This window comes from Cibotium barometz, chromosome 32, assembly GCF_041138505.1.
Source record: "Cibotium barometz isolate CiBa-2024 chromosome 32, ASM4113850v1, whole genome shotgun sequence".
Lineage (NCBI taxonomy): Eukaryota > Viridiplantae > Streptophyta > Polypodiopsida > Cyatheales > Cibotiaceae > Cibotium > Cibotium barometz.
The window spans coordinates 50,676,070-50,820,248 of NC_141077.1; the positions used below are offsets into that span (position 1 = coordinate 50,676,070).

Below are 144,179 nucleotides of genomic sequence, written 5' to 3' on the forward strand. Positions count from 1 at the left end.
GGCGAGACGGACCCTGATTAGACTGGAGTGAAGGGGTTGGTCTCTGAACTCGGAGTTCTTGGCTTCCCTGTCCCCTTGACATGGCAAGAGTCGGACAGTCTTTTAACTGGTGACCAAAACCTTGGCATCCAAAACATCGGTTTTCAATTCTGAGCTCATCCTTTTGATTTTTTGAAAGTGGTGAGGTTCCTGAGAAAGTACTCTGGGGGAAGGGTCTTCCTTCACTTTTGAATCTTCCTGCATCCAGATTCTGATTCAGGCCTTGCTGCCTCTTTGGGGGTGGAAAGTTGGAAGTATTTCCCTGGGCTTGGAATCTCTTAAAGTTAGAGGGTGCAGGTTTTGGTGGGACCTTTACTACAAAAGCTTTGGCAAAATCTTTTGCCATTCTTATTGCTTCAGCCATGGACACTGGCTTGGCATTTTTGACCAGTGTGTAAGAAAGCATTATGGGCCCAAGGCCATGGACAACTAGTAAGTAGGTGTGAACTCTTGGGTGGAGTATAAATACCAATGTAAATGGGATTATGGCTCATTCATGATAATGTTATCTATTCCAAGAATCAATGGTGAGCTTCTCCCGTGAGATGCTAAGTGGTGACTCCTTCATAAGCCACTCCCTTGGTGAGGGACTAACCCACCCCTGTTACTTTCTTTCATTGGTATCAGAGCATGGCTTTTGATCCATGATTTTTAATTTTTCTTTTCTTCTTCTCATTTCGTGAAATTTCTGCTTCATTTGATTCATGGGGGAAGGGGATATGGCTAAGGTAGAGTTTGTGGTTCAAATCTGAGCACATGGACCTATTTTTTTTGAATGAGTGGACCAAATTGGAGAAAATTTCTAATCTTGATTAGCAGTTGTTAATCAAAAACGTTTTTTTTGTTTGGGAGCTTTCTTGCAAACCCTAGCCATGGAATCTCAACATGAGCAAAGGGCATTGAGTCTCTCATGTATCTAGCAATGTTTTATGAAGTATTTCACCTATTTTCCATGAGCAATGGGGCTCCCAATGTGGCTGAAAATCACTACCAAAGCTGCCCACGTTTTTCACCAAAGTGACCCTAATCTTCATCTCCTTCAACAAATTCAAGCATTAAGGCATCCCGGGTGACATTGGTGAGTTGCTCCATCACTTCCTTACAATTTTGAAGCATTCTTTCAAGCTATGGAGTGAATTAGGGTTTTATTACACATAAAACCCTAATTTTCAGAAATTGGACTTTAATCATGGCCATTCATGCTGCTCTTTTATGCATTATGAATGCTTGAATGCTACACATAGCCATTCAATGCTATGCCTTGCATATTGGCATAAGTGAGCATAGCTTTTGGCACATTTGGGGGATTGAATAAAATGTTTTGGGTTGGAAGCCCACTTTTTGGTGACACAGTTTTCCATTGCTGGTTGCACGTTTTTGGTCATAACTCTCTCATACGAACTCCGTTTTTGGAGTTCTAGTACTCAAAACAACCGGCTCGTCGTCCTCTTCGAGACGAGCTATAGGTCTTGAGGTGCAGGATTCAGCAAGTGCTCTCTGTTTTCACTTTTGTATTGGATTTTCTAGTCCCGAGCAGGAACTCGCGCCCAGAACACGACCCGAGATCACCGCTATGTGACACTTGGATGTTGTTGATGTATGTGGAAATGTATTGACATTGCCATGAGTGGATGTGATGAAGGAAGCACTATGAACCATGTATTCTGATATGAATGAGCATGAGTCATGCTATAAATCAATTGTAAGTCAACTCTACTCATTCATTTGAGCTTGTAACCACATTCCACTCACGATTGTACCCCACTTTATTCCTAGAATCTAGAATGAAGTAAGGGTACCTTGGCATTTGGAGGAGAGGCCAAGGGGAGAATGTCTTGAATCTTCCTTGCCGTTAGTGCCGGGTAACGCGGTAAGGAAGAGGATTAGGTACTTGGTGGTAAAGAAATGGCCTCAACCTTCACCTTGGATATAAACTTGGTGAAGGGGTGAGAAGTGCTTGGCCGGGAGATCGGCAAGCATCGACGGGCTTCATCGACCACTTCATTCGACTTGAGCAAACAAGCAAATCCTCTACATCGACTTTTTATGCAAAAGGACAAAATTGATGCCATAAGGTCACATGCTCAAATGGAAAAATGATTGAGGATTGATTTGCTTACAGTGGTCAAATGCATAAGGATTTTAATACTTGATTGAGATGCTTTGATTTGATTGAGATTTGGTGCAAAAAGAGGGGAGACTATGGCAAAATTTTTGCAAAATTTGCCTACTTGCAGCCAGGACAAATCCTTGAATTTCTAGGGTTTTTCAAAAGCTTTTCAAATCTGTCCTGAAAGCCCTTCAATCTACCCGAAAACCTCTTTCAAACAAGCTAAAGATCACTCAAATCGGAGTAGTATTGAGCGGTCAAAGTCAAGAGTTGACTTTTAGCTAGAACAGTTGATTGGTCAAAGGTTGTTGACTTTTTCAAATCTATTTTTGGGGATCCTTACTCGCCTCGTCAAGAGCTTCGCATCGATATAAAGATCACCCAAATCGGATAAGAATTGAGCGGTTAACATCAAGAGTTGACTTTCAGCCGGTACAGTTGACTGGTCAAAGGCTGTTGACTTTTTCAGATCTGTTTTTGGGGATTCTTATTCGTCTCGTCGAGAGCTTCGCGTTGATATAAAGATCACCCAAATCGGATACCGTTTGAATAGAGAAAAAAAAAATCAAGTAAGTGGTCTTTGCAAGGAGGGATCAATTACGCGCATGGAAATGACAAGAGGAGGTTAAAACAAGGGAGCCCGGAATGAAAATGATCAAAGACAACCGGAAGCAATGATGGCAACGAGTTCATCAACGAGGAATGAAGAAAGTTCAACCATAAAAGCACCATCTCCAGATGAATCTCAGCCAGTGGAAATGCCTCAATCTTTGGGAACTACTCCGCTAACAGTGGACATGATGTTAATGGCTATGGAGAGTATGTTTCAAAGGATTGAAAATAACCAAACAAATCGGCAACAACAATTTGGTGAACACCTCATGGAACGGTTCGACAAGCGACACCACTACCTGGATGACGTGATGCAAAGAGGGTTAAAAGACTTGGAGAAAGCCATTAGTGAATTGGCTCCTCTCAAGCTCAATCAAGAAGCCGATATGAATGGAATGGATGGTGTACATTATAATGCCAAACATGATGGAAAGCCTTCTATGCCAGAAGAGAACAAAGTAAGACAAATGATGCCACCTCAAATGATGCCACATTCTTCTTACATGGACAAGGGCAAGAGACCTATGGGTGATGCTTCTTATGAGAGATCAAATGCCAGTATTCCAAGAACTTCATCCTTTATGCAAGATGCAAGAAGAGGGTATGAACAGAAGGGATTTAAAGATGCAGGTGATTGGCAATTGGAAGATGAGCAAATGCATAGACACTTGGGTGAAGGAAGAGGATTTGATGATCCAAGAGCACGGCAGAGGGGTTCAAGAATGCATGGTAATTTTGACAATGCTGTGAAGGACAAAATCATATTTAATAAGTTCAAAGGAGAATCAAATTCTATCGAAGACTTTGAAGAGTGGGCAAACAAGATGGATCTCTACTTCGAAATCAGCCCAAGGAGCGAGATTGCCAAAGTCTACTTCGCCTCACTTCATCTTGAAGGTTTTGCTCACACTTGGTGGAGGAGGAAGCAATCTCATGGTTATGTCATCACTACTTGGGAAGAATTCAAGAATGACATGGCAGAAGAGTTTACTTCTCGCATGCAAAGGGACAATCACATTGTGGAATGGGACAAGCTAGAGCAAATCACTACCGTGAAGGAATATTCTCACAAGTTTCTAAAGCTTCTATTATACTTGGATGACTTTGATGAGCATTATCTTGTTGTCAAGTATATAAGGGGCTTGAAAGCTCCTATTGGTGGTGATGTCAAGTCTCATGAACCCGCCACTTTGAAGAAGGCAATGATGCTTGCAGAAATTCATGAAGAGAAGTACTTGACAAAGTGGGCTAGCAAAGGGAATATCAAAGGGGAAGTGATCACAAGGACTGACATGGGTTCTCATGCAAACACAAGACCTAATCTTCCAAGATTTCCTACCGTGTATGGTAGAGGGTCTAATAGACTTCCATTTAAACCACCATTTATGTCCAGCAAAGCTACATACAATGAGTCCAAGCCAGCAAATGGGGGTTCAAAAAGCAAGGTTATCAAGGAGCACCGTTTGCATGAAATGAGGCTCAAAGGTCTATGTTTCAAATGTGGAGAAAAATGGAACAAGGATCACTTCAAAGTATGCAAATCCAAGGATATTTCCATAAGCTACATTATCACTGAGGACAATGCTAATCATGAGGAGGAGGAATTCCTTGAATGCAATGATGCCTTAGGATGGGGAGGTCCTCATGAGGGTGGAGGTTCTCATGATGATGGTTTTGATGAAGAAAATCCCGAGTTTCCTTTTGATCCGGGTGGGAAACTAAAGTTTGCTCATGACAAAATGGATGATGGGATGCCTCTATGCGTGTGGAATGAAAACAATAGTGCACATACTACCTTGTGTACAATCTCTCATGATGCTTATGCGGGAAGTAAGGGTGCCAACACATTGAGATTGAAGATCAAGGTGAATGGGAGAACAGCATATGCACTCATTGATACTGGAAGCACGCATAGTTTTGTCAATAAAAGGTCTTTGAACACTCTCAAAATGCAACCAACTTCTTTACCAAACAAGCACATGGTGCAAGTGGCCAATGGTGATTCAATGGGTTGCAATATGAAGTGCCAAAGTACAGAATTGGAGTTGTCCAAGAACTACTCTTGCAAAGTTGATCTTTTGGTGATTGAGTTGGGACCAATTGACATAGTACTTGGATGTGATTGGCTGTCCACTTTGAACTCTTTTACCATGAACTTACAGAAAAGTTTCATGAGTTTTGTGCATCATGGAGGGGTTATTACATTGAATGGAATGCAAGGGTCCAAGCTCTTCATGATCAATGCTACTCAAATGAAGAAAGAGTTCAAGAAAGAGGGCTATGTTTATGTACTACAGCTTTGCAAAGAGGAAGATAATAGCAAAAAGGATTGCATCGAAAATGTGGACATGGTTAAGCTACTCAAGGATTATGAAGATGTGTTTACCATGCCAAAATCAATGCCGCCAAAGAGGAGTGTTGATCATGCTATTGATTTGGAACCAAATGCCAAACCAATCAACAAGCCTCCCTATCGTTTGTCAAAGGTTGAAAAGGAAGAGGTGGCAAAGCAAGTCAAAGAACTCATTGACATGGGATGGGTTGAACCAAGTCAATCTCCTTTTGCTTCTCCGGTGCTACTTGTGAAGAAAAAGGATGGTACTTTCCGCATGTGCATTGATTACCGTGATTTGAATAAGATCACCATCAAAAATCGATTTCCAATACCAAGGGTGGATGATCTTTTGGATGAGTTGAAGGGTGACACATGCTTTTCAAAGATTGATTTGCGTTCCGGATACCATCAAATAAGGATGAAAAGTGGTGATGAGTTCAAAACAGCATTTCGTACAGAAAGGGGTCTTTACCAATTCATGGTTATGCCGTTTGGATTATGCAATGCACCGGCAACTTTTCAAGCATTGATGAACAAAGTGCTTCAACCTTTCCTCTACAAGTTTGTATTGGTCTTTTTCGACGACATACTTATCTATAGCAAAGATGAGGAAGTGCATTTGAAGCACGTGAAAGAGGTTTTGGAGGTCTTGAGGCAAAACAAGTTGTATGTTAAGGAGACAAAATGTACCTTCATGGCACATGAGGTGGAATATTTGGGTCACATTGTGAGCAAGGATGGCATTTGTGTGGATCCAAAGAAAGTGGAATGTATTAGGAATTGGCCGGTTCCTTCAAACACTACTCAATTGAGGGGATTTTTGGGGTTATCTTCATTCGATAGGCGCTTTATTGCCCACTATGCAGAAATTGCAGCCCCAATGACGGATAAATTGAAGAAGGAAACCTTCTTTTGGGATGCCATTGCCAACAAAAGCTTTGAAGATATGAAGAAGATGCTCACATCAGCACCTATTTTGGTATGTCCAGACTTCACCAAACCTTTCACAATAAGGGCGGATGGAAGTGGAAGAGGGATTGGTGCGGTACTTTACCAAGACCATGGAGTCATTGCTTATGAAAGTAGAAAGCTGAATGACAAAGAAAGAGAACTCCATGTGTATGAGCAAGAGATGATTGCTATACTCCATGCTATCAAGAAATGGCACCATTACTTATATGGGAGTCATTTTTATGTGAGAAGTGATCATAGGGTGCTGAAGTATTTCCTCACACAACCCAATTTGTCTCCTAAGCAAAGAAGGTGGGTAGCAACACTACAAAACTATGATTTTGAAATCACATACACAAAGGGCAAAGAAAATGTGGTTGCCGATTCCTTGTCTCGTATGTGGGCCTGCTCATTGTATGCTATTTCTGAGGTGCATAAAGATTGGATCATGGAGATACAAGAAGAGTACTTGTTTGATGAAGAAACCTCACAAATAGTGCAGAAATTACAGCAAGGTGTATGTGAAGAGTTACCCCATTATGAGCTGAAAAATGGTCTCCTCTACTACAAAGGAAAAGTCTACTTGGTTCCTACTTCATCATTTATCAAGAAGATCATGGAAGAGATGCATTGTACTCCTATGGTGGCTGGTCATTTGGGTGTCTACAAAACCTTTGATGCAATAAGGAAAAGTTTCTTTTGGAAGGGGATGTGGAAGAGCATTCATGCTTATGTAAGTGGGTGCCGGTCATGTCAATTGAACAAGGATCCTACACATAAACCGGGAGGTTTGCTTCAGCCATTGCCCATTCCTGAAGGCAAATGGAGTCATATATCAATGGATTTCATTACTAACCTTCCGCGCACAAAGAAAGGGTGGGACAGCTTGTATGTTGTGGTGGATAGATTGACCAAAGTGGCCCATTTCATTCCTTCCAAGGTCACATATTCAGCCCAAAATGTTGCCAAGCAATTTGTTGATGGGGTTTTCAAGTTGCATGGTATGCCGTCACAAATTGTGAGTGATCGTGATGTCAAATTCATGAGCACTTTTTGGAGAACATTGTTTGAATATATGGGAACCAAGCTTACTCCAAGCACCGCCTATCATCCCGAAACCGATGGTCAAACAGAAAGAGTAAACAAATGGGTGGAAACATATCTACGCCACTATTGTCATGATACTCAAAGCACATGGGATGATTGGTTACCTTTGGCTGAGTTTGCTTACAACTCAACATATCATGTGAGCATTGGCATGTCACCCTTTGAGGCTTTATATGGTTACAAGGTCAATTTGCCTATGTTGGTGGGTACATATGAGACTTCTAACCATAATGCCAAGGAGGAAGCTGAAAGGATGCAAGCTTTGTTGCAACAATGCAAAAGTAATTTGAAGGTTGCACAAGAGAAAATGAGACAATATGCCAATGTTCATCGAAGACCATTGGAATTCAAAGTGGGAGATTGGGTTCTTTTGAGAATACCAAAGTCAAGATATGCATCTTTGAAGGGAAGCACCAACACCAAGCTAGCTCATCGCTATTATGGTCCTTATCAAGTGATACGAAGAGTTGGGGAGGTTGCATATCAACTCTTACTTCCATCTACAACAAAGATTCATGATGTGTTTCATGTCTCTCACTTGAAAGGATATGTGGGTATGATCGATCAAATGGTTGATAAGTTACCTCCAATGAATGAAGAGGGAATGATTGAATACATTCCAGAAGCTATCTTGGGTACAAGGAAAAAGGTACTTCGCACTCGTACCTTGGTGGAGTATCTTGTTCAATGGAAAGGTTTACCTAAGGAAGAAGCTTCATGGCAACCTATTTCAGCATTGGAGGGATATGAAGCATTGATAGAGCAATATGGGTTGGTGTAAATTCAGCCACATGGAACATTCTTCTCCGAATTTGGGGTATTCATTTGAGGTTTCGAGGACGAAACCATTGGGGAAGGGATGGTTTGTAAGAAAGCATTATGGGCCCAAGGCCATGGACAACTAGTAAGTAGGTGTGAACTCTTGGGTGGAGTATAAATACCAATGTAAATGGGATTATGGCTCATTCATGATAATGTTATCTATTCCAAGAATCAATGGTGAGCTTCTCCCGTGAGATGCTAAGTGGTGACTCCTTCATGAGCCACTCCCTTGGTGAGGGACTAACCCACCCCTGTTACTTTCTTTCACAGTGTGTCTAAGGGTTCGTTCATTCCTCAAATGAACCTGGCCATGAGTTGCTCTTCATCAAGAGGTGGTGAATATTTGAGTATAAGGGCAAAGGCCTGGTGATATTCCTCGATGGTTTTGCTCTCCTGCTTTAGTTCTAAGAATTCGTTCATTTTGGTTTCTAAAAATCCAGGAGGGCAAAATCTCTTTCTTAGATAGGTTTTTAGATCATTCCAGGATTGAGTATTTCTGTCCAGACGATTGGTGTCACAGTGGTTCCTCCATGCTACCCTGGCTGTTTCCACTATTTTCAGCCGGCCAAGAGCCATTTTGCTCCGCTGATTGTATCCTGTGACGTCAAAATACTCTTCCATGGCTTCCACCCATTTCTCCACAGTCTCGCCCAGGTTTTCCCCTTCTCCTTTGAAGGGTCCTGGCTGAGTCCTATGAAGAGCCTTGCGAACATCAAGGTCAAGCTCGTCATCTTCAGAGACAGGGTCTGGTTGACGACCACGGTTTCCTCGTCTCATGATTCTGCCAAAATTTATATATTAATAAATTTTTATTTTGATATTATTCATGAGATCCTAAGACTTAAGAGTTCAAAAAATAATTTCTTAAATAAGATAAGATCTTATTGGAGATCTATGACATATGTCTGATAACAAATTTTTCTTTATCAGCAAATCGTCCGCCGTAAACAATCATTTATACAACAAGAATTTTTTTTTCTCCGAAAAACATTTTTTTATTTATATAAAAGTTGCATTATGTACATAGAGCAGCTCGGCTCCAGAATTCAAAATCTCCTCGGGAAACGCATATGATGACGGTATTGGGCCATAGCCATGCCCTGATACAAACGTCCACTTTTACTGACAAGGGAGCTATTATATTCCATTTAGGAATAAAACAACTAAGAAGTCTATAGACTTGGCATGCAAGCCTGAAATTTCAAGGCGTTGAATGATATAAAATGACGCCACGTACGATTTTCAACTTTAACAAAATCATAGCCAATGAGAGGTTCTCCCATAGCATTGCACGGCGGTCGCAAGAGGCGTGGACATATTGCCCTGCTACAAATGACTTATGCTGTGAATTCTCTCCGCTGGGTTAGGAAAATATAAATCCTCGAAATGGCGTGCGAGTCTTCTTCGGCTTATTCGAGTTGAAGCGGAAGAGATGAGATGCTCGAAGGCAAACGCAATCATATCTTGAGACTGGGTGAGGTCGGGAATACCAGATAAATGGGAAACTTCCATCTATAAAAATAAATTTTTTTAATTAAAATTTCTTCATTAAAGAAGCTTACGGAATGAAAATACATTATGAAAATGCTGTTTCTGAATTCTTTTTACCAATTTCAGATAAGAATTTAATTATCTTTATTAGCTTTCAATTTCGCTCTGATACCAACTGTGAGATCCCTCCGCCCCCTCCGTGTGCCGCGGACTCTCGGTAGCCGAACAGCGGAAGTAGCCCCCTCATGCGCGGGGCGGGGTTTCTCACTCGGGGTCTCGCTCTCGAATGTCGGGGCACGAGACTAAGCTGGTGGTCACTCCAAAAACCGAAACCGGGAAAAATTCCCATGCCCGGAAAGCGGGGGCGATTCCGAGAATTATGAATTTTTTTTTTAAACGAATTTTTCTAAGGTGATCAATTCTAAGCTATCCTTCAACTGGATAAACCAGATAGAAGGAAACTATCACTGATATAATTTGATCATTTTAGTAAATTCAATGCTTTTTCCTGATCCAGGTCAGGCACAGCCGTTGATCTACTTATTGAAAAATTTATCAGGAGATTATCTAACTACTCGAATCTTAGCGTAATCCTAAGATTTTGCAATTTGATTATTAAAACTCCACTGATTCCAGCCTAACCCCATCCGGCCCATGGGTTAGCCACCACCCTACCACTGGAATCGGGGTGGAACCAATTAAGTACTCACCCACCCATAATTGAATTGCCTTTCTTAACTTTAGCTTTAGAAAACAAATACGCACGCACTCCTCTTTATTAAAACTTTAATAAAAACAATCCTTGATAAACAATTTACGATTTATACATGTCATACTTCAAAATTTTCATTGAGTCCTTGTTTCTCAACAAAACAGTATCACTCTGGACTCTCCGTTGAGACCAGCAAGTCAACAATGAGATCTAGTGATAGATTATAAAAAAAAATATAGGTCCATCATATAATATCTTCCTCGACATACGCATGGATGTCCTCGGCACCGCGAGCCCGTGCATCGCCTGGTCAGAACCCTCCAGGATCCTCCTTAGGTGTCCTGGCACTTCACTCAGGGACCGCTTCGTCGGCCCTCGTCCATCGTACCGGAAGCGCACCATTTTAACCATACCGAGGCTGGTCAAGACCTCGGCAAGCCTTGCCGCGTGAGCTGTCCCTCGAACACTCCCCGCCAGCTGTTGCAACCGAACTTCCCTTAGATAAACATATATGCCAAATGCTCCCTCCAGCATTCTGGCGTAAGACAGTCTTTTAAGAAGGCAGGGTTTCTATGCAAGTTTACAGTTTTGATTTTTGTTTGAATACCATGAGTATATCATAAATCCCTAGATCCAATTTTCAATTCCAAACAGAATTCTTCAAATTTTGTTAACTTGATTCTTAGATCAAAGTCACAAGTCTTAACTTAGTTTTTGATTCGATGGTTGATTGAATACATTTTTCCTGAACTGGGCACATCGTCATTGATTGAAACTCACGAAGGAATCAGGTCTTGATCAATAATCTGAGTCCGAGTTTAGGTCTGAAAGGTTCTCTCTAAATTTATCTTCTCGAAAGGTACTATCTCAGTTTCTCTTTTTCTAAAATTTTCTACGATGAATATTTGTTTACAATTTGAAAACATGGATTTCTCGAGGAATATTCATTTACGTCGATCTCCGATTAAAATTTATCTTTTTTTTCAAATACCTCTATACATTAAAATCAATTTTTATAAAAGTCACACTTTTATAATAAAAATACATCTTTATACATACTCTTATGCATGAAAATAAAAATGATAAAAGTAACACTTTTGATATAAAAATTTAACCATTATGCATACTTCTTTGTATGAAATAAAAATGATAAAAGTAACACTTTTGATATAAAAATTTATCCTTTATGCATACTTCTATGCATGAAAATAAAAATGATAAAAATAACACTTTTGATATAAAAATTTATCCTTTATGCATACTTCTATGCATGAAAATATAAATTGATAAAAATAACACTTTTGATATAAAAATTTATCCTTTATGCATACTTCTATGCATGAAAATAAAAATTGATAAAAATAACACTTTTGATATAAAAATTTATCCTTTATGCATACTTCTATGCATGAAAATAAAAATTGATAAAAATAACACTTTTGATATAAAAATTTATCCATTATGCATACTTCTATGCATGAAAATAAAAATTGATAAAAATAACACTTTTGATATAAAAATTTATCCATTATGCATACTTCTATGCATGAAAATAAAAATGGTAAAAGTAACACTTTTGATATAAAAATTTAACCATTATGCATACTTCTATGCATGAAATAAAAATGGTAAAAATAACACTTTTGATATAAAAATTTATCCTTTATGCATACTTCTATGCATGAAAATAAAAATTGATAAAAATAACACTTTTGATATAAAAATTTATCCTTTATGTAAACTTCTATGCATGAAAATAAAAATGGTAAAAGTAACACTTTTGATATAAAAATTTAACTATTATACATACGAGATCAGGATTAATGATCAAGATATCCCGAAGACAGCCATCAATACTCACTATGGGCACTATAAATTTAGTGTCATGCCGTTTGGATTGACAAATGCCCAAGCTACATTCAATCGCCTAATGTAGGACATTCTTAGAGAATACTTGGATGATTTTGTTCTTGTTTTCTTTGATGATATTCTGATTTATTCAAAGAATGCAGTTGACCATGAAGCTCACGTCTATAAAGTTCTTGAGATTCTAAGGAAGCACCAACTCTTTGCAAAAAAGCGCAAATGCACTTTCTCTGTCGACCATGTTAAATACTTGGGCTTTTTGGTATCCAAAGATGGAATTTCTCCAAATTTTGCAAAAGTCCAAAAAGCAGTCATACATCGGCCTGAACCAAAGACAGTGAAAGAAGTCAGGGGATTCTTGGGATTAACTGGTTGGTATAGAATTTTTATACCTAAGTATGCTCTCATAGCTTCCCCCCTCCCCCTGACTAATCTTCTCAAGAAGAATACCCTGTTTCCATGGTCTCTGCCAGATGTCAGAGCGCTTTTGATAAACTGAAGATCGTCTTGGTAACTAATCCCGTTCTGAAGTTGCCAAATTTGTCTCTACACTTTGAGGTACTGATGCCAGTGGTTTTGCCCTGGGAGGTGCGCTCATGCACAAAGGTCATGCAGTGGCCTATGAATCCTAAAAACTCAAACACATGAGAGAAATTATGCTGTCCATGACCTGGAGCTACTTTCAGTAGTTTATGCCGTAAAATTGTGGAGACATTACCTACTGGATCAAAGATTCCCTTTGATGACAGATCATCAGAGCTTAAAGTGGATCTTCACTCAGAAGGATCTCAACATGCGCTAAAGAAGGTGGATGCAGACCCTATAGGAATTTGATTTTGAAATCAAGTACCGCCCACGCAAAGAAAATGTGGTAGCAGATGCCCTCAGCAGAAAAGCCTCCTTGCTTGCAATCACACTGGTGTCAAATCCATTGATTAATGAAGAAAGAGAGAAGATCATGCAGGATAGATTCTTTGGCCCTATTGCTACCCTACTTATGCCCCTACTTATGCAGGAAAGCAAAACTCCTCAGGAGTTGAACTGAGTTCAAGGGTACATCCTGGATGAAGGAATTATGTATTATAAATAGCAGGCTATGCATTCGCAATGATGAGGAAACTAATGGTCAAATTCTAAATAAAGCCCGTGATAGCCCTATGGCAAGGCATCCAGGTTTCCTCAAGACTTACATGCGTGTAAAGAAAAGCTTCTTTTGGCCTGGACTAAAAAGGGATGTACTTAATCATGTACGTCAATGCCTGGTATGTCCGAAAGTCAAAGCCAAGAGAGTAAAAATGTCTGGGAAGTTACATCCATTAGACATCCCCCAGATGAAGTGGAAATGTATCAGTATGGATTTTGTTACTAGACTACCTTCAGTGTAATCAGGTTACAAATCCATCTTCGTGGTAGTTGACAGACTAACCAAAGTTGCCCATCTGATTCTAGTAAAAGAAACCTACACTACTGCAGTGGATGTGGACAGAGTGTTCCTTAAGAAAATCTTCAGATTGCATGGCCTACCCAGGACAGTAGTAAGTGATCGAGATCCCAAATTCATGTCAAGATTCTGGACTGCATTCTTCGAAGCAGTAGGAACTTTCTTGGATCTCAGCATAGCTTACTACCCCGAGAGCGATGGTCAATCAAAAAGGGAGGACCAAGTAATCGAAGACATACTTCGGTCATGCTAGCAGGGAACCCAAGAAGTGGCTAAGCTATCTGCACCTAGTCAAATTCACCTACAATGCTTCTTATCACCGAAGTATCGAGATGAGCCCTTTTAAAGTCCTGTATGGACAAGACTGCCTAACACCATTAACTTGGTCCGACCCATTGATTAGGGTTGAGATGTCCAGACATATGCTTGACGACATGGAGCAATAGATGCAGTCAATCCGCAAGGATATAAAAGCTTCCCAGGATAGACAGAAGTAGTATGCAGATAAGAAGAGGTCAGATAAAAAATTCAAAGAAGCAGATATGGTCTTCATTCGAGTATGCCCCAAAAGAAGTTCTCTATCTCTTGGGAAGTACAAGAAGTTATCCCCCAGATACTGAGGGCCATATCTGATTACAAAGAAAGTAGGTGACTTAGCCTATGAACTTCTTCTGCCTCCTCATCTCAAAGTACATAATGTATTTCATGTCAACCTACTTAAGAAGTATGTATCGAGCCCGAATCATGCGCTTAATGATGAACTCTTAACTTCTTCAACCCAAGGGCAGATGGAACTCCAACTTGAAGAAATCCTTGATGTTCGAGAGAAGGTTCTATCCTTTTGAAGACGCCACCTGGGAGAAAGAAGCCGAACTGATGCGAGATTACCCCCAAATTGGCGAGATGAGGACATCTCGCATTTTTCAAGTGGGAGAGGATGTAAGATTCCTCCCCAGCCCCTCAAAATGTCCAGTTTCTTTCCCTGTAATCAATTCCCTTTTCAAAATAATAAAAGATCTTGTTTCTTCTTTTTTTGGCCTAGAGAGAGAATATTCTAGAGAGAGGTAATTCATTTTTTAGATATATTTGGATGGAAAAATATCCCTTCTTATTAATATAAATTTTTTCAAAACAAAAGTTTAAAAAGAAATTCCTAAGGTGCATTAGAAATAAATTATAATATGCACAAAGACTTTAGCCTAAGGGTCAAGATTTTTTGAAAATTTTATTTTTATGCATAGAAAGATGCATAAAGGAAATTTTTTATTACAAAAGTGTTATTCTTATTAAATTTATTTTTTATGCATAGAAAGATGTATAAAGGAATTTTTTTATTACAAAAGTGTTATTCTTATTAAATTTGATTTTTATGCATAGAAAGATGCATAAAGGAAATTTTTTCTTATTATAAAAGTGTTATTGTTATTAAAATTGAATTTTATGCATAGAAATATGCATAAAGGAATTTTTTTATTACAAAAGTTTTATTCCTATTAAATTTGATTTTATGCATAAATAAATGCATAAAAGGATTTTTTTAACAAAAGTGTTATTCCCATTGAAGTTGATTTTTATGCATAACTAGATGCAGAAAGAATTTTTATATCAAAATTAGAATTCTCTTAAATTCTATTAGTATTTGATAAATGAATAATTAAATACTCTAAGAGAGAAATTTCTATCGTTTTATATTCACACGGATTATAAAAAGAAAATTCAAGAAATCTAGTCCTTTAGTAAATCCAACCATTCTTTATCCTAGATGAATGATTGATAGATAAAATCAAGTTTTTCCTCCTTAAATAAGTAGAAAATGTTTATATTAGAATGATTTACTCTTGGTGAAATTCTAATTAATTTTAGAGAGTTAAAAATTACAAAATGGTCAGCAAAAGGAGGTTATGGTGAAATCTTCTAAAATTGTGTAAAATAAGTTTTACTTTTTTTAATTCAAAAAGAGTAATCTCCATGGTATATGTATTCTTAAAGTGTTATTTTTCATCCTAGGTATAGAAAAATGCATACTAAAAATATCTTATTAAAAAAGTGTTACTTTCTTTAAAATTAAATTCTATGCATAGAAGTAAGCATATTTAAATAGTTATTTTGATTATAAAAGTGTTATTTTCATAAATAATTTTTATGCAAAAATGGATGCATAAAAGAAATTCTTTTATATTAAAAGAGTGATTTTCATCATAAACGATTTGTATGCATAAACATATGCATAAAAGATATTTTTTATATTAAAAGTGTTATTTTCATCATAAATGATTTTTATGCATAAATGGATGCATAAAAGAAATTCTTTTATATTAAAAGAGTGATTTTCATCATAAATGATGTGTATGCATAAACATATGTATAAAATATTTTTTATATATTAAAAGTGTGATTTTATCATAAATGGATATTATGCATAAACTAGATGCATAAGAGAAATTCTTTTATTCTAAAAGTGTAATTCTTACTAAATTAGATTTATGCATAGAAAGATGCATAAAGAATTTAATTTAATCCAAAAAGTGTTATTCTCATCAATTTTGATTTTATGCATAGAAAGATGCATAAAGAATTTTATTTTTAATTCAAAAGAGTTATTTTCATCAATTTTGATTTTATGCATAGATAGATGCATAAAGAATTTTATTTTATTCTAAAAGAGTTATTCTTATCAATTTTGATTTTATGCATAAATAGATGCATAAAGAATTTTACTTTTAATCCAAAAGAGTTATTCTTATCAATTTTGATTTTATACATAGAAAGATGCATAAAAGATTTATTTTTATTTTGAAAGTATTATTTTCATTGAAATTGAATTTACGCATAGATAGATGCATAAAAGATTTATTTTTATTTCAAAAGTATTATTTTCATTGAAATTGAATTTACGCATAGATAGATGCACAAAAGATTTATTTTTATTTTGAAAGTGTTATTCTCATTAAAATGGAATTTATGCATAGTAAAATGCATAAAAGGTTTATTTTTAATTCAAAAGTGTTATTTTCCTTAAAATTGAATTTATGCATAAATAGATGCATAAAAGGATTTTTATAAAAGTGTTATTCCTACTAAAGTTATCTTTATGCCTAATTAGATGTGTAAAGAATCTTTATATCAAAAAAATTAGAATTCTCTTACATTCTATAAATAGATGTGATGAGATGTGATATGAATCAGATAGATGTAAATGGATGGATGAAAGTGATATGAATCAAATAAATGGAAATGGATGTATGGATGTGGATGTGGATGTGGATGTGGATGTATGATTGTTAATGTGGATGTGGATGTATGAATGTGGATGTGGATGTGTGGATGTATGAATGTGGATGTATGAATGTAGATGTGGATATAGATGTATGAATGAGAATGTGGATATGGATGTATGAATGTGGAATGTGGATATGGATGTATGAATGTAGATGTGGATGTGGATGTATGAATGAGAATGTGGATGTGGATTTATGAATGTAGATGTGGAAGGATATATGGATGTGGATGTATGAATGTGGATATGGAAATAGATGTGTGGATGTATGAATGTAGATGTGGAGGTGGATGTATGAATGTGAATGTGGATGTGGATGTGGATGTAGATGTATGAATGTGGATGTGGATGTGGATATGGATGTATGAATGTGGATGTGGATGTGGATGTGGATATGGATGTATGAATGTGGATGTAAAAATGGATGTATGGATGTGGATATCGATGTGGAAATGGATGTATGGATGTGGATGTGGATGTGGATGTATGGATGTGGATGTATGAATGTGGAAGTGGATATATGGATGAGGATATGGATATGTATGTATGAATGCGGATGTGGAAGTGGATGTATGGATGTGGATGTACGAATGTGTATGTGTATGTTGAATAATGAATGCGAATGTGTATGTGAAATGATGTGACGTCGATATGAGTGAATGAATCTGATGTGATGAGATGGAAAATGATGTGATTGGATGAGAATGAGTACACATATGAATGGAATGTGGAATAAGTAATGTGGACTGATGTGAGGGATAATGTGGAAAGATGAGAATTCATTATAACTGTAATTGTGACCTGTTTGTAAATAACTGTTTTATGTCAAGAATGCTGGGGAAGCATTTTGACCATCTTGTGAATGAGGTTGTGGAGATCTAGTTGCAACTGCTGAACGGTGAGTCAATGGAGGACGTCTCATGTAGCAAGGTCGGCCGAGGTCTTGACTAGCCTCGGTTTGATTAAAATGGTGAGCTTCCGGTACAGTTGGATGAGGGACCAAGGAAGCGGCCTATGAGTGAAGCGCTAGGTGACCTGCAAAGGATCCTAGAGGGTGCTGACCATACCATGCTCGGGCTCTGGGTCACCGAAGATACCCACAAGTACATCAGGGAAGATATTGGATCAAGGAGTAAGAGTTGTTTTCTGAATTCGGGTGTGGATCTGGTTGATTGAGCTTGCTGGTCCTCAACGGATGAGTCCATGACTCTTTTATATGGATCTGTTGGTTGATCTTGATGATCTTCCACGGAGATTCCATTTTGTTATGTGAATATATTGCCGGTTACTATGAGCTAGAAACTATCGAAAAGGCCCCTGAGTGAACATGTGGTGAGCGTTCTGGTTGCCAATGATGCCATAAGTACACCGATGAAGGAATGATTGGAAATAATGATTCAACTAGAGATTTTGAGGATTGTGATCAGTGACACAATGGTTTCATTAAAAGATTGTTTTAAAGATAGCTGATGCTAAGAAAAAGGCAATTTCATATTGGGTGTGTAAGTGGTGTGACTAGTTTTATGTTTGCATGAACATCGGGTAGGGGACCTGGGAACTCTTTTCCCTAGTACCTGAGACAAAACCTAACCAAATTCCTAATTGGATCCCATCACTACAGTGGTTGGGCGGTTGGCTAACCCATGGGACTAGATGGGGTTAGGCTAGACTAATGGATCTCAATTTCTGTTTAGTTCGATGAAGTAAATTACGGACAAAAATTGTTCTATGGAGAAGAATCAACGGCTGTGCCTCTCAATGAGGCAAAAAGCGTTGGTCTCTCTGATCCAAGTATAGTCTTTTTCCCTCATCTGACTATGGGACTTATGGGTTTGGTCAGATGAGCTCAGTTAGTTAAGGCTTTTGACTACATTAGGGAAAAGTTATCCTGGTGGAATCGCCCGTGCTTTTCGGACAAAGGAAGTTTTTTTTTTCGGGTTCGGTTTTGGAAAAATCGATGGATAAGTCTCTTGTCCGAATATCCATGGGCGAGGCCCCGAGTGTGGGAACCTACCCCATGCAAGAAGTGCTACTTTTGCTGCTAGCACCCTTGAATTTGTTGTGCGGTGGGGACAGGGATCTTACACATTTGCCCTTCTCCTCAAATATTCTCCACTTTTGGATGAAGAGCAGCTTATGGCTAGATTCATTCAAGGGATGAATGAGCCATTGGACACTTTAGTGAAAAATGCCAAACCTGTCTCAATGATGACAGAAGCTGTCAAAATGGCAAAGGACTTTGCCAAAGCATTTGTTGTTAAGGTCCCGCCAAAGCCTGCACCCTCAAACTTTAAAAGGTTCCAAACCCCGGGAAGTGCTTCAAACTTTCCACCCCCAAAGAGGTAGCAAGGCCCTAATTTGAATCAGGATGCTCGGAGATTCAGAAGTGAAGGAACACCCTTCCCTCAGAACACTTTCTTAGGAGCCCCACCTTTTTCAAGGATTCAGAGGGATGAGCTTAGAAGTGAGAACAAGTGTTTTGGGTGTCAGGGTTTCGGTCACCAGCTTAAAGACTTCCCGACTCCTGCCATGTCAAGAGGACAGGGAAGTCAAGGACCGAGAGTGTCGAGACCAGCCCCTTCATATCAGTCAAATCAAAATCCATCTTGCCAAAATCAGGGCAATCCGAGGAGGACTCCAGCTCAACCATCTACCTCTGTTCAGAGTAATCTTAGAACTCCCTCCCAGAACTGGGGTAACCAAAGAGAGATTTTCGCCCCAATCTACAGCAGCCAGAGCAATTACGATAGCAGAAGTAGTGGAAGAGAAAAGAGGTCAGATTTATGCCGCGATTAAAAACCAAGGGCTAAATTGTCAATTCTCTGTCATCCATGCTCCAACTGAGTATAAGGGTAAGCCATTTAAGCTTTTGATTGATTCATGCAGTACTCATTCATTTATTTCCCTAGGATGCTTGCGTAAGCTAGTCTTAGGACAGAAATCAAGGAAACCTATGCAAGTTGAATTGGCCAGTGGGAAGATTCTTTTCACTCACCACCATGAGACAGATCATATTCAGTTTAATCTAGATGGGAAGGTAACTGATTGCTGCCAGTTCAGAGTCTTACCTTTGGGAGTTTTTGACGGAATCCTTCGAATGGATTGGCTCCACAAAAATCAAGCTGACATTCATTGTCACAATGGAACCATTTCCTTCCGTGACCTTCATGGGAACAAAGTTCAAGGCGCAGGAATTTTCGGATCCCCAGAGTAAAAGCTTCTAGGTTAATGAAAGGACTTAGAAAGAAGCAGTTCATTTATGTTGTCAAAATGAATCTTGTAGACACAAAGTTAAAGGCTAAAGAACCAGAATGGTAAAGTAAGTATGATGATTTATTCCCAGCAGAGCTAACTGAGAAGTAGATCATGAGATAGAATTGACCCATGGAGCTCAGCCAGTAGTAGCTGAGTGCACGTACAAAATGCCATTCCTTGAAGCCATTGAACTCAAGGAATAGCTCAGGCAGCTGTTAGAACAAGGATTTGTAAGACCCAATGTTTCACTGTGGTGGGGGACTGCGAGTTTTCTTTCACAAAAATAAGGATGGAACGTTAAGACTCTATGTGGATTACAGAGGTCTCAATCAGCTGACAGTTAAGAATAAGTATCCTATCCCCAAAATTGATGAGCTTCTGGATAGACTAAATGGAGCCCAGATCTTCACAAAGATAAATCTCAAATCAGGGTATTAGCAGATCAGGATTAATGATCAAGATATCCCGAAGACAGCCATCAACTCGCTATGGGCACTATGAATTTAGTGTCATGCCGTTTGGATTGACAAATGTCCAAGCTACATTCAATCGCCTAATGTAGGACATTCTTAGAGAATACTTGGATGATTTTGTTCTTGTTTTCTTTGATGATATTCTCATTTATTCAAAGAATGCAGTTGACCATGAAGCTCACGTCTGTAAAGTTCTTGAGATTCTAAGGAAGCACCAACTCTTTGCAAAAAAGAGCAAATGCACTTTCTCTGTCGACCATGTTAAATACTTGGGCTTTCTGATATCCAAAGATGGAATTTCTATAAATTTTTGCAAAAGTCCAAAAAGCAGTCATACATCGACTTGAACCAAAGACAGTGAAAGAAGTCAGGGGATTCTTGGGATTAACTGGTTGGTATAAAATTTTTATACCTAAGTATGCTCTCATAGCTTCCCCCCTCCCCTGACTAATCTTCTCAAGAAGAATACCCTGTTTCAATGGTCTGCGCTTTTGATAAACTGAAGATCGCCTTGGTAACTAATCCCATTCTGAAGTTGCCAAATTTCTCTCTACACTTTGAGGTACTGATGCCAGTGGTTTTGCCCTGGGAGGTGCGCTCATGCACGAAGGTCATGCAGTGGCCTAAAAACTCAAAACACATGAAAGAAATTATGCTGTCCATGCCTTGGAGCTACTTTCAGTAGTCTATGCCCTAAAGTTGTAGAGACATTACCTACTGGGTCAAAGATTCCCTTTGATGACAGATCATTAGAGCTAAGTGGATCTTAACTCAGAAGGATCTCAACATGCGCTAAAGAAGGTGGATGCACAACCTATAGGAATTTGATTTTGAAATCAAGTACCGCCCACGCAAAGAAATTGTGGTAGCAGATGCCCTCAGCAAAAAAGCCTCCTTGCTTGCAATCACACTGGTGTCAAATCCATTGATTAATGAAGAAAGAGAGAAGATCATGCAGGATAGATTCTTTGGTCCTATTGCTACCCTACTTATGCCCCTACTTATGCAGGAAAGCAAAACTCCTCAAGAGTTGAACTGAGTTCAAGGGTACATCCTGGATGAAGGAATTATGTATTATAAATAGCATGCTATGCATTCGCAATGATGAGGGAACTAATGGTCAAATTCTGAATGAAGCCCGTGATAGCCCTATAGCAAGGCATCCAGGTTTCCTCAAGACCTACATGCCTGTAAAGAAAAGCTTCTTTTGGCCTAGACTAAAAAAGGATGTACTTAATCATGTACGTCAATGCCTGGTATGTCAGAAAGTCAAAGCATGGAGAGTAAAAATGTCTGGGAAGTTACATCCATTAGACATCCCCCAGATGAAGTGGAAATGTATCAGTATGGATTTTGTTACTAGACTACCTTCAGTGCAATCAGGTTAGTGTAATCAGGTTACAACTCCATCTTCGTGGTAGTTGCCAGACTAACCAAAGTTGCCCATCTGATTCTAGTAAAAGAAACCTACACTACTGCAATGGATGTGGCCAGAGTGTTTCTTAAGAAAATCTTCAGATTGCATGGCCTACCCAGGACAGTAGTAAGTGATCGAGATCCCAAATTCATGTCAAGATTCTGGACTGCATTCTTCAAGGCAGTAGGAACTTTCTTGGATCCTAGCACAGCTTACCACCCCGAGAGCGATGGTCAATCAGAAAGGGTGGACCAAGTAATCGAAGACATACTTCGGTCATGCTATGGTGGCAGGGAACCCAAGAAGTGGCTAAGTTATCTGCACCTAGTCAAATTCACCTACAATGCTTCTTATCACCGAAGTATCGGGATGAGCCCTTTTAAAGTCCTGTATGGACAAGACTGCCTACTAACACCATTAACTTGGTCCGACCCATTGATTAGGGTCGAGATGTCCAGACAGATGCTTGACGACATGGAGCAACAGATGCAGCCATGAAAAGATGCAGGGGGGAAGAGAGCTTGAGCTCTTACAAGCACACACACACTCACAAAACCCTAATAGAGAACACACAAGGTGAGAGGCTGAAAATCTTCTTCTTCTCTACTCAACACTCAACACACCATATACAAGAATAAGAGTACACACAATATGAAAGGTACTCAACCAAATACATACACGGGTTCTCTATAGTGTGAACCCGACTAAATGAGCTGGCGCTATAACTATGCCAGTCTCTAGAGTGGCTGTCACACAGCCTGTCATCCCACTGGCCGCATATCACCCAAGATCTCACCAACCATGCCAGTGGTGTAAGTGCGGGGCCTATCCCCCAGGCGGGTCATCAGTGTCCACCGCCTCACTAGAGCTCGATATCTCAACACTCCCCCTCGAGCTCAACTCCATCTCATGTACACCAAGTGAAGCCCTGAATCTGCGGAGCTTCTCTGTACCCAATGCTTTGGTGAAGATGTCAGCTACCTGATCCTCTGTGCTGACATAAACAAGGTCAAGGTCTCCTGCCAAGACCTTCTCTCTGACGAAGTGGTAGTGGACCTCTATGTGCTTCGTACGAGCATGAAAGACTGGGTTCCTGGCCAACTGTATACTACTAATGTTGTCACAGAAAATGACAACTTGTCTATCCACTGATAGACCCAAATCTGCAAGTAGCTTTCTCAACCAAGCTACCTCACATGCTGCCATAGCAGCTCCTCTGTACTCGGCCTCTGTACTCGATAGAGCAACCGTAGGTTGCTTCTTGCTGCTCCAAGTCACAGCAGCACTCCCCAAAGAAAACATGAATCCACTGGTAGATCTTCTATCTGAGATACTACCAGCCCAATCAGCATCTGTGTACCCATGTACACATATCTCTGTCCCAGTCTCATAGAATAGTCCACAATGCAAAGTAGACCTCACATACCTCAGTATGCGTCTCACTGCATCCAAATGCGGTTTCCGTGGAACCTGCATAAACTGACTCACCAACCCAACAGCATAGCTCAAATCTGGTCTGGTGATCGTCATGTAGATCAAACTTCCTACTATGCTCCTGTACATAGTAGGATCCTCCAAGATCTCTCCTGAATCTGCACTCAACTTGCCATTCTGATCCAATGGCACAGAAATAGGCTTACAGCCTGTCATACCATACTTGGACAACATGTCCAAGCCATACTGTCTCTGCAGTAATCCAATACCATGTGGTGACTTAATCACCTCAATGCCCAAGAAATATCTGAGCTCCCCCAGATCCTTCATCTCAAACTTCTGTCTTAGCAGAATCTTTACATCAAAGATCTCTGCATCATGGTCCCCCGTAATGATCAAGTCATCTACATAGATGACAACAAGCACAACTCCTCTATCACCATGTCTCACGTACAATGAGAAATCTGCATTGGCTACATGAAAGCCAATAGTGACAAGATATTCAGAAATCTTGTCAGACCATGCTCTTGGTGCTTGCTTTAAGCCATACAAGGCTTTCTTCAACCTGCAAACATGCTCGGGGTGACCCACATCCTCATAACCAGGTGGCTGCAACATATACACCTCTTCTTGCAAATCCCCATGCAAGAATGCATTCTTTACATCCATCTGATGTAAAGACCATTGCTTTGACGCAGCCACTGCTATCACAACTCTCACCGTTGCCATCTTGGCAACTGGGCTGAAAGTTTCTTCATAATCAATGCCATATGTCTGCGCATATCCTTTGGCTACCAATCTAGCCTTGTACCTGTTTATGCTCCCATCACTGTTATGTTTAACTTTGTACACCCACTTGCATCCAATGGCTTTCTTGCCTTCTGGCAATTGCACTAAATCCCAAGTTTCATTTCCATATAGTGCATCCATCTCCTCATCCATAGCTTTCTCCCAACACACATTTCCAATAGCCTCATCAATGCATGTGGGCTCAACAACCTGCACAACCTTTGCCATATATGCATAGTGATGTGCCACATAACCATCATATGTAAATCTCTGCACAGGGTTCTTCACTCTCCCTGATCTTCGCAGCTTTTCATTCATGGCTTCCATAGCCTTCTTTACACCAGGTGTTCTCATAGCTGGGATCCCAAGCTCCTCATCAAGGCTCATATCTGAGCCACTGGACTCTCCATCAACATGAGAATGCCCTGCAGAAATGTCAGGCATACCAAGGGGCTCAACCACTTTCTCTTTTCCTTTACGTGATGTACTAATCACATTTGCAGGGCTGGTATTATGACGCAGCCTGCCACTCCATGGTCTATCAACAGACCCACTAGATGAGGACTCTCCTGGTCCACTCAAAGACTGTGATTGCTGACCTGCATTCTGTGCAACCACACTTCCACTCAAATCAGCCCCAACAGCTTCTTTTTCAGCAGCATACCAGCTGCTCATCTCATCAAAGACAACATCCCTGCTTACCCTCAACTCACGTGTAGCAGGGTTATAACACCTGTATCCCTTTTGCTCAAGGGAATATCCAATAAACACACATTTTTCAGCTTTCGGATCCAGCTTGGTTCTCAACTCATCTGGCACATGCACATATGCAATGCATCCAAAAACTTTCAGATGTGATAAATCTGGTTTTCTGCCATTAAACCTCTCCTCTGGAGTTACATCATGTATGGCTGCAGTTGGAGTCCTGTTCATGATGTATACTGCTGTAGAAACAGCCTCAGCCCAATAGCAATGCGGCATATTTTTCTCTTCCATCAATGCCCGCGCAATCTCAGCAATGTGCCTGTTTTTCCGCTCAGCAACTCCATTTTGCTGCGGAGTGTATCTGCATGTGTACTGTCTCCGAATTCCATTCTTCTTTAGAAATTCAGAGAACTCATTGGAGAAGTATTCTCCCCCTCCATCTGACCTTAGGCACTTGACATATTTTCCTGTTTGCTTTTCAACCAAAACTTTGAAATTCTGAAAGTGAGTGAAAACCTCACTCTTCTCCTTCATGAAATATACCCACACTTTCCTTGTGTGGTCATCAATGAAAGTGACATAGTACCTGCAACCTCCCATAGACACAGTCTTCGTAGGACCCCATACATCTGAATGCACAACATCTAGTGCATTTCTGCTCACATATCTGTTACGTGGAAACACATGCTTTGTTTGCTTCCCAAATTGGCATGCTTCACATATTTTCTGCATACCTTCCACTTTAAATTTTGGTAGCCCTGTCACAATTCCTTTTGTCTGCATAGACTTCAATCTCTGAACATTCACATGTCCAATTCTTTTATGCCATATGTCTGTGTCTGCAACAACTCCTGAACCATTTGCAAACATTGCAGCACTCATTTCAGGCATGTCTACATCCAACGTAAACATTCTGCCCACTCTGTTGCCTTTTGCAACCAACCTGCACTTGTCTTTGAAATCTTCAACATAACACCCATCAGGGTTAAACCGAACCTGCAAACCCTGCTCAATCATCTGGCCAACTGAAACCAGATTCTTTGTTATGTTCGGTACATGAAGTACATCTGCAAGGTACTTCACTTTGCCATCCTGCATAGACAATGGCACATCTCCAACATGGGCAATTGGATGAGCAGTGTCATCCCCTGTTTCCACAAAACCTGGTCTTTCCGGGTTTTTCATTTCCTTGAACCACTCCCCATGACTCGTCATGTGGTTCGAAGCGCCTGAATCCACATACCATACATTATCCTTTTGTGCTGCATCAACATTTTCAGACATGGCATTCACGACATGTTGCATGACAAACAACCTTTCATTATCCTCATTATTTCTGCTTGAGGATGCATAGTTGTTTTGCTGCACTTTCCCATTTTGCATGTCAGCCTGCTTCTTATAACATTCAGACTGCACATGTCCAGGCTTACCACAATAGTAGCATTCACGTGCATCATTATATTGCCTTTGCCAATTTCCACGACCTCTTTGGCTCCCCCTGCCTCTGAATTTGCCTCTTCCACCTGCGTGTTGTTGTTGTTGATTTTGGGACTGTTGTTGCTGCTGCTGCTGCTGCTGACCATAATTCTGATTACCTGTTCGGCCACCTCCTTGACCGCGTCCACGGCCTCCTCTACCTCGTCCTCTTCCTGAACTCGTGTAGAAGGCCTGTTGCTCTGAACTATTTTTGCTTTGTGAAGACTGTTGGTCTTCACCCAAGCTCTTCTCTTCGATAATCAGCATAGACACCAAATCTGTAAAGTTGGGAATGTTTTCCCGAGTCTGGATAGACGTCTTGAACGCCTTGTATTGTGGCCCGAGACCACGTAAACAGACTTCCACCTTGTCATCATCATCTACTGACACACCAATAGATGCAAGGGATTCCACAATGCCCTTTATCTTCAACGCATAGTCATTCACAGACATGCTCTTTTTCTCCACAGTATGAAGTTCATTCTTCAACTGTATCTTACGTGCCTTGGTATTTGTTTCATACAGCTTTACCAAGGTGTCCCACGCCTCCTTGGGGGACTTGGCATCCTGAATGTGCCCAATCATGGTGTCCTGTATACTAATGGATAGCCAATACATTACTTTCCTGGCTCCTTGGTTCCAGTCTTTGAACTCTTTCACATCTGCAGCAGTCGGATTTATATTCGGTATCTCCGGTGCCTCTTCATGCTCTCCTTCTATGTAGTCCCAATAGCCTTTTCCCATCAGGAAATTCGTTAACCTGAACCTCCAAGCATGGAAGTTATTCTTATCCAGCTTCTCAGCCACAATCTGTGTTATGCCATCATTAGACATCTTGCCAAACACACAATTTTACCAGAACCTGCACTCTGGTTTTTTTCTGCACAACCTGCAGTAATTTCTGCACAGCGGTACTGGAGTACTCAAATGTCACAATCAGTGACTTCAATGTGCATACATACACCCAATGGCAACTGTAGACCTCTTTGCAGCACCCACAGTGTCTGCACAGTCAATCTGTCTTCCTGCAGTTCGTAAAACAGAGTTCTGCAGAGAATCGATGACTTACCCGCAGTGCTCGAAATCGCCTGCTTTCTGAAAAACGGAGGTCCAGACGCGCCCGAAACGCGTTTTCGGCCCGAAAATTTCAGTCCGAAGGACTGTCCGAAGGACTGTATAGTAGCCCTGTAGCTTCACTCCCGCGAAGAAAGCTCCTCAATCAGAGATCGTTTGCCGGTGCCTCCCGTAGAGCTCCCGACAAGGGTGTAGTCACCAACACAATAGGGAAGAGTAGTTGCAGCTCTTACCCTCGTACCGCTTCCTGTGGTTCTCTTGCTTGCAGCTCAGCCCTTAGCACGAACCAGGCTCTGATACCATGAAAAGATGCAGGGGGGAAGAGAGCTTGAGCTCTTACAAGCACACACACACTCACAAAACCCTAATAGAGAACACACAAGGTGAGAGGCTGAAAATCTTCTTCTTCTCTACTCAACACTCAACACACCATATACAAGAATAAGAGTACACACAATATGAAAGGTACTCAACCAAATACATACACGGGTTCTCTATAGTGTGAACCCGACTAAATGAGCTGGCGCTATAACTATGCCAGTCTCTAGAGTGGCTGTCACACAGCCTGTCATCCCACTGGCCGCATATCACCCAAGATCTCACCAACCATGCCAGTGGTGTAAGTGCGGGGCCTATCCCCCAGGCGGGTCATCAGTGTCCACCGCCTCACTAGAGCTCGATATCTCAACAAGCCATCGCCGGCGCAAGGATATAAATGCTTCCCAGGATAGACAGAAGTAGTATGCAGATAAGAAGAGGTCAGATAAAAAAGAGGTCAGATAAGAAGAGGTCAGATAAAAAATTCGAAGAAGCAGATATGGTCTTCATTCGAGTATGCCCCAAAAGAAGTTCTCTATCTCTTGGGAAGTACAAGAAGTTATCCCCCAGATACTGAGGGCCATATCTGATTACAAAGAAAGTAGGTGACTTAGCCTATGAACTTCTTCTGCCTCCTCATCTCAAAGTACATAATGTATTTCATGTCAACCTACTTAAGAAGTATGTACCGAGCCCGAATCATGTGCCTAATGATGAACTCTTAAGTTCTTCAACCCAAGGGCAGATGGAACTCCAACTTGAAGAAATCCTTGATGTTCGAGAGAAGGTTCTCAAGAACAGAATTTTAAGAGAATTATTAGTCAAATGGAAGTTCTATCCTTTTGAAGATGCCACCTGGGAGAAAGAAGTCGAACTGATGCGAGATTACCCCCAGTTTTGCGAGATGAGGACATCTCGCATTTTTCAAGTGGGAGAGGATGTAAGATTCCTCCCCAGCCCCTCAAGATGTCTAGTTTCTTCCGCTGTAATCAATTCCCTTTTCAAAATAATAAAAGATCTTGTTTCTTCTTGTTTTGGCCTAGAGAGAGAAAATATTCTAGAGAGAGATAATTCATTTTTTAGATATATTTGGATGGAAAAATATCCCTTCTTATTAATATAAATTCTCCCAAAACAGAAGTTTAAAAAGAAATTCCTAAGGTGAATTAGCAATAAATTATAATGTGCACAAAAGACTTTACTAGCCTAAGGGTCAAGATTTTTTGAAATTTTTATTTTTATACATAGAAAGATGCATAAAGAAATTTTTTATTACAAAAGTGTTATTCTTATTAAATTTATTTTTTATGTATAGAAAGATGTATAAAGGAATTTTTTTATTACAAAAGTGTTATTCTTATTAAATTTGATTTTTATGCATAGAAAGATGCATAAAGAAAATTTTTTATTATTATAAAAGTGTTATTGTTATTAAAACTGAATTTTATGCATAGAAAGATGCATAAAGGAATTTTTTTTATTACAAAAGTGTTATTCCTATTAAATTTGATTTTATGCATGAATAAATGCATAAAAGGATTTTTTTTACAAAAGTGTTATTCCCATTGAAGTTGATTTTTATGCATAAATAGATGCATAAAGAATTTTTATATCAAAATTAGAATTCTCTTAAATTCTATTAGTATTTGATAAATGAATAATCAAATACTCTAAGAGAGAAATTTCTATCATTTTATATTCACACGGATTGTAAAAAGAAAATTCAAGAAATCTATTGAGATCGAGATATTCAAATGAATGATTAATTTATTCCTCATTGGAATTCGTATAACTAATTTAGAAATCAGTTAAGTGAATATTCAAAGAAAGAAATTCGGTAGAATAGTAACTGAATTATCAAACCTTTTCGAGAAAAATAGTTCAAGAAAAATCTTATCCGACTTGAACCTTGAAGAATCAGACTATGACCAAGACCAAACTCTTTCGGTCATCAGTTTCGAGGAAAGAAGGTGTGACCAGTTTAGAAAAATACACTGAAAACTCCTGCCAAATTTGAAACTAAGTTGCGACCCTTCAAATTGATCTATGAATCAAGGTTATAGAATTCGAGGAATTCAGGTATGAAATTGAAAATTACGATCAAGAAGTTTTGGGAATACTGATTCAAGACGTACTCCTTGTATTCAAAAGAAAATCAAAGTAAAAACTTGCATCAAAACCCTGTTTTCTTAAAGGACTATCTTACGCTAGAATGCTAGAGGGAGCATTTGGTATATGTTTTTCCAAAAGGGAAGTTCGGTTGCAACACCTGGCAGGGAGGACAGCTCACGCGACAAAGCGTGCCTAGGTCTTAACCAGCCTTGGTATGGTTGAAAATGATGCACTTCTAGTACAATGGGCAAGGGCTGACGAAGCGGTCCCTGATTAAGTGCTAGGACACCTAAGGAGGATCTTGGACCAGGCGATGCACAGGCTTGTAGTGCCTAGGACACCCATGTGTATGTCGTGGAAGATATGTATGATGGACAAAATGATTATTGTAATCTGTTTTTACTGGATCTCGTTGTTGACCAGTTGGTCCCAAAAACGGAGAGTCCAAAGTGATACTGTTTTTTGAGAAACAAGGGACTGGATGGAATTTTTGAGTTATGACATCTAATTGTAACCAATAACTGTTTGTGAATGGAATATTTTATATGTTAAAGTTTTAAAGAGGAGTGTGTGTGTATCTGTATTCGAAAGCAAACATTAAGAAAGGCATTCAATTATGGGTGGGTGAGTAATTGTCTGATTCTACCGATTCTAGTGGTTGGGTGGTGGCTAACCCATGGGCCGGATGGGGTTAGGTTGGAATCAATGGAGTTTTAATAATTGAAATGATAGGAATCCGCTTAGAATTCGAGTAGCTAAATAAAAACCTGAAGAATTTCTGAAATGAGGAGATCAATGGCTGTGGTGGTGGCTGACTTTGGTTAGGAAAAAAGCGTCAAATGATTAGATCAATGGCTGTGCTGCCTGATTTCCTCAAATGATTAGATCAATGGCTGTGCCTGATTTTGGTTAGGAAAAAAGCGTTGATTTCTTCAAATTAAGTCAGTGATAGTTTTCCTTCTATCTAGTTTAATCAGGTGAAGGATAGTTTAGTTCTCTCGACCCCGTTAGAAAATTCATTAAGAAAATCAAAAAGGTGGAATCGTCCCCGTTTTTTGGGCAAGGGAAATTTTCCCAGTTTTGGTTTCGGAATGACTACCAGATTAGTCTTATGTTCGGACATTCGAGGGCGAGGCCTCGAGTGGGGAACCCTGCCCGCACATGAGGAAGCTACTTCCGCTACTAGCAACCGAGAATTCAGTGCACAGAGGGGGCAGAGGGATCTCAGAGCTGGTATCAGAGCATTGTTGTAAACTTACAAAATTGCAGCAAAAATTGTCTAAAATTTTAAAGTAAATCTAGGAAATAATGTTTTTACTTGTTAAGATTATGTTTGAAATGAACAACTCATAAATCGAACTGGATTTTTAGATGGATACCCCAAATCTCTCTGGCATTCTTGGACTCTCCAAGAGTCAGAATATGATCTCCTTTGCCTTCAAAAATCTCATAAACTCCACTACAACCCGAGAAGGCAGAATGAGACTCGCTCGTCACTTTGACGATCTATACTTTCCTGATCCAGTAGAGCGATGTCAACATATGTGGTTCTCTGGAAGGCAAAGTATTCACGTTAATACCAATCAATGATAGAGACTCAGAAAGAATATCTCGCTAGCTATGATCTTGATAAGGCTAGGAGTTATTCATTATGTACAACTCTATAATCACTCACCCCGAAATTTTAGAAATTCTTACCGTATTTTTAGACTTCTTAGCTACTTTATTCCTAGGAGAAGATTTATAGCACCACTATCATCAGTGATGAATCGTGTATATCATAGCATGTCTCCATCGGAGTATTGCCTTTTTATGCGTACACGATTGAGGTGGTGACTTTTGGAGCTGAGACGCTCTATGTATATATCTAAAACTTTTGATATAATAAATGATGTTTTGCAAAAGATTCCAAATTGTTTTCGTGGTTGTAAATATTGGTTAATAAAATTATCAGAGTGAATCTTGTTTTCAAGAATTATGATGGAATATTTATTTCATTAAGAAATAAATCTCAAAAATTAAAGTCATAAATCTAATGACAAAGTTAAGTTGACAAAAATATTAATTTGTCAGAATCATGAGGCGCGCGGACCGTGGTAGGCAGCTGGATCCTCTGATAAGATCCAGACGTTCATAAAGCCCTGCACTGATCCCAACCTGGTTCCTTCAAGGGTGAAGGGTTAGGAGAATTAGTGGAAAACGGATCGAGGTAATGGAAGAGTATTTTGATGTAACCGGTTATAACGAGAGGAGCAAGATAGCTTTCGCCAGATTGAAAATTGTGGAAACGGCCAGGGTCGCGCACGGAGGAACCATTGCGAGACAACTCGTCTCGACTGAAATACCCAGACTTGGTCACATCTTAAAGCTTACCTCAAGAAGAGGTTCTGTCCTCCGAGCTTCCTGGAAACCAAAATGAATGAGTTCTTGGAATTGAAGCAGGATAGCTGGACAATTGAAGAATACCATCAGGCATTTGCCCTTCTCCTCAAATATTCTCCACTTTTGGATGAAGAGCAGCTGATGGCCAGATTCATTCAAGGGATGAACGAGCCATTGAACACTTTAGTAAAAAAAGCCAAACCACTCTCAATGACAGAAGCTGTCAGAATGGCAAAAGGGCTTTGCCAAAGCATTTGTTGTTAAGGTCCCACCAAAGCCTGCACCCTCAAACTTTAAAAGGTTCCAAACCCCGGGAAGTGCTTCAAACTTTCCACCCCCAAAGATGTAAGATTCCTCCCCAGCCTCTCAAAATGTCCAGAATCTTCCCCTATAATCAATCCCCTCTTCAGAAATATAAAAGACCTTGTTTCTAATTGTTTTGACTTAGAGAGAGAGAATATTCTAGAGAGAGAATATTCAGATTTTGAATATTTGTAGATAGAAAAATTTCTCATCTTATTAAAATAAGTTCCCCTGAAACAGAAATTCAAAAAGAACTTTCCAATGTGCAATTGGAATTAATTGGAAATGAGTATGAAGGACCTTAGTCTAAGGGTCTAGATTTTCAAAAAATTTTGGATTATGGTCCAATTAAGGTTCCTATGGGCCAATAGCATCAATCCATGTGTAGGGAGGAGATAAATCCAATTTTGTAAAAGAAGATATCCAAAAATGAGTAAATGCTCACATAAGATGAAGAGTTGACTATGTACAAGGTTTATTAGTAAGAAACTATGAGTAATATAAAAAATATGAGATATTTTGGGTATCCAAAAATGAGTAAATGCTCACATAAGATGAAGAGTTGAAAATGTACAAGGTTTATTAGTAAAAAACTATGAGCAATATTAAAAATATGAGATATTTTAGGTATAATGATTCCATTTTGACACATATGTAAGGAAGGGGAGTTCTTTAAAGAAGGTGCATATTTCACATAAGATGAAGAGTTGAAAATGTACAAGGTTTATTAGTAAAAAACTATGAGCAATATTAAAAATATGAGATAATTGGGTATAATGATTGCATTTTGACACATATGTAAGGAAGAGGTGCATATTTCACATGCTTGAATGAGTTTTAAACTCATAAAAATTGAGATATTTCATCTCTCCTCTCTCCTCATTCAAGTCTAGTTCCAAAAAGTTAGCTTAACTGACCTAAAAATGGTCAAAAATTGACCAAACTGATTTGGAAAACTCTAGAATCAGTTTGTTTGGTTAGGAGCTCAATTTTTCCTATAAATAGAAGCCTCCCCCTTGTTGAAAAATATATAGTGTTTATGCATCGTTACTCTACTCCACCTAAGCCAAGAACTGTGAATTCATTTATAATTCACTAGTTTTTGGAGCTTCCCTCTTTTTTCAATCCCCATTAGTGGCTCCATCAACATACTTAACCAATTGATTGGTTGGGGGCCTCTACCGTGAACAAAGAATCAAGCAATTTGTAAGGTAAATGGTGAATTTTGATCTTTTCTATAATTTCTCAATGTTTCTCTCTTCTCAACCTCTCTCAAGCTTGAGAAGCTTAATTGGAATGGTTTTTGAATGCTATTGAAGTTAATTGATAAATGGTAGTGAAGAGTTACATAATTTGATGAATGCTATTGAAGTTAATTGATTAATGGTAGTTAAGAATTACATAAATTTTTATTTATGCTTAATTCAAATAATTTTTATGTAATTTCTCTCTCTCACTCAAGAAATGGTCATACTCATGACCCATTCTCAATCCAAATGAAGCTTTTCATAAAGCTTTTCCTTAATCTAAGATTAATCTATGCTTGAGGCCAAATTAATGGCTTTTTTCTATGCTTTTAGTTTATGTATTTCATGAATATTGATGATTCAATTCATTATGGATTATTGATCCAATTAGGAATCATTCTAATTATTTCCTTAATGATAAGCTTTATCCCTTAGAAAAATTGAGATTTATCAGTCACATAGCAGCGGAGCTATGGCAAAATTTTTATAAAAATTACGCATTAAATAATTTCATTCAAAGCATGAAAAGAAGACTTCCTACCATATTCTAGGAATTATCATCCTAGATTAATTGAAAGATATTCATTGTAATCATAGAGAAATTGATTATTATATTAATGTAAAAGTGTTACTTTTAGCATAATTGAATTTCATGCATAGATGTATGCACAAAAGATGATTATTTTATTATAAAAGTGATATTTTTATCATATTTGAATTTCATGCATAGAGGTATGCATAAAAGGTGATTATTTTATTATAAAAGTATTACTTTTATCATATTTGAATTTCATGCATAGAGGTATGCATAAAAGTTGATTATTTTATTATAAAAGTGTTACTTTTATCATATTTGAATTCCATGCATAGAGGTATGCATAAAAGTTGATTATTTTATTATAAAAGTGTTACTTTTATCATATTTGAATTTCATGCATAGAGGTATGCATAAAAGTTGATTATTTTATTATAAAAGTGTTACTTTTATCACAATTGAATTTCATGCATAGAAGTATGCATAAGAGTTGATTATTTTATTATAAAAGTGTTATTTTTATCATATTTGGATTTCATGCATAGAGGTATGCATCAAAGTTGATTATTTTATTATAAAAGTGTTACTTTTATCACAATTGAATTTCATGTATCGAAGTATGCATAAGAGTTGATTATTTTATTATAAAAGTGTTACTTTTATCATATTTGGATTTCATGCATAGAGGTATGCATAAAAGTTGATTATTTTATTATAAAAGTGTTACTTTTATCACAATTGAATTTCATGCATAGAAGTATGCGTAAGAGTTGATTATTTTATTATAAAAGTGTTACTTTTATCATATTTGGATTTCATGCATAGAGGTATGCATAAAAGTTGATTATTTTATTATAAAAGTGTTACTTTTATCACAATTGAATTTCATGCATAGAAGTATGCATAAGAGTTGATTATTTTATTATAAAAGTGTTACTTTTATCATATTTGGATTTCATGCATAGAGGTATGCATAAAAGTTGATTATTTTATTATAAAAGTGTTACTTTTATCACAATTGAATTTCATGCATAGAAGTATGCATAAGAGTTGATTATTTTATTATAAAAGTGTTACTTTTATCATATTTGGATTTCATGCATAGAGGTATGCATAAAAGTTGATTATTTTATTATAAAAGTGTTACTTTTATCACAATTGAATTTTATGCATAACTTAGATACATAAGAGAAATTCTTTTATTCTAAAAGTGTAATTCCTACCAAATTGAATTTATGCATAGGAAGATGCATAAAAGATTGATTCAAAAGTGTCATTCTCATCTAAATTGAATTTATGCATAGGAAGATGCATAAAAGATTGAATTTTAATTCAAAAGTGTCATTTTCATTTAAAATGAATTTATGCATAGGAAGATGCATAAAAGATTGATTTTTACTTCGAAAGTATTAATCTCCTTAAATGGAATTTATGCATAAATAAATGTGTAAAGAAATCTTATATCAAATATAAGAGTTCTCTTGTATTCTATAAATAGATATGAGATGTGATAAGAGGTGTATAAGATGTGATAAGAGGTGATAAGATGAATTAAGATGTGATAAGATGTGTATGAGATGAGGTAAGAAGTGTATGTGATAGGATAAGATGTGATAAGATGTGTATGAGATGAGGTAAGAAGTGTATGTGATAGGATAAGATGTATATGGGTTGTGATAGGGCAAGAATGGATGTGATGTAAAAGATTACATGTGAAGTCATATGGGGTTATATGAATGGGAATGTGGAAATGGATGTATGTATGTGGATGTGTGAATGTGGAGATGGGAGTGTGGATGTATGAATGTGAAAATGGATGTATGCATGAAGATGTATATCCGTAGATGTGAATGTGGATGTAGATCTGCATGTATGTATGTGTGTGGATGTATAGATGTGAATGGGAATGTGGATGTAGATGTATGTATGTATGTGGATGTAGATGTGAATGTATGTATGGATGTGGATGTATGTATGTATGTGGATGTAGATGTGAATGTATAGATGTGAATGGGAATGTGGATGTGGATGTATGTATGTATGTGGATGTGGATATATGAATGAGGACGTGATAATGGATGTATGCATGTAGATGTGGATATATGAATGTGAATGGGAATGTGGATGTGGATGTGGATGTGGATGTATGGATGTAGATACGGATGTGGATGTATGTATGTATGTAGATGTGGATATATGAATGAGGACGTGATAATGGATGTATGCATGTAGATGTGGATATATGGATGTGAATGTGAATGTGGATGTGGATGTGGATGTGGATGTATGGATGTAGATACGAATGTGGATATATGTATGTATGTGGATGTAGATGTGGATGTATAGATGTGAATGAGAATGTGGATGTGGATGTATGAATGTGAATGTGGATGTGGATGTGGATGTATGGATGTGGATATGGATGTGTATGTATGAATGTGGATATGGGATGTGGATGTATAAATGAGGATGTGAAAATGGATGTATGCATGTAGATGTGGATGTATGGATGTGAATGTGAATGTGTATGTGAATTAATGTGTCGTCGATATGAGGAAATGGATGAGAATGAGTACACATTGAATGGAATGTGGAATAAGTAATGTGGACTAAGGAGGGATAATGTGGAAGACGAGAGTTCGATTTAGAAACTGTATTTTGTGACTGTTTGTAAATGACTGTTTTATGTCAAGAATGCTGGGGAAGCATTTTGACCGTCTTGTGGATTAAGGTCATGAAGACCTAATTGTTAAAGTTGCAACTGCTGTGTGACGGAGAGTCAATGGAGGACGTCTCACGTAGCAAGGTCGACCGAGGTCTTGACCAGCCTCGGTTCGATTTAAATTGTGAGCTTCCGGTACGGTGGATGAGGGACCAAGGAAGCGGCCTATGAGTGAAGCGCTAGGTCACCTGCGAAGGATCCTAGAGGGTGCTGACCATACGGTGCTCGGGCTCTGGGTCGCCGAAGATACCCACACGCGCGTCGTGGAAGATATCGGAACAAGGAGTAAGAGTTGTTTTCTGAAACCGAGCATGGATCTGGTTGATTAACCTTGCTGGTCTTCAATGGATGAGTCCATGGCTCTTTATATGGATCTGTTGGTTGATCTTGCTGATCTTCAACGAGAGTCCATCTTGATAAGTGATTATATTGTCGAGTATTATGGACTAAGAACTATTGAAACGGCCCCTGAGTGGACAGGTGGTGAGCGTTCTAGTTGCCAATGATGCCATAGATACTCTGATGAAGGAATGATGGGAAATTAAGAATCAACCGGATAACTTGGAAGATGGTGATCAGTGATACTATGGTTTTATTAAAGGATTGTTTTAAAACTAATTGAATCTATGAAAAAGGCAATTTCATATTGGGTGTGTGAGTGGTGTGACTAGTTTTATTTTTGCATGAACATCCGGCTAGGGAGCCTGGGAACTCTTTTCCCTGGTACCCGGGACAAAAATCAAATTCTAAATTGGATCTCATCACTACAGTGGTTGGGCAGTTAGCTAACCCATGGGATTGGATGGGGTTAGGCTGGACTGATGGATCCGTAAATCGAGACTCAACTTTTGTTATTACGAAAGATAAAGTAAATCCCGGATAGTAATTGTTCTATGGATAGGAATCAACGGCTGTGCCTCTTGAATGGGAAAAAAAGCGTTGAATGATCCAAGTGCAAGTTCTTCCTTGATCTGATCAAGTATCTTGAAGATGCAATTGGATCAACTTGATCAGAAATGATCTTGACTACGTTAGAGTAAAAAGTTATCCTGGAGGAATCGCCTGTGCTTTCCGGATAAGGGAAGTTTTTTTCGGGTTCGGTTTTGGAAAAACTGACAGATTAGTCTTTTGTCCAGATATCCGTGTGGTGGACGAGGCCCCGAGTGTAATACCCAACCTCGTGCTAGAAGTGCTACTTCTGCTGCTAGTACCCCGAATTCGTTGCGCGGTGGGAACAGGGATCTCACAGTTGGTATCAGAGCTTTTTAGTTAATGAGGATCAACCGAGAAGCCAAATATATCAAAAATTTATCAAGAATCAAAAAGGTTGTAATTGTGTGATATAATTCATACAAATTGATATTCAATCTGAAAATTCATAAATTAGTAATTGGATCTTCAAATGGAAGTACCGCAATTATATGGAACCCTGACTTGCTTGAGGCCTAGACATGATGGTATTTACCTTATAGTTCCAAGTATTATGACGACCCGTATATACCGAGGGTATAACTGCAGCTCTTTATCGGCAGTATATACGAGTAAATCCAAGACTTGAAATTATAAGCGTTAATGCTATCCAGATGATGATTTCGAATGTGGTTGATATGATTTTAATTTTGTTTGAGAACTGATGAATTGATTTGGATTCTGATTGAAAAATAATGATTTTTGAAATTTAGTTGAAATATAATAACCTGAGCAAAACTACAATGAGGATGAATGGGACGAGTCCCTGTGATGATAAATGATGATAATGATTTCAGCAAATCACTATGAGATTAGTGGATTATGCTGTCAAATTGCTACTGTTAACACTTGACCGTTAGATCAAGTTAAGGGATGACAAATTGAGAACTTACTTGACTGAAATTCCCGTGGAGGAATGTTCAGAAAGAAATTTTTCGGTCTAATGGACCATTATCATGTTAAAGATATGAATGATATGATCTGAATGAATTGTTATTTAATAATGAGTTCTAAGGGATATTTATCCCAGTATTCTGTTGGGTTGACCAGAATATAAGGAACCCCAGAATAAAATTGCATTAGGGAAAAACGGAGCTCATTTTGGGGCCCTGTAAGAAATTCACTATTTCTCGATTTATTTCTCTCCTAAAAGATCTCAAAAATAATAAAATATGGAAACGTGGCTCAGAACTGTCAGTAAGGACCACTGAACTGTCAGTTCAGAAAAGAATAAGATAATCTTTTATCTAACTAACACGATTTTGCATTAAATATCTCCTTAATTTTTTTTGTTTCTCGAAGATTTCGCATCTCTTTTGACGACGTGTGCAGGCCTCTCATAAAGAATCCATCACTGAACTTAATGATTGTATGGATACCGCCACACTTCCACAATTCATGTTACAAAAAGACTATGAGATTGACAAGCCAACTTTGCAACCTCAGAAGCACAAAAATGGCCGATACTAGTGAAGTACAATCTCAGAAGAAGCGATTATATCATCTTCACATCGACTTAGAAGAACAATATGCTCCAGCACAAAAAAGACGAAAGGATACGGTGCTAAATGCTCAACAACGGGAAAATATGAGAAGAGAAGGGCTCCAACATATTGACTTATGGTGTGATGGAAGTATATATCCAAAATGTCTAGTGCAAAACTCTACACCTCCATTTGTCAATCCAACCACACTATTGAGGTTTGCGGGCGATGGACAAAATGGACTTCTTGGTTATATTTCAGCACAGTCTGCATTTGCAGAAACATATAAAATAATGTACCTACAAGAAAAGGGAGCCAGGATTCAAGAGATAGCTATTCGTGCAAAATTGGAGCAGCAGTTGCAGAATGAAATTGAGGAGCATTCAAAGAGTAAAAAAGAGTTAACAAGATCAAGAAGGAAGAGAACCATGCTTGGAGACAGACAACGAAGTAGGAAGATTAAAAACATTGCAAATTTGAAGGCTGGGACTGGTGGATGCAAGCGAAGAATTCAGGAAGCAAGGTTAGTTTGTAATTTTTTATTTTTTAAACTCAAAAATACTCTCAAATGACTATGTATTTTGTCCATTAATGCAAAACAGGATTGGAAGTGTTGAATAATATAAGCATATTGTGTTGTTACTATATTGTTACTATAGGAAATTATTGGAGCCTGCAAAAGAAAATATGGATCCCAACCTTCTTCCAGTTAAACAAATGAAAGGATTGCTTTCTTGTGGTGTAGCAAAAGGTTTGATTGAAGAAAAAAAATACAAAACAATCAAACGCAATGTTGTAGAGGACTTTATATCCAATAATCAAGTTGATGGTACTACAATCCAAGAGGCTCTTGATGTTAGTGGAGTTAGCAGGAAGGGATATAGTTCGATTTTCCATGCGATATCCTCAACTTTGAGAGATCAAAGGATTAAACGAGTTTTACTGCCAAATCCAGCAACAGTGTGGAAGGTAAGAGGTCATTTGAATGAAAGTATAGATGAGTTTATTGGACCATATATCCATATTGAAGATATATTTCATGGTGCTAAAGGAACCACCGTGTATGACCCTTGGAACAATATATTTGTAGATCTACAACAACTTCAAAGAAGAATGGTCGAGTTTTATGGAATAACATTTGAAGAGTGCAAAGGCATTTTGAAATTTGTTATCAAACTGGATGAGTGTGAGGTTGTAAAGGAAAAGAAAATGGAAAGGATTACTATCACATTGATGAATGGAGCACTTGATACATCATTGAATGAAGCGAGTTCGAAGTATTTTAGTGTGCAGTCGGAGAAACACATATGGTGGTTGGGCTCATTCCAGGTATGATCATTTTTTATTTCGTACTTGATTTTAGTCAATGTTTTCAAATCTTTTATAGTAAGACTTTTGTTTTGTATAATCACAGGTAAAGACAGAAGACCATGAAACACTGGATTGGGTGTTTCACCACACGGAAATACCAAGAATAATTAAAAGACAGGTGCAAGGAGAGAATCTCCATGTTGCAGGAAAAGGTGATTTTCAAGTAGAGTGGCACATGGCGGGGGATCTTAAAACACTTAAGTGCATGTATAACGTTAGTAAAGGAGGTAACTCAAAGTCTCCTTGTCTTTACTGCAAAGAATCAGCGCAAGTAATGGATTCTAAATGGTGGAAGAGAGCACCTAATAGAGATAAAGTTGACCCTGACTTCAAGGCCATTCTTGACATTCCACTATGTAATGTTCACATATGCACATTGCACGCTCTATGTCGAATTATTGAGAAATTGGTATTTTTGTATATTGGATTTGCTTGGAAACTCCGTCCCGAAAGAAATAGAAAGGATGCTCTTCATGCATTGGAAAAAGTGTTATCCGATATAGGTCTGCATGGAGGTGATGTTCATATCACAAAGGATTTTAAAAAGTCTAGCAATGGCAAGGAGGTACCAATCAAGCCCTCTATTGGTGGTGTTAAGGCAAGAAGATTCTTGTCTCGACCCAAACACAATAGTAAGCAAGTAAGGCAAGGTAAAACAGTTTCAAGGATTAGTTATGGATTGTGGAAGCAAGTCCATAATGCCGTGAAAGATCATGAGGCAGATGGGGAAGCACGAAATGTGAAGGCAGAGGTGTGGAGGTCTCTTGATCAACTCTTCATGTTCTGTGACAATGTAACATGGACAAAGAGTGATTACAAGAGCTTTGAAGAGGCAATAAAACATTTTGGGAAGTCAATGAAAGACGCATGGACAGCCTGCAATATAACTCACTACATGGTAAAGTGATGTCTTCTTTTTTTTACTTAAGTGTGATCCTCTTTTCTTTTATAACTTACTATGCATTCTTATGTCTTTGTGAAAACAGCATATCATCTACAACCACCTTCCCTATTTTGTCAAAAAGTATGGATGCCCAGCAATTTGGTCTACCCAAGGCATGGAGAAGTCTCACTACATGGCACGTAATGCATTTTTCAGACACACACAACACTATGGAGGGAGTCAAAAGGCAAATAGTCTGAAGAAAGTCTTCCAATGGTTTTACCGAGGCATTCTACAAAGGCTGCATGCTAAAAGAAAAGTTGCTAGCTCCAAAGTCAAGCTTGCTTTTATTCTAGCCCAAAAGCAAAGACGAAGACAAACTTTGGACAATTCAATGGTAGCAGAGAGACATAGACAGTGGAGGGATTCGAAGATATTTAGAAACCATAAATGGACAAGTAAACATGAATAGCAGTTTGTAACTTATTGGTGTTATGTCCACATGTTTTCAAACTCAATCAATAGATTTTTATTCTATGGAACAAGTGACTCTTGGTGTAATGCCTATATGTTTTGAGACTCCATCAAAAGTAAGTCTTTTGTGAAACATGTGATCTATATTAACAAGCATCAATACATCCATATATTAACACACAAAAAATTCAATCAATACTACTTAATTATGCTAGACATACTATTGATCCTTACCAATAAAATACTGAGTGTCAAACACTTTTAGAAGCTTTTGAGTGTGGGAAGAGTACTGAAGTGTCTAAGGACAAGGAACTGATGAGGATCAAAGACTTTGTACAAATCAGTTCAACTTCAACATAATGTTTGTGCTATATTTGATGACTAAATCCTATTACTCCCAAGGCTTGCGAGTCGGAACTCTCTTTTTGAACTTGATTGGACTCTTTTTCTTCCTTATTGGCTTGATGTCGACTTTCTGTTTATCAATGCTTGCCTCTGTTGCTTGTCTGAGAGGGGTATCCTTGTCTTCAGCTATCTCCACATGTTCTTCTTCTTGGATTGTGTGGCCTGATGCAATCATGGGTGGCTCTCGAAACCTTATGAGCTTGTGTTTTCCATAGCCCTCTAGACATTTGGGCTCCTTAACACCACATGCTAATGCATAAGAAGTGTAAGACAAAAAGTAAGAGGCCCGAGAGGCTTGCTTATTCACATAATCCCCAAATATATCTATGGCGGACAACCTCTCTATTAAAATGATCTTTTCCTTTTGCCATGGAAGATCATGTCCACCTAATACCCTAGACAAACATTTAAAGAAGTAAACAATGGCTTCTCCATTGTTGCTCAACTGCCTATGGTAAATCAAGATCTTAGCACTACCTAGATCATGAATATAATGAGCTAGGCTTGACATTTTGCCAAACCCAGCTGGCCTGCTTCCACTTGATCTCTGGAGGAATGTGTCATCCTCAATTTGTAGCTGCCATGTATCAAAAGATTATAGTGAGACAATGATACATAACTACAAAACATTTAAACACAACATAAAGTATTTGATTTGAAGTAATAATATCATACCCTCTCATTTTCATCAGCAACAAGAAGTTCATCTTTCCAAAGATTTATTCCTCTCCCCTCCAGTCCAGCCTCTTCTTTAAGTTTTTCCTTATGAAGTGATGAGAGATTCATAGCTTCCTGGGTGAGCTGGAAGGCAGCTTCATCTGGCTCTTGGAAACTTTCAGCCTCTTTGAAACAAATAGTAAGGGCCTCTGCAGGATCAAAGGTTGTTTCCAAAGCTAGCAGTGAATGGTCATCCTCTATGCCAACCTCCTTGTCAAGCCTTGAAGCCTGGGCAATAAGGGAAATGGCATAGTCCTCCCTCAAATTGAACATACACTCTATATCATGGAGGAAAACATAATCTTTACCACCAATCAAGACACCTGGAAGCATGGGCACTGCATAGTTGCTGCTCTGAACATCAAAGTCTTCAACTGGCTGTGCTGCCCTAAGAGTCTCAGTCCTTAGCTGAACAAGGTCAAGAGTAGCCACTTGCAGCCCCTCATCCTCGAGGTTGATATCTTCTTCCTGCTCTGCTATATCTGTTGCCATAGGAATATCCTCTTTTACCTCTGCTATAGATATATCGTCTTCTTCAGTCTTCTGCCCTTGCTCTTCTAGAGATTGCTGTTGGAAGACAATGTACATAAGGAATGCCATGTTTTCCTCAAGCACTCTACACTTTCTGGTGTGCAAGTTACAACTGAATTTATATTCCTCAGGCAGGCTGTCAAACCTTCTATTCACATGGTACCTCAGCTTGTCAATGGAGACAATATGATTTAAATGCACAAAAACCTTTTCACCTTCCACAATCCTTCCTGCCTCTGTCAGTTGTTTGAAGGTATCCCAATGGTCTGAAAGGAAATCTCTGTGATGGTCCAAAAGAGAGCTCATAGTGAACTCCCTGTTGAAAATACTGTGGTATATGTGGAAGTTCCTTTGAGCCTTGCACTTGTGAAGAAAGTCAAATAGGAGCAAATCTGGAGATTTGTCCTCTTCTGGTTCCCTTTGTTTTGAAAGGGAAGACTCAGCTTTCTGCTCTAGTCTCTTGCTTTTGCCTGAAGCAAAATTTATATAACATGAATTCTATATGCTCACATATGCAATCAGATAATGTATAGGATATCACCAAACAAAACTCTTCATCAGCACACATGAATCACCTGGTGATTGCTGTGGTCTGAGTACAGCAGCAGAGAAGTCCAACTTCCTCTTGAAAGGAGGGGCCTGAGGATCAACTGTTCTAAAGCAGAAATATTTCTCATCATCAAGAAAGACATCTCCATGGACACAGAAAGCAAAACAATGAGCAAACAGTAAAAACCAAAAGAGACACAAGACTTTGCAACAAAACGCGATGCAGATCCATTTGAAAAATGTAAAGTGTTCTCCTCGCATTTTATTGCAAATTCTGAATTTCTACTGACATCCACTTCCAATCTAATGCTAGGTATATCTCACAATGTTCAGGACAGTAAATGATGCAAGGAGCTATTCCCCAGTGCAAAAGAGATTAAAAGAAGGAGAAAAAAGAAAAACTAGAACAAGTATCAGAAATTGTAGCAAAACGCGATTTGGAGCATTTGGAAAATATAAACCTGTCTAATCGCATTTTGTTGCAAAATTCTATATCCTACTCATATCCATCTCTAATCAAATCCTAGGGTGATCTGCCAGATTTCTAGGCACTGAGATTTAAGAATTCTACAGATGGAAGAAACATATGTCAGAAAACATTGGAAATGGTATAGATCTCTGACCTTTCTTTTCCTCTTCCATACTGATGAAATAGCCCTGGAGATTGTCCTGCTCTCTTCCAAAACTGAGCTGTAGCACTGGTAACCTGGAGATCTGGTAATGGTAGTAGTCTTCAGACAGGTTGCAGAGTGGATGGAGTGTGTTGGGTAGAAAGTGGTCAAGGTGGGAGAGAAGAGGATGATGGGAGGGTGCTGGCAGGGATGGAATACGGGGAGGGAAAAGTGTTAATGGATCTAATTATGAAATCATGATTGGCACAATTTCCAAGGCAAAAAGTGACCCACAAATTTAAAATCCCAAAAGATTTGGTGGGACCCACACGTGTTAAAAAACGACTATATCTCACACGTGTGGTATTAATAACTCCATTATTTGTATTTTGTAATAATCTACTCTCCTAACTCAGTTCTCTTGCATCTCTACCTCTCTACTCCACAGCATCAGCATCCAGACCAGCAGCAGAGATTCATACCCAGCACAGGATACTCATCATCAGCACAGAACACTTGCAGATAGCTTCCAGGTTAGTAAGAAAATCTTTTTCCTCTTCTTCTTGTTTAATAGTATATTAGGGTAAGGAATTGATTGATGTGATGTAGGTTACATTATGATAAATACTATATGCATTTTTTAGATTTTCTCCACTGCATGTAGAAGTAGGAAGACTTTTTATTTGGCCCTGTTGAATGAAAGTTTGATCACTTCTTGATGTCTATAGGCTCAATCCATGTTGCACCAAGCTGCATACACACTGAAATGACTAAATGCATGAAAAAGTATGTTGTCTCTAGGATTTGCAGCAAAACGCGAGGAGGGTATTTTAGAAATCTCAAAATAGTGCAAATCGCATTTTGTTGCAAATTTTAAAAATCTTCTTCATCCACCCATTTCAAGCCTGCATAGTTCTTCTATAGACACAATACATATAGTTTATAGTTGGAAAGATAGAGAATTCATCATATGAATGCAAAAGCATGTTGTTTCAAGCATTTGCAGAAAAACGCGATTTTGAGCTGTTACAAATTTCAAATGTTCATAATCGCCTTTTGTTGCAAATTGTTCAATTTTGCTTCATCCAAGTTGTCATCACCTTCTTTAATCATTCTATGTTCTCTATGTTTCTAATCTTTTATTATTGTTTTATATGGACCTTTTCAGAGTGATGGCAAGAACCAAGGCAACTGCAAGGAGGACTGGCAAGGGGCCAGGGCTTGCAGCAGCTGCAGCTGGGGCTGATGTCAAGGAATCTAGTGTGCCTACAAAAGGAAGAGTTGCACATGGCAGGAAGGGGAAGCCAATGAGCATGCTACAGTAGAAGTCCAAGAGGTTAAAGCATTCTGCTGGTGTGCTAAAGGAGATCAGGAAACAGCAAAAAGCTATAGGCTTTGCAATCCCCAAGGCACCTTTCCAGAGGCTAGTCAGAGAAATTTGTGATAGCTGGCACCTTGGTTTCAGGTGGAACAGGACTGCCATTCTTTCCTTACAGGAAATGGCAGAGGATTACCTGGAGAAGTACTTTGAAGATGCAATGCTTGTAGCAGCCCATGCTCACAGGGTAACTCTGATGGCCAAGGACTTCAACACATTGTCCAGAGTGAGGTGGAGGTATGACAAGCTGGTCCATCCTGTGGAATGGCAGGACATAAAAATGAGAGACATATTATTAATTCCACCTACAAGGAAATTGAAGGCAGACAAGGTGAAGGTTGTTGAAGTGACCCACTCAATGAGCACCAGAGGGAAAGCTGCTTATGAGGAGTCACTGAAGCAGCAAATAGAGGAATCCAAGTCTGCTATAAATGTGGAGACTGTACAGATGGAGCTACAGATACAGAGAAGGTTGCAGGAGCTGGGCCCTAACATAGTTGTCCATATTGAAGATGATTTTTCAGAGAATAATTTTGACTTGACAAGAGCATGCTTGGCAGCATTGGCTCATAAGAATGAGTATTGCTCAGATACTATCATTCTTGCAATGCTCTAGTAAGTGTCTTTTATTTTACATTTGTTTGCAAAACAATCCTTATTGTACCTCCTCCCTTACACCTTACCTTAATTATTGTTTTGTCCAATGTAGCATGATGAGAAGCTGGCTGAACCATGCTGTACAGCATACAGTTTATATTATTGATCCTGCAATTTCCTTCAAGTTGAGAGATCCAAAGGAAACTCCCATGGATATTTCCAATTGGTTCAGACACTGTGATTTTGATCATGTTGATATTTTGCTACTTCCATACCATAACAAGTATGTGTGTGGCTGCTTCTTTTGGGATTTTCCTTCAAGATTGAGTACTCTTGTAGCCTTTGATTTCTTAATGCTTTTTTCCTTATGCAGTGACCACTGGAGCTTTGCTTCTATTGACATCCAGCAGAAGCAATGCTTTTTATTCAACTCTCTTAGAAACACACACAGAGAGGTTAAATTGTAAGTGGTTTGTGTGCTATTTTTAACTTTAAACTTCATTATTTGGATTTAATGCACACTAACTGAATTATATGTATTGCAGTTGTATTAGAAGACTTCTAGATGCATTGGATCAGTGTCCTCCTAATGTCAATCTTTTGGATTCAATAGAGCCAATAGATTTAGAGGTAGAAAGTTGCTCCCTCTACTGATGTCTATTTCATGCTATGCCTTTGAACTTATTGAATAATTTTATTTTGTTCAGACATTAACAGTTTCTAACATATCTTTCCAACTATCCAGACACCACAACAAGATGATTCAAGTAGCTGTGGGGCTGGAGAGTGCTGATTAGTGCCAAATATATACTTTCAAGCTATTTTGAGATAGGACAGCCAGAGCTTGTAAGAAAAAATAATTTTCATTTAGCTTCAAAAAATTTGATATTGGTACAAAGTATTCTAAATCATCATATCTCATTGCAGATGAGAGAAGATAGCTTCAACTCGAGCTATGTGTATAGTTTCAGAGCTGATATAATTTGGAAGTTTTTGAAGTATGCCTTCCCCAAACCTATTGTACCAGCTACTGTCGAGTTAGGTGAGAGCTCTAAAGTCCGAGAAGGTGTCATACACCTTGATGACACAGATGATGCAGATGTGGTGCCACAAGAACAAAGACCTAGTGCTGATGAGGAGAAGCCACAAGAACAAGGACCTGTTGCTGCTGATGTTATTGAGGAAATGATGGAGCAACAGCAAACAGATGCTCCAAGGGTAGTAGAGGAGACAATGGAGCAGCACCAAGAGACTGTACACGACAAGATGGAGCAACAGAAAGTAGATTCTGCAAATAAAGATGATACGGTGAGCTTGGACCATGTAGAGCAGCCTCTAGATCAACCTGTAGATAAATAGAAAATTGTTGTCAAGAATATGTTCTACATATGTAATTAAACACTTCTGTACAGAATTTTACATTTCTGAATATAGTACCTTTGTTTATGGAGTCTGTGTTATCTCAATTTTAAAATTTTCAATGTCTTTGCATTTTATTGATCTCTCTCTTCTTTTGAGCACCTGCAAAAAAGCAATATGAAACAATAGGGTAAAGTAAACTAATAGCAGTGCTTAATGAGACTAGGATAAGTCACATGGTATACCTTCTTATTGTTGTAGATAAATAAAAAGTCCTTTGAAATAGAACCTTCTGTCTCAAATAGAATGTCATTGCGCAATTGAGCTAGGGAGCAGCATTGTCTTAATGTGATATTGACTAGCACATCACCATTCTCAACAACATCAATATCAAGAAGTTTATTTTCTGCACCAAAAGAATCTTCATCTTGATCCATAGGGACTAGTTTTGTACCTAGCATTCGACTGCGCTTATAATAAAAAGAAAAAATGAAATTTTGTGATGCAACCATGTACTTCAGTTGCATAGAAGGTTGGACAACCTCACAAAACACTGAACTACATGTCTTCTTATCCCAACCTTTATCCAAAAATTGTGGCATGCATGCCAGACTTGTTGCTTTAACTGTGAACATTGTTTTTGAAACCTTCACTGGAAAGGTATTAAACAAGTCTACAAAAACTGTGAGAGGCATGCACAAAGAAATTTTTATTATCCTTGTGGCAATATTGGGCCTAAGAGCTTTCTGTACTTCTTTGAAAAGCTTGGCTCTATATGCCTCTGTAACACTAAAATGTGGGAGAGGCCAATCCACTGAATTCCATGCTGGAAGGTCTTGTTTTCTTAACACACCATGTGTGTTTGCATTGTCCAGCAATACTGATAAAAATGATCAGTAAAAAATATACCGGATTGAGCTAGCTCTGTTGCACATCGACCTTTGTATTGTTGTTCTCCTATCGATCCATGCAAAACATCTATAAATCCCAGAATACAATCGATGTTTTGCCATGTCTCATACGATGAAGGGTATAAATTTGGAATAAAATAACACAAGAATATCAATAAGCAAAGAAAGAAAGCTTTGTCTTAAAAATCCATGCACCTCATAAAAAACAAAACCACAATAGAAAAATATACAATTAGGCCTGTGTTGCGGAAGATCATTTGGATAGTCTCGCAAGACAAGTTCTTTATGCATGTACACATGCTGAATCAAAACTTCTTTCACCGATATCTTTCCTCTGGTGATTTTAAAATCTCGTACTCTTCCCTTCCATGATGCCAAGAAAATATTTTTTGTCTGGGGTCTCTTTCTTTTACTAGGTTGCATGAGCACCCATGCTCCTTTCGAAACAGTAAACCTTTCCCAAGTTCCTTCCGTTTTGATTGTACTTGAATTCTCTACCGAAGAAATAGAAGAAGCAGGTCGACGGGGTAAGGATGTGTGGTATAATTCTGCCTTCATAGCATTATCATCCACAGAGCGTCTTCCACAAGAACGACCATAGTTTTTATTCACCATGGATACCTTGTGAATCTGTAACCACAGCAAAGTAATGTAAACAAGATAACAAAGTGAAGTTTCAAGTAAGAGAAAGTAGGCAGACAGATAGTTGACAAGAAACATCTTACTCTAAGCCAAACTGGATCAAGGGAGCAGTTTTGGAAAAGAAGAGGTTACTGCACAATGAGGTAGTGGTGTAGAATGGTAGACCTTTCGAAGGAAAGGCAGCACAACAATTCAAAGTTCAAAGGGAGGTGGAAGCGGGAAGGCCCTTGTCAGAGAAAATGTCAGACTAGATTCTATCTTCATGTCCAAAGATCTTGTGAGAAAAAAAAACCAATCTCCACATTAATGTAGCACGCTTGTACCTACATAAAATATTGTTTCTTTTATCTATTTTCTTTTATTTTTGTGAATTTCCAACGTTACGTTGGCCCTCTGTTCATTGGTTGAGAGCTTATTTTTCCAAACCGTAAAAGGCCCCAAAATGAGCTCCCTTTTTCCCTAATGGATCTTAAGAAAAAGAGCTGTCCTCTACCTTGCGAGATGAGAACATCTCGCACTTTTTTAAGTGGGGTAGAATGTAAGATTCCTCCCCAACCTTCGAGGTATACAGGAGTAAGAATCTCCTTTTCTGATCTTATAATTATTCCCTCTCTAAATAAAAGAAAGATTCTGTTTAAAAAGGGAAGACACTTTACCCAGAATACCTTCTCAGGAGCCCACCTGTTTTAAAGATTCAGAACGATGAGTTCAGAAGTGAGAACCAGTGTTTTGGATACCAAGGTTTTGGTTTTCATTCGAGTACGGCCCAAAAGAAGTTCTTTATCTCTTGGGGAGTATAAGAAGTTATCCCCCAGATATTGTGAGCCTTATATGTGAATTCAATGAAAGTAGGTGACTTAGCCTACAAGCTTCTTTTACCTCCTCATCTCAAAGTTCTTAATGTATTTCATAGAAATATGTTCCAAACCCAAATCATGGAAAGACGGTAAAACTTCAGTGGCAAGATACCGTTGGCTTCCTTTATATAAGTCGTAACTTTTACCTGTCGCTCACAGTAATCTTACTTCCATCGATATCCCTTCTTCTTAATCTCCTTCATGGCTTGGCAACAAGAATTAGTTTTATCCATGATGATTTCTCACCTTCAAGACGCAAGTGAGTCTGTGAAAAAAGATTTTATAGAACAGTATGAGCGCTCATTTTTTCCTCACTTGGGAATGTCTGTAGCTCAGACCAAATGGCGGACCTATCAAGACATAACTAGGGTAACACCCTGGGGTCAGCAGCACTTTCGTAACAATGTTCGCTTGGCCATGGTTATTGAAGCCTTGGGTTTGGGTCCCCGATACTACTGCGTCACGAGATCAAGACATCTTGGGTTTTCTGAGCGGGTCTTCTTACTGGCGTGTTTTCTTCCTCATCATCAGAAGATATGCCTTTACCCCGTTTTTGGCTTGCCTCTTAGAGGTCCTTTTGTTAGAACACCTCATACCACTGAGATAGGTGCGGCAATAACCAACAGAATTATTCCCATAGATGAGTTACCTTATACGTGCGCAGCTTGTGAGTGCTGCTTTTGTGATCATATGATGGACGGACTTATGGAAGTGTAAAGAGTTCTTCTATCTTTACTGTATATGTTCCAAGAATGAATAAAGTTTAAATCTTGTTCTTGTCTTGATCCTTACTCTCTTTGAGACTTTTTTATTTGGTGGTTAATCTTAATTAAATTTTTCTCTAAGTCTCATGTCCGTGTATCTTGCGAAATTATCCCAAGTTTGCGAGATGAGGACATCTCGCGTTTTTCAAGTGGGAGAGAATGTAAGATTCCTCCCCAGCCTCTCAAAATGTCCAGCATCTTCCCCTATAATCAATCCCCTCTTCAGAAATATAAAAGACCTTGTTTCTAACTGTTTTGACTTAGAGAGAGAGAATATTCTAGAGAGAGAATATTCAGATTTTGAATATTTGTAGATAGAAAAATTTCTCATCTTATTAAAATAAGTTCCCCTAAAACAGAAATTCAAAAAGAACTTTCCAATGTGCAATTGGAATTAATTGGAAATGAGTATGAAGGACCTTAGTCTAAGGGTCTAGATTTTCAGAAATTTTTGGATTATGGTCCAATTAAGGTTCCTATGGACCAATAGCATCAATCCATGTGTAGGGAGGAGATAAATCCAATTTTGTAAAAGAAGATATCCAAAAGTAAATGCTCACATAAGATGAAGAGTTGACTATGTACAAGGTTTATTAGTAAGAAACTATGAGTAATATAAAAAATATGAGATATTTTGGGTATCCAAAAATGAGTAAATGCTCACATAAGATGAAGAGTTGAAAATGTACAAGGTTTATTAGTAAAAAACTATGAGCAATATTAAAAATATGAGATATTTTGGGTATAATGATTCCATTTTGACACATATGTAAGGAAGGGGAGTTCTTTAAAAAAGGAGGTGCATATTTCACATAAGATGAAGAGTTGAAAATGTACAAGGTTTATTAGTAAAAAACTATGAGCAATATTAAAAATATGAGATAATTGGGTATAATGATTGCATTTTGACACATGTAAGGAAGAGGTGCATATTTCACATGCTTGAATGAGTTTTAAACTCATAAAAATTGAGATATTTCATCTCTCCTCTCTCCTCATTCAAGTCTAGTTCCAAAAAGTTAGCTTAACTGACCTAAAAATGGTCAAAAATTGACCAAACTGATTTGGAAAACTCTAGAATCAGTTTGTTTGGTTAGGAGCTCAATTTTTCCTATAAATAGAAGCCTCCCCCTTGTTGAAAAATATATAGTGTTTATGCATCGTTACTCTACTCCACCTAAGCCAAGAACTGTGAATTCATTTATAATTCACTAGTTTTTGGAGCTTCCCTCTTTTTTCAATCCCCATTAGTGGCTCCATCAACATACTTAACCAATTGATTGGTTGGGGGCCTCTACCGTGAACAAAGAATCAAGCAATTTGTAAGGTAAATGGTGAATTTTGATCTTTTCTATAATTTCTCAATGTTTCTCTCTTCTCAATCCCTCTCAAGCTTGAGAAGCTTAATTGGAATGGTTTTTGAATGTTATTGAAGTTAATTGATGAATGGTAGTGAAGAGTTACATAATTTGATGAATGCTATTGAAGTTAATTGATTAATGGTAGTTAAGAATTACATAAATTTTTATTTATGCTTAATTCAAATAATTTTTATGTAATTTCTCTCTCTCACTCAAGAAATGGTCATACTCATGACCCATTCTCAATCCAAATGAAGCTTTTCATAAAGCTTTTCCTTAATCTAAGATTAATCTATGCTTGAGGCCAAATTAATGGCTTTTTTCTATGCTTTTAGTTTATGTATTTCATGAATATTGATGATTCAATTCATTATGGATTATTGATCCAATTAGGGATCATTCTAATTATTTTCTTAATGATAAGCTTTATCCCTTAGAAAAATTGAGATTTATCAGTCACATAGCAGCGGAGCTATGGCAAAATTTTTATAAAAATTACGCATAAAATAATTTCATTCAAAGCATGAAAAGAAGACTTCCTACCATATTCTAGGAATTATCATCCTGGATTAATTGAAAGATATTCATTGTAATCATAGAGAAATTGATTATTATATTAATGTAAAAGTGTTACTTTTAGCATAATTGAATTTCATGCATAGATGTATGCACAAAAGATGATTATTTTATTATAAAAGTGATATTTTTATCATATTTGAATTTCATGCATAGAGGTATGCATAAAAGTTGATTATTTTATTATAAAAGTGTTACTTTTATCATATTTGAATTTCATGCATAGAGGTATGCATAAAAGTTGATTATTTTATTATAAAAGTGTTACTTTTATCACATTTGAATTTTATGCATAGAGGTATGCATAAAAGGTGATTATTTTATTATAAAAGTGTTACTTTTATCATATTTGAATTTCATGCATAGAGGTATGCATAAAAGATGATTATTTTATTATAAAAGTGTTACTTTTATCACAATTGAACTTCATGCATAGAAGTATGCATAAGAGTTGATTATTTTATTATAAAAGTGTTACTTTTATCATATTTGGATTTCATGCATAGAGGTATGCATAAAAGTTGATTATTTTATTATAAAAGTGTTACTTTTATCACAATTGAATTTCATGCATACAAGTATGCATAAGAGTTGATTATTTTATTATAAAAGTGTCACTTTTATCATATTTGGATTTCATGCATAGAGGTATGCATAAAAGTTGATTATTTTATTATAAAAATGTTACTTTTATCACAATTGAATTTCATGCATAGAAGTATGCATAAGAGTTGATTATTTTATTATAAAAGTGGTACTTTTATCATATTTGGATTTCATGCATAGAGGTATGCATAAAAGTTGATTATTTTATTATAAAAGTGTTACTTTTATCACAATTGAATTTCATGCATAGAAGTATGCATAAGAGTTGATTATTTTATTATAAAAGTGTTACTTTTATCATATTTGGATTTCATGCATAGAGGTATGCATAAAAGTTGATTATTTTATTATAAAAGTGTTACTTTTATCACAATTGAATTTTATGCATAACTTAGATACATAAGAGAAATTCTTTATTCTAAAAGTGTAATTTTTACCAAATTGAATTTATGCATAGAAAGATGCATAAAAGATTGATTCAAAAGTGTCATTCTCATCTAAATTGAATTTATGCATAGGAAGATGCATAAAAGATTGAATTTTAATTCAAAAGTGTCATTTTCATTTAAAATGAATTTATGCACAGGAAGATGCATAAAAGATTGATTTTTACTTCAAAAGTATTAATCTATTTAAATGGAATTTTTGCATAAATAAATGTGTAAAGAAATCTTATATCAAATATAAGAGTTCTCTTGTATTCTATAAATAGATATGAGATGTGATAGGATGTAATAAGAGGTGTATAAGATGTGATAAGAGGTGATAAGATGAATTAAGATGTGTATGAGATGAGGTAAGAAGTGTATGTGATAGGATAAGATGTATATGGGTTGTGATAGGGCAAGAATGGATGTGAAGGCATATGGGGTTATATGACTGGGAATGTGGAAATGGATGTATGTATATGGATGTGTGAATGTGGAGATGGGAGTGTGGATGTATGAATGTGAAAATGGATGTATGCATGAAGATGTATACGCGTAGATGTGAATGTGGATGTAGATGTGCATGTATGTATGTGTGTGGATGTATAGATGTGAATCGGAATGTGGATGTGGATGTATGTATGTATGTGGATGTAGACATGAATGGGAATGTGGATGTGGATGTATGTATGTATGTGGATGTGGATATATGAATGAGGACGTGATAATGGATGTATGCATGTAGATGTGGATATATGGATGTGAATGTGAATGTGGATGTGGATGTGGATGTATGGATATAGATACGGATGTGGATGTATGTATGTATGTGGATGTGGATATATGAATGAGGACGTGATAATGGATGTATGCATGTAAATGTGGATATATGGATGTGAATGTGAATGTGGATGTGGATGTGGATGTGGATGTGGATGTATGGATGTAGATACGGATGTGGATGTATGTATGTATGTGGATGTAGATGTGGATGCATAGATGTGAATGAGAATGTGGATGTGGATATATGAATGTGAATGTGGATGTGGATGTGGATGTATGGATGTGGAGGATATGGATGTGTATGTATGAATGTGGATATGGGATGTGGATGTATAAATGAGGATGTGAAAATGGATGTATGCATGTAGATGTGGATGTATAAATGAGGATGTGAAAATGGATGTATGCATGTAGATGTGGATGTATGGATGTGAATGTGAATGTGTATGTGAATTAATGTGTCGTCAATATGAGGAAATGGATGAGAATGAGTACACATTGAATGGAATGTGGAATAAGTAATGTGGACTAAGGAGGGATAATGTGGAAGACGAGAGTTCGATTTAGAAACTGTATTTTGTGACTGTTTGTAAATGACTGTTTTATGTCAAGAATGCTGGGGAAGCATTTTGACCGTCTTGTGGATTAAGGTCATGAAGACCTAATTGTTAAAGTTGCAACTGCTGACGGAGAGTCAATGGAGGACGTCTTGCGTAGCAAGGTCGACCGAGGTCTTGACCAGCCTCGGTTCGATTTAAATGGTGAGCTTCCGGTACGGTGGATGAGGGACCAAGGAAGCGGCCTATGGGTGAAGCGCTAGGTCACCTGCGAAGGATCCTAGAGGGTGCTGACCATACGGTGCTCGGGCTCTGGGTCGCCGAAGATACCCACACGTGCATCATGGAAGATATTGGAACAAGGAGTAAGAGTTGTTTTCTGAAACCGGGCATGGATCTGGTTGATTGACCTTGCTAGTCTTCAATGGATGAGTCCATGGCTCTTTATATGGATCTGTTTGTTGATCTTGCTGATCTTCAACGAGAGTCCATCTTGATAAGTGATTATATTGCCGAGTATTATGGACTAAGAAATATTGAAATGGCCCCTGAGTGGACAGGTGGTGAGCGTTCTAGTTGCCAATGATGCCATAGATACTCTGATGAAGGAATGATGGGAAATTAAGAATCAACCAGATAACTTGGAAGATGGTGATCAGTGATACTATCGTTTCATTAAAGGATTGTTTTAAAACTGGTTGAATCTATGAAAAAGGCAATTTCATATTGGGTGTGTGAGTGGTGTGACTAGTTTTATTTTTGCATGAACATCCGGCTAGGGGGCCTGGGAACTATTTTCCCTGGTACTCGAGACAAAAATCAAATTCTAAATTGGATCTCATCACTACAGTGGTTGGGCGGTTGGCTAACCCATGGGATTGGATGGGGTTAGGCTGGACTGATGGATCCGTAAATTGAGACTCAACTTTTGTTATTACGATAGATAAAGTAAATCCCAGACAGTAATTGTTCTATGGATAGGAATCAACGGTTGTGCCTCTTGAATGGGGAAAAAAACGTTGATCCTAATGATCCAAGTGCAAGTTCTTCCTTGATCTGATCAAGTATCTTGAAGATGCAATTGGATCAGCTTGATCAGAAATGATCTTGACTACGTTAGAGTAAAAAGTTATCCTGGAGGAATCGCCCATGCTTTCCAGATAAGGGAAGTTTTTTTCGGGTTTGGTTTTGGAAAAACCGACAGATTAGTCTTTTGTCCGGATATCCGTGGATGAGGCCCCGAGTGTGGGACCCTACCTCGCGCTAGAAGTGCTACTTCTGCTGCTAGTACCCCGAATCCGTTGCGCGGTGGGAACAGGGATCTCACAAAAGAGGTAGCAAGGCCCTAATTAGAATCACGATACTGGGAGATTCAGAAGTGAAGGAAGACCCTTCCCTCAGAACACTTTCTCAGGAGCCCCACCTTTTTCAAGGATTCAAAGGGATGAGCTTAGAAGTGAGAACAAGTGTTTTGGGTGTCATGGTTTCGATCACCAGCTTAAAGACTGCCCGACTCTTGCCATGTCAAGAGGATAGGGAAGTCAAGGACCCAAAGTGCCAAGACCAGCCCATTCGTATCAGTCAAATCAGGGTCCGTCTTGCCAAAATCTATGCAATCCGAGGAGGATTACAGCTCAACCATCTACCTCTATTCAGAGTAATCTCAAAACTCCCTTTGAGAATTGGGGTAACCAAAAAGAAAGATTTTTGCCCCAATCCGCAAAACAGCTAGAGCAGTTTTTCGATAGGCAGAAGTGGAAGAGGAAAGAGGTCAGATTTATGCTGCGATTAAAAACCAAGGACCAAATCGTCAATTTTCTGTCATCCATGCTCCAGCTAAGTATAAGGGTAAGCCATTTAAGCTTTTGATTGATTTAGGCGGTACTCCTTCATTTATCTCCCCAGAATGCTTGCGTAAGCTAGTCTTAGAACAGAAATCAAGGAAACCTATGCAAGTTGACCAGTGGGAAGATTCTTTTCACCTACCATGAGACAGATTGTATTTAGTTTAATCTAGATGGGAATGTAACTGATTGCCAGTTCGTATTCTTTTCACCTACCATGAGACAGATCGTATTCAATTTAATCTAGATGGGAATGTAGCTGATTGCCAGTTCAAAGTATTACCTTTGGGAGTTTTCAAACAGAATCCTTGGAATGGATTGGCTCCACAAAAATCAAGCTGACATTCACTATTACAATGGAACCATTTCCTTCCGTGACCTTCACGAGACCAAAAATCAAGGAACTAGAATTTCCGAATCCCCTTAGTAAAAGCTTCTAGGTTACTGAAAGGACTTAGAAAGAAGCAGCTCATTTATGTTGTCAAAATGAGTCTGGTAGACACAAAGTTAAAGGCTAAAGGACCAGAATGGTTAAGTAAGTATGATGATTTATTCCCAACAGAGCTAACTGAGATGCCTCCGATTCGGGAAGTAGATTATGAGATAGAATTGACCCCCGGAGCTCAGCCCCAATAGCCCAGTGCACGTACAAAATGCCAGTCCCCTGAAGCCATTGAACTCAAGGAATAGCTTACGCAGCTGTTAGAACAAGGGTTTGTAAGACCGAGTGTTTCACCATGGTGGGGAGCGACAGTTCTCTTTCACAAAAAAAAGGATGGAACGTTAAGACTCTGTGTGGATTACAAAGGTCTCAATCTGCTGACAGTTAGGAATAAGTATCGTATCCCTAGAATTGATGAGCTTCTAAAGGACAAGCTAAATGGAGCCAAGATCTTCACAAAGATAAATCTCAAATCAGGGTATTATCAAATCAGGATTAATGATCAAGATATCCCAAAGACAGCCATCAATACTCGCTATGGGCACTATGAATTTAGTGTCATGCCATTTGGATTGACAAATGCCCCAGCTACATTCAATGTAGGACATTCTCAGAGAATACTTGGATGATTATGTTCTTGTTTTCTTTGATGATATTCTGATTTATTCAAAGAATGGACCTTACCATGAAGCTCATGTCCGTAAAGTTCTTGAGATTCTAAGGAAGCACCAACTCTTTGCAAAAAAGAGCAAATGCACTTTCTTTGTCAACCATGTTGAATACTTGGGCTTTCTGGTATCCAAAGACGGAATTTCTCTAGATTTCACAAAAGTCCAAGCAGTCATACATCTGCCTGAACCAAAGACAGTGAAAGAAGTCACAGGAATCTTGAGATTAACGGGTTGGTATAGAGTTTTTATACCTAAGTATGCTCTCAAAGCTTCCCCCCTCCCTTGACTAATCTTCTCAAGAAGAATACCCTGTTTCAATGGTCTGAGCGCTTTTGATAAGCTCAAGATCACCTTGGTAACCAATCCCGTTCTGAAGTTGCCAAATTTCTCTCTACACTTTTGAGGTAGTAAAACTGATGCCAGTGGTTTTGCCCTGGGAGGTGCGCTCATGCACGAAGGTCATGCAGTGGCCTATGAATCCCAAAAACTCAAAACGCATGAGAGAAATTATGTTGTCCCACGACGTGGAGCTACTTTCAGTAGTCTATGCCCTAAAGTTGTGGAGACATTACCTACTGGGTCAAAGATTCACTTTGATGATAGATCATCAGAGCTTAAAGTGGATCTTCACTCATAAGGATGGATATAGACCCTACAGGAATTCGATTTTGAATTCAAGTATCGCCCATGCAAAGCAAATGTGGTAGCGGATGCCCTCAGTAGAAAAGCCTCCTTGCTTGCAATCACAGTGGTGTCAAATCCATTGATTAATGAAGCAAGAGCGAAGATCATGCAGGATAGATTCTTTGGCCCTATTGCTACCCTACTTATGCAGGAAAGCAAAACTCCTCAGGAGTTGAACTGAGTTCAAGGGTACATCCTAGATTAGGAAATATGTATTATAATAGCACGCTATGAATTCCCAATGGAGGGAACTAAGGGTCAAATTTTGAATGAAGCCCATGATAGCCTTATAGTAGGACATCCAGGTTTCATGAAGCCCATGATAGCCTTATAGCAGGACATCCAGGTTTCATGAAGCCCATGATAGCCTTATAGCAGGACATCCAGGTTTCATCAAGACCTACATGTCTGTAAAGAAAATCTTCTTTTGGCTTGGACTAAAAAAGGATATACTTAATCATGTACGTCAATGCCTGGTATGTCATAAAGTCAAAACCAAGAGAGTAAAAATGTCTGGGAAGTTACATCCATTAGACATCCCTTAGATGAAGTGGAAATGTATCAGTGTGGATTTTATTACTGTTAGAAAACATGGGAGCTCAAGGATGGATTGAGCACATGATTAGAGCAAGGATTAAGAACTAGGAAGCAAGACTATGCTTAAGCATGGCAAGATTAGCTAAAGACAAATCATATGAGCATAATGACAATGTGAATAGGACAAAAGCTTGGTGTTTCTTCATTAGATGAGAAGCCTTTAAATAGGCTGAAGTACAAAAGGATTAAGGAGGAGATTAGGATCTAATCCTAATCAAGATGCTTATCACTTGCCTAGAAGTGAGCACCCAAAGCCTAGAGTAGAGTGCAAGATGTAGAGATTCTCCACTAAGGCATATAAAAAGCTGAAAAGAAGACCATCCAAAAAAGAGCTACTAACCCTTAGAGAAATAATCTACTAAGGTCCAGTACTAAAGCCATGACTAAAGCCATGCTACTAAACCTTAGAGAAATAATCTACTAAGGTCCACTACTAAAGCCATGTAGAGGGGCCATAAATTCCAATACTCTCCGTGGACCTCAACATGGCCAAGAAGTGTGAAGGAATACCAAAATACCCTCCCATGTTCCAAACACTAACTATGGGACTATCCAAGAAGATTTGCCCTCCCATGAGGCAAATGTCTAAAACGTTACATGAGCTACATCATGTGGTGCTCAGAGGTAACCATCCAAAAGTCCCACTACTACTACTAAGAAAGTTACATGAGCTACATCATGTGGTGCTCAGAGGTAGCTATCCAAAAGTCCAATCAGAATCAATAGAAGCAAAATTTGCTTCTTCTTCCTTTGTCAAAACTTCTTTTTCTTCAACCAAGTTGTTGGTGTAGTTCTTGGTCTTCTTTGTGTCTTTACATCCATGAAGAGATTTTTCTCTACTTGGATTGTATTCCTTGTCTTCCTTCTTATGATGATGTTGACATCTTTTCTTTTCTTAATGAAGCTCAATCTGCATGGTGTGCATGCCATCAATGAAGGATTTTGAGATGAGTACAGAAATCCCATTGTCCCAAACAATGCTGATACAAATTTATACCCGATTTTGGATTAACAAATTGACCACTCAAATCAAGGGGTAAATCTGATTTGATGCTTTATAGAGGTTTAGCAACACTCAAATGTGAGATATGAACCATTAATGTCCCTAAAAGCCTCGGATGATTAGCACTAATCAAGGGATTAGTGAATGTAATTTTTTGGTTTTTGAGCAGAAAATATCCTCATTTGTAGAGCACCGTCGGAGGGGCAAATCAAGGGGCTTTCTTGATATGAACCTTTGGCAAGCTGTAGCAAGTAGGTTTGAACCCTGAATGGTCCAAAATCACCTCAAAGATTAGCACTAATCACTTGATTAATAGAGGTAAAAAACTGTTTGCAGTGCAGAAGAAGGGGTAACCTTGGAGTGAAAGAATGGATGTCTTTCACTAAACATTTCCAAAAAGGCTTCAACATGCTTCAATAGCAATGTGTCCACATGATAATCATCATCCTAAACACTTTATTAAGCAAAGAAATCATTACTTAATCTCTATTTTGGCCAAAGTGCCTTCTGTAGTTGTGACAGTGCTGGAGGAGCTACAAGCAGTCGTTTTCAGCCAAATTTGATGCTACAGGCATGTTCGCCATGCCCAGAAACCCCCAGGGCTAAGGGGAATTAAATCAATTTGTAGTGGATGGCTCAATTTTTGCAAAAAATCAAATTTTTCCCTTCATGATGGCGATGGAGATTCCGCCTACTGTGAGCTACGTTTTGCTTCGTGCCTTCACGTAGAGGGTTGCCTAGGAGTTAGCTTGAAGCCCCTAAGAGGGCTTGATCATTGGTGAAGTGGTTTGTGCACAGCAAGTCAAAGTTCAACTGTGGGTGCAGATGGGCTATGGTGAGAAGAGGTAAAAGTGACTTAAGTAATGAGAGATGATTAGCAAATGAGATTAGGGACTACACATAGCTTGAAGGTGACTAACATGGCTCTGATACCATGTTAGAAAACCTGGGAGCTCAAGGATGGATTGAGCATATGATTAGAGCAAGGATTAAGAACTAGGAAGCAAGACTATGCTTAAGCATGATTAGAAAACATGGGAGCTCAAGGATGGATTGAGCACATGATTAGAGCAAGGATTAAGAACTAGGAAGCAAGACTATGCTTAAGCATGGCAAGATTAGCTAAAGACAAATCATATGAGCATAATGACAATGTGAATAGGGCAAAAGCTTGGTGTTTCTTCATTAGATGAGGAGCCTTTAAATAGGCTAAAGTATAAAAGGATTAAGGAGGAGATTAGGATCTAATCCTAATCAAGATGCTCATCACTTGCCTAGAAGTGAGCACCCAAAGCCTAGAGTAGAGTGCAAGATGTAGAGATTCTCCACTAAGGCATATAAAAAGCTGAAAATAAGACCATCCAAAAAGGAGCTACTAATCCTTAGAGAAATAATCTACTAAGGTCCATTACTAAAGCCATGACTAAATCCATGCTACTAAACCTTAGAGAAATAATCTACTAAGGTCCACTACTAAAGCCATGTAGAGGGGCCGAAATTCCTACCTTCAGTGCAATCAGGTTACAACTCCATCTTCGTGGTAGTTGACAGACTAACCAAAGTTGCCCATCTGATTCTAGTAAAAGAAACCTACACTGGAGTGGATGTGGCCAGAGTGTTCCTTAAGGAAATCTTCAGATTGCATGGCCTACCTAGGACAGTAGTAAGTGATCGAGATCCCAAATTCACGTCAAGATTCTAGACTGCATTCTTCGAAGCAGTAGGAACTTTCTTGGATCTCAGCACAGCTTACCACCCTGAGACCGATGGTCAATCAGAAAGGGTGAACCAAGTAATCGAAGACATACTTCGGTCATGCTATGGTAGGGAACCCAAGAAGTGGCTTAGCTATCTGCACCTAGTCAAATTCACCGACAATGCTTCTTATCACCGAAGTATCGAGATGAGCCCTTTCAAAGACCTGTATGGACAAGACTTCCTAACACCATGAACTTGGTCCGACCCATTGATTAGGGTCAAGATGTCCATGCTTAACGACATGGAGCAACAGATGCAGTAAAGGATATAAAAGCTTCCCACCAAGATAGACAGAAGCAGTATGCAGATAAGAAGAGGTCAGACAGAAAATTCGAAGAAGCAGATATGGTCTTCATTCGAGTACGCCCCAAAAGAAGTTCTCTATCTCTTGAGAAGTACAAGAAGTTATCCCCCAGATACTGTGGGCCATATCTGATTACAAAGAAAGTAGGTGACTTAGCCTATGAGCTTCTTCTGCCTCCTCATCTCAATGTACATAATGTCTTTCATGTCAGCATACTTAAGAAGTATGTACCGAGCCCGAATCATGTGCTTAATGATGATTTCTTAACTTCTTCAACCCAAGGACTGATGGAACTCCAACTTGAAGAAATCCTTGATGTTCGAGAGAAGGTTCTCTCAAGAACACAATTCTGAGAGAATTATTAGTCAAATGGAAGTTCTATCCTTTTGAAGCCGCCACCTAGGCAAAAATAGCCGAGCTGATGTGGGATTACCCCCAGTTTGCGAGATGAGGACATCTCGCGTTTTTCAAGTGGGAGAGGATGTAAGATTCCTCCCCAGCCCCTCAAGATGTCCAGTTTCTTCCCCTGTAATCAATTCCCTTTTCAAAATAATAAAAGATCTTGTTTCTACCTATTTTGGCCTAGAGAGAAAAGAGAGGTAATTCGTTTTTTAGATATCTTGGATGGAAAAATATCCCTTCTTATTAATATAAATTCCCCCAAAATAAAAGTTTAAAAAGAAATTCCTAAGGTTCATTAGAAATAAATTATAATGTGCACAAAAGACCTTCGCTTAAGGGTTAAGATTTTTTGAAAAGTTTGGATTAAGGTTCCTATGGACCAATAAGATTAATCCAAATGTACGGAGGGACATCTTGCGTTTTTCAAGTGGGAGAGGATGTAAGATTCCTCCCCAGCCCCTCAAGATGTCCAGTTTCTTCTCCTGTAATCAATTCCCTTTTCAAAATAATAAAAGATTTTGTTTCTACCTGTTTTGGCCTAGAGAGAAGAGAGAGGTAATTCATTTTTTATATATCTTTGGATGGAAAAATATCCCTTCTTATTAATATAAATTCCCCCAAAAGAAAAGTTTAAAAAGAAATTCCTAAGGTGCATTAGAAATAAATTATAATGTGCACAAAAGACCTTAGCCTAAGGGTCAAGATTTTCTGAAAATTTTGGATTAAGGTTCCTATAGACCGATAAGATTATTCCAAATGTAGGGAGGAGATAAATTGAAGAATAAAAGAAAAACCCCCCAAAAATGAGTAAATGCTCACATAAGATGAAGAGTGGACTAAGGACTAAAGAAAACAATTAAAAAACTGAATTTTGACACCTCAGAGTGGGGATCTCCCCTCATGAAGTAGACGCCTTTTTTTCATCTCATTACCCCCAATGTTTAATCAATAAAATGAGATATTTTCATCTCTCCTCTCTCCTGTTTCAAAACTAGATTCAAAAAGTAAGCTGAACTGACCCAAAAATAGTCAAAAATTGACCAAACTGATCTTAAAAATTCTAGAATCAATTTGCTTGGTTAGAGGCTCACCTTTTCCTATAAATAGAAGCCTCCCCCTTTGTAAAAGCTTAATGGTGTTTATGCACTGTTACTCTACTCCTGCCCTGAGCCATCTACATTAAAATTTTTAATAATTCAATTGTTTTTGGCCTAATCCTCTCCAAAGTGAATTGGTGGTCACTCTTTCTTCAAACAAGAGTAGAACCCTCAATCTCTCAAGCCAAAGGAGAGCTTACAAGCTCCATGTAAGCTAATTTTCTTACTTGTTTAATGAAAAATCGATGGTTTTTTAAAATTTTATATTTTTTAAATATTGATTTAAATTCAAATACTGTGCCTTTGATAAAAAGGCCACCCCCTTCTCTTCTTTACATTCCAACCTTTCTCAATCCTAGAAAGATTAACTAAGGGATTAATTAAACTCTTCTTATTCTTTACCCTCTTGAATTTAGAAAATTATGTAGATTAGAGTTCTATAAATCTAATTTGGGTTAATTTAAGTAACATAAAGAATGATCAAAATGAATGGTCAGCCATACAAAGGAGGTTATGGCAAAATTTTTCTGAAAAAGAAATTTTATTTTTATGTTATTCCAAAAGAGTAATTCCCACCATTTTTGCATCTAAAAGAAATATTCTAAATACTCCATGTATATATTCACCTATGAATATGCATGGATATCACTGATATTAATTATTAAATTTGATTTTTATGCATAGAAATATGCATAAAGGAAATTTTTTTTATTACAAAAGTGTTATTCTTATTAAAATTGATTTTTATGCATAGAAAGATGCATAAAGGATTTTTTTAATTACAAAAGTGTTATTCTTTTTATAATAAATTTTTATAGAAAGATGCGTAAAGGAATTTTTTTAATTACAAAAGTGTTATTCTTATTAAATTTGATCTCTATGCATAGAAAGATGCATAAATGATTTTTTTTAAACAAAAGTGTTATTTTTATTAAAATTGATTTTTATGCATAGATAGATGCATAAAGGAGTTTTTTTACAAAAGTGTTATTTTTATTAAATTTGATTTCTATGCATAGAAAGATGCATAAAGGAATTTTTTTATTACAAAAGTGTTATTCTTATTAAATTTGATTTCTATGCATGGAAAGATGCATAAAGGAATTTTTTTAATTATAAAAGTGTTATTCTCATTAAATTTAATTTCTATGCATAGAAAGATGCATAATGGAAATTTTTTTATTACAAAAGAATTATTCTTATTAAATTTGATTTTTTTGCATAGAAAGATGCATAAAGAAATTTTTTATTACAAAAATGTTATTCCTATTAAATTTGATTTTTATGCATAGAAAGATGTATAAAGGAAGTTTTTTTATTACAAAAGTGTTATTCTTATTAAATTTGATTTTTATGCATAGAAAGATGCATAAAGGAAATTGTTTTTTATTATAAAAGTGTTATTCTTATTAAATTGATTTTTATGCATAGAAAGATGCATAAAGAAATTTCTTTTATTACAAAAGTGTTATTCCTATTAAATTTGATTTTATGCATAAATAAATGCACAAAAGTGTTATTCCCATTGAAGTTGATTTTTATGCATAAATAGATGCATAAAGAATTTCTATATCAAATTAGAATTCTCTTAAATTCTATGTTTAAATTCTATGAGTATTTGATAAAAGAATAATTAAATACTCTAGAAGAGAAATTTCTATCGTTTTATATTCACACCGATTGTAAAAAGAAAATTCAAGAAATCTATCAAGATCAAAATATTCAGATAAATGATTAATTTATTCCTCATTAGAATTCGTAACTAATTTAGAAATCAGTTAAGTGAATATATTTGTAACTAATTTAGAAATCAGTTAAGTGAATATTCAAAGAAAGAAATTCAGTAAAATAGTAATTGAATTATCAAACCTTTTCGAGAAAAATAGTTCAGGAAAAATCTTATCCAACTCGAACCTTGAATCAGACTATGACAAAGACCAAACTCTTTCGTCGGTTTCGAGGAAAGAAGGTGTGACCAGTTTAGAAAAATACACTCAAAACTCCCGCCAAATCTGAAACTAAGTTGAGACCCTTCAAATTGATCTATGGATTAAGGTTATAGAATTTGAGGAATTCTGGTATGAAATTCAGAATTACGATCAAGAAGTTTTGGGGATACTGATTCAAGACATACTCCTTGTATTCAAAAGAAAATCAAACTGAAAATTTGCATAAAAACCCTGTTTTCTTAAAGGACTATCTTACGCCAGAATGCTGGAGGGAGCATTTGGTATATGTTTTTCTAACGGAAGTTCGGTTGCAACAGCTGGTGGGGAGTGTTCAAAGGACAGCTCATGCGGCAAAGCCTGCCCAGGTCTTGACCAGCCTCAGTATGGCAACGAAGCGGTCCCTGAGTGAAGTGCCAGGACACCTAAGGAGGATCCTGGAGGGTTCTGAGACCAGCTGATGCATGGGCTTGCGGTGCCTAGGACACCCATGCATATGTCGTGGAAGATATGTATGATGGACGAGTCCAGAGTGATACTGTTTTTTGAGAAACAAGGGACTCGATGGAATTTTTGAGTTATGACATGTGTAAAACCAATAATTGTTTATCAATGGATTATTTTATATGTTAAAGTTTTAAAGAGGGATTGGTGTTAAGATGTCAAGCTCAACATGAGATGAAACTTACGAGGCGCCTGCATGATCGTTTGACCTTTACATCACTGGCGAGTTTGGTAGCTGGCACACCGACATATCATCACACCAGAGATTTTACAACTGGACTACACCGACTAGTCCACATCTACCCACTTCTCTTAGCATGTTCACATTATGGACCACTTGATATACTCTATTATGTGTGTTAGTCACTTTATCTTCTTTGTAGACCTCTTTTGTTGTGTGAAGAAGAAGAAGAAGAATTTTCAGCCTCTCACCTTGTGTGTTCTCGAGTCTAGGGTTTGTGTGAGTGTTTGTGCACTTCCAAGAGCTCAAGCTCTTTTCTCCCCTACATCTTTTCATGGTATCAGAGCCTGGTTTATACTAAGAGCTGGGCAGCAAGCAAGAGAAGCACAAGAAGCGGTACAAGGGTAAGAGCTTCATCTACTCTTCCCCCTTTGTGTTAGCTACTACACCCTTGTTGGGAGCTCTTTGGGAGGCCCAGGCAAACGAACTCTGATTGAGGAGATTTATTCGGGGAGGAGAGCTACATGGCTACTATTTTATTTGTTAGACAATTTTTTTTGGGGTGAAAATGCGTTTCAGGCACGTTTGGACATCTTGACTTGGTTTTACCCACTCAAACCATCCAAAAATGGGCACATCTCCTTTTCGTCCAACAAGGGATCAATAAATGGAAGCAGAAAGGGATCTGAGTTTGTTGGTTCATTTAGCTTGCGTAATCCACACATATTTTGATCTTCATATTCTTTTTCGGCACTACCACAATGGGAGATATCCAGGTGGATTTTTATACTGGCAAGATGAAACCCACCCTCAATAGTCTGTCAATTTCTTCTTTGACTTGCTTTGCATAGTTTGGGTTCATTCTATACCTTTGATGTCTGACAGGAATGGCTCCCTCTTTCAGGTTGATGTTGTGCTGGAAACATTTTGGATCAATGCCTTCCATGTCTTCATATTACCATGCAAAGACATCATGGTATTCGTTCAGTAAGGATACTAGCTCCTGTTTGAACTCTTCTTCCAACTCAAGACTGATTTTTACATGCTTTTCATCTTTTTCTTCCCCTAGATTGACCTCCTCTAACTTGTCCGAGCTGACTTTTGCAACATTGTTTTCCTGGTTCTCCTTTTGTTTTTGCACCCATTCCTACATTTCTTGGATCTCTTATGTTTGCTCTAGATTTCGAGCCCACTTAATTTCTTCTAAGGCCTTCTCCTACAATGTTTTGCTTAGTTTTGATTTTTCTATTTTTGGAATAAGCTTTTGCATTCTTTATTTGATCATTTGCAACTTCCCCGTTTCTGCCCTTAATTTCTGCATGATGCCTTATTGCTTTCCCCACATTTATCATGTACAAGGGAACCATATATGGATGTTTGTGAAGTATTTTGGTCTCTTCATCATCATCAAAGCCTTCTGACATGTTGAAAGTTTTCGCATGGACTCGCCTCTAAGCAGGTTTCACTAGTTCTTTTACATCAATGAGATCCACATGTACCTTCCGCTTTCCGCCTTCTGATGGTAATTCTATTCCTAGCCTAGTCCTATTTAACCTTTCCATGTCTCAGCCATGGTCTTCCTAATAATATCTGGTAAGACCCGATGTGGTGTTTTTGTGGGGGTGATAACTACTAACTTGACCTTAAAGTCAACCTGATTAATCCTCATTAAGACATTTTTTTATGATTCCTTTTGGTACCACCACCCTGTTTTCAGCCATTCTTATGTTGAACTAGATGGGCTCCCACTGGAGGCCTAATCCTAATACAGTTTCTTGAGTGACAATATTCACTCTAGACCCTCCATTAACACCGCATCATTAATGAGAACATTGTTGAGTTGAATTGTGACTTTGGCCACTTCATCATCTTCGGATGATGTTGGTTGTTCTTCTACTTGCATATTGCCACACTCTGGGGTTTCTTCCTCTATCATATGCTTCAGTTCTTTACTTAGCCCTTCAATGCCTACCATCATAATTTTGGCCTTGAACCTTGGGCATAAATCCAATACTTGTTTCAGCCAAACCTGTCTATCCACTAGCACGACATCACGTTTGTTTGCAACGAGTCATCATTTTTCTGGTTTTCTTCCAGGCATTCCTTGTTGAAGTGCTCCATGTGCTTCCTTCCACTTGCCTCTAGAAAATTTTCAGTGACTTCTCTTGAGTCATCCTCCTTTTTCTTGCCTTACTTCTTTCTATTTCCATAGCAATTTGAATCCTTACCTTCTCATGTTGTTCCCAATCCACAGCTGCCTTTTTGCGGCCTTTGGGTGAGCCTTGATTACCAAGCAGAGTTATCACCACACCCGATTGACTTGCCTTAGCCGTTGTTACTGCTAGGATGTCATGAATTTCTAATCGTGTGTCCTCTGCTTGCATCATATTGGCACTTGGCGGATTCTCCTTGAGTTGCATCAATTTTTCTTATATTTCTTCATCATGCTTTTTCTTCATGGCACATTCTTCTTTGGTATGTTCGCACTGTTGACAATAGTAGCATGTGAATTTGGTGGTTCTTCCGGAACGTCTTTGACCTCTTCTCCCATAAAAATTTCCGTGACCTCTATTCCCATACCGTCCCATTCAAGTGGGTCTTCTTTCTCCTCCCTCCATGTTGTTCACCATAGGATCTCTATCTACAGCTCTATGTACTGTGGTTGTACATGATGTTACAAATAGAGCATGTTGGAGGCACATTGCATTCCTCTTTGAGGTGACCTTCTTGCTTACATTGGGAACATAACACATTCTACCAAAAATATGTGCCTTTGCCCTTTTTCATTTCTTGCAAACCTGCTACTCCATCTGCTGCATCAATTCTCTAGAACTTGTTGGTACCTTCTCGGATTTCTTATTTTTGTCTTTCTTTTTTGCCACTGGAGTGTCATGTGAGGATTCACTCAACTCGTCTTCTTCAGTGGTGACACTCGTCTTCTTTGGTGACACTCTTCTTGGGATTCCTTTTTTGTCTACTTTCCCAACTTCTTTTTTCTACCCTTTTGGCTAGCTCCACCAATTTCTCGAATTCTTCATCGGTTTTTGCTTGTTTTGTGCTAAGTATTGCGTGGATGTCCATCTTAAGCCCTTGGACAAACTAATCGGCAATTATTTGTAACGAGGGTTGGGTTTGTTCTACCATTCTCTGCCTCAACATTTTTGTTGCATAAGCTTCCACATCCATGTCCTCTTGTCAAAGCTCTGTCATTTGATTAGAGAGTTGAGTTGGAGAGTTTATCTTGCGAAATCTCCCTAGGAAGGCAATAATGACTTTTTCATAGGTCTAGAAATGGTTGTCCTAATATCTTGACACCCACTCCGTAGCTTTGTCCTCGAAGGTATTCATGAAGGCATCTCTGCAGATTTCACTTAGTTCTGGTTCTTCTAAATCCTGGGGTTTGGCCATCTTCCAGTATTTCTGAAACCTCCTCACATGTAGATCTACATCTTCCCCTTTATCCCCTAAGAACACCGGGAAATTTTTGGCTAATGATGCCATGGCTTGAACCATTTTTGGGGGTTTCCTTGTGGTCGTTCTTATTGGTTTGGTTGCTCCACCCTTTCTAAATCTTTTGGACCCAGATTATGCACTTGTTCTTGCTCTTGGCACTCCTTTTCTTAGTGTAAGCTACACCTGAGTTCTGATGCTCCTTCTTGCTCGCACAAGTTGGTAGATGTTTTTGCATTGTCTTCTTGGTTTTGACGGTGCAAAGTAATCCTTGCTCTGCTGCAAGCTTTGTAGAAGGTCTCTTGGTAGTAGGCATTACTTTTCACTCTCTTTAGATTCATGAACATGCATGAAACATGCTTGAATTTGGTCAGGCCTGGTGGTGAAAATCTCTTCATGTTGATTTTTCTAGAGAATTCCTTTCATGCTGTGGTTTCACTGTGGTTTTGCTTGGAGTGGATTTTCACTCTCCCTTACTTATTGGTGTAGAATGCCACCTAGCAGAGCTTGTTCCTATTAGTAGAGGTTTTATTCCCCACCAATAGAGATTTTTTTTCCTAGCAAGATCGCCAAGTGTTTCTCGTTGTTTTCCCTAATAGTGGAATGGCAGGACAACAATCTGGTGTGTCAGACTAGTCAGACAATGCCATGGGAGGTGAGTAGACTCTCGCCAAAAATTCTAGATTCAAAACACCAACCCTTATGTGGTCTCATGATGATGAGTAACATCACAGACTTCGCTCAATTGGATAGGCTCATACACAATGTTTACCAACTATTGTTTTGCATCACTCACATGCTCGCTCTCTCTCTCTCTCTGTCTTACACAATATGTACTATTGAGGAGAAACATGACACATAGAGACATCCCAGAATAACATGTGACATAGATGAGAAATGCAATGGCAAATGTGTTCATGATTTCATTTAAGATGGATTACACAATAACATAAAACTGGTACCTAGCACTAATAAATACTTTCTAGATTCTACATGCTACAACCTTCATGAAATAAGCATTAACTACTAACAATGATTGTTTTACAAAACTACACCTCATCATCGTGCTAACGGGTAAGTTGGCTCACACCGCTCTCAGCATTCCTCTACACCCAGCATCATTTGTTTCTGTAGCAGTAGTAGTTGGTCAACCTTTTTAAATAGTGCCTTCTTAATCTTGGCAATGGCTCCATGATGGTTACAGTCCCCCACCTTCACACGTGTGCTACCAAGGTGGTACTCACATCGTGCATCATGGGTTCTGGTATGCCTATTGTTGCCACTGCTCCTTCTAATGCTACTGTACTATCAGGCACAACAATCTAGCACCTGGTTATTCACCTTAGCCCCCCTGGAGTTCGCGACCACTTTGGGACAACTATGGCTCAATGCTTTTCTTGATGCCTTCAACTTAAATTTGAAACTATGTAGTATTACGAGGCCTTTTCTTCCATGGCTTTCCATCTTTGGCATTCTAACATATTAAGAAGCTCTTAGACCTACTAAGATAAAGTGGAGTTGGCGAGGATTCCTTTTTGCTTCTCCTCTACATCCTTTGTGAGTTAATCCATCTTGGCCACCATGAGTTGTGCATTTAACTTTGTAGTGATGTGTGCATGCTTTGTAAGATTCCTTCCCAACCTCTCAGGATGTCCAATATCTTCCCATGTAGTCAAATCCCTCTTCAAAAATATAAAAGATCTTGTTTCTACCAGTTTTGGCGCCTAGAGAGAGAAATTCTTCTAGAGAGTAGTAATTCAGTTTTAAAATATTTTTGGATGGAAAAATATCTCTTCTTATTAAAATAAGTTCCCCCAAAATAGAAGTTCAAAAAGATTTTCAGAAGCTTCATTAGAAATCAAGTATAATCTGTTCAAGAGGCCTTATCCTCAGGGTCAAGATTTTTTTGAAATTTTAAATTAAGGTTCCTATGGGCCAATAAGATTCATCCAAATGTGTGGAGAAGATAAATGGAAGAAATAAAGAAAATTCTCCCAAAAATGAGTAAATACTCACATAAGATGAAGAGTTGACTAAGGACAAGGTTATTAGTTAAAAAAGAGAGATATTTAGAAGAAATGATACATTTTTGACACCTCAGTATGGGAGAATTCCCCTCATGAAGGAGGCACCTATTTCACATGTGGGGGAGAGTTTTAAACTCCCAAATAATGAGATATTTTTATCTCTTCTCTCTCCTGTTTCAACCAGATCCAAAAAGTGAGATTACTACTGTTAACTTGGATCAAGTTAAGGGTTGATAAATTAAAAATTTGAAAAATTTGAAATCCCCATGGAGGATTGTTTAGATAGAAAAATTCAGTCTGATGGACCATTATTGTGTTAAAGATATGAATGAGATAATTTTGAATGAATTGTTAATTGATAATGCGTTCTATATGAGTATCTTTATCCCTTGACTCTGTGGGGAGCCGACCTATTTAGAGAATCCCGGAATCAGTTAAATCAAAAATCGGATTGAATAATAAATAAAGAGACTTAACAAGAATTTTCGTATTGATAGGAACATGGATCGAGGTCGTTGTGGTAGAAATGTTAAACCCTAACTCGATGAAGAAGAGCTCGACCTGGATGTTCGTAAAACTCTTCATAGTTCGTAGCCTGGACCTTTCAAGGGAGAAGGGGAAAACTTGGGCGAGGCTGTGGAGAAGTGGATCGAATCAATGGAAGAATACTTCGATGTCACCGGGTCAATGAGAAGAGCAAAATGTCTCTTGCAAGGTTAAAGATAGTGGAGTCAGCTAGAGTGGCATGGAGAAACCACTACAAGACAAACCATCTCGATCAAAATACCCAAACTTGGCCTGATCTCAAAATTTACCTAAGGACGAGGTTCTTTCCTCCCTGCTTTTTAGAAACAAAGATGAATGAATTCTTAGAGTTAACCCAGGGGAGTAGAACTATTAAAGCATATCACCAAGCTTGCGCCCTCCTCCTCAAATACTCGCCTGTAGAACTATTGAAGCATATCACCAAGCTTTCGTCCTCCTCCTCAAATACTCACCTCCGCTAGATGAAGAACAGCTAATGGCCAGGTTCATTCGGGGACTGAACGAACCTTTGAATATCCTGGTGAAGAATGCCAAGCCAATTTCCATGGCCGAAGCAGTTCGGATGGCGAAGGATTTCGCCAAGGCCTTTGATGTCAAAGTCCCGCCAAAGCCAGCACCATCACCTTTCAAAAGGTTTTTATTCCCAGAAGGTGATTTCAACCTTCCTCCGCCTAAGAGATATAAGGGTCAAACCCAAGATATGGGAAGTTCTAGAATGGAAAAAATGTCCCTTTCCCGAAACTCAATCCCCTCGATTTCAATTTCAGAAGTTCCACCCTTGAACAAGAGAGTGAAATGCTATAGCTGTCAAGGGTTTGGACATCGTAGCATGGATTGCCCAACTCCTTTTGGATCAAGGTTTGCAGGGCAGGAAAATCAAGGATTAAGATTCCAGACTGCAGCCCCTTTCGTCCAGGGTTCTATCCACCAAAATCAGGGAAATCCAAGAGGTAGACCCTCTATCCAACCAGCAATTTCAATCCAAAGTAATGCAAGACTTTCACCTCAGAATAGGGGAAATCAAAGAGAGTTGTTCCCAAATCGGCCGTCTACTTCCAAGTCTACTTCCGAGGCAGTAACGCTAGAAATGATTGAAGAAGAAGAAGAAGATGAAAGAGATCATACTTCACCTACGAGATGAGGACATCTCGTGTTTTTTAAGTGGGGTAGAATGTAAGATTCCTCCCCAACCTCTCAAGATGTCCAGTATCTTCTCCTATAGTCAAATACCTCTTCAGAAATATAAAAGATCTTGTTTCTAACAGTTTTGGCCTAGAGAGAGAAAATCTTCTAGAGAGTGATAATTCAATTTTTAAATATTTCTAGATGGAAAAATATCTCTTCTTACTAAAATAAGCTCTCCCGAAACAGAAGTTCAAAAAGATTTTCAGAAGGTACAGTAGAAATCAAGTATAATCTGTTCAAGAGGCCTTATCCTGAGGGTCAAGATTTTTTCGAAATTTTAAACTAAGGTTCCTATGGGACCAATAAGATTCATCCAAATTTGTGGAGGAGATAAATGGAAGAAATAAAGAAAATCCCCCCAAAAATGAGTAAATACTCATATAAGATGAAGAGTTAACTAAGGACAAGGTTATTAGTTAAAAAAAGAGAGATATTTAGAAGAAATAATACATTTTTGACACTTCAGTATGGGGGAATTTCCCTCATGAAGGAGGCACCTATTTTACATGTGGGGTAGAGTTTTAAACTCCCAAATAATTAGATATTTTTATCTCTTCTCTCTCCTATTTCAACTAGATCCAAAAAGTGATCTAAACTGACCCAAAAATGGTCAAAATTTGACCAAACTGATCTAGAAAATTCTAGAACTAGATGGCTTGGTTAGAAGCTCGCTTTTTCCTATAAATAAAAGCCTCCCTCTTTGTTAAAGCTTAATAGTGTTTTTTGCACTGTTACCTTGCTTCTCCCAACAAGAGCCAAAAACTGTGAATTTACTCATAATTCATTAGTTTTTGACCTTCCCTCTTCTAAAGATTGGTGGCCACTCTTGTTTCAAACAAGAGTAGATCCCTCAAACCATCAAGCCAAAGAAAAACTCTCAAAGTCTCCTTGTAAGTTAGAGATTCTTCTCTTTTCTATTTCATTTTATGGTTTTTATGATTTTTGTCTTCTCTAAAATGATTATGATGTTCTGCCTCATTGAAAAAAGGCATTCCCCTCTCTTCTTTGGTAAATCCAACCATTCTTTATCCTAGATGAATGATTAATGGATAAAATCAAGTTTTTCATAAGGTTTCGCTTTGATAAGTAGAAAATATTTACATTAGAATGATTTAAATACTCTTGGTGAACTTCCAATTAATTTTAGAGGATTAAAATTTGAAAAATGGTCAGCCATACAAAGGAGGTTATGGCAAAATTTTCTAAAAATGTGAAAAATAAGTTTTGTTTTTTTTATTCAAAGAGTAATTTCCATCGTATATGTATTCTTAAAGTGTTAATTTTCATCCTAGGTATAAGAAAATGCATACTAAAAATATTTTATTAAAAAAGTGTTACTTTCTTTAGAATTAAATTCCATGCATAGAAGGAAGTATATTGAAATTGTTATTTTGATTATAAAAGTGTGATTTTCAATCATAAATGATTTTTATGCATAAATAGATGAATAAAAGAAATTCTTTTATATTAAAAGAGTGATTTTCATCATAAATGATTTGTATGCATAAAAGATATATATTTTATATTAAAAGTGTGATTTTCATGATAAATGGATTTTATGCATAAATTAGATGCATAAGAGAAATTCTTTTATTCTAAAAGTGTAATTCCTACTAAATTGGATTTATGCATGGAAAGATGCATAAAGAATTTATTTTAATCCAAAAGTGTTATTCTCATCAATTTTGATTTTATGCATAAATAGATGCATAAAGAATTTTATTTTTAATTCAAAAGAGTTATTCTCATCAATTTTGATTTTCTGCATAAATAGATGCATAAAGAATTTTATTTTTAATTCAAAAGAGTTATTTTCATCAATTTTGATTTTATGCATAAAGAATTTTATTTTTATTCCAAAAGAGTTATTCTTATCAATTTTGATTTTATGCATAGAAAGATGCATAAAGAATTTTATTTTTAATTCAAAAGAGTTATTTTCATTAATTTTGATTTTATGCATAGAAAGATGCATAAAGAATTTTATTTTTAATTCAAAAGAGTTATTCTTATCAATATTGATTTTATGCATAAAAAGATGCATAAAAGATTTATTTTTATTTCAAAAGTATTATTTTCATTGAAATTAAATTTATGCATAGTTAGATGCATAAAAATTTATTTTTATTTTGAAAGTGTTATTCTCATTAAAATGAAATTATGCATAGTAAAATGCATAAAAGATTTATTTTTATTTTGAAAGTGTTATTCTCATTAAAATGGAATTTATGCATAGCAAAATGCATAAGAGATTTATTTTTATTGAAGAAATGATTAGAAATTAAGATTCAACCAGATACTTGGAAGTAACACTATGATTTCATTAAATGACTGAATTAAATACATTTGAATCTAGGACAAAGGCAATTTCATATTGGGTGTGTAAGTGGTGTGACTGGAGTTAAATTTGCTTGAAAATCTGGCTAGGGAGCATGGAAGCTCTTTTCCCTCATAACCCGGGACAAAACCTAACCAAACTCCTAATTGGATCCCATCACTACTACAGTGGTTGGGCGGTTGGCTAACCCATGGGACTGGATGTGGGGTTAGGCTGGACTGATGGATCTATAAATCGAGACTCAATTTCTGTTTAGTTCGATAGATGAAGTAAATCCCAGACAAAAATTGTTCTATGGAAAAGAATCAACGGCTGTGCCTCTCAATGAGGAAAAAAGCGTTGGTCTCTATGATCCAAGTACAGGCTTTTTCCCTGATCTAACTATGGGACTTACGGATTCGGTCAGATGAGCTCAGTTAGTTAAGGCTTTTGACTACATTAGGGAAAAGTTATCCTGGTGGAATCGCACATGCTTATTGGGCAAAGGAAGTTTTTTCGGGTTCGATTTTGGAAAAACCGATGGATTAGTCTCTTGTCCGGATATCCGTGCGCGAGGCCCCGAGTGTGGGACCCTGCCTTGTGTAAGAAGTGCTACTTCCGCTGCTAGTACCCCTGAAATTGTTGTGCGGCAGGGACAGGGATCTTACAGTTGGTATCAGAGCTATTTGGCTAATGATGAGGATCAACCCGAGAAGCCAAATATGTCAAAAATTTACCAAGAAGCACAAAAATGTTGTAATTGTGTGATAAAACTTATACAATTTTATATTCAAACTGAAATTCGTAAATTGGTAATTGGGTCTTCAGATAGAAGTACCGCAATTGTATTGAATCCCTGACTTGCTTGAGACCTAGATATGATGGTCTTTACATTATAATTCCAAGGACCATGACTATAGCTATATACCGAGGGTATAATTGTAGCTCTTTACTGACAGTATATACGAGTAAATCTAAGACTTGAAATTATAAGCATTAATGCTATCCAGATGATGAATTCAAATGTGGTTGATATGATTTTTAAATTCTGGTTTTTGTGAACTGATGAATTGAATTGGATTCTGATTGAAAAATGATGATTCCTAAAATTTGGTTGAAATGTAATAAGCCGAGCAAAACCACAATGAGGATGAATGGGACGAGTCCCTGTGATATTTTTCGTAGCTAGAATGACGTTAATGACTTCAGCAAATCACTATGAGATTAGTGGATTGTGCTTGCAGGTACTACTGTTAACTTTTGATCAGTGGATCAAGTTAAGGGTTGATAAATTAAAAATTAGAAAATTTGAAATCCCCATGGAGGATTGTTTAGATAGAAAAATTCAGTTTGATGGACCATTATTGTGTTAAAGATATGAATGAGATAATTCTGAATGAATTGTTAACTGATAATACGTTCTATATGAGTATCTTTATCCCTTGACTCTGTGGGGAGCTGAACTATTTAGAGAACCCCGGAGAGTTGAAATCAAAAGTCGGATTGAATCATAAAAAAAGAGACTTAACAAGAATTTTCGTATTGATAGGAACATGGATCGAGGTCATCGTGGTCGAAATGTTAACCCCCAACTCGATGAAGAAGAGCTCGACCTGGATGTTCATAAAACTCTTCATAGTTTGCAGCCTGGACCTTTCAAGGAAGAAGGGGAAAACTCGGGCGAGGCTGTGGAGAAGTGGATCGAATCAATGGAAGAATACTTCGATGTCACCAGGTACAATGAGAAGAGAAAAATGGCTCTTGCAAGGTTAAAGATAGTGGAGTCAGCTATGACATGGAGAAACCACTGCGAGACAAACCGTCTCGACCAAAATACCCAAACCTGCACTGATCTCAAAATTTACCTATGGATGAGGTTCTGTCCTCCCGGGTTTTAGAGAAACAAAGATCAATGAATTCTTAGAGTTAACCCAGGGGAGTAGAACTATTGAAGCATATCACCAAGCTTGCGCCCTCCTCCTCAAATACTCGCCTCCCGCTGGATGAAGAACAGCTAATGGCCAGGTTCATTCGGGGACTGAACGAACCTTTGAATATCCTAGTGAAGAATGCCAAGCTCGTTTCCATGGCCGAAGCAGTTCGGATGGCGAAGGATTTTGCCAAAGCCTTTGCTGTCAAAGTCCCGCCAAAGCCAGTACCAACACCTTTCAAAAGGTTTTTATTCCCAGAAGGTGATTCCAACCTTCCTCCGCCTAAGAGATATCAGGGTCAAACCCAAGATATGGGAAGTTCTAGAATGGAAGAAATGTCCTTTTCCCAAAACTCAATCCCCTGGATTTCAACTTCACAGGTTCCACCCTTGAACAAGAGAGTGAAATGCTATAACTGTCAAGGGTTTGGACATCGCAGCATGGATTGCCCAACTCCTTTTGGATCAAGGTTTTCAGGGCAAGAAAATCAAGGTAGGATCATGATTCCAGACTCTAGTCCCTTTCGTCCAGAGTAATCAGGCTTCTATCCGCCAAAATCAGGGAAATCCCAGAGGTAGACCCTCTATCCAACTAGCAATTTCAATCCAAAGTAATGCAAGACTTGCACCTTAGAATAGGGGAAGTCAAAGAGAGTTGTTCCCAAATCGGCCGTCTACTTCCAAGGCAGTAACGCTAGAAGTGATTGAAGAATAAGAAGATGATGAAAGAGATCATACTCCACCTACGGGATAAGGACATCTTGCGTTTTTTAAGTGGGGTAGAATGTAAGATTCCTCCCCAACCTCTCAGGATGTCCAGTATCTTCTCTTGTAGTCAAATCCCTCTTCAGAAATATAACAGATCTTGTTTCTACCAGTTTTGACCTAGAGAGAGAAAATCTTCTAGAGAGTGGTAATTCAATTTTTAAATATTTTTGGATGGAAAAATATCTCTTCTTATTAAAATAAGTTCCCCCGAAACAGAAGTTCAAAAATATTTTCAGAAGGTGCAGTAGAAATCAAGTATAATCTGTTCAAGAGGCTTATCCTGAGGGTTAAGATTTTTTTGAAATATTAAATTAAGGTTCCTATGGGCCAATAAGATTCATCCAAATGTGTGGAGGAGATAAATGGAAGAAATAAAAAAAATCCCCCCCAAAAATGAGTAAATACTCACATAAGATAAAGAGTTGACTAAGGACAAGGTTATTAGTTAAAAAAAGAGAGATATTTAGAAGAAATGATACATTTTTGACACCTCAGTATGGGGGAATTTCCCTCATGAAGGAGGCATGTGGGGGAGAGTTTTAAACTCCCAAATAATGAGATATTTTTATCTCTTCTCTCTCCTGTTTCAACTAGATCTAAAAAGTGAGCTAAACTGACCCAAAGATGGTCAAAAATTGACCAAACTGATCTAGAAAATTCTAGAACCAGTTGGCTTGGTTAGAAGCTTGCTTTTTCCTATAAATAGAAGCCTCTTCCTTTGTTGAATCTTAATAGTGTTTTTTGCACTGTTACCCTGCTTCTCCCAAGAGCCAAAAACTATGAATTTACTCATAATTCATTAGTTTTTGACCTTCTCTCTTCTAAAGATTGGTGGCCACTCTTGTTTCAAACAAGAGTAGATCCCTCAAACCATCAAGCCAAAGGAAAACTCTCAAATTCTCCTTGTAAGTTGGAGATTCTTCTCTTTTCTATTTCATTTTATGGTTTTTATGATTTTTGTCTTCTCTAAAATGATTATGATGTTATGCCTCATTGAAAAAAGGCATTCCCCTCTCTTCTTTAGTATATCCAACCATTCTTTATCCTAGATGAATGATTAATGGATAAAATCAAGTTTTTCATAAGGTTTCGCTTTGATAAGTAGAAAATATTTACATTAGAATGATTTAAATACTCTTGGTGAACTTTCAATTAATTTTAGAGAATTAAAATTTGAAAAATGGTCAGCCATACAAAGGAGGTTATGGCAAAATTTTCTAAAATTGTGAAAAATAAGTTTTATTTTTTTTATTCAAAAAGAGTAATTCCCATCGTATATGTATTCTTAAAGTGTTAATTTTCATCCTAGGTATAAGAAAATGCATACTAAAAATATTTGATTAAAAAAGTGTTACTTTCTTTAGAATTAAATTCCATGCATAGAAGGAAGTATATTGAAATTGTTATTTTGATTATAAAAGTGTGGATTTTATCATAAATGATTTTTATGCATAAATAGATGAATAAAAGAAATTCTTTTATATTAAAAGAGTGATTTTCATCATAAATTATTTGTATGCATAACAGATATTTTTTTATATTAAAAGTGTGATTTTCATGATAAATGGATTTTATGCATAAGAGAAATTCTTTTATTCTAAAAGTGTAATTCCTACTAAATTGGATTTATGCATGGAAAGATGCAAAAAAGAATTTATTTTAATCATCAATTTTGATTTTATGCATAAATAGATGCATAAAGAATTTTCTTTTCAATTCAAAAGAGTTATTCTCATCAATTTTGATTTTTTGCATAAATAGATGCATAAAGATCTTTAGTTTTATTCCAAAAGAGTTATTCTTATCAACTTTGATTTTATGTATAAATAGATGTATAAAGAAGAGTTATTTTCATCAATTTTGATTTTATGCATAGAAAGATGCATTAAGAATTTTATTTTTAATTCAAAAGAGTTATTCTTATCAATATTGATTTTATGCATAGAAAGATACATAAAAGATTTATTTTTATTTCGAAAGTATTATTTTCATTGAAATTAAATTTATGCATAGTTAGATGCATAAAAGATTTATTTTTATTTTGAAAGTGTTATTCTCATTAAAATGGAATTATGCATAGTAAAATGCATAAAAGATTTATTTTTATTTTGAAAGTGTTATTCTCATTAAAATGAAATTTATGCATAGCAAAATGCATAAAAGACTTATTTTTATTTTGAAAGTGTTATTCTCATTAAAATGGAATTTTTGCATAGTAGAATGCATAAAAGGTTTATTTTTAATTCGAAAGTGTTATTTTCCTTAAAATTGAACTTATGGCTAAATAGGTGCATAAAAGGATTTTTATAAAAGTGTTGATCCTACTAAAGTTGTCTTTATGCCTAATTAGATGCGTAAAGAATCTTTATATCAAAAAATTAGAATTCTCCTACATTCTATAAATAGATGTGATAAGATGCGATAGGAATCAGATAGATCTAAATGGATGTGGGTATGGATGTAGATGTGGAATGTGGATATGGATGTATGGATGTGAATGTGGATGTGGATGTGGATGTATGAATGTAGATGTGGATGTGGATGTATGAATGTGAATGTGGATATGGATGTGATGAGTCCATAGCTCTCTTATATAGATCTGTTGGTTGATCTTGCTGATCTTCAACAAGGATTCCATCTTGATTTTTATAAGTGATTATCTGCCGGGTACTATGAGCTAGAAACTATAGAAAAGGTCCCTGAGTGAACAAGTGGTGGAGCGTTCTGGTTGCCAATGATGCCATAGATGCTTCGATGAAGGAATGATTGGAAATTAAGATTCAACTAGATACTTGGAAGTTTATGATCAGTAACACTATGATTTTATTAAATGATTGAATTAAATACATTTGAATCCAGGAAAAAGGCAATTTCATATTGGGTGTGTAAGTGGTGTGACTGAAGTTAAATTTGCTTGAAAATCTAGGTAGGGGGTCTGGGAACTCTTTTCCCTGATACCCGGGACAAAACCTAACCAAATTCCTAATTGGATCCCATCACTATAGTGGTTGTAACCCATGGGACTCGATGGGGTTAGGTTGGACTGATGGATCCGTAAATCGAGACTCAATTTCTGTTTAATTCAATAGATGAAGTAAATCCCAGACAAAAATTATTCTATGAAAAAGAATCAACGGCTGTGCCTCTCCAATGAGGAAAAAAGCGTTGGTCTCTATGATCCAAGTACAATCTTTTTCCCTGATCTGACTATGGGACTTACGGGTTTGGTCAGATGAGCTTAGTTAGTTAAGGCTTTTGACTACGTTAGGGAAAAGTTATCCTGGTGGAATCGCCCGTGCTTTTCGGGCAAAGGAAGTTTTTTCGGGTTCGGTTTTGGAAAAACCGATGGATTAGTCTCTTGTCCGGATATCCGTGGGCAAGGCCACGAGTGTGGGACCCTGCCCCATGTAATAAGTGCTACTTCCGCTGCTAGCACCCCTGAAATTGTTGCGTGGTGGGGACAGGGATCTTACATGCTTTTTCAATAACTTAAAGCGATTAGTTAAGGCGTGCATGTGAAAGTTGCACTCTATCATTTGGGTAGAGAGGATATTTAGGCTGGGGCATGTAGGTCTCCATCTCGTTTTTTTTTCGTTCCCATTGCTTCATGTACTCCTCAACACGGGTGTATTTGGGCTTTAAACAGTGTAGAATTGTAAGATTCCTCCCTTTGCCTTTTGAGATGTGCAGGTGTAAGAACCTCCTCTTCTGATCTTATAATTATTTCCCTCTTTGAAATAAAAGAAAGATCATGTTTTACCCTGTTTTGACCTAGAGAGAGAAAATATCTAGAGAGAGATAATTCAAAATTGAGATATTTTTGGATATAAAAATCCTCCTAGTGTCTAAAATGGTTTCCCTTGAAATAGAAATTCAAAAAGAACTTTCCAATGTGCAATTGGAATTAACTAAAAATAGGTATAAAGGACCTTACCCTAAGAGTACAGATTTTTAGAAAATTTTGAATTATGCTCCAATTAAGGTTCCTATGGACCAATAAGATTAATCCAAATGTAGGGAGGAGATAATTGAAGAATAAGAGAAAATCTTCCAAAAATTAGTAAATGCTTACATAAGATGAAGAGTTGACTAAGACAAGGTTTATTAGTTAAAAAAAGAAGAGATATTTAGAGGAAATGATGCATTTTTGACACCTCAATGTGGGGATCTCCCCTCATGAAGGAGGCGCCTATTTCACGTGTGGAGGAGTTTTAAACTCATAAATAATGAGATATTTTCATCTCTCCTCTCTCCTATTTCAACTAGATCCAAAAAGTAAGCTAAACTGACCCAAAAATGGTCAAAAATTGACCAAACTAATCTAGAAAATTCTAGAATCAGTTTGCTTGGTTAGAGGCTCATTTTTTCCTATAAATAGAAGCCTCCCCCTTTGTAAAATGTTAATAGTGTTTATGCACCGGTACTCTCCTCCTACACAGAGCCAATTACATTGAAATCACTTGATAATTCAATTGTTTTCCTCTCCAAAGAAATTGGTGGCCACTCTTGATCCAAACAAGAGTACAACCCTCAATCCCTCAAGCCAAAGGAAAGCATACAAAACTCCATGTAAGCTAAAATTTCTACTTTTTAAATTTAAATCTATGGTTTTCTGATTTCCTTGTTTTTTTTTATAGTTGATTAAAGTGAATCCTGATGTTATGCCTTGATGAAAAGGCTACCCCCTTCTCTTCCTTAAGAATTCAGCCTTTCTTTATTCTAAAATGAGTAACAAATAATTTGATTAAACTTTTCTTATTGTTTACTCACTCTAGAAAGTGAAAATTAAGTAGATTAGAGTACTTAACTTCAAATTGGGGTTAATTTTAAATTGAAAATAGAATGTTAAAATTTGAGAAATGGTCAGCCATACAAAGGAGGTTATGGAAAAATTTTCTTAAATTTTGTGAAAAATAAAGTTTATTTTTATGTTATTCTAAAAGAGTAATTCCCACCATTTGTGCATTCTTAAAGAAATATTTTTATTTACTCCATGTACATATTCGCCTATGAATATGCATGGTGGATATCATTGATATTAATTATTGAAATTCATTTCTATGCATATAGAAAGATGCATATTGGAAATCTTTTTATTATAAAAGTGTTGTTTTCATTGAATTTAACTTCTATGCATAGAAAGATGCATATTGGAATTTTTTTATTATAAAAGTGTTATTCTCATTGAATTTAATTTATATGCATGGAAAGATGCATAATGAAAATTGTTTTATTATAAAAGTGTTCTTTTCATTGAATTTAATTTCTATGCATAGAAAGATGCATAATGGAAATATTTATTATGAAAGTGTTGTTTTCATTGAATTTAAATTCTATGCATAGAAAGATGCATAATGGAAATTTTTATTATAAAAGTGTTGTTTTCATTGAATTTAAATTCTATGCATAGAAAGATACATATTGAAAATTTTTTATTATAAAAATATTATTTTCATTGAATTTAATCAATATGCATGGAAAGATGCATAATGAAATTTTTTATTATTATAAAAGTGTTATTTTCATTGAATTTAATTTCTATGCATAGAAAGATGCATAATGGAAATTTTGAGGGTTCTACTCTTGTTTGGATCAAGAGTGGCCACCAATTCTTTTGGAGAGGATTTAGTCAAAATTGATTTTATGCATAGAAAGATGCATAAAAGATTTATTTTTATTTCAAAAGTGTTATTCTCAGTAAATTTGATTTTATGCATAGAAAGATGCATAAAGGATTTATTTTTCTTTCAAAAGTTTTATTTTCATTAAAATTGATTTTATGCATAAAAGATTTTTTTTAATTTCAAAAGTGTGATTCTCATTAAAATTGATTTTTATGCATAGAAAGATGCATAAAGGATTTATTTTTTTTTCAGAAGTGTTATTCTCATTAAAATTGATTTTATGCATAGAAAGATGCATAAAGGATTTATTTTTTATTTCAAAAGTGTTATTTTCATGAAAATTGATTTTATGCCTGGAAAAATGCATAAAGGATTTGATTTTATTTCAAAAGTGTTATTTTCCTTAAAATTGAATTTATGCATAAAAGGATTTTTATAAAAGTGTTATCCCACTGAAGTTGATTTTTATGCATAAATAGATGCGTAAAGAATCTTTATATCAAACATTAGAATTCTCTTAAATTCTATGTTTAAATTCTATGAATAGATGTAATGAGATGTGATGAAAATCAGATAAGTGTGAATGAATGGATGGGTGGTTGTGATGTCAATAGAGGTGATGAGATGCGAGGTGAATAGAGGTGATGAGATGTGAGGTGAATAGATGTGATGTGAATCAGATAGATGTGAATGGATGGATGGATGTGATATGAATAGAGGTGATGAGATGTGAGGTGAATAGATGTGATGTAAATCAAATAGATGTGAATGGATGGATGGATGTGATGTGAATATAGGTGATGAGATGTGAGGTGAATAGATGTGATGTGAATCAGATAGATGTGAATGGATGGATGAATGTGATGTGAATAGAGGTGATAAGATGTGAGGTTTATAGATGTGATGTGAATCAGACAGATGTGAATGGATGGATGGATGTGATGTGAATAGAGGTGATGAGATGTGAGCTGAATAGATGTGATGTGAATTAGATAGATGTGAATGGATGGATGGATGTGATGTGAATAGAGGTGATGAGATGTGAGGTGAATAAATGTAATGAGATGTGATGAGAAACAGATAAGTGTGAATGAATGGATGGGTGGTTGTGATGTGAATAGAGGAGATGAGATATGAGGTGAGTAGATGTGATAAGATGTGAATCAGGATGTAAATGAATGATATGGGATATGAGTGGATGATATGCGATGAAAATAGATGTAACTGTATAAGTGAAGAATGGATGTGAATGTATATGTGAAAGAATTGATGTGAATGAGTATGTGAAAGAATAGATATAGATGTATATGTGAAAGAATGTGATGTAATGGAAAGAGATGTAATGTGTCATAAATATATGTGGATGTGATGTAATGGAAAGAGATGTAATGTGTCATAAATATATGTGGATGTGAATGTGATGGGATGGGATATGAATGAATGTGAATGTGATGGATATGAATGAATGTGAATATGATGGATATGAATGAATGTGATGTGATTGGATGTGAATCGTTATAGATGTGAATGAATGAGATGTGAGGTAAAATGAATGAGATGTGATGTGAGTGAATGTGATGTGAGTGAATGTGATGTGGCCTGAATGGATGAGATGTGAATGAATGTGATGTGATGAGATGTGGATATGGGTAGATGCAAGTGGATGAGATCTGATGCCGATAAATGAGAAAAGATGTGATGAAATGGAAAATGATGTGATGAGAATGGGAATAAATGAGAATGGGAATACACGTGAAATAAATGAGAATTGATGTGGAACAATGTGGAAAGACGAGAGTTCGTTATAGAAACTGTATTTATGACCTATTTTTAAATGGCTATTTTATGTCAAGAATGCTGGGGAAGCATTTTGATCGTTTTGTGAATGAGGTTGTAGAGACCTAGTCTAATAAAGTTGCAATAGCTGAGTGACGGAGAGTCAATGGAGGACGTCTCATGTAGCAAGGTCGACCGAGGTCTTGACCAGCCTCAGTTCGATTAAAATGGTGAGCTTCCTGTACGATGGATTAAGGGACCAAGGAAGCGGCCTATGAGTGAAGCGCTAGGTCACCTGCGAAGGATCCTAGAGGGTGCTGACCATATGGTGCTCGGGCTCTGGGTCGTCGACGATACCCATGCGTGCATGTGGAGAAAGATATTAGAATAAGGAGTAAGAGTTGTTTTCTGAATTTGGCCATGGATCTGGTTGATTGACCTTGCTGGTCCTCAATGGATGAGTCCATAGCTCTTTTATATGGATCCGTTGGTTGACCTTGCTGATCTTCAACGGAGATTCCATTTTGATATGTGAATATATTGCCGGTTACTATGAGCTAGGGACTATCAAAAAGACCCCCTAAGTGGTGAGCGTTTTGGTTGCCAATGATGCCATAGAAACTCCGATGAAGGAATGTTTGGAATTAAGGATTCAACTGGAGATTTTGAGGATTATGGTCAGTGACTTTATGATTTCATTAAATGATTGTTTTAAAGACAGATGATTTTGTGAAAAAGGCAATTTCATATTGGGTGTGTAAGTGGTGTGACTAATTTTAAGTTTGCATGAATACCCCGCTAGGGGGCTTGGGAACTCTTTTCCCTAGTACCTGGGACAAAACCTAATTAAATTTTTAATTTGATCCCATCACTATAGTGGTTGGACGGTTGGCTAACCCACGGGACTAGATGGGTTAGGCTAGACTAATGGATCCCTAAATTGAGACTCAATTCTGTTATAGTACGATAGATGAAGTAAATCCCGAATAAAAATTGTTCTATGGAAAAGAATCAACGGCTATGCCTCCTCTCATAAGGAAAAAATCGTTGGTCTCTATGATCCAAGTGCAATCTTTTCCCTGATCTGACTATGGGACTTATGGGTTTGGTCAGATTAGTTCAGTTAGTTAAGGCTTTTGACTACGTTAGAGAAAAACTATCTTGGAGGAATCGCCCGTGCTTTCGGGGCAAGGGAAGTTTTTCCGGGTTCGGTTTTGGAAGAACCGATGGATTAGTCTCTTGTCCGGATATCCATGGACGAAGCCCCGAGAGAGGGACCCTGCCCTGCGCAAGAAGTGCTACTTCCATTGCTAGCACTCCTGAATTCGTTGCTGCGCGGTGGGGATAGGGATCTCACAAGAATTTTCTTCTCCAGCTTATGAACTGCCACCCATTTTGTCGTGGCATCCATTTCTTGTAGTAGAGTGGCTTGTATGCCTCCTTGTCTCTCTACTTTGGGAGGCTTTTGAAGTTTGGTGCTTTGGCTATAGTGTCCACATCCTCTCTAGAGCTTATGGGAATGGCCTCACGTGTATGCTTTTTGGATGAGGAGGGTTGGAGGGAGGCGCGGGTTTGGACTCGTGCAATGAGGTCCTCTAGATCAAAGGGATTTGCTAACTCTCGAGGTGTAAAAAGGGAATGTTATGTTGAGGTAGAGAGAGGCTAGATGACAAGGCTTTGATGGTTGCATGCTTGCCCCCGCGACATCATGCACTTCAAGGATAGTTGGTTCTCAGGGAGCTAGAGAAGAAGGTGTTGGTGGGATTGGGCATCTACTACTAAAGTCCTTTCTTGGCCTTTAGCAACATAACTTGATATGGATGGGGAAACAGAATAGGGTTAGCGAGGTGTGATATTTACATGTTTCTTTAGGGGTTTCTCTAGAGAGCTTACACCTATTTGCACCGTCTCACAGGTGTGATATTTACATGTTTCTTTAGGGGTTTCTCTAGAGAGCTTACACCTATTTGCACCGTCACAGGTGCCTTGTGTCTTCCAAAATTGTTGAGCCTTCTACCAAGCTCTCTTTGTAATATTTCTCATGCCATGGATGCCACTTTTGGTTCTTCAGGCAAAAAAATTGGTAAAGGGACTCAAGTAGCATGGCTTAGGATCTGGGTGAGGAGGTATGGGTTTACAACCTTATTGTTATGTTTGGTGAGGTAGTGGGTAAAGTCCTAGTGGAGCATGTACGCTGGCCCAATTGTCTTATTCCCCTTAGTGTAGAGGTGATAAACTTTATGCATGTCCATGCACTTGTATTGGCCGGGCAGCTTTACTTGCATGATCATGTATGCTACTCTACAAGCCTTCTCCAATTGGGGATCCTTGAGAGTTTTGAACTATGCTCCATTGTTGTTCACGTTGTCCAGAAGGTGGGCAAATTTCTAAAAAGTCAGCCCAACCATAGGTGGAGTGCCTCTATGGTGGTAAACCTTTTTGTAATAAACACTAGAATTTTGGCTCCATTGATACCTATTACCATGCCTCGTTTTATGCCATTTTGCTCTATGAAGCCAGGATTTTTGCGTGCATAGCCATGTGTTGACCAAATACTTCAACTAGGTTCCAAGTCCAGTCTTCTCCATATTTTCCTTCACTTTTTAGAGTCAGGCACTAATTGAATGCAGCTAGGTGAGTGGTATTCAAAGTACAATTTCTTATTCTCCAACCATCTAATGAAAGAAAATAGAGAAAATAAAATACTAAATGACCTTCATTCTCGTAATGGTCATGTCTATCGAGAACCCCATTTCTAGCACATCCTTCCTTTCCTCCTCACCTAGTGAGAGGAAAGTTCCCTACGTTTCCTTAAGGGAGAATCTTGCAAACTTTTTCATCGTATGGTTTATGATGGTGCCCCAACACTTATCCATTAGGGGTCCAACTCTAAGAAGGTAACTACCCTTGTGCTTGGTTTTCCCTTAGTTTTTTTTGTGATAACATATTAGGAGTTTGGGAAAATCCCAATTCCCATTTTGCAAGATCAAAAAATGTGAGGCACGGTGCACCCTTTTAAGATTTTTTTAAAACCCCCTCATGTGACATATTGTTGTCTTGAAGACTAGGTTCTAAATTCACATTCTTCGATAAATTTGGAATGGTTATGCTCAAGATATACGAAAAAGTAGATTGAAAATAACATTAGGTGAAATATGGACTCTCATTTTTGCCCCTTAAGGATTTCCACACCTCCTCTCTCTAGAAAAATGGGCTCATGGGTGAAATTTTTGTAAATCAACTCAAAAGTGAGTAGAGTTTGGACATTGAAATCTACTCCTCGAGACCTTTCCAATGATATGTAGCATGACCAATTTGGGGACTTCTTGAATATTCAAAATTGCTTATCATGCTATATAAGATTCCAAATGTCCAAACTCCACTCACTTTTGAGTTGATTTGCAAAAAATTCACCATGAGCCCATTTTTCTAGAGAGAGGAGGTGTGGAAATCCTTAAGGGACAAAAATGAGAGTCCATATTTCACCTAATGAATTCCCAAAGTAATGGGATTTTCTCAAACTCCCCAATATGGTCTTCTTGGGTGTCCTATCATCTCCCCTTGAGAAAGTTGGAGAGCCTAATTTCTTATATAGAGGGTCTTGAGTGGTCGCCTTGCCTAACATTATGTTAAAAAAGAGTAAAGAGAATGCAGGGGATCGAGAGAGCTTGAGTATCTTTTTCAAGCAAACACACACACACACACAAGAGAGAGCAAGGCATAAGAGAGAGATGGATTGCTAAAATTTCTTCTATATTCTTCTCTTCTCTACAACCTTTTAACTAAAAAGATAAGTATACATGGTATATGGGAAAGTACTCTCCTAAAATAACATACAATGGTCGATCCATAGTGTAAACTCGACTATATGAGCTAGCCCTATAACTATGCCATAACTCACAGTAGTCCAAAGTGGCTGTCACATAGCCTATCATCCACTAGCAGCATATCAACCATAATCTCACCAACCATGCCACTAGCATGAGTGTAGAAGCTGTCACCCAGGCAAGTCATCAATGTCAACAGCATTAGTTGAGCTCAGTATCTTAACACACGCCCCCTCGAGCTCAACTCTACACACCACTCCAAGTAAGGTCCTAAACCTATGGAGCTTCTCTATTCCTAATGGCTTCATGAAGATGTCAACCACCTAATTATCTGGTGCTAACATATACCAGATCTACATCACCAGCTAACCTTCTTCCTCAAAAAGGGATAATGCACCTCAATGTGCTTCATTCTAGCAAGGTGTTAACCCTCATTGGACACCTCTTCAAGTCGATGCCATCCATTGGAAACCATCATTTCATTTGGCTGTTGACACAGCATTGGTCCCAAACGGTAGTTACAAGCACTTTTTGTAGGAAGTAGGATTTTTTTTTAACAACAATTTTTTATTTAAGAATTGGGTAGTGGTTGGTAGTTTCTTTGTTGCTCATGTTGATGTCGATGTCATGGAGCCTGTTATATCCACATTATGTGTGTATATACTAGGAGGCTAACCCACATTAGGCTTGTGAGCATGGGAGCATGGGAACAAGCTCTATAGGAGCATGGGTTTAGGACTAACCTTAAGGGTTAAGATTAGGGTCAGGCATCCAAGGGTCACACATGGGAGATGGAGAGTCAAGAGTCACTTGAGGGCCCTCCTATATAATAGGGGAATGGGGCACACTCAAGGGAGGCTTAGGCTATGGTCTCTTAATGTTATCTTGAGACTAGGTTATGTTATGTTCTCTTGTGTAGAGGATCATAACTACTCACCCACCGACCATTTCACTCTATAGCTACATGCTACTGGATTGGAGTTATACCTCTTGATGGTATGGGACATCAAGGTAAAGGTATGATGTACTTCATTATAATTCATGTATACATCCTTTTGGGCTCGTCGGGGGTGGTCGGGTGGTCGGGGGTGGTCGGGGTGGATGAGTTTATGCTTGATTTATGCATGTTTATGCATAACAATTATCTAGAGAGATCTTAGGGTTTTAGTAGTGGTATCAGAGCAATCTCTAGTTAATTGTTGTTATTTTTTATTTCTTATTATAAATTTTTGATATTTTTTGAAGTAAATTTTAATATTTACTAAATAAAAAATATTATTTTATTGATTTGTGTTGATGATTTGCACCACGTGGATCAATTATATGGCGATTGGAATGCGTGTTACTACTATTCACTAGACAAATCAACGTTGCGGGGAAATTCCGTGAGTTTAATGCTATTTTTTCTATTTTTTATGGTTTAAAATAAGCATTAATGGATTTTTTAACAAAAATACCACATATTTTATTGTGAATATTTTTGGTAGAATGGATTTCCTAAATTTCTAGAAATTTTTTCCTAATGTTTTAGATTTTTTGAGCATTTTATGGTTAAAAATGTATTTTTTATACATTTTTACGGGTTTTTCGCAGATATTCTATCCATTTTCTGCTGAAATACAGTAGGGGCAGCATGTTGATGCCGCCCCTACTTTTTTTTTCTATTTTCTGTTGAAATACAGTAGGGACAGCATGTTGATGCATGGAATGCTCTCCCGTGTGCGTGGGACCCTCTTCGTCTTTCAATTCTGAATTTTCGTTCTATTTTTCTCTTGCCCGTGTGATTACCTCTTAATAGGCATAATTTGATTAAATATTAATCATAATTAAACTTTAATTATGATTAATAGAAGATTAATTAAATTATTAATCAACCTCCTCTCTATTAACAGAGAAGGAGGGGGTGGAGAAGGAGAGCTGGAATGGAGAAGAAGGAGAGGAGAGAGGGGAGAAGAGAGAGGAATCCTTTCACACCCTCCCTCTCAATTTGGCACACGTGGGGGGGAGACTGCAGCGTAGCCTGTGGGTGAAAATCGCCCCCTCCCATAATACGTTTTTCAAAAAGCTTAAAAACTAAGCTTATGAAAGCTTTTTTTTCAAAAAAAATCTTCTCAATGCTTTTTGAAAAAAAGGGAAAAAAGAGATGTTATCTGAAAAAAAATTCATTGGAAATTTTTTTAAGGAATCTTTTGGCTTTCTGCATTCCTGGGAAACCTTTTGGCTTTCCGAATTTCGAAAAATATTTTGACCTTTCGGATTTCGGAAACTTTTGACCTTTCACATTCTGATTTTTTTTGTCTTTTCATTTTCACGAAACTGTTGGCTTTTCGTATTCCGGGAAGACCATTGGGATTCCGAAATTTTTTGACCGTTCGTATTCTAAATGCATTCGGGGTAAATTAAAAATTTTAAAAAATTCCATGAAATTAGTGGAAAATTAGACAAAGGTTATTTTAAATTTCTGAAAAATATGGGGTTGGTGTTTGGCATGTGGTGTGTCCATTCGAGCGCCCGTTTGACCATTCAAATTCCTTTAAAAATAAAATTTTTGACACAAAAAATTAGAAAATCCATAAAAATTATAAATTTTCATTGGATTTGAGAATTGTCGGGCGGAATTGAAAATTTCGTGAACGATGGGATTCTCAGGAAAAATTAGGAATTTTCTAGAAATTATTTTTAGAAATCCTAGAAATTGGTATTTTTTAAATATCAATGATATTTTGGCAAGTTTAATTGCTAAAAACTTAAGATAGGTTTGGCTGAATTCAAAATTATCATATTTTGAGGCCCTATAAAATGAGAAAAAATAAAAAAAAATCATGTTAATTCTTTTTTTCGAGAATTTAATATTTTTGAGGATTATTTAATTTTGAAGTATGTTTTCTCGTGCTGACATTAGATAGATGCGGGTTATTTGCATATTATTAATACGATTGTACCTTGTATTAGTAGTTATTTTTGTTTGGATTAATTCTAAACGATATTTTTATGATTTTTTACCATTGTTTAGCCATTCTTTTTGAACATGTTCCTTACTTTCTTCAATGATGGCTAGAATTTGCGTTCAAATTGTGTTTCACCTTTGACACTTTTCCATGATAATTTATTTTGCACTTGTTTAAGTGTGGTTTGTGCTTAATTTCTTAAGCCTAAGATAAATTCTATCATGGGTTAGTTGATCGATTTGTTTTGGTGGATGTTATTGGATGTTTTCCAAGTTTTATTTGGACTCATTAGGTTCTGCCTAGATCACTTGTATCTATGGGTTTTTTAATGATTGCTACATACATGTGTTTCACTTGCTTACTTGAACAACACCACGTTCATATACTCCGGATTAATGAGTTGGCCACCAATTTTAATGTTTCTTTTGGCATGATTAATAACCGTTAGATGGCATGCATTGATTTTTATGTGATCAACTATGGTTTTTATGGATTCGAGGACCTTCTATGCTTTTATCCATGGTACTCTTGTACATATTCCAACTTGGATACCTAGTTGCTTATGTATCTAGGTGAATTATTTTTCTACCCCAGCTTTATTGTGTGTATTGGGTAGTTATCATTAGAAAGGCGCCAATAATTCAAAGTTCTTTTCTAATGATGTACTTGGAAAGAGTTATTCCTTGATGTGGTCAGAGACAGATTTTAGTATGTGAAAGTCTGGGATAAGGCCATCTTATTCCTTTTATACAGGATTTTATTCATTTTTCCTAGGGAGTTTCAAATTGTTAAGGTATGGGTGGTATCATGGTGGTATGGGAGGCTAGCGATCCCTCACATTTATTGTCTTATGGGATAATTTGGACTCAAGATTGTTGCTTTGCTTACATCACTTAGCATGTTGAACTCAACATTCAAAGGCAATCTCATTTTCTGAATTAATTTAAAGTTGTTGTGTGGGTATTCTCTAGATAAATATCTTTTATCTATAGCCTGCATGTTTTGATGAGTGTAATCTCATCGGCATTTTCATTTGTTGAAATCTCTTTCTTTAGAGTTCAACAAGTTTATCTTGTTGTGTTCGGATTAAGGAAATTTGGATTTTTCCTTTGTTGGCATTTCTTTCTCTAGTTCCATACTTTAGGTGATTTATACAATCAACCTGATGGTTTACGGATGGACATATGTGACTCATCGAGACGTTGATGACTCTCTATGGGTAACTCGGGATGCTGATAAGTCCATGAGCATATGTGGATACATCGGGCTGCCGATGGATATCTGGTTCTTGCTGTTATAATGCCATGTTTTTCTACTTTATTCCGAATGGTTTACACCGAGGAAACTACTTTGAGTATGAATTCCTCGGATCATCCGCAGTTTGATGGGCAAACAGAGCATACGAATCATATTGTAGAGAATATGCTTCATGCATATATCTCTGGAAAAGCATCAAATTGGGAAAAATATCTTCTAATGATGGAATTTGCCTATAACAGTTTTAAACATACGGCTATTGGTTTGAGTCCGTTCATGCTTATGTATGGGTATCAACCCAGGGCACCTATTGATGTCAGTCTTAAGGACATCAAGATTGATGTATCGAGGGATTTCTTGCATGATATGCAGGAAATGCTGACTGAATCTCAGGATTGTATCAGGAGTGCTCAGGATCCTCTGTGCTGACATAAACAAGGTCAAGGTCTCCTGCCAAGACCTTCTTTCTGACGAAATGGTAGTGGACCTCTATATGCTTCGTACGAGCATGAAATATTGGGTTCCTGGCCAACTGTATACTGCTAATATTGTCACAGCAAATGACAACTTGTCTATCCACTGATAGACCCAAATCTGCAAGTAGCTTTCTCAACCAAGCTACCTCACATGCTGCCATAGCAGCTCCTCTGTACTCGGCCTCTGTAGTACTAGATAGAGCAACCGTAGGCTGCTTCTTGCTGCTCCAAGTCACAGCAGCACTCCCCAAGCAGCACTCCCCAAAGAAAACATGAATCCACTAGTAGATCTTCTATCTGAGATACTACTAGCCCAATCAGCATCTGTGTACCCATGTACACATATCTCTGTCCCAGTCTCATAGAATAGTCCACAATGCAAAGTAGACCTCCCATACCTCAGTATGCATCTCACTGCATCCAAATGCGGTTTTCGTGGAACCTGCATAAACTGACTCACCAACCCAACAGCATAGCTCAAATCTGGTCTGGTGATCATCATGTAGATCAAGCTTCCTACTATGCGCCTATACATAGTAGGATCCTCCAAGATCTCTCCTGAATCTGCACTCAACTTGCCATTCTGATCCAATGGCACGGAAATAGGCTTACAGCCTGTCATACCATACTTGGACAACATGTCCAAGCCATATTGTCTCTGCAGTAATCCAGTACCATGTGGTGACCTAATCACCTCAATGCCCAAGAAATATCTGAGCTCCCCCAGATCCTTCATCTCAAACTTCTGTCTAAGCAAGATCTTTACATCAAAGATCTCTGCATCATGGTCCCGCGTAATGATCAAGTCATCTACATAGATGACAACAAGCACAACTCCTCTATCACCATGTCTCACATACAGCGAGAAATCTGCATTGGCTACATGAAAGCCAATAGTGACAAGATATTTAGAAATCTTGTGAGACCATGCTCTTGGTTCTTGTTTTAAGCCATACAAGGCTTTCTTCAACCTGCAAACATGCTCGGGGTGACTCTTATCCTCATAACTAGGTGGTTGCAACATATACACCTCTTCTTGCAAATCCCCATGCAAGAATGCATTCTTTACATCCATCTGATGTAAAGACCATTGCTTTGATGCAGCCACTGCTATCACAACTCTCAGTGTTGCCATCTTGGCAACTGGACTGAAGGTTTTCTCATAATCAATGCCATATGTCTGTGCATATCCTTTGGCTACCAATCTAGCCTTGTACCTGTTTATGCTTCCATCACTGTTATGTTTTACTTTGTACACCCACTTGCATCCAATGGCTTTCTTGCCTTCAGGCAATTGCACTAAATCCCAAGTTTCATTTTCATATAGTGCATCCATCTCCTCATCCATAGCTTTCTCCCAACACACATTTCCAACAGCCTCATCAATGCATGTGGGCTCAACAACCTGCACAACCTTTGCCATATATGCGTAGTGATGTGCCACATAACCATCATAGGTAAATCTCTGCACAGGATTTTTCACTCTCCCAGATCTTCGCAGCTTTTCATTCATGGCTTCCATAGCCTTCTTTACACCAGGTGTTCTCATAGCTGGGATCCCAAGCTCCTCATCAAGGCTCATATCTGAGCCACTAGACTCTCCATCAACATGAGAATGCCCTGCGGAAATGTCAGGCATACTAAGGGGCTCAACCACTTTCTCTTTTCCTTTACGTGATGTACTAATCACATTTGTAGGACTGGTATTATGACATAGCCTGCCACTCCATGGTCTATCAACAGACCCACTAGATGAGGACTCTCCTGGTCCACTCAAAGACTGTGATTTTGCTGACCTGCATTCTGTGCAACCACACTTCCACTCACATCAGCCCCCCAACAGCTTCTTTTTCAGTAGCATACTAGCTGCTCATCTCATCAAAGACAACATCCCTGCTTACCCTCAACTCACGTGTAGCAGGGTTATAACACCTATATCCCTTTTGCTCAAGGGAATATCCAATAAACACACATTTTTCAGCTTTTGGATCCAGCTTAGTTCTCAGCTCATCTGGCACATGCACATATGCAATGGATCCAAAGACTTTCAGATGAGACAAATCTAGTTTTTTACCAGTAAACCTCTCCTCTGGAGTTACATCATGTATGGCTATAGTTGGAGTCCTGTTCATGATGTATACTGCTGTTCCATCAATGCTCACGCAATCTCAGCAATGTGCTTGTTTTTCCGCTCAGCAACTCCATTTTGCTACTACGGAGTGTATCTGCATGTAAACTGTCTCCGAATACCATTCTTTTTCAAAAATTCAGAGAACTCATTGGAGAAGTACTCTCCCCCTCCATCTGACCTTAGGCACTTTACATATTTTCCTGTTTGCTTTTCAACCAAAACTTTGAAATTCTGAAAGTGAGTGAACACCTCACTCTTCTCCTTCATGAAATATACCCAAACTTTCCTTGTGTGGTCATCAATAAACGTCACATAATACCGACAGCCTCCCATAGATATGGTCTTCGTAGGACCCCATACATCTGAATACACAATATCTAGTGCATTTCTGCTCACATATCTGTTACATGGAAACACATGCTTTGTTTGCTTCCCAAATTGGCATTCTTCACATATTTTTTGCATACCTTCCACTTTAAAATTTGGCAGCCCTGTCACAATTCCTTTTGTCTGCATAGACTTCAATCTCTGCACATTCACATGTCCAATCCTTTTATGCCAAATGTCTGTGTCTGCAACAATTCCTGAACCATTTGCAAACATCGCAACACTCATTTCAGGCATGTCTACATTCAACGTAAACATTCTGCCCACTTTGTTGCCTTTTGCAACCAACCTACACTTGTCTTTAAAATTTTCAACATAACACCCATCAGGGTTAAACCGAACCTGTAAACCGTGCTCAATCATCTGGCCAACTGAAACCAGATTCTTTGTTATGTTTGGAACGTGAAGTACATCTGCAAGGTACTTCACTTTGCCATCCTGCATAGACAATGGCACATCTCCAACATGGGCAATTAGATGAGCAGTGTCATCCCTTGTTTCCACAAAACCTGGTCTTTCCGGGTTTTTCATCTCCTTGAACCACTCCCCATGACTTGTCATGTGGTTCGAAGCACCTGAATCCACATACCACACATCATCTTTTTGTGCTGCTTCAACATTTTCAGACATGGCATTCATAACATGCTGCATAACAAACAAACTTTCATTATCCTCATTATTTCTGCTTGAGGATGCATAGTTGTTTTGCTGCACTTTTCCATTTTGCATGTCAGCCTGCTTCTTATAACATTTTGCTTGCACATGTCCAGGCTTACCACAATAATAGCATTCACGTGCATCATTATATTGCCTTTGCCAATTTCCACGGCCTCTTTGACTCCCCCTGCCTCTGAATTTGCCTCTTCCACCTACGTGTTGTTGTTGTTGTTGTTGTGTATTCTGGGACTGTTGTTGTTGCTGCTGCTGCTGCTGGCCATAATTCTGATTACCTGTTCGGCCACCTCCTTGACCGCATCCACGGCCTCCTCTACCTCGTCCTCTTCCTGAACTTGTGTAGAAGGCCTGTTGCTCCGAACTACTTTGGAGTGCGACGGGGTAGCGGAGTGGAGCTTTGGAGTGTGGCTGCACGGCAACATCATCTTCTATGAGAATCCAAGCACAAGTATTCACGAGGTGAGTGACACACCTTGCCCATGAAATTGTGAGCTAGGTTATGGAAGTTTAGCTTCTCAATTGAGCTGTTTTATGCTCCCGAGTGTGGTAGGACAAAGCCCCACGACCTTGGTTTGTTTGTGCAATCTTTCTATGGTGCAAGGGCTTCCCCCATAAGTGGCCCTCAATAGCCCCACCACATAGCTACAATGCATTTTGAATGTGTATGTGCGTATGATTAATTTCTTTTATATTTCTATTTTTTTAAATGTTTTTTCAAGAATGATAGAAATGAAATGCTAAAATAGTTGTTGCATTATTGTTGAAATTTAAAGAAAGTTATGTTCAATTTCTGTAATTTCTGCATATTTTTCAATTTCTACATGTTTCTCAATTTCTTTGAGTTCTGCAATTTGTGCATTTAGTTTAACTCTTCTTCCAATTATCATTTACAAGTTCAATTTGTGGTTTTCTATATTTCCTATTTTTTTGCATTTTCTAATTTAAAAAAATGTCAATTAAACATGAAATTGAAAGAATTAGGTTAAATAGAGCATACAATTGGCTTCCTATCATAGTATTTATCCTAATTTTGACTCATTACATAGAGAAATCGAGATAAAAATAGAAATTAGGGGAAGGATTTACAATACACAAAAAAAGTTCTATTTTTGCATTAGTGTAATTAATGTGAGTTAATTAAGCTTAATTCTCTCTCTAATATGGGTCATCTTGACTAGCTATCCACATTTAATGCGTGCACGCTTTTAGGCCACTAGCCCAAAAATTCTAAAAGCTTGTAAATACCCATTTTCAGGTGAGTTTTAATGAGTTAGCTGCATCCAATGCATGTAGGCTTTTAGACATGCTCCAAGTTAAAGATTCTAGGAAAACCCCTTTTCCATAAAACCAAAAATTGATCGTAAACAATAAACCAAAAACATAAAAAGATTTTTTTAAGATTAAAAAGTAAAAAGTAAGAAATAAGAAATAAGAAATAAACAATAAAAAGAGAAAAGATAAAATGGAAAAAGAGAAATGGTAAAAGATGCGTGGGCCAAAAAAGAAAGAAAAAAAAGAGTATAGAAAAGAAAAAAAAGAGTATAGAAATGTTTCAAAAAGTGTACGCACAAACTTGCCTAATATATGTTTTAGGCTATTGTACGATCGTATTTGATGCAACTTGTGTGACACCCTAACGATTTGTATAGTTACATAATTAAGGAGCTTTAACTATGGGAGCCTAGCGCCCGTAGCGCTTGACTAACTCAAAAAATGTACACTATTTTTTTTGGGCCAAATGGGTTAAGAAACACTAGAAATGTGATTCAGAAAAACTTTGGACAATCCGAAAAAAAATCGAGAAAAAAATTAAATTAAAAAATATGAAAATTCTCAAACTTGTTCAAGGTCTAGGTAGGACCTTCCACACACCATATTCACATGGAACTACGATTTGGGTGTGTATTAGAGGCCTATTTCGAGGATAGCGCATCTATTAGGCACGTACCAGCCTACACTAGGCTCATGACCTTTGGTCGGAACTCAGTTTAGCATTGTACAAGGACTTGTACTAGCACCAATGATACTTCGTCTAATTTAGAGTCAATGGAAGAATCTTGAGCCCCAAGAAGTGGGAAACCTAGCTAGGCCTCACCAGTCACGCCAACTCTACCAGTCTTTTTGACTGTGTAGCCAGCTACCTCAAAGGTTCGGCCTCAAGCCACTACTTCTGAGCCAAAGCTTGCTACATAGAGACCACATGATGAAGGATTTGAGGTAAATTCTAGAGAGACACCTGTTGTACTCTCATCGTTGCAAGCAAGGGGCATTCACATTGATATCCCTATCCATACAACTCCTATTGCACCTCCTACAACTGTGAACATCAAACCACCCTCTCCATAAGTGCTTATGCCTGAAGGTAAGGTATTAGAAGAAGTGTAAGAAATAGAGGCACTCATCTAGGCTTCTAGATCAAAGGAAGGAGAGACTTTCCAAGTGGCACAATAACGATTAGTAACCCAAATAGCCCAGTTCGCCCTAAACAAGTCCCATTGAAGACAAGATTGCACAAGTACTACCCACTCTACTGATAGTCTCAATCTATATAATAACATTGTGTCTACCTTGGGGAAAGAGCTAGGCTTGCAAATCTTTTATCAACATCTTCTAAAAAATGATTAGGAGTATGACGCATTGACAGCAGAGACTCTTGTGGATTTTTTCACAAGCCAAGCTTATGGTGTTAGTTTGGGAAGGGATTGTCCAATCGATATCTAGGGCCACAAGAGATGAGGAACAATTGCAGGGTATCTACAATTGCATATCCAGTATCATGGAACATGAAAGGATCCAAAGACATATGGCACAAGTCGGGACATCCAAAGCAAGAATGCCCATGATGAGTGAAATGGTAACACCTCCTATGAGTCTAGTGGATCACCCGGCTACATGATAGACCAAGTCTCGACGGACTGCTGCTATTGTTCCTCTAGGTTACATGAGACTCCAATAATCTACAATCACAAACTTCACATTGTGAGACCGTAGTAGAGAGGTGCCAACCCAAGATGCTATTAGCACACACTTCCAGACCCCATGATAAGTAGTTCTACACCACTCATAACGGCACCATCCATGACCAACCATGTAAGATTTTCCATTAGTTTCATGCCCTTGTTTACAACTATGGAAACCACGGTTGCAGTAGCAGTCCCTATAAGAATGTCTTCCAGCCTAGTTAACACATCCATCTCATCAGTTAGAGCTGTAAAAGGAGGAAACTCACCCAAGAGCCTCGATTCCTTGCATATTCCTCTACTTTGCCGCAATGCACCCCAGAGCAAGGGAGACATCCTCACCTCACAAATGACTAGGCTAGTGGTGCCCTTGGCTCATACGCCATCGATACCTATGGGAATTTCTATATGATATGCCCACAAACAACACCCTTCATACCACATGTTGCCCCTCTTGTACCAATACCTCCAACAATAACCCACCCAAGAGCCTCGATTCCTTGCATATTCCTCTACTTTGCCGCAATGCACCCCAGAGCAAGGGAGACATCCTCACCTCACAAATGACTAGACTAGTGGTGCCCTTGGCTCATACGCCATCGATACCTATGGGAATTTCTATATGATATGCCCACAAACAACACCCTTCATACCACATGTTGCCCCTCTTGTACCAATACCTCCAACAATAACCCTTCCAACTGATCCAGTAGCCTTTGTGCAAGAATTGGAAGAGGTATGGCTGAAAGTATAGGAGTATCTCTAGAAAGGATGCACAAATTGCAAAGCTTATGCAAAAGTTCAAAGGAGATGGCAAGGCTAGTGATTGGTATCCGACTATTGAATAACGTCTAAACTTTACTGGGCTTTGAATGTTATTCCTAAAGCAGTTTGTGCATGAGGGAGCTTTGTGGAGTGTGGCTTTATAGTTGCATAAAGCTGTGAGAGAATAAGATCAATCACTGAGAGATTTATTAATTGTCTTAAACATTTGAGCTCTCTATATGCTCTACATGATCATACGACATGTGGGAGCAAAAGTCTCATCAAAATCAATGCCCTTCTCTTGAGCATAACCTTTTGCAACAAGCCTAGCCTTATGGCGATCCACTGTGCCATCAGGCTTACGCTTCAATTTGTATACCCACTTAGTGCCAATGGCCTTCTTGCCAGGGGGCAAGTCACATAAAGACCATGTACTATTCTTCATAATAGCATCGTATTCTGCTTGCATAGCAGCCATCCAATTTTCTGAACTTTGTGCCTCATCAAATGAAACAGGCTCACTTTCATCGCACATACTAGAAACAGCCAATGCATAACAATCTGACGCATAAGAGGCACCATGAGAGCCAGAACGAGTGCGACTAGACAAAGGGGCATCCAACTTGCTGTCACGCAAAGTCTGCACCAGCCATCTAGGCATGTTCCTAGAGCCCTCAATCTCTTGTCTCTCATCCTCAAGTGCATCATGCACATCTGCATCAGATATAGGCTGATCTGTGCCATCATTTAAAACCTGCATAGGCTGAAAAACTGCCTCATGAGGTATTGCACTTGACTGTGCACCACTGAAAAGAGGCAACAATGTATCATAGACATCACGTGAGCTGATATCTGTCTCCTTAGTACATGAAACCAAGGGCTGAACTGCATCTTCCACAAATACAACATCACGGCTAACCAAAATGCGCTTTGTCTGTGGATGATACAAACGATAGCCTTTGCTCTCAGCACTATATCCAACAAAAATACATTTGACAGCTTTGTCATCCAATTTTCTACGATGTTGCACAGGCACTAATGCATATGCCAGGCAACCAAAAACACGTAAATGGCCAACAGATGGCTTGCGGCTATGCCAAGCCTCATATGGAGTGACAACCTGTAATGCTTTGGTGGGACACCTGTTTAGTACATAAGTGGCACACATGACAGCCTCAAGCCAAAAACCATGTGGTAGACTTTGACTCTTAACCATACATCTTGCCATTTCCATGAGAGACCTGTTTTTTCTCTCAGCCACACCATTTTGCTGTGGTGTATACGGCACTGTACATTGGTGTTTTATCCCACGCTCAGCCAGAAATGCATTAAATTCTGAAGACATATACTCCCCCCCTCGATCTGAACGGAGGGTGCCCATCTTACTTTCTGACACATTTTCAGCCATAACCAAAAACTGTTTGAAGCACAAAAACACTTCGGACTTTGCCTTCAAAGGATATACCCATGCATGCCTGGTAAAATCATCAATGAAAGTCACGAAGTAAAGGTAGTTTCCAAATGATGGAGTTTGCATGGGACCACAAACATCACTGTGAACAAGCTGCAATCTGCGTTCAGCTCTCACTGATCCATCTTTGGGAAAGGAAGCACGCTGCATTTTACCCAATATGCAGCCCTCACAAACATGCTTGACAGGTGCCTCAAGCTTAGGCAAAGAAGACACCATTTCAGATTTCTGCAGGCGCAGCAAACTTGCAAAATTCAGATGACCAAAACGTGCATGCCACAGTTTTGCATTTGAAATAGCCTGCGTATCCATAATAGCACATGCTGAATCCTCTACACATTTGCCATCCATATTGAGCTTATACAGCCCTCGACATAGTGAACCAGATGCTACAATGATGTCACCACAAGAGAGATCATGAACAGTACATCTGTCATCCACAAATTTTACAACCAAACCTGTTTTGGCAAATGCGGAGACTGACAGCAGATTCTTTTTGATCCCTGGCACATACAATGCATCAAAAAGTGTAAAGGTGTTGCAATTTGCAACATTCAGCACAATCTGTCCAACTCCTTTAACGGGATAAGAGGAGTTATTGGCACAAGTGACAGTATTCCCTGTGGGAGCAGACTCAAGGAAAGTGAATAAACTGCGCTGCGAGGTGATATGCTTAGTGGCACCACTGTCAAAGTACCATACATCTGAATCTACTGCAGACATACATGTGTCATGCAAAGATGGGTCATAACTGCACTGCGCATTGAATGCCCATTCTGTATCTTGAACAACATTAGCAGATTCATTGTTAGAAGGAGAGGCATCTGCAACAGCCATACCAGCCTCTTTCTTCTTAGCCTCTTTCGCAGCCAGCTTAGGACACGCTTTGATGACATGATCATTTCCCTTACAGTACTTGCAAAATGTCTTCTGTTTGTCACCCTTCTTCTCATCTTTGTCTTCCTTCTTTGGTTGCGCAGCATTTGCAGATTTCTGCTTACTAGAAGAAAAGCCAGCTTTACCTTTCCCGCTTCTCTGACTAGCAACGAAAGCTTGATCTGCGACATGCATAATATTCCTGTTTTGCCTTGACTGGTCTTCTTGCAGCAAAACAGAAACTAACTCCTCAAATGATAAGGCATTGGGATTGCCTTTCATCATCAAGCGAAGAGTGGAAGCAAAACCCTGATAAGAATCTGGTAGACCATTCAAAACAGTCTGCACAAGTGAACTGTCTGACAGGATTTCATCTGCAAAAATGAGCTGCTCTTTGAAATCCTTGATCTTTGTCAAAAAGCTATCCATAGAATCACCTTCGTTCATATGCTCACTCTCCAACTGTTTTCGGAGGTAAGCAACACGAGCCTCATTTCTTGCCTGATACAATGTGGCAAGTACATCCCAAGCATCCTTAGAAGTCCTGCAGGAGCGAATATGTGGGATAATGGTACGTTTGACAGACAGCGCAATCAAGGCATGAGCCTGCGCATCTCTACCATCCCAACGAATCTGCTCTGCTGAAAGTGGTGGTTCTCGAACAGCTGCTACAGCACTTGTGCCTGCACCATCATCAACAGTACCTGTTTCTGATGTGTTTGCAGCATTCCCAGCCACAATAGGACGTGCATCAATACCCTGCACAATGTTCCATAACCCCTTTGCTACCAATACATGTCGCATCATATATGCCCACAATGGATAGTTGGTGCCATCCAACTTATCCTCAGCAGCCAACATGCGGAATACATCATTGTTGTCAGCCATGGCCAATGACTGTACTACTAGATGTAAATGCTGTCTGTAAGAGGTAAACCTGTATAAAATTGACCTGTGCTATGTAGCACAGCCCAAAACAGACGAATGGGCACCTGTCCTGCAGATTTTAATCTTGACAGAAAATCTGCACAGTAGTACGATTTTGCCTGCGCAGTACTTGGAATGCAAAACGGAGGGCGAAATGACTTCAGATCAAAATTCTGAAACGAACAAGCCCTACAGGCTTACCCACGGCATATACTAACCTGCAGACGCTCGTGAAACCTCGTCGCAATCGGAGGAGATGAAGCGGCAGGTGCCGGTGATGCTGCCCGGGAGGAGGAAGCTTGCTCTGATACCAATTGTTGGAATTAGGGTTGCAGGAATGCACACACAACTTCAAGAAGATGAGGAAGCTTGAGCACAACACAGTAGTGTATTATGAGTGCCAAAAATGAAAGATAACAAGCCCTAGAAGATAATGGGCGTATATACAATGCACGGGGGAAAAAACCTCCTAGTGAGGGAAAAAGTGCCCCGGCGGTCCTAAGTGTGTTCACACACATCACTACTATAATATGGTAACAAAAATAAACATTTCCTCTTCTTTGATCAGCATCTAATCACTTCTAAAATTTCAATTACTAACCCTCCAACATGGAAGTGATTAAGCCATTTATAAAGCAAGTACCATCAAACTAAATCCAATCAAGGTAAAGATTTTCAAGCCACCAAAAATCATGAAAATAAACACTTCTTCGTGTTCAGAAAGTATGTTGAAATTCATTACCTAACTCTACCTTATTAATCCTTAACTAAACTACGAGTTAATTCAATTAACAAAGTAAGTATCATCAATTTACACTCTGTTATTCTCAAACTTTTACTAACTCTATAATTCATTAAAACATTTACTTTTTATGTTTTATGACCCCCACAAATTCTTTATTTATCTCTACTTATTATAGCGCTCCACCATGAAACACGGGATTAACCCCATTTTACACTACAAGTACATGCCATATTTATTTTTTGCCAAATAACACTTGTTTTCACTACTTTATAACATGGTTCATCTCTCTTAATCATCAACCCACTAATTATGCATTAAAACTCTTAATAAACACTAACGATTGCTAGTTCTTGCATAATGACACAATGGAATTCAAAGATGAGTAGTTTCAATTGCTCCAAGACCAAGGAATGTGTTATTGTGGCTCTCTAAGATTCTCCTCCATTTCTTTCCATTCTCATTTCATAAAAAAATAACTCTCAATGATCAAACACTCCTCTCTTGAACCCACTAATTACCCTTAATTAGATTGCTAATTCTACAAAAATTAGAGAGCATTCAAGGGCATAAGCATTCACCCTTCTTATACATGGCTAACACAATCCCCAACACATTCACCAACTAGAAAGAGAGAGAGAGAAATAATCAGCCCCCCAAGATCCCCTCGAAGGAGGCACCAAAAAACTACTCCACAACCTCTCCACATGAAAATTTTGGGCCTCTTCACATATACATTACACCTCTTCACAGCTCCAATTCCTAGGCACCCAAAAATTAGTCCTTTTTACTCATTTCACACCTAGAATCACTATAATTGCAGATAATTATATTTTCTTACTTCCGCCAAGCTTAGCAACACATTCCTGTGCTCCTAGCACTTAATTATAACTTGGAAAAATATTTTGACATCATACATCAGCTTTGATGAAAATCGATCATCCCACCTACAAATAAATATGGAGCCTTGATAAAACCCACATTTGGGTTACAACCTAGCTAAAGAAAATTATTTTTAAACTGCTAAAATAGCCTAATTAACTACTAAAAATGATAAAAATGGCCCAAAATGCCCACATTAGGCTAAAAATTTACCCTTTTAGGCCCATAGTTAGAGGTTATTGATATAGTATAAGGTCTATTGGAGGCATTCCTAAACCACATATAGTATAAGGTCTATTGGAGGCATTCCTAAACCACATATCATAGCATATGTATATACGAAACTGACTAAATGAGAAAGGATTTCTTATTTATTACTTTGTAGTGAACCATTGTCTGGGGGGTTGAGAGTGGTTTACGATTTGTTTATGTAGTGTTTGACTTGGTAGAGGTGTCCAGTGAGCCCACAATTCTAGAAGTGTGTTTGGACAGTACTAGTAGTGTTTAGATGTGAGCATGGATAACCCATATACATGTCCATAGAGACATGGGTGGTTGTGGAGCCACACAGTTATAGTGCTAGGAACCTAGAGTGGTTGCTAATGTAGACACGTAGATAGGTATGTATCTACTCGTGGGCTTGGGGGTTTGTATGACTCTCATTTCCTACATGCTACTCTTGATTTCCAGTAGTGTGTAGACACTATATAGATGGCATAGATGCCGTTTATATGGATATCATCTTTGTTTAAAGATGTGTGAATTGTTCTAGGAAAAGAACAAAAAGGACTCAAAACTGTTCTCTTAGGGAAACACACGTCAAAGTTTTTGAGTAGGGAAGTACAGCTTTCCTCAGACTATGTGCTTTGTCAATTGAACATTATACCAAACAATACAATACAAATTGCTAAAGACTTGCAATAGTTACACGAATTGGTTGTGCTAATGTGGCACAAGATAAAAATCTTTGATGTCATAGAATACACAAAGAAATCTCATCGATATCGAAGCACATTCAGCAAAGTTTTTAAGAATTTGAGAACTTGTAAGGCACAATAGCCATGATTTTATTCAATACCTTAGTTGTTAAGAAATGTGGTGCTAAAGTGCACAAGGAAGCAGTTGGGAGTGAGTAAGGTACAAGGTCATCTAACAAGTTGCCACATCATCAAAGCTAATTTATCCCACATTAGCTCTCAAGAGCAACTTAGTAGAGCTACCTCATATAAAAGGGGCACCTTCAAGCAATGTAAACACAATCAACTCATCTCAAGCAATGTAAACACAATCAACTCATCTCTAGCAATATCAAGTAAGTCCATTTGGTTGCATTTCTTGTTCATCTCTTTTTAGTTATTCTTTACTCTTGTTCATGACATTATCTTAATCATGTCTAGCATTTACTTTAATCCACCATAGCTTAAGTCTAGCCTTGGTCCATGTTTCTCAACATGGTATCAGAGCCGGGCTAGTTAGGTTAGGCAAGGTGCTTAGGTTATACTTGTATTTAGATCTCTCTCCTATACTTTTTGCTAAGTGGTCTTAAAAAGAAGGACTGCTACACAAGAAAGGAGATGGATGGTCATGATAACTTGATTTGTCTTGCACTTAAGCATTAGGGTAATCAAGGAAAGAGAAAGAGAGAGATAAGTAGAGAATCTTGCTGCTCATCTCATCAACCATAAAGCAATACGCCAAACAAGCTTCACACAACAAGCCAAAGGCAATAGCTATAGCTACACATTAGCTAATCAGCTTGCAAGTAAGGCACAATGCCCCATTGTGGAAAGATCTCAATCCGATTGAAGTGATCGTTGAAGCTATTATCAACAGTGGCACATGGGAGGATGCAACTTGTATTAGAGCAGATGGTGTCGTTAGGAGACAGTTTGTGGATGTTTTTGAGAACAGTTGAACACAAGCACAAAGCATCTTGAGCAAGACTGCACACATAAGTAGAGAAAAGAAACTGCAGTGATGATTAGGCAAGCCAAAGTTAGCATTAAAGATCAGCACACAAAAAACAAAAGCCTCAGAGAATGGTGTTGACTTGGTAGCCTTAATCATGGGAAATCTGCACATAAAAGCTCAAAAAAACTCATCATCAGGACAAGCATTACAGCATCATGTGCATCAACCAGTAAGACGATCATCTCCTACAATAACAAGGTAAGAGCTTTTACTGAAAAGAGCCGCCATCAATAGCATCATCGTCATCAGCAAAACAAAAGTAGCATGGGCTAGTCTGTGAGCAGTATCTCCACCATCACGTACCAACAGCCACCAAAATGAGGTGGAGAAGCAGAGTAGTTCACGAGGAGTTCTAGCAACCACACGGATAAGGATAAGGTCACATCCTTATTGTTTTTTTTTGTGGTTCACACAAACTCACAAGTTTGAAAACCTTATATTTAATATATATATATATATACATACATACATACATACATATTTTCTTCTAGAGGTTGTTTCTATGGAAGAGATTGAAACCTTGTGGGTGGATTGTGAGTCTTGCATACCAATGGCTTGGACAACATGTGCCTCAATGATTTTAGCATGGTGGTTGTTGTCATCTACGACTATGCTCCAAGCAAGGGTTGCATGGAAGAGAAGATGGAAGAGGATAGCACGCTTTGGTGCTCATGCACTTAATTTGTAATCACACATTTTCTTGCATTAAAATAAGTGTGATCCACATGAATATTGCACGTCCTAGTGATACATATTTTATTTCCATGTTTTGCATTGGGATTAGACATTGGCCATACAGGCTAAGACCTTCTCGTAAAAATATTTCATTTGTGCTCGCATTTTTGGGGTCCTCGACACTGCCTTAGAGACTCAAGAAGCTCATGGTAAGACCACCCGTTGCATGACATAATGTCACATCAGTGTGTAAGAAAAAGAACCAAAGGCACAATGAAGAGGGAAATATCAAAATGAAAAAGAAGAAAAGAATTCAATAAGAAAAAGCGAAAGAGATGCAGAAAAGAACGAAGCAACAAAGAAGCTACCAATCACTACCCATTTTTTAAACAAAAAAATTCTTGTAAGAAAATCCTACTTCCTACAAAAAGTGCTTGTATCTAGCCTCTAGGACTGATGCTATACCCAAGGTGGGGTCTCTAGCATTAACAAGGTGGTGATAAATGGGGAAAGGCATGTAAATGAGTGGTATAGAGGACTTCACTAAAAACCTTTTATTCCTTGAGAGAGAGGAGGCTAGTTACAAAGGTGGGATCTCTACAATTAATGATGGGGTAATGAATGGGAGGTATTTAGGAATTCATAGGTTGTAAAACCTTTTTGTCCCCTTGGTGGGAGGGGGCATCAGTTTACAAAGGTGAGCTACATGCCATTAATGATGACCCTCTTTCCACATGCACAATGATGCATGCCTTTGTGAGCTAGTCACACGTCAGCAATGGAGAGAGCACCTAAGTATTAGGCCTCTAAACCAGATACTAACTTGTACATGTAGTAGCTACCGGATCCATATCATCCCACACCTATCAACAACCGCTAAGGCGTTTAAATGGTAGCCCAAAGTCCACCTTTAGTGCTAAAGTAGATTTAAACCCATAGATTGTTTTCTTAATGTTAATTACATGTGCATACCCAAGCACTTCTTATATAATCCCTAGACAACTTATGTAGGACGACCTAGAAGTTATTATTATATGTTTTTTTATTGAACTATTGCTTAAATCTTCTTTGAAGATAACTTCTACTCATGCAGCACTTTGCATGACCAAGTAATATGCGGCCAAGGCTAATCTTGCTTGATTGTAAACGAAGATAAGTTTTAAACTTCTAAGCGTAAGCAGCCGTTGAAAGGAGATCAGAATTCCCGGGGGTGCAAGCCGTCAGCTTCGCTATGCTCTGCAACATTTATTTTGGCAAGAGGAATTTTCAGTGCATGAAAACTAGCTAAGCCGGCCACCTTAGAAATCGAGCATGCAAAACAATTTCAGGGTGTTCGTGAGATCGTCTTACCTGGCGTGAGAAGGCCTGCATGGACCTTCTCGAGAGTGGCGAGCTGCATCAACTGAGCAGAAAGCTCGCGCAAGCGGCCATTCACACGCTCTCTCGCGTGGGAGAGAAGGGCTTGGGCATCTCGAAGAAGAGAAAGCAAGACGGCCTTCTTAACACGATTGCTCTTCCTGCGAAGGGGTAACAGAGAGAAGGAAGTGGGCTTCTTGGCATAGTGTGAGAAGTATGTGCAAGTGCTCTCTTCCTTCCCCTGCGTCGCCATTGAATGAAGAGTCGTCCACTTCAAAGCACACTGCCAACTATACCCACATGAAGGATCATTTTTAAACACAACACGAGGTGGGGCATAGTGCGTAGTAGTACACCATTGACTTTCCCTTCATCCCATTTACAACGTGCACAACACTGCTCCAAAAAAAATATTTGTTTCAACGCTTAAAATTAAAGGCAATGCGTAGGTTTAACCTAACCAGGATTCAGACTTGAAAATCACTAGAAACCCTACATTTGTAGGGATTTATAAAATGTGCAAATTTTAACCCTCAAAATTAGAGGCAAATTTTGGCCGAGAAAATTACACTACGAACCAGGTTATATGACCATTGGTACTCGAATAAACACTCGTGACCTCAACCCCTTATAAAGAGCTTTTAAAAAATAAAGTTAGCAAGTTGACCATACCTATGGAGTTATAAACTTACAAGTAGAGAGGATGGATCATTGATTTGTAATAACGTAATACACTCATATAGTGATATACTAAATTGTAAGTGGAGGATAAAGCATATAGTGACATAGTGTCAAAAACAAACACTTTTTCTAACTAGTGAGAAAAAGAATGGCCTTCAAGCTCAATCGATTTTTATTGAAAGTACGGAAAAAAGAAAATGGAGAATTCTATATTGGTAAGTGCTGACCTTGGATGGAGGCCCAAAGCATAATGCATACATGTTAGATGCATGATTTTACATAGAGTCCCCTAATGCCTATTTGTTATTATACCAAATCTAGATACACAAGCTTACAATTTGTGCCTATTTGTTATTATACCAAATCTAGATACACAAGCTTACACTTTGTGCATTTGATACAATGTTTTATTAACATAATTTGTTTTTTAAATTGAATCAATTTTCAATCTTACTTGTACATGCTTTGATGTTGTGTTTGTGTGCTAGTTCAATACTCAAATTCAACAATTTCAATGATTTTCAAATAATGGCCGAATTTTATGCTTGCCCTTATTATTCAAAAAATTTATTTGTTCACATGTAATCATTTATTTTGTATTCTTTATTTTTAGCCTTAATTTTGGTATAAAGGACTTGCACACACACACACACACACACACACACATCTTTTTTATCATGTTTTTATTCTTCTTGGCCCTCTTGATTTGAGAAAAATCTAAAATAATAAGATGGAAACTCAACTCAAGTAGTTTTGACTTGGGAAGGAGATAATTTCTTTATTAACTATAAATGTAAGTAATGTAATTAACATGTGCTTGTAAATGTAAGCAATTGACATGTGCTTGTATTGATTATAAATGTAAGTAATTGACATGTGCTTGAGGTAGCCTTACATTTGTCAATTTACTGATGAAGTTTTCTTTTCTAAGAGTTTGATATGTTCGTAACATTCTTAGCATTTAACACATTTAAGTGAAGTATTTAGAACTTTTCTAAGAAATTGACATGTGATAACATTACTTTGAATTTGTCAAAATTATGGAGATTTTAACTTTTATTGGAGAGTTGGAATGCCTTTATAGTGGCGATTTTCTAGTCAAATGCTAAAGTTTTACAAAGGATTTGGCACGTACTTGAGCAGAATTTGTATTCTTTAAATCTTGGGAATAAATTAAAGATTTTATTAAAAAAAGTACATATGTTGAAGTATGATAATATTCTTTTTGTATCATTATATTCACATATTTTTATTTTACAAAAAAGCATACAATACCTAGTGAAATCAATCCTTACCTAATTAGAAATAAATAAACTTACTAATTTAAGCTTTAATAACATCTTTTAATCATACTTATCTATTGTGGCTTTATTTGTGTAAGGTGATGAAGGAAAGCTTGTCTTACAAAAGGAAGAAGAAGAATATTTAATTGTATAAGTTGATATTATATTGAGACATTGACCCATAATCATGGTATTAATATGTGTAGAGAATTTTTGATTTTTTTGATAATCATGTAAAAACTTAATTAGATGAAAAGATTTATGCTAATCTTTTTATGTGGGTGGGAACTTTGTTAATAATAAACAAATCAACATACACATTGTAAAGGGGGATGCCAAATGTTTTGAGCAAAAAACTTCCAAGTGCTTAACATAGGGTATAAAATTTAACTCCTAAAATTGAACTCCTAAAACTCATAACCACTTCAAATTGTGTACAAGGCTTATAAATAGTTTTTCAAAGAAGCACTATATCATAATCAAATAATCCTATACCTATTTTAAAAACATATACCCTACACACAATTGAGTAATACTAAGTCACTTTAAAAGTTAAAGTATTTAGGAAACATAATCTTCTCCTTTCCTTGTGGGACCACACATAACTACATTACTGAAATGATCTATCAACCATATAATAAGTCTCTTCCTTTTACGAAGGGGTAAGAAAGGAAGGAAGTGGGCTTCTTGGCATAGTGTGAGAAGTGCATGTGAGTGTTCTCTTCCTCCCCCTCCTTCTTACGCATCCCCATTGAATGAAGATTCCACTCTCCCATGCTATTCGAAGAACAATAATGTAACCCACATAAAGGATCATTTTAAACACAACATGAGGTGGGGCATAGTACATCATTGATTATCCCTTCATCCCATTTACAATGTTCTCAAGAGTAGAGAAGAAGAGCACTCTCAGATTATGCATAAGAGAAATTATGAGAGGTTTTCAAGGTTACAAGAGTCCTTTTGGAACCGATTTTTCTCAATTTGAGTCGTGAAAATTACACTAAAGGACGGTTTTTTTCTAACAATGATATAGTGATGCATTAGAGATGGTACCACATGCAACCTCCTTGGGACTTTTAACTTCCCATGAAGGATGTTGGTATATTTAGTTCCATATTTAGATGTGGGGACTATGGGTAGCCTCATAAGATTGTAGTTTTCTTTTTTTGCACAAGTGAATGTGACTACTCTTGTATAACTATCAACACAAACATATAAAAATGTCAAGTTTATAAAGTTGTGATCAATAAATCTCTACATCTTCAAAAAATCTTTGAAGTCCCATATCTTAAAGAAGCCATTAAAAATTAAGAATTAGTCACGATGATTTACCAACACCTCATTTAATTGTCACTTCAAATGAATGCAAGATAAATCAATCAAGTTCAAATCCTTGATGTAATACTTGACAACCCATTTCCACCTCAAGGACATGGGTCTAATCTCTACTTTATTATATGGTATGGTATTTTATGGGCACCTAATCTAAATATCAAACATTTAAACCTTATAATAAAATGCACCCAACTCCAGTGATTGGTTATTCAACAAAAAGGTTTCAAATGCATATATGGAAAGTTTTGGAGCACATTAAATCTTATCTAATGTGTGCAAATACTCTTGAGATACTCTTTCCTCATGGGTTGTAGAGACAATCACCATAGGTTTTCAAGATCACCCTCATGAAGGTCGTTTTTATGTGTTTTAAAGTTTTTATTTGTATGTTAGTAGGCATGGTTTCCCTCGGCAGCGATGCCAAAAATGTTATGGGCTACCACACCTCCAAGAGGGAACTCTAAACATTCACCTAATGGATGAGAAATAGATCACAAGTATCGTAGGGTACTTACCAATGCTTCAATCTTGAGTCCCTTGAGGCCTCCAAGCTCGCTTATTAAGCTCCAAACTCCAAGCTCCACCTCCACACTGTCACTGTTGTGGAGTCACTCACACGGTCGCATAGGTCAATCACTCTCTCTCTCACACAAGCATAAATCACACAAGCATGAAAGAGGCACAATGCTATATTTCTCTCACTCCTTTAATCTCTCTCAAGACAGAAAGGGAGAGCTCTCAAGCACAAAGGGGACTGTGTCTTTTCATTATGAGAAAATTCCTTATATACATTTGGCCCTTATTCACACTTGGGCACCCATAATGCATTTGGCCCTTATTCACACTTGGGCACCCACAACGCATTTACTAGGCCTTAGGTGGCCAATATCTCATAATGTACAACTTTTATAATGTCCTCAATTGAGGATCATGTTTGTTAATCCAAAATGGGATTAACATGCACAAACACAAAGATCAAAGCATGTACACACAAAATTCAAAATTGAATCAATTTAAGAACTAAATTTTGCTGATAAAATGTTGTATCAATTGCACAAATTGTAAGCTTGTGTATCTAGATTTGGTATAATAACGAATAGGCATTAGGAGACCCTATGTAAAATCATGCGTCTAACATGTATGGTTTGGGCCTCCATCTAAGGTCAACACATACCAATATAGAATTCTCCATTTTTTATTTTTTCCTATAAAACAAGTCTTTGTTTGTAAGAATCTTCCATCCTCTTGGAGTTTCAGCTCCCATTGCACAGGATTCATTATTACCCTTGCATTTTGGTAGTGCATTGTGTGGAAAATGAATGGATAAGATGTGTGTGGTAGGAAAAAATTGTGTGAAATTGGTTATGATGTTGTGTATGTTTGTGGTGGAGTGGTTTTAGGATAAGGCTTCACTGTTTGTTCTTGTTAATTTTGATATTTGCATCACTGAAAACACCAATGTGAAGGAGCAGGATGGTGTATGGTTTTTTTTTTTTTTAATTTATAAAAATAAAAAACATAAGGGACCATTGACTGTGCCAAGAACTTGCATTTCATTCCTTAGGAGTGGCACAATCGATTTGGTATCAATTGGATAAGTATTACGCACCCAAAATCACAGACTTTCGACGCGGGAAGTTTCACGTGAAAGTGCAAAAAACTCGTTCACACCGTGAACCATTTCCTACAGTTTCACGCCCGAATCGCTCACGAAATTAGTGCCGTAATTAACGTCAAAAATCATGGGATTGTCTTTCCAAAAATAGAAAACCTTATCCTGACACCGCGCAATCTGCCGAAGTTTCATCAACTAGCGCTGACCTCGTTCCATGACAAGTACTGCTATTTCAAATGTGGAATTCTAGGTTGTCGAATACCGGCACCCCTCGAATAAGATGAGACATAGAAAGTGCGGCTAGGACGAGACTATTATTTTTTCCCACCATCGAGGAAGTAGAGTTAGACCTCAAACGGAGTGAGGTGGCACGACAACTATGAGAATTACGCTTAAGGAAATAAGAGGTCGATACTCGTAGGACAAGAGCCGAGAAAAAGGAAACGAAAAGTTTTAACACACTCCAGTCACGAGGGAAGGAACTTGAAATAGTTACGGGTAGAAGTGGGAGAAATTCCAAACTTGGAACCCATAAATGAGGAATCCAGAACGGAGGAAGGGTTTACAACCATAGAAGAAGAGGGTAACTTGGCTAGCATGGTAGGTGAAGTAGAGGAGCAACTCTACACCAAAAAGGATATTGAGTAGATGATCAATAACCCTATGTTCCTACAAGACATGGAACTCGTGATTCTGCAAAGACGTGTTGAGGTGACTAATAAGAAGTCACTCCAAGGTATCATGGGTTGGACCATCCCATGGACCCGAAATACCTAGAAGAGCCAATACAGGCAGAGGACGAGGTCTAGGAAGTCACTCCAAGGTATCGTGGGTTGGACCATCCCATGGACCCGAAATACCTAGAAGAGCCAATACAGGCAGAGGGCGAGGTCTAGGAAGGGGGGGAGCAATTCCCCAAAGGCCTAGAATAGATCCAACCATGGACCTTAATGTAGCCATAAGGGCAGACCTGCTAAATATGGCGGCAGAGATGGGCCGGGGGATGGTCAGAGAACCAGGCACTGCTCTAGAATCTTGACCTTCCCAGATTAAACCCCATATCATTTCAAAACTTGTCCAGAATTTCTCTGGGGAATGGGGATCCTATCTAACATGTAGATGTTTAAGGCTAAAAATAAGATGCTCTTTTTGACTACTTTTTGTCTTTAAGTTTGTCATAATCGGATGTAATGTAAAGTGTCTTTTGGAATCTAGATGGAAGTTAGAAGTCGTGGGAGTCTTTATATGGGAAGTAGTTCTTGGTGGTTAGAAGAGGAAGAGGAAGACGAAGATGTTTTCTAGGCGGATTTTCTGTGTATTTATGGGCAGATTTCTGAATGCACGATGCAGTTTGTCAATCCATTTGTCAATCTACTTGTCAATCTAGTTGTCACTCTTTTGTCACCAATGTTGTCATTTAGTTTGTCAAATAGTATGTCAGGAAGTCTGAAGTTCTTTAAAGTTTTTGTGGAAGATGTGATAAGCAATAAACAGTAGAGATTTTTGAATCCACATGTGAAACCTACAGATTGGTCAGTGATGTGACAATGATACATGAGGAAAAAGCTCATTCATGGTTCTGAACCCTTAAGCCTGAGGATAAGGTTAACTTCACAAGGCTAAAGAATGTTTTTGTGCTGCCTAGTTTTTCCCCGAAGTCGTGACAAATGGAGCCTTGTGGCGCAATTACATAATATCAAGCAAAAGGAAGATGAGTCGATGAGAGACTATGTTTCTCCCCTGAAGCACTAAAATTCGAGGTGAAAACTTCGGGAAAGGTTAACTGATGGATCAGTTGTTGCCTTGTTTCTAGAGGGGGGTTAGAGACTATAAAATGCATGATTACCTGGTACTAGCATGACCTACTACTCTTGATGCATTCTGCAAGCTGGCAATCGAATATGATGATAATATGTTAGAATTGCCATAACCAGAAGATGTTAAAACATCTTCAGCACAACTATGACTTCACGTGTCTCGAGCCACTAGAAATTGGACCTCAAAGCAAGCAAGTCGGAAACATGACGATGGATGAGCTCAGTAATGCCATATTAGAAAAAGTGAAAGTTAAAGAGGGAAGAGAAACATCTGGGCATGGGCATAATCACCTTTACCCTTGCGTAGATGGGAATTAGTGTGGTGCTCTATTTGTAGATAAATCACGCCACCACCGAGTCTCCACAGTTAAGAGCAAGGCCATTACTCTATTGTGCTTACTATGTAAAATTAGAAAATCATGGCACTGCAATGTGTAGATATCGAAGGTTTCAAAATACTGCACAGTTATCAGCACTTAGAGCCCCATTGGCCTTACCGGCGCCACTTGTACAAATTACCACTACTACTGGACAACCCAACTGTTCCTACTTACTTAGGGGGATGTTCCGGGTACAAGACGCTTCACCTGTGCCACCACCAGTTCTACCACCACCAGTTCTACCACCACATGCTAAGATCAATCAAGTATTGATTGAAGAGCCATTAGAAGATGTTGATATGATGCAGGAAATAGAACTTAGCGGGGAATACTACGAGGACACGACTGAGGTTATGTCGGAATACTATGTCCTACACAATAATACGCCAGTACTTGTGTTTCAAACCACGATACAATGGAAGGGCAAGAACATGAACTCAAATGTTGATATGATGTAGGAAATAGAACTTAGCGGGGAATACTACGAGGACACGACTGAGGTTATGTCGGAATACTATGTCCTACACAATAATACGCCAGTACTTGTGTTTCAAACCACGATACAATGGAAGGGCAAGAACATGAACTCAAATTTGAGAAGAGGACCGCTATAATGCTTTGGCTGCAAAGGGCCAAATTGAGTAGCCGAGTGCCCAAACAAGAATATGAGTCACACATCAACCAAAATAAGTGGTGGCTTCACCCAATGACATGCCAGCGCTCACCTATACTACTAAATGTGGAATTGATCATTTGATCAAGGATTTTCCATACCAAGAAAGTGTCTCTATTCCTACTGCCAACAATCAGGCCACCATCCAGACCATTAGTGTACAATATGGGAAGATCACACCGCTCAATGTCCTAACAAGAGCTCAAGATAAACTAGGAGACAAGCGAAGAAATCAAGCAGATGCGACTATTTCTAGAACTGGCTGCAAGAGAAGAGTGAAAAAAGTAGGTAAGGGTGACACACAGGTCACAATCCAAGATGGATCCGAAGAAGATACAATTGATATTGAGTCTACCCAATCGAAGGAAGAAGGGTGTCAAGGGGTCAATCATAAAGAATCAGACCAGGAAAAGCAAGGAGAGAAACCAACAACTCCTAAGGGGGTCGGTGAATATCCCAATGCCAACGAGGAAATAAGAAAGCTCGAAGATGCCAAAGCCTTAGTCGAAGAGTACTAACGGCTTCATGAGGCCAAGCTGAGGGCCAATCGGGTAAGGGATACAATTTATCCACGAAACGAGCCAACACGGGATGTGGAATTGGACGTGCCAACCCCAATTTTGGAAGGAACAGAAGAGGAGTCCCAAGCAAACACAATGTCCAGAATGTTTTAGGAAAATGGGTTAGGGGAGTCCATCCATTCCTTCCCTATGGGAAGAATAGGAGACATGGAAAGAACCCTCTATCTCCAAAGAACCCAAAGACATAGGAAGTCTCGCAAACAGCAGTTGTGCTATCCACGCCTGTCCAAATGACATTAGGGCAACTGTTACACAATTCACCAACCCTATGGACAGACGTAAAAGAATGGGTAGAGGGCGGCCGATGCTATAGATGAGACTCAACCACCCCTGGCAGAAAGAACCTTGAAGCATACAAGGAAAACCCGAGTCGTTAAGATACCAGTTAACCAACTGGGACGCTACTACGAAAGTGACAACATAAATGCTACCATTTTGATTCATCATAATGGGTATCAGGCATTGGCTATCCTAGATGGTGGGGCAGGGGTTAGCATCATTACAAAACGTTTGCTGGGAAAACTGGGAGAAAACCGATCTAAAAAAAGCAGATCTGATTGTTAAAATGGCCGATGGAACATCTTCAAGGCCCATTGGGCTTCTAGAGAATGTTAAATTTAGACTTTTTATGTTTCGCTATACATTCATGGACATCCTGCGCCAACCTAATACATATGACATAATACTTGGGAGACCATTCATGAGGGAATCCAAATTGGTGCATGATTGGGCCTTGGATCACGCGTATGTACATAGGGATTCGCAAATCTTAAAGATTGATTTGAGAGCATAGAAAGCACACCCCATGGAGGGGCAATTGTTTGGTAACGATTCGGTCACAACGCAACAAACCACTTCTATACAGATATGCCAACCTGTGGAGGGAGATTCGAAAGATGAAGAGGAAATGAAAATGTATGCGTCACTTCCTCCTCTGGACTTCAGTTAAAATTGGATGCATGTGTTGGCTACCATTGATATAATGCAGCCCAAGGGAACCCAGTATTTGGAATCTGGCATTGTCCCTATGACCTCTATCTATATGAATAACTAGCAGATCATGGAATTCTTTGAGTACAAAAGGTATTATAGCAGGAACCCGTACCAGTGCTCAGTGCCTCAGACGATGGCGGAAACAAAAACGGTATATAGCCTGACAAAATGCCCTATTACAAAGAAAACCCACGGATGCCTAGTGGCTGAGATACCTTGAGACCACTAATGTACACGATGAGTTCTCAAAGGATTGGGGCGAGGAGTTGAGTAAGATATCATTGGAGGGAAGGCACAAAGAGGAAGTCATCCTTCAAGAGCCAAACGCACCCAAGCTTACAAAAGTTGGGTGTCGAAAATGCAATAAAGCCCTGGCAAAGGCAGAACATGAGGCTAAAAAGATCATGGCTAAAGCCAAAAGTGACAATGAGGATAAGCCAGACTTGCTTTCAGTACCCGCCCACTTCAAAACCTACACTGTTGTGATTGACGAACGGAGGGTGGTCCACCTGATAGCTACAAGGGTGAAGGAGGATGGGCTGTCCGCATTGTACTATGGCCCGACAGAAGTTAAGGAGGTGGATATTGCGGGACCAGGGGGGAAGAAGCATGGCCCGTATACATTACTAAAGGTTTAACTTCGGTTTTAGAAGAAGATCTCATTGCTCTCCTCAAAGAATTTAAGGATTGTTTTGCCTGGAATTACAAGGAGATGAAGGGGGTACTGCCTGAGGTGGTATAGCATACGATTCCAATCATGGAAGGTTTGAGACCAACCAGGCAAAAACCATACGAGATGAATCCTAAGTATGTGGCAATTGTAAAGGAGGAAATTGACAAGCTCATTGCTACGGATTTCATCTATGAAATCGAACATATGGATTGGTTGTCACCAATAGTGATAATTCCTAACAAGAATGGAAAACTTAGGGTATGTGTTGATCTTAAAAAGGTTAATACAGCCAACTAGGAAAGACCATTACCCATTGCCTTATACAAAACACGTTTTGGAAAGAGTGGCTACTCTGGGAGAGAAGCATGTAGCTTCTTGGATGGATTCTCTGGCTACAAGCAGGTGTCCATAGCACCACCAGAGGACCAGCACAAGACAGCTTTCAACACAATGTGGGGGACAATTGCATACAAGGATATGCCGTTCGGCCTCACAAACGCCCCAGCAACCTTTCAACGGTTGATGTGCACAGCAACCTTCAAGGACTACTTATAAAAGTGATTGGAGGTATTCATTGACGATCTATGTGCACACTCTCTATGGGTAGACCATATGGCCTGCTTAAGGAAAGCGAGCGATGTCAATTATATCGTATATCACTGAACTCCTTGAAGTGTCAGTTTTGGTTCAAGCATGGTGTGATATTGAGACACACCTCTCAAATAATGGTATATCCACTGATGATAGCAAGGTCAAACTGATATTGGAGCTGCCACACCGCCTACCAACTTCAAAGGAGTGCAAAGGTTTATGGGTCATGTGGGGTATTACGCCACTTCATAATTTTTTATGCTGAGATAGCCAGACCTTTGTACAAGCTTCTCATTGTCTTTGGGTGGACTGAGGAGCATCAGAAAGCATATGATCGTCTGAAGCTTCAAGCAAGCATTGGCAAATGCACCAATTCTACAACCCCCCAATTAGGATCTCATATTTCATGTGCACATTGATGCATCGAATTTTGCCATTGGTTGCGTACTAGCCTAGCTTGGTGAGTTTAAATTGGACTATCCAGTTTGCTTCCCTAGTCGTCAGTTGAATGATGTTGAGGTGAATTACGCCGTTAAGAAATATCGACAATACCTCTTGGTGGCCAACAAATTCATATTTTTTGTGGACCATCAAGCCTTACTATACCTAGTAAATAAACCTTGCACCATGGGGAGAATCACACGATGGTTACTATTGTTGTTGGAATTCAACTTTACAGTCCGGTAAGGAAGGGAACACAGCATGTGTTGGCCGACCACTTCTCAAGAATTCCAAATGGGGAACTAGCAACTGGTGTTGATGATAACCTTCTGGATGCTTGTTTATTTAAGTTGGACATGGTACTTGAATGGAGAGAAGAAATATGAAAGTATCTAGCTTATGGTTTTTCACAAGAAATACCTTTAAACAAAGATAAAATGCGACGGCTTATCAAATTGGATGCACCTTATCAATTGATTGCGAGAAAACTATATAGGCTGCACCTTATCAATTGATTGCGAGAAAACTATATAGGCTAGGAAAAGATAATGTGCTCAAACGGTGCGTTAGAGAGGATGAGATCGTCACCATATTGGAAGAGGCTCATTCAGGGATAGCAGGCGGGCATTATGCTGGAGAAATCACAGCTCGAAAAATGCTTCAAGTAAGACTATGGTGGCCTACGTTATTCGGGGACACAATAGAATTTATCAAAGGATGCGAAGAATGCCAATGTTTCGCTATCCCACAGCAAAAGGAAAAGATTCCGCTCACCCCTATTATTGTAAGACAACATTTGAGAAATGGGGGATAGATTTTGTGGGACCGATTAGTCCAGCGACACATCCCCATCCCAAGCCCGATACATAATCGTGGCCATGGACTATTTCACACTAAGTGGGCGCAAAAGCCAGAGCCTCAAAGAGAGCTGATGCGCGAACAATATCAAAATTCTTATATGAGCAAATCATCTCGAGGATGGCTACCCATTAGAATTATTGAGTGATCACGGCTCAAATTTTATTAATGAGGTGATTGTTCTTTTACTTGCAGGATTCTTAGTGATGCATCGAAAATCATCACCTTATTATCCACAGGCCAATGGTCAATCATAGAGTACAAACACGAAAACCTTGGAAGCAAGTCAAAGAGACTGGGAACATAAGCTAATAGCAGCCCTATGGGCCTATCGAACATCATAAAAGGTAGTGATAGGTTACACTCCCTTCTGTCTAGCTTATGGTGTGGAAGCAGTTATGCCTATGGAATACCTAGTCCACTCCCAAGCTTAAGAATCACCGTACAAGAGCGGCTAACAGAGAATGCATTAGCCGAAAGGCTAATTGACTTAGAAAATCTTGATGAGACTAAACTGATAGCACCACATGGACTCATGGTTGAAAAATTACGAAGGAAACACTGGCTCGACAAAAACCTTAAGCAAAAAGAACCTGAAACAGGGGACCTTGTCATCATGTATGGTGTTGGTAGCACCAAGAAAAAGAAACTTAAATACTGAGGCCTGGGACCATTTCGAGTATCGAAAATCACACCTAAGGGGCTGTATGAATTGAGACAATTGACGGCATCCAAATGTAGGGTTATGTCAATGGAAGTAAATTAAAAAAATATTTTGGACAACTGACCCAAGAGATGCTCTTACAAGAAAATATCTTGAAACAACAAAAATATCTTGCAAAAGAAAAGATACAGCAAGCACAAGAAGATGCTAAGGCTAGAGAGATCAAAGCCAAACAATTAGTGCACAAAAGACTGTTATACATGTCAACATGGCTTCTGTGACCCTTTTGGACGAAGGGGAACTAAACATTGAGCCAGCACGACTCAAGGTGGGACTTAATTCACCTAAAGGCCATGCAACAAGCATTGCATTAATAGATACGAGGTCAAGTCATAACTTGTTCTCACATGAGACATGGGTAGCATTAGGTAAATCACACCTTGAACCCACTGATGCACAAGTTCGTAGCATTCACTTGATATCCACAAAAGCCGAGGGATGTTTAAATGTTAATATTTCTATGAAAAATAATTTCTTGGTCGAGAAGATGTTTGTCATGCCTGCAGGTTCCATGGAAGAAGAGATGATTCTATGAAGATCTTGGATCTATGCTAGTAAATGCAACATCCAATGGGAGGAACAAACATCATTAAAATAAGCATAGGCAAGAAGGTCATGTCCATACCCTTATATGGAGCTCGACAATAAGAGGAAAGCACATCATAACTGATGAGCAAACAACGAGTGCAATGGTAACACCTCACAGGATATGACCAACAACTGTTCCGCGACACTTCTACCCACACAATACCCTACATCTAAGGGTACACATAAGTGGGTGTCCAAGAATCAACTAATAGATCAACCAAACAAGATGGACACCATAAATGATATAAGGAAGCCAAGAAGATCCTACAAACAATTCAAAAGTCAAATGTTTTGGACTCAAACCAATTGGCATGACTCCAAGAATCCAAGGAGACCTCAAGGAGCCCATGAGAAATGGGTCCGAAAGGATTTACTGCAAGCACAAGGATACTACCAAGGCAATGTAACAATATGGGTACCCAAAACAAACTCAGTGGCCAATACCACAAATAGGTCAAGTCATCAAAAAGAGGGTGGTAAGAGTGTGCAACATCTACTAGGTAACACCACACCAACCCTTGTGTGGAGGAAAAAGAAACCCCAGCCAAATGGGTTGGGAACTCCCAAAGCAACAAAAGTACCCACTTTGGCTACAGAACTGAGCAGGGAACTTAAGGGTAAAAACAAAGAAATTCAGCAAGGAGATGCAGATGGAAGTCGTCCACAACCAGACACAACAATAAAATTGTTGAGTTGGCTGGAAGGAACAATAAAAAAACTCCCACATGGAACTAAAATGACTTCATCAGCAAATGCCCAAAAGTACCCAGGTGACCCCTTGGTTCTCATGGCGATACACAAAAGGTATCCAATGAGTGCAGAAATGGGTACACAAATGGGTACAAGGTAAGAATGCATCATTCACTCATCATGTGCATGTTTGACTGCTTGAGCACAAAGGAAAAAATGAGAAAAATTTGATCTTATGCATTCCACGTGAAACTGCAGAAAAAAAGGGTTCGCGCCATGAACCACATTACAACCGTTCATGCCATGAACCACATTATAACCGTTCACGCTGTGAACCACCTTATAGAAGAGTGTCACGCCATGAAAGAGTTCAAAACGTTTCACGTCGTGAAACAAAAAAATTTTGGTAGCCAATCATGCAGTGCCACGTGGCATTCTTCATTAAGAGAGCCGCCTTGTCTGCATTATAAAATTGATTTTCTTTCCTTTTTTTTCATGTCGCATCATGTGATTGAGTGATCGTCGCATTCACTCCCCTGTGCAGCATCCGAGCTCGCCATCTCTCTCCATCGATTCTCGACTACTCTTTCGAGGTGGGAGCTTGATACTCGTTTTTGCTTTACTTTTCTTTTTTCTTTTTTCTTTTTTGGTTGTTGTTTTTGTTTCCGTTTTTTTGTGTTCTTCAAAACAGAGTACACATTGAGTGTTAACACAAATGATCTGGCTTTTCACGAGTAATTCAATCAAAAATTTTATAAAAGATTGGTGTCTCCACATACACCAAATCAAATGATTGAATATAACGTTACACTCTCACGAAAATTATGTCTGCACTCTCACAGAAATTATGTATGCACTTTCACGCCTAAGCCTTTCACGGCCAGTGTTGTTCATGGAAAAATTCTTGCACTTTCATGTAAAAGCTGTTCACGCTTAAGCCTTTCACGAGACCAGAGCACTTTCACGCCTGAGCCTTTCACACCCAGTGCTGTTCATGAAACAATTCCTGCACTTTCACGTAAAAGCTATTCACGCCTGAGCCTTTCATGGCCAGAGCCCTTCACGCCTGAACCTTTCATGGCCACAGCCCTTCACACATAAGCCTTTCATGGCCAGAGCCCTTCAGGCTTGAGCCTTTCATGACTAAGACTTTCCACGACTGAGCCTTTCAGACAGAGCAGTTCATGGAAACTATTCCTGCACTTTCACGGCCTACACATTCACGTACTAACTCCTACTCTACCATAAATTGACTATTAACCAACCAATGGATTTCTCATACACTAACACTCTCTTCAACCAAACTAACCTATTCCCACTGAATTACTTACCAAAAAAAGAGAAAAAAGAAAATGAATGATATCAACCCCACCAGTCATTCAACTGATCTTATGTGCTTGGTACAGATATCGACCTCGGAGTTTGAAGCCCACAAGAACCCATCTACCACTCAAGCAAGCAGTGCCACTACATCCCCAACTAGCCAGAAACGATGGGGGACACAGAAACCAAAGATGAGTTTCTTGGGTTCTTATGCCCAAACGTTCCATGGGACCCTCATCCATAAGGAAATTGTTACAGCCCATGGAAAGATAGCTCTCCAGTACCTATAAGATTCCTCCTCTGCCTAAATAATGAATAAGCTTTTACCTCAATCCCCTGTAATAATCATTCCATGTTTTTGAATGCAAAAAAATATTATTTTTCCTTGTTTTTGCCTAGAGAGATGAAAAATTCTAGAGAGAGATAATTTAATATTGAGATATTTTTAGATATAAAAAATTCTACAAATATCAAAAATATATATTCCCTGAAACAAAAATTCAAAATAAATTCTCCAAGGTGCATTAGGAATCAATTAAAAATGACATGTGACCTTAGCCTAAGGGTCAAGTTTTTCAAAAATTTCTGGATTATGGTCCAATTAAGGTTCCAATGGGCCAATAGGATTAATCCAAGTGTTGGGATGATATAAATCCAATGAATAAAATAAAATACCCAAAAATGATTAAATGCTCACATAAGATGAAGAGTTGATTAAGTACAAGGTTTATTAGTTAAAAATTAAGAGATATTACTAAAAAATGAGATATTTTGGAGGAATGAGATGAATGTTTGACACCTTGGTAAGGAGAGGGGGACCTTTGAGGTAGGCATCTCCTTCACATATGTGGGAGGGTTTTTAATTCAAAAAAATTAAGATATTTTTATCTCTCCTCTCTCCTGGATCAAAATGGGAGCTAAACTGGTCCAAATCTTGTCCAAATTCAGCCAAACTGAAGCTAGAAAATTCTAGAACTTAGTTGGACTCAGTTAGTGGCCTTCCTCACCTATAAATAGACCCTCACTCTTTTGTATTCTCATCTGTGAACTATACCATGCCAGCATTACATTAAAATACTCATATTTTCTATTATCCCTTAAAAATTCTCTACTTTTGGATAGATTGGAGCTTCTCTCTCTCTTCAACAATCCTTGGAGCCTTCTTCTCAACATACTAAACCAATTGATTGGTTGGGGGACTTCCTTCTAAGATAAAGAAGCAAGCAAAATGGTTTTGAACTTTGCAAAACTTTTTCCATCAATGTAAAATTCACATACCTTTTGGGTTTTATTTCTCTCAACACACCTTGTTGGCTTGGTAACTCCTCTTTGGTTGATCCATAACTTTGCTATCTTCAATTACCATCTTGGAGGCTTCTTCACCACCTTTGAGGCAACATAGTTTTAAGGGGTAACAAGAAAAACTAAACACATATTTCTTAAGGTAACAAGAAAATGCAAGAAAAAAAGAACAATGTAGCAAAATAAAGGATTTTCTGATGATTTTTCCCTAGAGGTAAGAAGTAATTTCATGGTTTTCATTAATAAGATTTCACTTCTCAACCTCTCTCAAGCTTGAGAAGTTTCAAATTAATTGTTTTCATCAATGCAAATCAAGCTTTCTATAAGCATTCTAATGATTAATCACAAAAAAGTTAGTCTTCATGCTTAATTAGGATGCTTTTTATGTATATCTCTCTCTCCCAAAAGAATAGTCATTCCTATGACTAATTCTTTATTCAAATGGATGCTTCTCATTGATAAATTCTCAATTCAAAAATCAAACTCTATGCTAGTTAAGCTAGAGGTTAAGAAAATAGCTTTTTTATGCTTTTATGCTAATAAAATTATGGTTAACTTATGATTTAATTCCATAAATTGGATTTAAGTCTAAGGACATTATTGTATTACAGTCTTATTCTTTCTAGAAATATTGAAAATTATTAGTAATAGCAGCGAAGCTATGGCAAAAATTTTAGAAATTAATGCATAACTCATTTTTATGCATAATGTGAAAAGAGGACTTCCTACCACATTCTAGGATTAGTCATCTTATGCTAAAAGAATGATTTTCATCACATTCTTGGAAAACTAATTTTTAGTATTTATGCATAAATAATTAATTAAAGAAAAGAGAAATTTTTGGTATTTTTTATTTCTATGCAAAAAGAGGAATTCCCATGATAATGGAGATCCATGTAATTAAATGGAAAAAGAGAAAATTTGATATATTAAAATAATAAATATTTTTATTTAAATTTAAAGAGAAATTTTAGATAAATTTATTTTTGCATGAGAAGATTTAAATGATAAAAGAGGAATTGCCGTGACATTTGAAATTCAATCATTTAAATGGTAAAAGTGAAATTCTTGGCATAATTGAATTAATGAATATTTTTATTTAAATTTAAAGAGGAGTTTTAGATAAATTTATTTTCATGCATGAGAAAATTTAAATGATAAAAGAGGAATTCCCATGACATTTGGAATTCAATCATTTAAATGGTAAAAGTGGAATTCTTGGCATAATTGAATTAATGGATATTTTTATTTAAACTTTAAGAGGAATTTTAGATAAATTTATTTTTATACATGAGAAAATTTAAATGATAAAAGAGGAATTCCAATGACATTTGGAATTCAATCATTTAAATGGTAAAAGTAGAATTCTTGGCATATTTGAATTAATGGATATTTTTATTTAAAAAGAAATTTTAGATAAATTTATTTTATGATAAAAGAGGAATTCCCATGACAATTGGAATCCAATCATTAAATGGTAGGCCTCTTGGGGTAGCTATGCATATTCTTTGGGCTGGTTGGGAGTCGCTTTGCCGCCCCACAGTGTTGGCTTGGAAGAGGTTTCAGAGCCTCAACGAGGTACAATGATTGGATCTCATGCAGCATTTGAGAGACTTTAGTAGGAGGATTGCATAGATTGATGCAGCCATTCCCAACCATTGGATTACTGGATCTTTCTTGGAAGACCATCATCATTCTTGGTTTGGGGTTTTTTCTGTGAACAGGTGTTCCTCTTCAAGTTATGGGTCTCCCCTTGCCTAGGGAGGATGATGTACCGGTCTTCTTTTCTGTATAGGATGGATGGCAATTGGAGAGATGTGACGTGCAAGACCTTATGGAGGGCCCCCAGATTCGTGCAATCAGAGTTGTTGGCAGGTTAGGGAAGCACTTTTTTGTTGACCCCCCCTAGGATGATCACAGAGAGTGTTAGCCTTTGGTTGTATGGTGGCTGCCCTATTAGACATTTGCATTGGGACCCCGGTGAGTGGATGTGGAAGGATGCTTGTAACCCCTTGAAAAGCATGCCTTTTTTCAGTTATACGGTGCGGAATGCCAGACATCTCATCTTGGGACACATTCAGAGTGTCCCTACTCTTAGACCCCATTGGGAATCTTACGGCATTTCAACTGACATTCAGAGGGTTTTTTGGCGGAGATTGTGGCATTCTTATAGGAAGCCACAGATTTCCTCCTTTATCTAGGTTTCTCTTCATGGTGGTCTGGCCACCAATTAATGGAGGTCAGTTACTAGTGCTTGCCCAACATGCCCTAGATGTGCAGGAGTTTCGGAGTCAGTTTACCATTGTTTATGGGAATGCAGGGAAGCACAGAAGGTTTGGTCTGCGATTGCTCACCTCTTTGGTAGGATTAAGAGGGATTCTATCATTTCTTTTGGTTCTATCATTTGGTTGATATAGTCTGGGGCCACAGCTGAGATTCGAGGGGACTGATAGGAGCTTGGCCATTATGGTTAGGCAAGGAGTTGCTCGGTAGCAGTGTTGTCTTCAGGATTTGCCACTTTCACACTTTGTCCCTCTGGCACAAAGGTTAGACAGTTCTTGGGAGATTATTGCTAGCATCTCAGCCTGGAATATCTGGAAGGATAGATGCACCGAGGCTATTGAGGGTACTCCCATTTTTGTTTCTTAGTGTCTTTGTAGGATTTGGAGTGATATTATTCACACCATCATGGCTACCTGGGTCAGAATCCAGGGATCTTCGAGGGCTGTGCGGAGAGGAAGCGCGGCTAGTTTATGAGAGAGTGGGACATTGGTATCTTTTTCACGTCCTCATTCGGGACCCGATTGGCAGCACAGGGCTCCTGATTGATTGAGATCTCCACCTTTCTTGGTGTGAAATCTCCATTTTGTAAAAAAATTTCATACTTAATAGAAGTCTCCTTTCTAAAAAAAAAGAGAGAATTTTAAGCTTATTCAAAAAAATGGATATTTGTATTTAGTTAAAAGAAGAGTTTTTATGGTATTTAAGTAGAGAAAGATTTGATTGAATTTTTGGTGACAAAAGAGGAATTTTCACCATAATTCCACATAGAGAATTAGGGGTGAAAAATTAAATTGGTAGAAAGAATATCTTTAGATATTTTATGTGGTTAAATCACAAAATTGATATTTACCCAAAATTAGATTAAATGGAAGGAGAGTATTTTCATTAAAATCCAATATTCTCATATAGAACCAATTCTTAATCTATTATAGTTAGGAAGGAATGAAATTCATAAAGATGAAATTTTCTTACGGCGGTTAGAAGTTCAGTAGATGTTTATCTAAAGAAAATCCTTGTTAGAACTAAACATAATGATTTTGGCTAGACCACGACTATGAGAGGGACGGTCAGTAAACTACTTGTACATCTCTCGATCAAAATCAAGCAAAAACTTCATGACCGATTCCAGTTCTTAATACAAAGAATAGACTACCATTGAATTAACCTAGTTTTCCCTTGACCGAAATCACCAAGAATCTAGTTGAACATTCAGTCAAATGATGGGTAGATTACCCTGATAAGAGATCAATGATTCTCATTATGAAAAATATGGATTAAGAAAAAAGGGTTTTGTGGAACCAATCTCAAACCGGGAATTTTACTTGCATAGAACCTCTGTTTTCTTTTAAAGGACTGTTTTACGCCGGAATGCTGGTGGAGGAAGCATTTGGTATGTGTTTAACTAAGAAGAGACTCATTTTGCAATAGTTGGCGAGGAGTCGTCGAGGGACATCGCTCACAGCAAAGCCTACCGAGGTCTTGACCTCAGCCTCGGTACGATTAAAATGGTGCACTTCCGATACGATGGGCGAGGACCGACGAAGTGGTCCCTAAGTGAAGTGCTAAGACACCTAAGTAGGATCCTAGAGGGTTCTGACTAGGTGATGCATAGGCTCGCGGTTGCTAGGACACCCATGCGTGCATCGAGGAAGATTCGGATGAACTAAAAATAATGACTTTTATGAATCAAATTTTGATATTGGATCTCATTGGGTTACCAGCTGGTCTGCAACGCAACGGAGAGTCCAGATGACATATTTTGTAATACAATGGACTCAATATTTTGGAGGATTATGATCAGTAATACTATGATTTTCATTGAAGGAGTATTTTAAAGACAGTCGACTCTATTATAATGGCAATTTCATATTGTGTGTATACGTGGTATGCCTACCTTAAGTTTTGCATGAAGGGGCCTAGGAACTCTTTTTCTCGGTACCTGGGCAAAACATATCAAATTTTTATAAAGGGATCCCACCAATACAGTGGTCCGGCAGTTGGCTAAACCCATGGGCCCCTGGATCGAGGGATTCCTGCGATACAAACAAGTTATGATTAGTTACGTTAGCTAGATTAAGTCTTGGGAAGACTCTTGTTCTATGGGAGAGAATCAACAGCTGTGCCTCGTTTTAAAGGAGGAAAAAAGTAGTGATTCTATGGACCAAGTGCAATTCTCTTCTTTGATCTAACCATGTGACTTTCAAGTTTGGTCGGACAATTTGGATAGTAAGACTTTGACTCGTTAGATCAATTCTCCCGTTAGATAATTTTCCTGGAGAAATCGCCCGTGCCTTCTGGGCGAGGGAAGTTTTTTCAGGTTCGGTTTTGGAGGACCCGCCGGACTATTCTCTTGTTCGGATATCCGTGGTGGTCGGGCCTCGAGTGTGGATCCCTGCCTCGAGAGGCTGACGTTGCTTCTGTCTCGCCAGCGCCCTTAGAGGGGGCACCGCAGAGGGGGCGAGGGTTTCAGAGTACCACAGCCTAGAGTGTCTACAGATACTAGAAGATACTGAAGTGAAGGCCAAATTAGACAAATTCAGTCTTCGGAAGAATGGCAAAGATACTCCCCCCGGAGGACTATCGACACAGAACTCTGCACAGAGTACTTGAAAACATATGACAAGTAGACCAAAAGAGGGAGAATCACCAAGGCAAATGGCACTACTGAAGAGCTCCTCATCACAGAGAGGAATTAATAAGAGAAGCTCTGCAAACTCCAGCTGGCAGTCTGGGCCCACATACACAACATTGACAAGATGCCTTTTAAGGTCATGCTAAAGAAGAATTCCTATAATTTGAATGGTGCACAGAACATGAAAATATCCAAAATAAAGCTAGATAGAAGGCATGCATGGAAATGTCTTTAATGATGCAGATAATGCTTGTAGACCGATACAACAGAGTGGGTCTCAATAGAATCGCCAAAGTACATGAAGAGAAGGAAGAATATTGGGCATTCTATCTACATAAAGAGATGGAGAACTATTTAAAGGCCCACCAGCCTAGAATATCTAACCCTTACCTTCTCACACAAGTGCTCAATCATGTCGCTAAAAGACCTCTCAAGGAGCCAGAACCGGAGGAACACATGCAGTTGGCCCTGCTACCGAATCAGCCCTCTCATTAACAGCCGAAGAGGTACACGAAGGACATACCATCTTAATGGAATCCAAGGATACAATCAAGTAGATGAAGAAAGATCTAAAGAAGAAAATAGATAGAAGGATGAGGGGGGTAATCAACGATGTTGTAGCAGAGTCACAGAGACTAGAGGAAGAAGTGGCCACCAAAATCTGTACATACTAGGAGGCACTGAAGGAAAATATCCTTAGTCAGATAACACGAGGACCCCAGAAATAGCTTACTCCCTTAGCAAGCCCTGCCAACTTATATTTATTGTCTTATCTCCTCTCAAGGATTCCAGTTTGGCAGACACACCAATAGAAACAGCTCCAGAACTAGCAACACTCATACAAGCTGAGAAACAAGATATGAAGAGGCAACCACAGCCCAAGTACTAGAACTTGAGATACCCATGGAAGCAAGTAAACAACAAAGAACTTCAGAGTCATCAAGTCCAAGCAAGAGGAGGAGATTGGAAGATGAAGAAGATGAAGAACTTTAGAGTCATCAAGTCCAAGAAAGAGGAGGAGATTGGAAGATGAAGAAGGACCACCACCACAAATTGCCTCCCTAGAAAACATCAATTAACAACAATTCTTGTAGGAGACTGTACAGGGACTTCACGAGCTACTCAACCAACCACCAATTGGGCTGGAGACAGAATCAGGGACCAATGCAACGTGGGAGTAGGAGCAGAAAGTTTGACGATGCCATCTCCTAACAACACATATGCTCCATGACTGCAACAATGCACTATGGAAGCGTCAAAGAAGATACATCAGCACAAGTGCAAAAGTGAAAGGCAAACCTAGAAGCAGCTAAGTCAACCCACAAAGAAGTCATTATGAAGAGTTTGAAGGCTACAGAAGAGGAAGAGAAAAGGTACAACTCGCTAGATAATAATAACCTTGTGTTAAGACAGATAATAGTACAAAAGATCAAAGAGAATGTTGATCTCAATGCCAAGCTGGAACAAGCAAACGAACAACTCCAGAAAGAAGTAAACTATACAAAAGAAATCACGACACTCCATGCACAGCAAATATAGGTCTTTTAAGACAATTCCAGGGCCAAAGAAGCAGCATTGCAAGACTAGATTACACAAGTAACATCATTGCTCAGAGTAGAGAAAGAGAAGACACTACATCTGCAAGAAAGAGAACATACAAGGCCCATGCGGAGAAGATCAGAGGTCTCACAATGAAACAATAACTGCAAGCTAGGCCAAAGCCATTAGGAAGTGAATGGGGACTTCTTGGGCCCTTTAATTTGCCCAAGCCTAATCAAGGTGATTAAGGAATAGCCAAATGGGGGGTTGCCATGTGGACTGAAATGTTGGGTTTTTAAGAGAGGTGTAAGAGTGGTCAAAGGGTGTACTTTTTCCCCAAAAAGGGGAGGAGGGGCACTTTTACAATTTTTGGACCTTCATAACTTCTACATACAAGCTTCGATTTGAGCGGAGATTATAGATCTGTGATCTACGCATCAAGAGCTTTCCATAGATATGTTACATGATATGGTTTTATCCGCTAGATTTTAAATTTCATTTTTCCCCCAAAATTCAAATTCGAATAAAGTAGCCGTTTTGAAGCTTCTAATTAGAAAACGTTTCTTCTTAAGAGAAAAGGTTTGACTCCCTTAAACTGCCAAATAAAAGGGCCCAAGAAGCCTTCCATTGAGGTCCTAATGACACAAAAGTGAGTTGGCACACAAGGAAATAGTGACACAGCTCATGAAACAACTTCAAGACACCGAGAGGTTAGCAGCACAAAGATTACAACAAATCATCGATGCTCATGCAAGGGAATCAACAGCTCGACAAGCCCAAGAAGAAGCCACCCAAGAATTTGAAGAACTAGATGTTGCGCAGATGGTCAGAGAAACATCAATATCAAATCTCATTAGCAACACAGAGTCGATGCTCATGCAAGGGAATCAACAGCTCGACAAGCCCAAGAAGAAGCCACCCAAGAATTTGAAGAACTAGATGTTGCGCAGATGGTCAGAGAAACATCAATATCAAATCTCATTTGCTCCATGACCGCAACAATGCACTATGGAAGCAAGTCAAAGAAGATACATCAGCACAAGTGCAAAAGTGAAAGGCAAACCTAGAAGCAGCTAAGTCAACCCACAAAGAAGTCATTTATGAAGAGTTTGAAGGCTACAGAAGAGAAAGAGAAAAGGTACAACTCGCTAGATAATAATAACCTTGTGTTAAGACAGATAATAGTACAAAAGATCAAAGAGAATGTTGATCTCAATCCCAAGCTGGAACAAGCAAAAGAACAACTCCAGAAAGAAGTAAACTATACAAAAGAAATCACGACACTCCATGCGCAGCAAATATAGGTCTTTTAAGACAATTCCAGGGCCAAAGAAGCAGCATTGCAAGACCAGATTACACAAGTAACATCATTGCTCAGAGTAGAGAAAGAGAAGACACTACATCTGCAAGAAAGAGAACATACAAGGCCCATGCGGAGAAGATCAGAGGTCTCAATGAAACAATAACTGCAAGCTAGGCCAAAGCACACAAAAGTGAGTTGGCACACAAGGAAACAGTGACACAGCTCATGAAACAACTTCAAGACACCGAGAGGTTAGCAGCACAAAGATTACAACAGATCATCGATGCTCATGCAAGGGAATCAACAGCTTGACAAGCCCAAGAAGAAGCCACCCAAGAATTTGAAGAACTAGATGTTGCACAGATGGTCAGAGAAACATCAATATCAAATCTCATTAGCAACACAAAGTCCCGCATGCAAGAATTGGAGCGCCAACTCGCCATACAAGAAAGAAGTGAGCGACCAGAACCCAATGAAGATCTTTATCTACTCCTTGGGTGGGCCTTTGAGTTGGGACAGTTGCCAGCAACTCCTCGGGCCCCTCCTCACACTCTCTCTTTGTTTTTTTCTACACCCACTAACCCTCTCTTTACTTCAATATGACATAAATCTATCTAAGGATATAGGCCTAGGAGATTTAACCTTAATCAAACAAAATATAGAAAGAGACGCTGATCACATCATAATCATGGGAATTTTGCGGGGTGACTTCGTATTGACTAACCCTCAGGATAGCTTTTTATGTCTTTTACATCCTATCGTCTTAAACCTTTGTAGTTGATGTCGTGTGCACCAAAACTCAGAAATTCTGGACAACAGTGTCAAAAAATTAGACGTGTTTGTCCTAGATGACATTCCAGAGATGCCCGCCAACTACGAAGTCGTAGCACATAGTTACCAGTTGGGTCATAAGTCACACAGCTAGTTAGAGGTCTATAACACTCACCAACATCTAAACCTCTGTGAGTCCACTCTCTATCACCCTTATGGCATTCTAAAACTCTACACTAATATATACAAACATTTAGAAGCCATGCTAATAACCGTACAATACAATTTTGATGCTACGCATATACAGTATCCAACAATAACCGAAGAGGAAATTCTAGACTTAAGGGAATTATTAAGTCTCATAAGCCTAGTCACCCACCACCTAGCACAAGACAGGGTCAAGAAGAAACTTCTTCTTCATTTTCAAAATCCACTTACCATGTCTACACTAATGTCGCTAGTAAACTACTTAACCCATATCCTAAATCGCAACCTACTAACACCTGTCAGGTAGAATACATTGTCTCATCTTTTTCTCCTCCTGAGAGAGATTTTTCCACTAACTCTCTTGCCCCCGAGGAACAAAGACAGTAGATATTGACATGGAATCGGACATGGCACAACATTCCCGACCGCGCCATTGTAGCCAGTGTCATATTTTTAAAGTTAGTGGTGGTACTCATAGACCAACCAAAGGAGGATTATGATGGCTATGAGGTAGAAAACTTGAGGTTCGACATGAACCAAGGCCCATCAGATAGAGGGATCATGCTCTATTACAACCACTTCGATGTCTTCTAGAATACATGCATATCACTTTTGAAGACATGGTGGATACTAGATTTTGGAGATCCCATTCGGCTTTCTAACGTACATTTAAGAAGCTCCAATCTAGGAGAAATTTTTACCAACATGAGTTGGTGACCAGGTCTTCCGACCTAGGTAACAGGTTCTAAGGGGATAGAACCTAGGTAACAGGTCCTAAGGGGATAGAACCTATATCAAGAAGGGGGGATGTTAATCCCATTTTGGATTAACAAACATGATCCTCAATTGAGGACATTAATAAGTGTCATGAAACAGCACTATAAAAGGTACTGGCACCTACCCCATCTCCAATGAGGCATGCTCAAGAGGTAAGACAAAATGTCCTACAAGATAATCTTGAACCGTTTTTACTTATGAAACAATCTTGCATTCTTTATTAGCTGTAGAATACGAGGGACTCATAAGAGCAGGCAATCCTCTTTTGAAGCCCAAATTAATGTTCAAGGTACTAATGTAGATTATTCCCTTTGAGCCTACACGACGGATCATGCCTAAAGCATACTCAGAGGTCACTCCAACAAAGTAGCATAATGTACCATACCCTCTCTGTTCTCCACGACCTGATTTAGAATAACTTGTTCCATTAGCAGGAGAGGGCACCTTATGGGAAAATGTGGCCAAGCACACAAAGCTGACCAATCCGCATTTAGCTGATTTACTGGTGATCAAGATAGTAACATTTATGATTAAATATTGTTTCCACAGGTGGTGAAAAGCAAACCCCGTACACACAAGAGGTGGCTACGCCATAATCGTAACTACTGAAGAGCACCTCGCCAAGAGGATTTTCGAATTCAACCCGACTGGAAGAAAGAGTACCTAGTGATTCTATAATATAGCCAAGTGTACATGACCGCCCCACTAACATTGCGGGTCGATCCATTGTACATGCCAATTAAAAGAAGATGGACGCCATTGGAGTTTCAAGAAGCCAAAAGGTGTGACTCTCATGCATGCTACAACTTCCCAATCTTTGTACCAGCAACTTTTGGCCACATTCAGGAACAAAGATAGTAGATATTGACATGGAATCGGACATGGCACAACATTCCCGACCGCGCCATTATAGCCAGTGTCATATTTTTAAAGTTAGTGGTGGTACTCATAGACCAACCAAAGGAGGATTATGATGGCTATGAGGCAGAAAACTTGAGGTTTGACATGAACCAAGGCCCATCAGGATAGAGGGATCATGCTCTATTACAACCATCTTCAATGTCTTCCAGAATACATGCACATCACTTTTGAAGACATGGTGGATACTAGATTTTGGAGATCCCATTCGGCTTTCTAACGTACACTTAAGAAGCTCCAATCGAGGAGAAATTTTTACCAACATGAGTTCGGTGACCAGGTCTTCCGACCTAGGTAACAGGTTCTAAGGGGATAGAACCTATATCAGGAAGGGGGGGGATGTTAATCCCATTTTGGATTAACAAACATGATCCTCAATTGAGGACATTAATAAGTGTCATGAAATAACACTATAAAAGTTATACACTATGAGATATTAAGGCCTAGTAAGTAAGTTTTGGGCGTCCAAGTGTGAATAAGGGTTAAATGTATATAAGGCATTTTCTCATAATGAAAAGACACAATCCCCTTTGTGCTATTGAGAGCACTCCCTTTGTGTCTTGAGAGAGATTGAAGGAGTGAGAGAATTCTAGCATTCTACCTCTTTCATGCTTGTGTGATTCATGCTTGTGTGAGAGAATGATTGCCCTATGTGACGGTGTGAACGACTCCATGGTGAGAGAGTGAGTGAGAGAGTGATTGCTCTATGTGACGGTGTGAACGACTCCACGGTGACATTGTGGAGGTAAAGCTTGGAGTTTGGAGCTTAACAAGCGAGCTTGGAGGCCTCAAGGGACTCAAGATCGAAGCATTGGTAATAAGTATCCTATGACAGTTGTGATCTATTGCTCATCCATTAGGTGAATGTGTAGAGTTTCCTCTTGAGGTATGGTAGCCCATAACAGTCCACTAGTTTAATATTCAAATTCAACAATTTCAATGATTTGCAAATAATGGCCAAGTTATATGCTTGCCCTTATTATTCAAAGGTGTTATGGCAAGAAAAGGTTAGTGTAGGGAGGAAGCTATGAAAGCAAGAAAAATGGGATGGGTTAATGGTGAAGATAAAGGGATTCGGTAAATAATAGAGTGTGAAATAGTAGAAGGCTTAAGTGGGCAAGTGGGCTGGCCCAAGTGTGAAAGGCTTTTAGAAAAACCCTTAAGCTTGAATAGAGCAAGACTCTTATTAAAATAATAATAATATTTTTTTCCCTCCTAGCCAAGGGACTCTTGCGCGAGTCTTCTCTCCCTTGTTCTCACACTGGTAGCTTCCTCTTGTTGGAAGGTCATGGCCTAGCCATCTACATACCATATGCATAGTGCTAGGGATAATGAGATCATACATAAATAATAGAAGATTAGGGCCATTATCATCCCTCCTCCCACCAATTTTTGTGGCTTGGAAGGGAATAGAGTGGTGGACGTTAAGCGTGCAGTGGCGTGAATACTACTCGGATGGGTGACCTCCAGGACAGTGGCCCCTAATTTTCAACATGGTATCAGAGCTAGGGAGGGCATGTTGGGATGTTGTCAACGGAGCTGGTCAACTTGTCGATTCCTCTCGGTGGAGCTAAACGAAGGCCGAATGCATGTACGACTAAGAAGGCTACGCCGTCGTGGTATGCCTGGAGTAATCACTAGCAGCAGCAAACAGGCATATATTGGAATAGTTGAGTTCTATATGAGAGCAAGCATACCTCCAAGGAAAGTGAGAACCTTTGGATACCCTACGTCCTTGCCATCAAGGGAGGGTGTTGGAAGGTCATAGCCTATGGCCGTCTACATACCACATGCATAGTGCGAGGGATAATGACAGCATACATAATAATAGAAGACTAGGGCCATTACCATCCCTCCTCCATCAATTTTTGTGACTTGAAAGGGAATGAAAAGGTGGAGGTTAAGCATGCAATGGCGTGAATGCTAGTAGGATGGGTGACCTCCCAAGAAGTGGCTCCCAACCTCTCCTCCTTAGTTGGCTAAGCCTTGATGACCATAAAGCTTGAAGCCTTTCTCTTGTAGTTTTTTTCCCTGTTTTTTCTCTATTTGCTGCACGTCGTGAGTTTTTGAAAAGTAATGAACAATTCGGAGGAGTCACTCATAAATATATAAGTGTAGCACATGAATTCAACAAAAGGAGTTATTTTAGTCCATTTTTTACACATTTTTTATATAGGGAAGGGTACTATTTATAGATCGAATAGAAGAAAGGTGTGTTTTATTTATGAAAAAATTACAAATAAAGAGTTTTTAAATTAGCCGATGAACAATGATATACATATATCGAGAGAGAGCACTGTGCTACGTTCTATAATACATTTTTTGAACTTGTCAAGAGAGAGATTTGACGCAGTCACTAGCTGAGCCTTTGGACAAAAGGCGATCATGATGCTTGTTACTAAATATCTGCGCTAGGTTCAATATATCTGGCATTCTGAGAAGCCAGCGTTCCGGGTTGTAGCTACACCATCGGCCCACTCCTTTTCGGCTTCGGCTTGTTTATTTAAAGAAAGCTTTATTGCGCTCCGCAGACGTTGTTTGGTGCGCTCAGCTTAGTGCGTTTGTGTGCTCAATACGTTGGTTTGGCATAGCCATGATGCTTCAATTTCAGCTCGACAACTTCCACATGTAGGACCTTCATTGATGCCAACTGCATCTTTAATGGACGTGCTCCTGCATTTATCCGACATGCTCGTGAGTTGTGCTAATGAAGGGAACGTGCTGTCTCTGATGCGCTTCTTTAGATAGTTCTGGAATAAGAAGCCTGAGGAGATAAAATTTGAAGAGGGAGAAGCCATTGAATGGCTTGAGGCCCTGGGATTTGATTAGGCTCGTATCATAGAAGCCTTCCTTGCTTGTGAGCTTTCGGCTGCTGCCAACTATCGCCTGGAGGATCCCGGTGAGTTTGAGGACCGATGCACTCACGAGTTACGCGGTTCTCCTACTACGTAAAGCATTTAACTTGACATGCTCAGCACTGCTGGCGATCTCAAACACATTTATCACCGTATCTGCAGCTCTGGCCCTGTAGACTTGGAACACCATAATCTCAAGCTCTCTGGTGGCCATGCTGAGCCTCTGGAAATGGCAATGAAGGCCTCCCGACTGCTCCGTCTTTGTAGTAATCTGGGTGGTGATAGACTTGGTGTAGAAAATGATGTGTGACTGTCACTTAAATTTCTAGGATGTGACCACAAAATGCCATAGCAATACCAAATCACATAGCAATACCAAATCACTATGCTACCACGCTCTCAAGATCACAACGACACGCACCACCTTGCAATAAAGCATCTCTCTATGGAGTTGTTGTGTGGAGCCTTGGAACAAACCAAGGCGATGAAGCTTTGATCTGCTCCCCACCGGTTGTTTAACGGGATGTCTTTGAGAAGCTAGACTTTTAACAGCTAGCACAGTAGTGTTGTGTTTCCAGAAAACAAAATCATGTGCCTAGCACCAAGATGCTAACTTTTTCCACATCAGGAACCTTGTGGTGTATGGTGCATACTGGTTTCACCAATGAACTAAGTTCAATTGGTAGTAGGGCTTGTACTGAAATGGTTGCTAAAGGCTTTGTAAATTATGTTGTCTCTTCACTCTTTTACAACCTTTTATCAAAGCTTTACAAGATTTATCCTTTTCTTGGTCAATAAACTGTCCAAATTGCTTCAGATTTGTCAAGTCCCCTCAAGACTACTCACTAATCGTAAGATCATCACTAATGTATTGTTGTTCATGACCTTCTTGGTCAATAATTTGTTCCAATTCTCTTGGGTCATATCACATTATCAATTGTTATCATAATCTTACATTAAGATGAACTAATCTTGCTTATTTACACTAAATTAAGATACACTAATCTTGCTTACTTGCTAACATCTTAGATCATATCACATTATCAATTGTTGTTATAATCTTGCATTGAGATGCACTAATCTTTCTTACTTGCATCAAATTAAGAAAGAACACCACAATTGTGTTTATCTTGCATCAAACTTTGTAACATTTCTTGATTTCTTGCAGCTTCAGCAATTTTGTCTTAAAGAAACATAATTCTTGCAAGAAATGATCAAGATTATGAAATTTTTAATCAAGAGTCACTCACTGTTGCTTCAAGGTTTGATTCCTATACTGTCTCTATATTTCTTTATAATTCCACACTAAGAAATTTGTAAACAATACTTTGCACACAACTTTGCATAGATATACTACACAACTGTAAACTACACCACTCTGCACAACATATTCTACAACAGAACTACACTCTACACTACAGTCTCCTTAATATACATCAAAACTCTAAATTACACTAAAATCTATATAGAATCTTTGTTAAGAATCCTAATATGGGATTGATCATGGTGGTAGACAAAAGATTAAGCATGATAACTAAGGTGGGTTAAACCAAACCAAGAACTCTATGGCTAGAGAGAGAGAGAGTAGGACACTCAACAATACACTAGTTGCATATGTTTTTGAACCATACATTGAAAGGCTTCTAATATTGATAGCCTTTAGCCCAATCTCCTTCAAACATCATCATGCCCCTTGGTCATTAGCTTGCTCCTATTGGACCCTTCAATTCCTAACAAATGCTATTGGACCCCTTTAGACAACCATTCCATTTTTCTTTCATTCTACTCATGCTCCAGTGCTCATTATTAGCACCTCTAGGCATGCTAACATCACTATTTCAACACCCCCCTTTGATGTAAGCATGGTCATTACCATACTTTGAGAGATGAAAGTCTTCCCCTTAGTGCCCACTTAGGCCTTTTGCATTGTGGTGTCACTTTTAGGTGTAGGATTATTACAACATAAGATGATTACAAAGATCTCATAAGCCTTGAGCTTGCAAACTTTAAAATAACATGTCTTAGGCAATTACAAATTTTTAACCTTAGGGTTTGCAACCCTATCTTGATCTTTTTGAAACATGAATGTGGTTTAACCATTTATATAGAGCACTTTTTACACAAACCATTTTAATGCTTTTTATAACCTTATCTTGTAAGTGGATATTTTCATTCACACCACACTACAACAAAATCCCCCCTTAGCGACGGGGCCAAAATGACGCATTTTTCCAAACATGTCGCTTAAGCGATGATGAACATCACTTAAGTGACACATTTTAAATGTGAGAAAATGGTGTCGCAAAGCCCGTCTTGCAATATGGATTGCATAGGTAAGTGATGATAATAATGTCTCGTATAAACGATGACGTAAGCGACGTTAGGAAACTGCATTGTGTTGTGTAAGGGACGTCATTTATAGGTCCGTCACTTAAACAACACTCTAGGAATTTTAAAAAAAAAACCAAAAGAGATGGTTCTTGCGAATCACAAGAGCCGTCTTCTTTGTTTGCATCTCTTCCATCCACCTATGAGTCCGGGCGATCCCCAAGCTTGTTGCACCGTCATCGCTTCTCTGCCCATCCACACCCCTAGCTACTTCGTCTATCTAGGGATGTCGATACTAAATACAGACATCCTCTCCTATTGGTGTTGAAATTGAGCACCTTGTTCCCATGTTGTCCCCTTACTTGCATACCCCTCTCCCTTGGGCCTTAACACAATGATGACTTCTTATTACTGAGGTTGATCAAGGCACCTAACTGAAGTTGCACCTCCTATTCTTGAGAAGCCACTAAAGTACTCCTTCCATGGGCTAAAAGCTAAGGATTCACCTAATGTATGCTTGACCTTCCTAATTCTTCCTAAATGCTTGCATGTACCTTGCTTCAATGCCCTTGTGGTGTAAGTATGATGCCCTTAGGTTGGAGCTTGATCCTCACGGGATGTAGGGTGGGTGTTGTAGTTCTTGTAGGGCTACTAGTTTGGAATATTTGGGAGCTTCACATTTTTTGATATATGCTTATCACATGGCTACACCTGCTGCTCAGATACCACAATGTGACATAGCGAAAGTCTTCCGGCCTTAATCGCATCCCTTAAGCACCCTGTAGGTGTCGGAATGCGTAGCAAAATATGAGAAA

The 144,179-nt window shown here is 38.3% G+C and overlaps 1 long non-coding RNA gene across 1 annotated transcript; it reads right to left on the reverse strand.

Moving 5' to 3' along the window:
* Nucleotides 1-109,859: 109,859 nt before the first annotated feature.
* LOC147620310 (uncharacterized) lies at nucleotides 109,860-111,462 on the reverse strand. Its single transcript, XR_015261803.1, has 2 exons — nucleotides 111,195-111,462; nucleotides 109,860-111,080 (listed from the first exon to the last, which is right to left on the reverse strand). It is a non-coding gene; the product is annotated as an uncharacterized LOC147620310 (long non-coding RNA).
* Nucleotides 111,463-144,179: the final 32,717 nt, after the last annotated feature.